The sequence below is a fragment of the Lynx canadensis genome, chromosome F2 (genome assembly GCF_007474595.2).
Source record: "Lynx canadensis isolate LIC74 chromosome F2, mLynCan4.pri.v2, whole genome shotgun sequence".
Classification (NCBI taxonomy): Eukaryota; Metazoa; Chordata; class Mammalia; order Carnivora; family Felidae; genus Lynx; species Lynx canadensis.
In genome coordinates, this window is record NC_044320.2 from 39,164,343 (window position 1) to 39,277,213 (window position 112,871).

Sequence of the window (112,871 nt, forward strand, 5' to 3'; positions counted from 1 at the left end):
TATAAAGAACACTCACGAGATATACCAAGAGAAATCACCGAGGCTGATTCTCAGGGATAAAAATCTCCTCTCCCACCTCTCTCGTTTAATCTCCCTTGGCATGGAGTAAAATCTGAACTGCTTATTAAAAGTACACCATGAACCTAAACAACCATACGCAAAACAGCCGAGCACGCGGGGCTCGGCAGAGGTGGGGTTTAGGAACGTTCGAAGCTCGGGTCAGTTTGGCTCCATTTCTCTTGGCCTAAGATGCTCTGATTTTATCAGCACTGAAATATTAAAAAATACATATGTGTGAAACAAGCTGTAAAGCTGCCTCCTCAGGCCAAACTACGTGTGTCGGCATGGCCACATGTGGGTGGGAAGGGTCCCTAGGTACGATGACCACAGAGTCAAAAGGTTATTTTCTCAGATGTGGGCAAATGTCACTTTAATTGCAAAGCCTTCATTTACAGCACACTCAACAATGAACAAACAGGAGAACTGTGACTTCTGAATATATGAAATGTATAAAAGTCCCTTGAAATTCAGACAGTCGAGATACGAGCATTCCACAAGAAAAGCACCCTTCCTCATTTTTCTGAAGACCGTCTTATGTTTCAAAGATGACAAGGCATACTCAGAATCTCAAAACAGTAGGATGTTCCTTGCAGGGAGAGAAGAAGAAAATCTTGTTTCATACTATTAGGCAAATACTTAACGAGAAGGGTCCTGGGTAGGGATGGGAAGCCAGGAGGAAGGAAGCACCAGATACCATGCGAAACTAAACAAATCAGTTCCACCTCTGTAACACAGATGGGACATGCCACTCCACGACCCCCGACACGGGGTGTGCAAGAACAGCCATCGGATGGCGGCTGCCGTCACTGGCTGGGATTGCTGAAGGGTGTCAATTTAGCCCATGGACCAAATCCTTGAACAGCAGATACAAACTGTCACTGACTTTAAGTCAAAAAGAATCTTAAGGAAATTCTTGTTTTATTTATATAGATACGGACTCCTATTTATCTAATTAGAGCAATGATTACACAGTTGACATTCCTGTTCCATAAGGGTTTGTTCAAACACTGGAATGGCTTAAGAAAAGCATCGTCTAATTTTGATTTTATTTTACACTTTGAAAAGAGACAGAGGGAAGACAGAGAAAAAGGATGACTAATTCCCCCCGACTCTGGGGCCCAGCAGGTACAGACTTCTCTGACTCCAGGTTCATCCACACTGCTGGGAAGTTTCAATGTCTAGGGAAAACCAGGGAAGACTAGGTAAGCCCGCTGCGCCCCACCCCTACACAAAGAATTCTACAGTGAGTCTATCACAGTGCTCTAGCTGAAGCGTATCTTTAAAACTAAAGAGGGATTCAACTGAACATCTAAATTTTAAAACTGTAGCGTTTCAGCAACAAATAAGCTCAGAGAACTCATCCCAGAAGTGAAATGAAAGAACTATTGCTCTGACGTCAGAAAATCAAGCCGCTGCGCTCAGCTCTGCCCCACTTTCAGGCTTAGGCAGACACATAAGGGGGTGGTGGCTCCTTGGACGCGCCATTCACAGTGGCATCGTCGTAAGGGGGTAACAGCACCTGAGAAGAAACAGAGAAGACAAGGGTTAGTGTGTAAAGGTGCACATACATTCCCCTGAGCTTTAACTTTAAAGGAACTTCATGCAATTAAATGTTTACCATAGCCGGTACCAAAGATCAACTTGCCAGCAAGTGGCTACCCTTCGATGAGAGACTTTTTCTTAAGGAAGAAAATGGGAAGAGACTTTTGGCCCTTCTGTAGGTTCTCCTCACCCTGTTCACAAGTGCCTGGAGGGACACAGGACTGTGTCGCTAGGACTAGGAAGCAGGCGACTGTGGCTCTCCAGAGCACGAAAGGCTTCTGGGTGAGTTCCACGTGTGCACACAATTGGGGCAGGCACCTAACTGACCACAGGAGCCACACTCATGGTTGAGATCAGCCACAGTTTACCGGCACAGCCGTGGTAAGTTACTTAACCTACATTTCTGCAGCCATAATAGGTGGATACCGAGGTCTATCAAATACCTAACACTGCTTGATGCACCCCTGAGATGGTCGATATTATCTGTCAATGGGTGAAGAGAAATAAATAAGAATAAACACTCATGTTGATGGACAACCTTTCTGTTCACATTTCAGGTACAAAATCAAGCACTTCTAATTGTTCATGAGCTGTCAACATAAGAAAACACTGACTGATTTGGGGAGTAAAAAACCAACCAGGGAATAGCAACTCAATATAATTAACCTTGATTCAATCAACATTTATTATGCACCTACTGAATGACAGGCATTATGGGTACAAGATAATTAAAATAAAAGACAGTCTGTGCCCTTAGGAATTGAGAGATGAGATGAACGAAAACCTTACCCACCTCAAGTGCTTTGTGGAAAGAGGAAGAATATTCATTCACAAATGGAACAGAACAAAATTATGGACATCACTTAAACTGAAAGTAGTAAATAAATGTAAAAGTCAATTTCCTGCCTTTTCATTTATTTATCCCTTTAGCTTCCATAGGGACATTAAAATTTTCTTTTTAAGTTTTTGTCACACCCCATTCCCCCAATACCACACACAGGCACACTCTTCCCTCTCTTAACACACCTGATTGCTGATTTTTCTCTTCTTCCAGTCTGGGAGCTCCTCTTGAGGTGCAGCCCCGTCTCACTTAGCCCCAGAGATGGCCCCAGTCCCTATTCGCTAGTAGGAACTCAGATGTTTGTAGAATAAATGATGGAGGCATCCCCTGGGCTGGCCCTGGGAGAGTCTGTATGGTACATCAGAGGGAGACGTGCAGCCGGGCATTCTAGGCAGAGGACATCTACACTGGCTAGAGGCCAATTAGGAGACTGGAAACCACCCAGTCATTTGAACAGAGAAAATTTCATAAAGAGTCATTAACAGAGGACTGGAGGTGAAACAGGTAAAATCAGGCACGATCAATGCATGGGTGTGAACAGGATGTTAAAGAACGCACACGGAAAACTCCTTTAGGCCTCTCAGGAGGATACGTGGCCTCAGGCCCAGAGCAAAGAGGAGGTGCTGCAGGTAGACAGGTAAGAGCACCGGCAAAGGGAGGAAACCTGAACGTAGAGTACCTTCTGGGACCGGAAGGAAAGACGGACAAGGGTCAGAGCATGACCGGAGCCCTGTCTTTCACGAGCAGGCTTTACCCAGTAACTGGCAGGAGCATCTTGACGAGGGATCCTAAAGGTCTCGGCCTGACATGGGAGAAAAGTGTACTCTCTACAACAAAGCCACAGCTCTGCTCCCTGTGTCAGCACATAGGTGTGTGTGTGCGTGTGTGCACATTCGATGTGGCTACTTAGAACCGCTGGCAACAGCTGGGATCGACACTAAAAACATTTACATTTTCCACGACTGAGCTTCAGCATGATGCTCCTCGGCCTCATTAAATAACGAACTGGCTCCTATCTATCATTATCCTTGGAGAAATTACTCTAAAACACAGCAGGGCTACTAAAAAAGGACTGAAATCAAGCCATTGTATCCAATTAATTTTCTTTCCTGAGCAAAACACAACACTCAGATTCTCCAAAAATGTACACCAAAGATTAAACATGAAATTTAAAAAAATTTTTTTAATGTTTATTTTGAGAGAGAGAGACAGCAGGAGAGAGAGGGAGACACAGAATCTGAAGCAGGCTCCAGGTTCTGAGCTGTCAGCACCGAGCCTGATGCGGGGCTTGAACCCACGAGCTACGAGATCATGACCTGAGTCAAAGTTGCCACTTAAACAGTTGAGCCACCAGGGGGCCCCTGAAATTTTTTAAAAAAAAGAAAAAAGTACTGTAACTTTGTAATTTTGTTTGTCAAAATATACCTACTTTCACATTAAGTTTGGCAGTTTGTCACTATTTCTTGTGATTTGTCTTCAAACTCGTATTATTATTATATTTTTAAGTTTATTTATTTATTTTGAAAGGGACATAGAGAGTGCGAGTGGGGGCAGGGGCAGAGAGAGAGGGAGAATCCCAAGCAGGCTCTGCAGGCGGTCAGTGTGCAGAACCTGATGCAGGGCTCGAACTCATGAACCATGAGATCATGACCTGAGCCGAAATCAAGAATCTGACATTCGACCGACTGAGCCACCCGGGTGCCCCTTCAAACTTGTTTTACAGTTTCATTTTACAACAGTTATCTTCACATCCCAATATTGGCCTTTTGTCTCAAATATTCCTATTGCCTTGGACCCTTCATCCAAAGTCACGAGGCCGGGTGACAAGTTTGCCCTTTCAGCGGGGCTCGTGACAGTCTCACCTATCCTCGCGTCCCCACAACCACACTGAAGATGGTCTTCACACAGTACCTCACGCTCTTTTCACTGAAAGTCATCCAAATGGAATCGGTTTTACATTCTGAAGGAATAGAGTTATTTTTTTTAATCGAAATGACGTTAATATTATTGACAATTTCAAGGAAGGGTTGGTGACATGGGACTGCCATACTGTTTCTATTACAGTCTGACAATGCTGACTAAAAACACTTCCTGTTGTCCTTTTCTTCTAAAGATCAATAAAGTACTTAGAAATCTGAAAAAACAACTGTAGAGTCAATTAAGATGGAACATGCCAATTAAGATGCCACATAACAAAACTGGTTGAAATCCAATTACTTTGACATTTTTAGAAGTTGGCTTTTAGTTAAACTCAGTCTTTCATTTTTAAAAATTTAGTCATTCACAATGAATGACTACAAAAATAATCTCTGAGGACTAAGAATATAGGTCATGTCCTACTTCAAACTAAAGGCACTGCCTGGAAAACGGCAGCTGCTAGACGAGTAGACAAACACAGAGACGTTACAAATCTCAACCACAGAGGACTTGACTTCAAGCAATATTCAATCTAATGAAATTCTAATCTAAGTACAGTCCCTTGGAGTTTGTCTTAATGGGAGCTCAACCACAGGGTGACTGTGTGATCGTGTCACTTTCTTCCATGCAGAGGGGAAAATCCCTCTTGCCAGTGACCCCAGAAGGCAGCTGTTCACTAGGAAGATTAGAGTCTGTGTGTCCGTAGTGTCTCTTTCGTTGGGAGTTACCTTGCTAAGTGACACTGTGCTTGTGGGAAAGCAGCTCCCTGGTCATTGCAGTTCAACACAGCAAATACATCAATACATAAAACAGTTGGAGGGAGAAATAAATTAACACCAAAGGTCAAAAAATGTAACACAGAAGTGATTTCATAGAAGGATTCCATAAATCCACAAGTCATTAAAATTTGGGAAATGAATTCATTCCATCAAATACTAAGAGATGATAAAATGGTCGAGAGAAAAGAACTATTTATTGGTAAAAACAGGAGATGTTTGGGTACTATGGTTAGAGTTGGACTTCAACCATAATAGTAGAGCTTAGGCATTAAAAGCTTACATGGAACTCTACAGTTGTCAGCTTTACACACACGCCTCCCCAAAGTATTATATGTAAGTTACATACATGTCTAAGACCAGAGATCAATATGAGGTACAAGGTAAAGTGCACCAGAAGGCTGCTTCCTGGCCCCTGCATCCTACCAGGGCAATGTAAATTAAACTGAAACCAGTGACCAGGACGATGGCTGTGTGGCACCTTGTCCACGCTGGGGCAGGGGGAGGAGAAACCCTAGGAAAAAAAGAGAACTGACAGATGACCTTACACAGTCAAAATACTTGGAAAATAGTATTAGTAGGTGGTTGACAGATCTAATAGCCACACAGAAAGGATGGGGGCTTAGGTAACAGGAAAAAAACATGGCAGCTGAAAAAACAAGGCAAATGTTTACTGGGAAAAAACAAAAACTATACAAGAAAATGTATACCACAGAGCTCTGCACTGAACAATATTCACGTATGTGCACCATCCAAAGTAAACACTGACTGATGGCGGCACCAGAAAATCTGATATGACTGTACGAGGAGGACAAGGGAAGCAAGGAACATGAGGAGGAGAGTGAGAGTTAAATCCTATCCAACAACAAGAAGTCAAAAGAGATCTTGAGCAGATGACCAAACAGCAAGGTAGACACTATTTTAAAATACAGAGGTAAACACTAGCAGAAACAAGAAAAAGAGCCTGCAGCACTTACTGCTGGGGTAACAGGCAAGAGCTGGGCAGGATAAGTAAGAAAGCAATCTTTCTGTGCAGGATCTTCAGCTATGTATATGTAATACTATGTTAACAACACAAATAACATTTAAAAAATGAAAGAGTAATCATGGCAGCATTGAAGTCGAAGTCCGTCATCAAGGGGCAACTTTCTTTTTTTTTTTTTTTTTTTTAATTTTTTATTTTTGGGACAGAGAGAGACAGAGCATGAACGGGGGAGGGGCAGAGAGAGAGGGAGACACAGAATCGGAAACAGGCTCCAGGCTCCGAGCCATCAGCCCAGAGCCTGACGCGGGGCTCGAACTCACGGACCGCGAGATCGTGACCTGGCTGAAGTCGGACGCTTAACCGACTGCGCCACCCAGGCGAAGGGGCAACTTTCAACCTGAGGGTGGTGGGCAGGCTAAGGGCTGCGTCATTCCTGCTGGCTGGAGGCAAGTTGTGGATTTGACAGGAGCTTCTGCAGGGGGCCTGGAAGATGAGCTTGACTGGCCAGATCTGCAACTCTCAGAGCAGGGAAGGGTGGGAGGGCTTGGCCCCCAGCAGTACAGACACTTAACAAAGCAACTGGGGAGCACTGTGCTGGCTGAAGTTATTACCTCAGGTGCAACATGCTCCCACAGAGAGGGTGATCAGGACCAGCCCTCACACCCACCTGAGACTCCCCTCCAGTCCTGTGAGTCCCAACCTCCACACCGGAACATAGTGCAGAGCACCCCACACTCCAAAGAAAACTAGAGAACTATGGTGCCCTGAGGTACCCCCAAGGAAACAAATGTGTGCAACAGGAAAACGAACAATTCCCTCTTTTACCGTGTTCTTCCCGCTACTCATGCCCAGGTCAACAGCAGCCCCGTATCTGACCCCACCCTACCCTACCCCATCCCATCTATTCCCAGGATTCCTGGCATAGCGCGCTCATTACCGATCTGACTCCTTCTTGTGATTTTTCTCTCCTGGAACGCTCCTTTCCTGTCACTCCATACAAACCCAAACAACCCCAGGCTCATGTTAAATTCACTTCTAATATGGAGATCTGAAATGTTCCAGCCTCGATTACACTCTTCTCCACTTAATTATGCTGTACAATCACAGTACAATAAGTTCTTGAGATAAAAACACCACAATGATAGATTTTCATATTCTTTATAGATGATATAAAGTCGTAAGAACAACACTGGAAATGGCAGTAATTATAATATGACCCTCTGAACTCAAACCACAAAATCACTTTCCTGAAGCACTTATGTAAGTTATCAATTGTATATTATCTTGTACTATTAATAGTCTCATATACACTTACCTTTCTCCTCTCCAAAGAGTTCCTAAAAAGCAGGAGTCTCACACTTCTGTATCCCTCTCTCAGAGCTTGTTCTTAGACAAAGAGGTATTCAAATGTGAGTTCTATCACTTAGTTGATGTGTGGCCATGACCATATTCTAGAGGCAATATGGCGGTGGATAGCCATCAGGATCTGGTATCAGACCCGGGTTCAAATTCTAGCTCTGTGATTTATGATCCTTGGGTTATGAAATCTACCTGAACTTCAGTCTGCAGATCTATACAATGAAGACCACGACAAGTTCCCTTTGAAAGGGTGTTATAAGGATTTAAGGGAGTTAACATAATGCTAATGTGCAGGACAGGATTAGCATTTGGATGCTCAATGAATGGCAGCGATTTTCCAACTACAGCCAGACAATTGAAACAGTATTATTTTATCTTAAACTAGCTCACCTACGCAGCACGCTCTCCTCAGGAAAGTGACACCAGTAAGCCCTCTACTCACATTGTTATTTCCTTGGGTTAGAAAAGAAGTTCTCTCTTCCTGCCCCAGTTCTGGTGGTTGCAGAGAGTGTTAGAGGCTAAAATTGAAGCTGCTCTGGGCCCTGCTTGTTGAGGCAAACAGATGACTGGATAAATACCCATGAGGGAAGGTCACTGAACCAACAACCTATCTGACATGGATCCTCTCTCAAGAATCCTGAAGAGGGGCACCTGGGTGGCGCAGTCGGTTAAGCGTCCGACTTCAGCCAGGTCACGATCTCGCGGTCCGGGAGTTCGAGCCCCGCGTCAGGCTCTGGGCTGATGGCTCAGAGCCTGGAGCCTGTTTCCGATTCTGTGTCTCCCTCTCTCTCTGCCCCTCCCCCGTTCATGCTCTGTCTCTCTCTGTCCCAAAAATAAATAAACGTTGAAAAAAAAAAAAAAAGAATCCTGAAGATATTCCTGTTCTGGAGTATGGAAGAATAGTCCTAAGGTTGTGCCGAGAAACTCCTTTGGAAACAAGCCAGCTCATGATTCCTTTTACCTCAAAAGCTAGGAGCAGACAGTATACTCATCTCCCCCTACTATAGGATTTGCCGTCCCCACACCTCCCACGTCCTCCTTTACCAAATCTAAACAAAAGTAACTGAATGATGAGAAAAGACACTATTTGTCCATGAAAAGTGGATGCCATTCTTACTGTAAGAGATGTGGGCATATAGTTATAATTCTAAAATCCACGGCAAGGTTTGGTTGAAAACACCATAGCCAGCACTCATGCCTTACCCACGTACATGGGGGCACCTATCAGAGGGCAGCTGGGCTGAAGGCAGAGATGATGATGGGCTGAAATGTGGAGCAGGATGGCCTATGTCAACAGCAGGGGTCATCCCGGGAGGGGGGAAAAGTACACGCAAACTGCGTGTCATGAAAGACCCAGGCACACCCAGGAAGGTTTAGGTAGTTTGCTGCCTGGAGACCTGGGTGCGTGAGGTGGGATTACAACGGATGAGTCTGGAGCTACAGGCGGGACCCCAGCTGGTCTTGGAAGCAATGGCAGGGAAGTGGCACCTTCTTTCATAGAAACCAGCAGTCCTCGCCATTTTGGGGCGGGGGGGTGGATACGGGTCTTTGGTAACTGAGGAGGCACAGATTGTTTTTACAAAATCAACCGCCCTCCTCTCCCCACAAAACATGAAAAAGCCAAGAAAATACCACTGTGAATTTAGACTTTTCTTGTTTTGGCTCCTCGGGGGAGGGAGGGGGTGGTTTTCGTGAAGGGGCCTGGCATTTGTGAAAGCACGACAGCTCACGAGAGTGAGAGCAGCCGCTGTTGACAACACATCAGTAACAGTCCCTCAAAGCTGCTTCACAAATAAGATAGAGTTGGCAGGACGAAGTTAGGATTCTGCTCCCTCCTCTCGTTTCAAGGAAATACTAGAATGCGTGCAGCTGAGACTGAGGTTATTGTAGGGGTAAATCCTGAATCTGTTCCTATTTATTAAGAGGGAAACAATACCAAACCACCCCACAAGTCACAAATAGCCATCACACAGCAAAGTGGAGTAACCCACAGTGGAGAAATGTTGCAGTAATAATAAGTGGCACAGAACCCCCTGAAGACTTAAAAAAAATTTTTTTAATGTTTATTTTTGTGCGTGCACGAGAGAGAGAGAGAGAGTGTGAGCGGAAGAGGAGCAGAGAGAGAGGAGACACAGAATCCGAAGCAGGCTCCAGGCTCTGAGCTGTCAGCACAGAGCCCGATGTGGGGCTGGAACTCATGAACCAGGAGATCATGCCCTGAAATGAAGGTGGACGTTCAACTGACAGAACCACCCAGGAGCCCCTGAAGACTTTTTTAATTTTTTGTTTTTTCTTTTGGAGAGAGTGTGTGAATGTGTGAGTGGGGGGGGGGGGAAGGAGGAAGGGGAATAGAGAGAGGGGGAGAGAGAGAGAGAGAGAGAGAGAGAGAGAGAGAGAGAGAGAGAGAATCTTAAGCAGGCTCCATGTTCAGTGTGGAAACTGGTGCAAGGCTTGATTCCACGACCCTGGGTTCACAACCTGAGCTGAAACCAAGAGTCAGACACTCGTCCAACTGAGCCACCCAGGTGCCCCCTATGAAGACTTTTAAATAAAGGGTTGACAAATCAGTTTTATGATTTACATCAGTCTGGCAGCAACAGAGAGAAGAAAACTGAAAAGTAGAGCTGAAAAGACTAAAGGACTAATCGTAACAAGTTTAAAGATGACTGGCCAAGGTGACAAGGTAGACATTGCTACCATTCACTGGAATGGAAGAAAAGCAGCAGATACGGAAGAAATAGTGTGAGCTCCGCAGCGTGCTCTTTTGTGGATGACAACTGGACGGTCGGGGGTATAGGCATGGAGCTGGTCTGGTTCACATCACCTAAGTGATTTCCACCAAATGAATAAAAAAGAGAGCAAGACAAATGATTTATTAAATGTTTTCCATTCATTTCATCAATGAGTGTTGGTGCTGCTGTGTGCCAGGTACTGAGAATACCGCACTAACTGAACCATACAAGGCCTGAACCAGCAGACAGATCATCTGCTAGCTGAGGGGGGCTGATGAACAGAATTTATTTTCCATGGGGAAGAGCTTCTCAACCAGTATCCATTCCCAAGAGTGTGCCATGCAAACACTGTTTCTTCCTGTTTGCCACCATGTCGAGAAGCCTGAGGCCCGCTGGGGTAGTGGCTAAGAGCATGGGCTGTGGGGCAGACCATCTGGGTCTACCAGTCCCAGCTCCGAGGCCTCGGGCCGGCCACGGAGCTCTTAAAGCCCTACTTTTCTCCATCTATAAACAGGGGCCATAACAGCGTTTCTCTCACAAGGTTAGTGAAATAAATAAACCTCAGCAATGTGCTTATTAGTACATGGAATGTACTCAGGCTCAACAAATCACTTTATCCCACACAGTTTTGAAAGGATGTTGTGGCTTGCAGTATTGGTCATACTGCAAAATAAGACAAACGAGTGTTGAAATGACCTAGAAATAAGACAAAATGGAAATTAATTGGGTCAAGAAGTTTTTTTTCCATATATGAATGGATAGATAGATAGATACAGAAAGAAAGGAAAAGAGAGGCAGGGAGAGAGAGAAAGGTGTGTTACTTTTTTCTTTTTAAAAATTTTTTAATGTTTACTCATTTTTGAGAAGGAGAGAGAGAGTGTGAGCGTGTGCAAGCAGGGGAGGGCCAGAGAGAGAGGGGGACAGAGGATCCCAAGCAGGCTCTGCATTGACAGCAGAGAGCCCGACGTGGAGCTTGAACTCACAAACCATGAGATCACCACCCAAGCCGAAATTAAAGTCAGACGCTTAACCGACTCAGCCACCCGGGAGCCCCTACTTTTTTGTGATAGTAAACTAAAACAAGACTTTATGGAGCCTGGGTGGCTCAGTTGGTTAAGAATCCAACTTCGGCTAAGATCATGATCTCGTGGTTCATGAATTCGAGCCCCCATCAGGTTCTCTGTTGTTGGCACGGAGCCCTCTTCAGATCCTCTTCGGATCCTCTGTCTCCCTCCCTCTCTGCCTGCCTCTCTCCCTCTCTCAAAAATGAATAAACATTAAAAAAAAAAAAAAAAGACTTTAGGGGCACCTGGGTGGCTCAGTCGGTTAAGTGTCCAACTTCGGCTTGGGTTGTGATCTCACAGTTCGTGGGTTCAAGCCCCGCGTTGGGTTCTGTGTGGAGTGTGGAGCCTGGAGCCTGCGTTGAGTTCTGTGTCTCCTCCTTCTGCTTCTCCCCAACCCCTGCTCACTCTCTCTTGCAAAAATAAACATTAAAAAAATTTTTTTAAAAACCTTATGGAATAAATCTTTATATAAAAGACAGTGGGTAATATATACTAACACATAATAGCTTTAGCTACTATTTTTCAAGGCTGTGTGACTATTTTGCAAACAAATTATTCTTTTATTGATTTTCTACTAGAGTTTGTAGAAAATGTAAGCTTGATTTAATCTAGAGGCAAAACAACAAATAGGTGAGAATTAAAACTTTCTCAGGAAAAAGCTGTCCTTTACAAACGCCAAAGGGTTAAGTGCTGTTTGTGAACCCACCTGCAGGAGAAAAAGCTTAACTCTGAGATCTACCAAGGCCAAAAGTTGGGATTCTTAAACTCCCCGGGATGGTTCCAACAGTTGTCCTACAAATGCCTAGAGAACTTGGCTTAAACTTCCACTAAAGCAGAGGTCTGTGAACTACGTGGGCCAAATCTGGCCTGCCACCTGTTTTTTGTGTGGCCTATAACCTATGAATGGTTTTTACATTTTTTAACAGTTTAAAAGAAAGAAATGCTTTGTGATCTGTGAACATTACATAAAATTCAAATTTCAGCACCCATAAATGAGGTTTTATGGGAACACAGCCATACTTACTCATCTATGTATTATCTACAGCTGGCTTCACACTAGGACAGCAGGCCTGAATAGTTATGACAGAGACCATCTGGCTCACAAAGCCTAAAGTATTTACTCTCTGGCTCTTTATAGAAAGTTTGCCTTTGCCCGTACTCAGGAAAAGCATTACCCTGATTTCTGCCCTTGGAAGACAGAATAATGTCAGATATGAAATTACACGGCCTCAAAACAATCTCAGAATTGAGGCACTTAGGTCTTCCAAAGGTTCTTTTAAATTAATTCCAAGAAGTCAAAATATTTTCTCTTCTTCACCATTTCTTACATCCCACATGGTCCACAATGTATATACAGTTACAGTGTACCTTGTACATTGGCCACACCATATTGGCCTGTTTAGACGAGCTTTTCCTTACTCATGCCAAACAGGAAAGGAGAGACAGCTGGCTTACGAATCTTCACGATTAACAGAAATAACCATTTGGGCATTTGGGACAGGGTCACCACGGACATAAAGTCTGGGCTATCTTTAAGGAACCTAGGTTAGCTATTTCCAAACTTTTTTAATATCCTCACGTATGATATAAATAAGTAAACATACACATAATCACATTTTTTATCTCTAAGATACACATTTTCACACATTTTAACCCCTGAATGGAGGCTTCACCTTGTAATCGACAGCACCTTACAATAAGCAGTACCTGAAATAACGGTGCAATTTACAACTGATGGCATCTTGTTTCCAACATGCCAGGAGGCGGAGAGAACATAAACAGACTTTTTGGGAGGTTCTTGTAAGAAATCCCCACTGAGCCCTGTCTGCCTACATAATAAGGAATCATTTCCAAAGGCAAGTAAAATAGAAGATTTTATCCTCAATTCACTGCAAAACTACTATAAACTGCAATTACTTGATATTATAGGAGGAAGTCATTATTTCTCTTAATTCTCAATAGAGAAGCTACTCAGACTCTTTTACAGATTATATCCAGCATATAGAAAGAACTCATACTTCAAATATTTCAAATTGGGTCAAAAATTCTCACCAGTGAGTTATTTGGTCTGGAAATACCAAATTAACATAGCTGCCCAAACTGAAAGTTAAAATGGTTTTGAGCACTTAAATATCTAATATTTAAATAACGCTATCTAAATGAATACACCTTTAAAAACCTGTACTTTTGTCTAAAAAAAAAACACCTCATTTAACTACAGAGGAAATGGAAGGGATGGCCGGCCTGCTATCATGCTGTCTATGAAAGGCATCCCAGCTACTTCCTCTCCGCAGCGACCCCAGCCTGATGTGCTACGCCACCTACTGTGCTCCTCCTTAATGATTCTACACCGCTCCTTCCAGAGGCGGCCAAGGCGGCAGGAAGAACGCTCAGTACCTCAGATCTCAGCTTCCCATTTTACCCAGATCCCCCTTCCCTGTACACCTCCCTCCCTCCCTTGCGTCAGTGGAAAGGGAGAAATGTCTCCTGCTTTCATTTCCAGCATCCAATGAAGCAATGTTTAATTTTCTATTACAGCGTAATTTGTGCCTACAAGCGTCATTTTTTCATAGCTATAAGTGCACTACCAACTTCCATATTCTGCTTTTCAAAGCATCTCAAGCCTTTCGTCTGTTGTTAAACTGTTCGTAATAATTTTCATGACAATAATGACATTTTGTCAAGTGGATATATCCTTATTTAACCAAACCAGTCTCTAATTATTAGAAAATGAGCTTAGGGGTGCCTGGGTGGCTCAGTCAGTTAGGTGTCCGACTTCGGCTCAGGTCATGATTTCACGATTCGTGGGTTCGAGCCCCCACATTAGGGTCTCTGCTGTCAGTGCAGAGCTTGCTTTGGATCCTCTCTCCCTCCCTTCTCTCTGCCTCTCCCCTGCTCTCTGTGCTCTCTCTCTCCCAAAAAATAAACAAATGTTAAAAAAAAATGAGCTTGGGGTACTTTTGCTGTTAAAAACAATGCTGCACAAACATACATTTTTTAAAATTGCTTCCTTAAAATACATACCCAGAAACTTTTCTTAAAATATGTTAAAAAATAAAATCCAAGGTCTCATTTGTTCCTAGAGCAAAAATCAATACACACTCTTTTTTGGACAAGGGTGATACGTAAGTCCATTTCTGTGTTGTTTTAAAGTAGACTGCAATGAAAATTGAGGGTAACTTAATCCTCTGTTCACTGCAAAACTACTATTAATTGTTCTCACTTGCTATTATTATAGGAGGATTACAATTAAGCAACTGATTAATAGCCTCTTACCCAGGGTCACAAGGAAAACTGGGTTTATTTGAAATGTTCTTCCAGAACTTTTAGGTTTCAAATATTTGTATGTTGACTGGACTGCTCCATGTCGAAATAACTGAAAAGTTATATGGGTCAGAGATACTTTCTAGCAGACCAGGAGATTTTTTTTAAATGCTGTATTTTACAATGGAAGGAAAGAAACATGAACTGAGTTAACATCACATCCGGTCAGCTTGAACCGTAGAACATACATGAGAGCAGGTGAAAAGCTTTCAGGAGGAAATCTCGGGGGCAGCCAGTGCAATCTCATGCACAACCAGCCGTGTGAATGTGGGAGCAATCGGGAAGCTGTGTGGGGCTGAGTTACAGGAAGTAGGGCTGCTTAGCACAACTCTGAAGAAGGCAGCTGCCCTGCCGTTACAAAGCTTCCTTCTAACCTTTGCTTTTCTTCCCACTCTAAGTCACCCTCCCATCCCTTCCACTGTGCTAAAAAGCAAAAATAAACAAGCAAAATAAAAAAGTCCCACGGCTTCTTTTTTTTAATTAATTTTTAAAAAGACTTTATTTTTAAGTAATTTCTACACCCAACATGGGGTTCGAACCTACAACCCCGAGTCATAAACTCCACCAACTGAGCCAGCCAGGTGCACTCCCCCCACAAAGTACCGCTGCTTCTAAGGTTTGTGACTTGACTTGAGAAGAATCAGCTCAATGAACTGTGTAGCTGCTTCACTCCTCACCCCGCTCAGGCAGGTGCCAGGCACGGGAGGTGAGAACACATGGTCCTGGCTGCAGTCTGCCGACAGTCTAGGAGGAAGCCGGTGCATAAGAAGAGACAGAAGCGGGGCGCCTGGGTGGCGCAGTCGGTTAAGCGTCCGACTTCAGCCAGGTCACGATCTCGCGGTCCGTGAGTTCGAGCCCGACGGGCTGACGGCTCAGAGCCTGGAGCCTGTTTCCGACTCTGTGTCTCCCTCTCTCTCTGCCCCTCCCCCGTTCATGCTCTGTCTCTCTCTGTCCCAAAAAAATAAAAATAAAAACGTTGAAAAAAAAAAATTTAAAAAAAAAAAAAGAAGAGACAGAAGCCAGGTTACTCAGGTCCGTAATGCCCCTCCTGCCGCTCGCCAGCCGCGTCATCCCGGGAAGTGACCCCCGTGGTGCCTCAATGGACTCTTCTGTACACAGGGCTTAGGAGACCCTACTCCAAGGACTCTTGGGGGATGAAGTGAGCTCATATACTCAAAGCACCCAGCACAGAGCCTGGCAGATGGTAACCACCACGTAAGTGTTTGGGGAGAGAGCCATGCTACTGAAGCTACAGGGCAGGAAGGTAAAATAGAAGCAAAGAGCAGAACATCGCTGGAATTATTCAGCCCCCAGGTGGATGGCATTTGTGGGAACTGTCGTGGAGACAGCACACCAAAAGGTGGTTGGACCAGGTACCTTCCAAGGTACTGTCCTACCCTCAGGCTAAGTGGTTTTATGTTTTATGTACAGTCACACACAAGAGATATCCCTGAGACTCATCTTACTCCGTATCCCCTCGACTATCAGCTTGATTTTCTACCACCTACAGCTCCCTCAAATCCTTCTCCTCTTCCTCTTTCCCTCCACCGTGGCCTTGGATCAGACCTTTATCGTCTCCATCGTCATAGTCACCTTGACTCTGGAGATAGTCTCCTAACTGCTTTCTCTGCTTATTGGAGAGTTTACCAAATCTCTATCAACCTCTCACATCTGCCTTGGCTTTTTAAAATTACAAGGGGAAAAAAAAGAAGCTTAGGGAGATCATATAAACTATTAAATTGCAAGGCCAAAGGACACCTACGATTGAGATGTTACAAGTAAGATCCCCCTTTTGTATTCCAGCAGGTAGCAGGCCAGAAGCTTCAGGGTCTAAAGTCACAGGCTACAGTTTTAAACTCTCTAGCAGTCGTGTTCTTAGAGCACCTTTCTCTCCCCCCACCCCTCACTGCTTCTGGACCCTCTGGTTCCTACAGGCAAACGACAGTGATCAAAGATGTGCGCTGTTTGTAAAGTATGTTTAATGAATCCGAGATGCCCAGGACTGGAAGAGATCTTGAGAGCCAGCCTAGTAACTTAGTTTTCTGGGGAAGCCCCCCTTACACCGTCTCAGAAAGTGATGAGTTTTCTCAAGAATCTGCAAGATGAGAACTGTACATTCACCTGGCATCAGTCTAGCTTCTCAAGTATGAAGGACCTTCTTCTGAAGTATAACCAAAAATCTCTCTTTGGGGGCATGGGGGGAGATAAAAGGACTCATGTTACTTAGTCGGGAACTTGTTTCTAACCATACCTAACCTATTCCTAGGAAGGAATGAACATCTGATTTTTAGAAGCAACAGGAGGAAAAAATAATAAAGAAATAAAAGCAACAACAGGGGGAAAAACAGGGGTATTTTTTATGCACAAATTTTAACAGTCATTGAGACCACTACTAAATCCCACTCCACTCCACCCCCAGCAACCCCACCCCACGCCCCGCCCCAGCCAACCAAGAACTTGTTTTGGGGCTTTTCTGACAGTCCAAGGTCAGCCTTTCTTAATCTCAGGTCCCTCAGAGGGAAAGAGCTGCCGGGGAGATAATCTGGCTTTCATCAGGTCCCTGACTTTTTTCTTAACTGTGTTTTTCAAGCAGTCAGACTCAAAACAGGGCCCCACAAGGCAAAATACTTTCTGAAGTCAACACAGTAATAAGCCTGTATATAATGTTAACCTGGATTAGCACCCACAATGTGACATGGCATAACAGGCTCTATGTTATGATGTTTAAAATTTTCCTGTGTATCCATAAATGGTTAGGAATTTTCCTACATTACTCAAAGTCTATGATTTTTTTTATCTGGAATCAGAACTTCAGACATCATCTTGGCTAAATATTAATCTCACTGCTTTTAAAGTGCTCCAATTCCAAAGGAATCAGGTTCCCTACTCTGGGATTTAACTAAATACTGGGTATTACCATGACTCAAATCTTCACTGGTGTTAGCAAGACAAGACTGCATAGATTAAAATAGTTTTTAAAATCTCAATTTGCATACATTTTAATGTGAAGGAAATCTGTTTCTATAATCTACGTGTTTAGTATTTGATACATTTTTCTTCTTAAGGCCAAATTTTGATGGCAGTAGGGGAGAAAATGTGGTATTATATAATATGTATCTGGAAAGTGATTTCTACAACAATGTCCTCAAAGGAACAGTGTGTCTCCTCAGGGAACCCAACAGCGTGACACAGGGACTCAGAGGGGACACTGTGGGATTTTTTAAAATTTCAAGGAAAGCACAGCAACAACTGGTATATATTATACTCATTTCTTTTTCTTTTTTTCCAAGTTTATTTATTTATTTTGAGAGAGAGGGAGAGAGTGAGTGAGCAAGGGAGGGGCAGAGCCCAACACGGGGCTCCATCTCACAAACCACAAGATCATGACCTGAGCCGGGATGCCTGGGTGGCTCAGTCAGTTAAGTACCTGATTCCTGATTTCAGCTCAGGTCAGGATCTCGTCACTTGTAAGTCCAAGCTCCGTGTTGGGCTATAAGCTGACAATGTGGAGCCTGCTTGGAATTCTCTCTCTCCCTCTCTCTTTGCCCCTTCCCCACTTGTGCTCCCTCTCTCTCAAAATAAACTTTAAACAAACAAAAAGATCATGACCTAAGCTGAAATCTAGAATCGACCCCTTAATTAAATAAGCCACCCAGACGCCCCTATTATCCTCACTTGTACTCTTAGATTCTCTGGACCTGACTACTTAATGCAATGGACAGTTAGGTATTCCTTTTGGCTTATGGGCACCACGAAAAAAAAATACCAAGACCCTAGAGCATTATGAACTAACAGAGTTGGTGACCACTCTGTCTTAATCATTTCTTTTAAAGGTTTTGCTGTAGTTTGGTTGGGAAACTGGAGGTTAGATTAACTCAGGGAATGAGTTCCAGTACCTGATAACTCCTCTGTCCTCCACCTAAGCAGTATTCGAAAGAGTGCATATACGACTAATAATATGTGTACTATTTTAGAGAAGAAAAAAAATTTAAAAAGAGAACACATTTATTTTCTACCAACAAGAGCCCCCAGAGGATGTTTCCACAGAGGTCACCCTGAGACTATTCAGCCTGGGAGAAAAGCCATCTGGCCTAATACTTGATAGGAAGTGAAAGGCAACATGTTATTATGTCAGTGTGGATTCCCAATAAAGACAGGGACAAAAGAGAAACACATTATTACATGCTACGAGGATCTTAATATAGCTATGGAGTCCAGGGAAAATGACAGAACTAGATCACTCCAACCCCCACTCAGGTCTCAGAGTGAGGCTTCGGCATATTGGGATTTTTAAAGTTGGAATGCTAACATTAACTCCTTTCGTTCTAGTCAAAACCATTCTTAAACATGCGGAGCCCTGCTTAAAGAGAAATATGTTGTCTTGGGGTGCCTGGGTGGCTCAGTCAGTTGAGCAACTGACTTTGACTCAGGTCATGATCTCACTGTTTGTGAGTTCGAGCCCCGCATCGAGCTCCGCATCTGTGCTGGCAGCTCGGAGCCTGGAGCCTGCTTCAGATTCTGTCTCCCTCTCTCTGCCCCTCCCCCACTCATGCTCTGTCTCTCTCAAAAATAAATAAATGTTAAAGAAATTTTTTTAAAAGAAATATGTTGTCCAAACCTAGAAATCCAGATTACGGTCTCCACCTAAAGAAAGCAGTGCTCCCTGGAGAAATGGCTGATTATGAGTCTGGGACAGAAAACGGACGAGAGGAGCCTGGAGCATCTTGTCAACCAGACAGCAAGGAAGCCACACTTTTGTCAAAAGATTTGGGTGCCAACCAAATTGGCTCCAATTGGCCAAAAATGGCACAATTTGAACATTAATACATACTTGTTATGTATTAAACTATATACATTAAACTATAAACATTAAACTATATAATATACAAGCTTTTTAGAGAAAGCTTTTATATTTTTCCCTTAGAAAGTTCCAAAAAGGCATGGAATAACAGGTTGTAAGTTTTATTTAGGTTTACTGACAACATTTATCAAGACACTTTACTTTCCAACTGGACACCCCCAGACTCTTCTCATAACAGGCCTTTTTTTCCTGAGTTCATTTGTTCCATAAAAAACAAAACAAAACAAAACAAAACAAAACAAATAAAACCTTCACTGGTCACCACTAGAGAATGACAGACCAATGTATCATTTTGAAAACTGATAAATAACAAAAAGAAGTATATTTATCCAGGTCACAAGTACCTCTGGGTAACCCAATTGAACATGAGGGAAAGTTTCTCTTTACATAAATATTCCAGCTAGTAGTGAACAAGGACTGACAGCCTGTCACCATCCTGCAACCCCTCATCAATCACCAAATCCAGGCATTAGGTATCACTGGTTGCTGACGTTCCAAAAAGGCAGAATTAGTCAGACATTATCTGCCTCTTGATGGAAGAACAAATGATCAATTATAAAGTCATGTTGCAAAAAAAAAGGTGGGGGTAATGAATATGGAAAATCCCTAGATCCGAGTACTAATCTACTGGGAATACAGAGGACTACATTACAGGCATACAGTCAGACAAATCTAGTCTGTAGGACAAACTAGTTTCTTTAACAACAAAATTAGAGTCTTAAAATACAGAGTGACCCATTGTTCCTGTTTCAAACCACTAGAAAAATTATGACATTTATGAGGCACTGGAAATCTGAGCACTTACTAGGTATTGTATGATATTAAAGCATTATTAATTTAGTATAGTAAGGACTCTTTTAAAAATAAGCACAATACCATTATCTTTTTTTAACAATGTGGTTTTTTTTTTTTGTTTTTTTTTTTTTAAATATTTGAGAGAGAGAGACAGACAGAGCATGAGCAGGGGAGGGGCAGAGAGAGAAATGGAGACACAGAATCCAAAGCAAGCTCTAGGCTCTGAGCTGTCAGCACAAAGCCTGGTGTGAGGCTCGAACTCATGAACAATGAAATCATGACCTGAGCTGAAGTCGGATGCTTAACCGACTGAGCCACCCAGGCGCCCCTAAAAAAATCTTTAAAAATACTGTCAGAAAGCTGAGACTCAGGTGATGATCTAACACTGTATTTTGGACTAGACTATCAATGCAATCCAGTTATGAGAAATGATAAATCTCCCTTCCCCAGAAATACTCTTCTTTAAACACACACAGAAAAAGAAAAGGTTCACTGGGAACTCCGAGAAAGTAGAAACATTATCAGCAACTCAGTGTCCCGTCTTAAAAACAGCAAGTCAGTACAGCACAGTCAAGAAGATAATGACCAATAACCACTACCAAGCAATCCCCCAACACCTTTGTCAAAACATCAGGAAACCATCGCAGTTGGCAGTCGTCCAACGTCCCAAATCCTAGTTACTCCAAACCACTGCCAAGCTGGAAGCTTTTCTGAGGAAAGAGGTCTATTATTAGAGGAGCTGAAGATGTCCAGTTGAAAAGTACAACTATTTTCAGTTTATATTAGCCTAAATAAAACCTACCTGCTATCCCATGTCTAATTCTGACTCTTTCAAAGGGAGAGAAAATAAAAGCTTCCTCTAAAAAAGCAAGTTGGCTGCATTTTAGGGACTTACTCATGGCTCTTAAATTCTCTAAGCATCCCAGTTTCTACAAATATCAGAATATCCTTGGATTTGAAGGTATATCTATACAACGTGCACCCTTTTAGTCCTTCCACCTTGCTTCTATTAAGAATACATACCACTCTTTGGAAAGCACTGAAAAAACAACCACCACTGACAGTGTATCGACACAAACACGTGCAGTACGGGCATTATCTTCTCTGAGATACTTCTCAAAGTTCTGTAAGTCCCATACATCATGATATTTAAGGATGAGGTTGCTTGTTTAGCAACTTTATTGGTTCTTCAAACTCAAAAATCTCAAACTTTGTTTAGATTTTTCATTAGATCAGCAGGACAATAAATGTACTCTGGGATTTCTTCTTGAAGAAAGGGCAGGAAAGAAGAAACTTACAGGTAACTAAGTACCCAGAAACTCAGAGAAGGAAAAAATTCTTTAAGCCAGTAATTTTATCAAAATTATGATAATTACGAACAGCGATTTCTTTAAAGAGACTTACTGACCCAAGAGGAATTCTTTAAAGGGTTGAGCAGAACATGTGTTTACTGTAAACAGGGCACAGGATTCTGCAGGACCCATCCCCACCCCACCCCCCACAAAAGGGCCTCTCAGCATCTGGTATGTTGGGCTTTGTGCACCTGACCATGGCCTCTTGTTAAACCACTGCTCACACACATGCGCGTCAACTCAACAAATGTTTGGTGAGCACTTAGGAAAACGATTCGTGTACAGCATGCTTTCTCTCAGAAATCCCACATAGTTCTCAGTGTATCAGCTTGTACCTATATATTTAATATAAAGCATGATACTGCTTTATTCCAATCTTATACACAGGGAGGTCGAGTCAGGGACAGGTTAAATCACTTCAGTAAGGTCACAAGGTGAGTAAGTCACCACAATTTAAAAACCAAAACAAAATATAAAACTCTGCTCTGGTTTAGACCTAACACACCATTTGTATTTACCCTTCCATGTGTCCTGTCCATTCTGTCCCCTCCAATCCCATCTGTTACAAGCCATCCCACACATTCATGTCATCCATCACCAACCTTTGCATCAACTGCTCCTTGAGCACGCACTTGTCCCGAGCACTGCGTCAGGCACTGTGCCGAGTACAAATTCAATGGAGACATAGGCAGGTTCCTATCTAGAGGGCTTACACTTTTCCTATGAGCCAGGCAGCTTAAGATAATTTCCATAAAGTACAAATGATTTTGAGGACTCTTCCAGTAAAATCATGTTTTCCACAATCCTATTAAATAGGTTTAAAAATTTTAAGTATGAACAACTAGAAGCAAAACAAGAGTTAAAAACACAGGAACCTCTGCCACCCTCATTTCTCTCTCTGTACAGTCACGTTTCTCTAGGTTTCAACTCACATTCTCAATTCTCTCTCAAGTGAGAGCACACAGTCATAGTAGGCAGAACTGATATCTAGAACTTTATACCATGGTTTAATAATTCAAGTTTAAGATACATAAATATGGGGAAGGCACATATATTATCCATCTGTAATATTTTTAAAAATAAGCCAGAAGTTGAGCCACCTAGGTTTTTTAATATCCTATAAGGAAAACAAAACACATTTCATTCAACCATGAATCTTTTGATGACTAAGCAGCTCGTGAGTATGTGTCAACAACAGTAAGATCACAGCAAACACTAGAAACATGTAGAAGCTGTCACATAATATGGCAATCTCCACGTTAAATGACTTTGCACCTACCGTAGTGTCATTGCTGGTAACATAAACCAGGACATCAGAGGAGTTCCTGCCATTGATGTATCGGTAGCAGTTCCAAACACAGCTAATCAAGTAACCCTGTAAGTGAGTAGTAACTATTAGATCTTTCATTTCAACTTCAGACGATTTTAAATACCGCCCCCCCCCCCGTTACAAAACTTTTATTTACATAACTAATACGTGCACATAGTAACTCTACTAAACCAAAAAGTCCCTAAAATTACAAGTGTTGGGTACTTTTCTGCCAAAGGGTGCTGCTATAGCTTATTCTATCACACCACCCCGGAAGGCAGTGGGGGGCCGGGGAAGGGGGGATAGGGAAGAGCAAGAGAATCTGTGAGAAAAGGTAGTTGGAAAGATCAACGGCCACAAACATTTACCGCCCCCAGTGTCACAGGTCAATTTATTAACCCATTTCTCATCACATTTTAATTCTCTGTCTTTGGGATCTTTATTTTACTTTTATTATACGTGATTAAACAAGTCACACACAAGTTAATTTTTTCAAAAACGTTCACAGCACATAAATTTGCTTCATGGTCAATAAAATTCACTAAAACATTTCCCATTTTCATAATGAAATATCCAAAGATAATTAGAATTAATGTCTCGAATAAAGATATGAATAAATAATGTCAGGAGGCAGGAATAAAGCGTGAGCTCGTGGGAGGTGTTCTAGGTAGACTATGAGCCGCTTGCATTCCGCTCCAATCACCTGGAACTGGATTAAAGGACTTCAAAATCCCTTTCTAGCTGTACAATTCTTTGATCAAAAAATGTAATGATGTGGAAAGACTGGAACCCTCATATGCTGCCGATGGGAATGTAAAATGTTCCAGCCGCTTTCCACAAGAGTCTGGTGGTCCCCAAAAGGTTAAAGAAGGTACCATATGATCCAGCACTTCCACTCGTAGGTATGTGCTTAAGAGAAATGAAAACATGTGTCTGCACAAAATCTTGTACACAAGTGTTCACAGCGGCATTATTTGTAATAGCCAGGAAGTGGAAACAACCCAAATATCCATCAACCATCGATGAGGTAGATGAAATGTGGTACACGCATACGATGGAACAGTGTTCAGCCATAGAAAGGAAAGGAATTCTGACATATGCTGCAACCCGAATGAACCTTGGAAAATATTATGCTGGGTCAAAAACGGTCAGTCACAGAGGACCACATGCTGTATGATTCTATTTACATGAAATGTCTAGAACAGGCAAATCTACAGAGACAGAAAGTAGGTTAGTAGTTGCCAGGGGGAGGGGTTCTGGGGGTGGTGAGTGAGAAAAATGTTCTGAAGTTATGCTGCTTAACCACAGAGCTGTGTTCACACAACTCCATGAATATACTAAGATCCACTGAATTGTACCCTTTTAATAGGAGACTTTTATGACACATGAATTACACTGCAACAAAGTTGTTTGTTATAAAACAAAGTTGTTTGTATAAAACAAAGTTGTTTGTTATAAAAGAAGATATTTAAGGACAAAAGGGGTGCTTGTCAACATTTCTCGGAAGAGTGAGATAAAACACTCTGTCATATACTCAGAATGCTGTCTTAAGCTGCATTCATACTTAATGGTGATTACTTCTTATATTTAAGTATGCTGTGAGGATGTTAGGATGAAAATGTATAATGCTATTTTACAACATGTTCCTGGACAGCAATAATCTGAAACCAGATATCAACAATGAGAAAGAGAGGAAGGGCAGATTTCTTGAACAACGTACACAGTATGTTCAATTTACTCAAAGCTTCAGTTTACTCAGTAATGCCATTGTTTCTTTAGTGGGAAAAAAAAAGCCTTAGACTTTTTGGGAATTCCAATACAAACGAAGAAGAATGTTTGGACATATCAGTTATGTGTTATGTAAGAAGACTACTCATCCATTTTTTTTACCACTGAACTGTAGCTATTCTTTAAGACAACGTGAGGCCCCTGCAAAGACAAATCTGTAACAGAAAGGCTGAACAGCAGAGGGGAAGTGCCCGGGGACTGGGACTTCACAAGCTCAGGCGGCATTCTCGAGGGCCCCCTGCAACACCACATGCATTTACTTACTCAACACTCCAACAGGGGGAAAACCTCTGGCCTACTGTCACTAAAAACCCAATAACTGACTTCAGTGATCTTATTTCTTTCTTGACATTTCTGTAAGCTTATTCAACTTCAGGAGAATTAAATATCTAATATGTTTCCCAAATAACCTTGCATTGACAAATCATGTCCATCATGTATTTGCAGAGCTAGGTGGTAAGCATTGCTCCCTTTGTGGCCTTGGAACAGACTGAAACGGACTACGCGTCCTGGTTTGGGCTCCTAGGGAACCAGTGTGGTGATTAATCTTATTAAACAGTAACAGTGAAATCAGGTCGTGAGAGCCACTGATCAGGTAAACTGATATGTGAAGTCACAACATGTAGACTCATATTTATTTAGTCATTACTGAGTCTCTACGTGCAAGGCATCAGCTTAGTGCTAAGCGGAATATAAACATGAAGGCACAGTCTACGTTCCCAAGGAAATGCAGTCTAGTTAATAGATATGTATGTAATGAAATATTAGGAGAAGTACACATTTCCCACAGGGTGGAGGCAGATTTGTATTGTGCCTTTTATTAGATCATAATGATAACTAAGTGTTTTGCAATTTATAAAAGCACCCTCGGGCAGAAATTGTTCTTATTCACGACCAAATCCCAGTACCTAGAACACAGCCTGGCACATGGAATACCCTTAATAAATATTTATGGAGACAATGAATGAATGACACATCTTCCCATCCATTAGGGCACTTAAACCTCACAGTCACTGTACAGAATGTTTTCTTCACCATTATTGCTAGTTATTAAATGAGGAAACCATGGCTCTGGCCACTCGGTGAGAAGCAGCAGTGACAGAAGCTAAATCAGACTCAACAACTCCAAGCATTTCCAATACAAATGAAAATGCCTACTAATAAAAATGCCTTCAAGAGCACTCGGAGGTCCCAGCCTCCAAGCTCCTGGTAATGGCAGAAAGCGGCTTGGTCAGACTAACCTTCCTTCAGGCAAAAATGATAAAATCTGGAGTAAGACATGTGCACAACTTGAAAGCATGGAGGGTAGGTGGGGGGACCGAAAGCAGGCAGAAACTAAAGAGTCTACCTGTGAAAGACAAACTACCAGGAGATAGAGGATTGATAGTTGATGACCTTTTGCCAGAGGGTGCTGCCAACTCTGCATGTGACAGGGGTGACCTGGGGTGGCAAAGGACAACGTTCGGGGCTAACTGCGCAGCCGGAAGGCTGGGGTGAGAGGAGCAGAACCACAAGGAGGGGTAAAGCCTCCAAATCCGTGTATAAAATTGGCCCAAACCTGAAGCACTGAACTACACGGGCAACATCAACATATTCAGAGTTTCGTGGGGAAAATGTAGACACAAATAATCCCCTACTCCTCTTCATCATATTACCTGCTTGAAGTGACTTTTCTCCCTAAATGAGGCTTCTTCAAGCTTACTGATGCTTATTTAAAAAAATTTTTTTTTAAGTTTATTTATTTATTTTGAGAGCAAGAGTAGACAAGTGGGAAAGGGGCAGAGAGAAGGAGTGACAGAATCCCAAGCAGGCTCCACACCGTCAACACAGAGCCCGAAGCGGGGCTCAAACTCAACTGTGAGATCACGACCTGAGTGGAGACCCAGAATTGGACGCTCAGATGTTTAGCCGACTGTGCCACCCAAATGCCCCAAGGCTTGCTTTTTTAAGAACTGGGTAAGTTTACACCAAAATAAACACAATGAAAGACGTTAAGGATTAAAAGTTCAAAGTCTAGTAACAATTTAGAAATTTTTACTTATTGGTAGCACACAAGCACAAATTATAGTGATGTTTTTATCATCAGGTTCACAAAAATGAAAAAGGAGAGCTGGTACTCAACTGCTGAGGTGGGGGAAACAGTGCTGACAGGGTTCAGTCACCCAGTTTGGGGGGAGATCAATTTGACAACCTATCAAAAGCCCTCCAACTATATATACCCTCTAAGTTTAAGAAATGTATCTTGAGGAAATAAATATACTGAAGATGAAGTAAAAATATTCATTGCAGGAGCGCCTGGGTGGCTCAGTCGATTAAGCATCCAGCTTCAGCTCAGGTCATGATCTCATGGTTTGTGAGTTCAAGCCCTGCATCAGGCCGTCTGCTGTCAGCACAGAGCCAGCTTCAGGTCCTCTGTCTCCCTCTCTCTGCCCCTCCTCCACTTGCTCTCTCTCTCTCTCTTGAAAATAAACATTTAAAAAAAATATATTCACTGCAGCACTATTAACAAGTGAAAAAGTAGAAACTGTCTTGATGTCCAACAAAAAGTAATTTATTAAATAATGATAAATTCATACACCAGATGGTTAGAGAACACTGTTCAAAATATATTACATTTTAAAAACAAATTACAAAAGAAAGTGCACACAGACATTGTAATGGCTGTTGCAGTATATGAGACATACAACCTAATGTATAACATTAATGTATTCCCACCCAAATGGATTTTGGAATAACCCTTGGTTGGCCTGTGGAAGTGTGGTTACTGTTACTCTCCTATAAATAAGAGAAAGAACAGAATTGTTAGGAAATAAGAAAACAGTTCAGAAATCTAAAGCAAGAAAAAAAACTGACACAAGTTTGCTTACTTCTTCAACATTCATGAATACATTTAATAATATTTAAGCCGTAAGTAAAATATTCACACTTACCTTAAAAGTCAAGATAATGCTGATAAACAGAAGAATAATAAGGACCAAGCAGGTAGGATTCACGGACATGATATCATCTCTGTAGGGAAAATTAGGAGGCTGCAAATAAAAAGTGCCTCATTAGCGAATCTCATTAAGCATTCAGGATTATACTCTTTAGGCATTCACCAGCTATGCTTATTAAAAAGCAATTAGTTAAAGCAGACAGTTATTATGTAAGACCCCTACAAACTTTCTAGCCTACCTCTACTAATTAAAGAGTAACAAACGGTTTGTGGGGAGAGGTCAGTGTACTCATAATTCAGGCAATAACTCGTGAAAAGAAAAATCAGAGGAAGGTTCATTAAATGAGACCTGAAAATGTAACACTGCCTACTATGATCCAAAAAGTTAGAAGTCAGTAGTCTATATATACCTCTGACATTGAGATTTTATGCAAATTCTGGACCACTCTAAAGGGCTTGCACAGGGCAAGGAGGAAAAACTATTAAAATCCTGTTTTATTTATACAGAGTATTTTTGCTAATGCTGCTTCTCTTCAAAGAGCAAATCTTTTACACTAGTAGGTATTCACAGCGTTAAAAACCAAAGACCGGGGCGCCTGGGTGGCGCAGTCGGTTAAGCGTCCGACTTCGGCCAGGTCATGATCTCGCGGTCCGTGAGTTCGAGCCCCGCGTCAGGCTCTGGGCTGATGGCTCGGAGCCTGGAGCCTGTTTCCAATTCTGTGTCTCCCTCTCTCTCTGCCCCTCCCCCGTTCATGCTCTGTCTCTCTCTGTCCCAAAAATAAATAAACGTTGAAAAAAAAAAAAAAAAAAAAGGAAAAAAAAAAAAAAAAGGAAAAAAAAAAAAAAGGAAAAAAAAAAAAAAAAAAACAAAAAACAAGCCCCACCACCTGACCAAACGGATGAAGTATCAGGTCAAAGAAGTCCCTTCAGGAGGACCCAAACCTGCCCCTATGATTGGGGGTGACGGGGCCCCACCATGAAGCCCCTGCTCCGCCTGGGGGAAGCCCTCCTCTAACCGGCCTGGGTCAGTGTGTATGGAAGGCAGCTTGGGAAACCACGTCCCCTTTCCTCTCTTCTTCATCACCTAAGACCATAACTGTTTGGATTCCACATGAGCAGTATTGTGAGACATAACAAAGAGGTTCCAAATGTTAAGAAAGAATACAAAGAAAACCCATGACTCATGTGCCCGACTCCTCCTGCCCCCAGGAAACATCACCAACTGGTTTTCAGTCTCCTTTCACTTTGGGCAAAATACCCGAGAAATAAAACCTGAATCATTCTTTGTGATCAGCTCATGAAACTGGTCCCTACCCTTGGAGACTGGAAGGGTTTTTGTAGTACTAATCTTAAAGGTAAGAATAAAACAACTTGGTGCTGGTTCACAAGACCAACATGAAATCATATTGTTTCTGTGTCTAATAAAAAAAAAAAGGATTAAAGTGGAAGTTTGTGACTCCTTCCACAAACATCTCTACACTCTTTCCTCCAGAAAAGCGAGCGTGGTTTCTACGTCCAGTTAAGGCCTATAGAACACAGGCACAACTTGTTTTAGCTGCACTTTACAAGACTCCACATGAACAGAACAGGCATTAGAATTAAGTGGGTGCCTTCCGCCAGCTTTCTCAGATAACGGTCCCCGCAGACTCCTGTATCTCAGCTTGTCAGCGGGGCCTTGCTGTCACTGGAGCTTTAACATCATCCTTAAGCATCGTGATAATCCATAAGCCTCACCACTTCAACTCAGACTGATCTTGAAGTAGAACAGACTGAAGACACTTGTATTATTTGGTTTGTAATTACAAATAAAAGTAGATGGTGATTTTTTTTTTTTTTTTTTGGCTGATACTATTACTGTCAGCAATATCCCCGATATTATCATTTTACCACTGGCAGCTCTAAGGCTAAGTGACTGAACAATGTGGGGTATAACAAGGTCAAGGTAGTATTCTGAGTGTTCTAAACGCCTGCCTGCACCTTACACATTTCTGCAATATATGGGACGGAGCACACAGGACACTCTTCAAGCAGTCACAGGGCTGCCATAGGGCTTGTCTTATAGTGTCTCCTAACTCAGCACCACCCCCTTTACCAGCCCCTCAAGGTGACAGGCTATGCTGAAATCGTGCTTCCTGCACACTTCCAAGGTTGACTTTAGGAACCCAGCACTAGGTCCTCATTACAGAGTAAAAACACAAGTCCTTAAAGAAAAAGGTAATTCTACAACCTGCTCGTTATATAGAAACCCTCTCATGCAGAAATACTCAAGCTGTACCACAAGAGATAACATACAATTAGGAAATAAACGTGGAAAATAAACAAAATTTTTCTTGACACTACAGGCTACCAAAACATGGACCTGCTGGGTTTTTTTTTAATTTTTTTAAAATGTTTTTATTTATTTTTGAGAAAAAGAAAGAGAGAGAGAGAGAGAGAGAGGGAGGGGCAGAGAGAGAAAGACACACAGAATCTAAAGCAGGCTCCAGGCTCTGAGCTGTCAGCACAGAGCCCGATGCGGGGCTCAAACTTATGAACTGCAAGATCATGGCCTGAGCCAAAGTCAGACACATAACCAACTGAGCCACCTAGGAGCCCCTGGACCTGTTATCTAAACCAAGGATAAGTTATTACTAAAAAGAATGACAACCATAACAGTGACAACCTAATGCTTTTAAGGAGCAAAACGCTGGAGGCTTTTCACGCGAGGTTTGCTAAGTATTAGTTACGTGATCTGGGCATAACTGCCTTAAGATCGGAAACTTCTGAGGCCACAATTCCTTCCCTCCCTTCCTCCCCCTGCTCCATCTCTCTCTTTTCCACTGAACTTCCTCTTGGCCTCCCCTGTCATCTGAAATCCTCAGCTTTGTATCTCCCATCCCAGAAAAACCCTGCTCCTTCCCCAGAGCTCACAGAGAATGCAAACTTCCAAAGAGTGAACATTCTCCCCCTTTAAAACATTCTAAGATTTTGAAGAAATTAAATTTTAAGGCACGTTCACAACTTTAAAAATGAAGGCTAAAAATGTAAAGGCACAGAATTATTCTAATCTCACACCTTCCACAAGCTTCTGAACACCCTGCGACCCACCGCATTTGCTCAGATGATCACAAAGGACATTTAACAGAAAACCAGTCCCAAAAAGATACTTGAGGAAGATAGGGGTTCTATGGTAAAATCAGTTTGGGAACCAGAATATAGTATAGTTCCACTTTTCCCATACAACAGCAGAGGCAAAATGCTATCCTTCGCTAATAACTGAGCAAACTACATCTTACAAAAATAATAATCAGTAACTAGCTTATTGATTTATGTAGGTGCATCTCATAGAGTCAATACAGCCCCTACTTATCTACTCCAGAGGTTATGTTGTCCTGACAAGCATTCTAAGAAACCAAAAATCTCATCTTTAAGACAACACTCAAAAATTTCTAATCAGTAACTCAGAAGCCAGTGAAAGACACACAAAATCACAAGTGTGTGTATGCTGATGTCTCGATCCCTGACTTGCGGGTTTCCCTCATGAAGGAACCGTGGTGGGGACGGCCACATACCAGCTGTCGTATGTATTCCTGAATGGAGTTCGGATACACAAGCACAGTGACGGCAACCAAGGTGTTGAGGGCGAAATCAAAGATCTGGTAACAGAAGAACGGGATGATCCAGGCAGCACGTTGCTAAATAGGACAGAAAATACAACGTCAATGTGTTCCACGTGAGAAAATATGGTTTCTTCCCAATTCAGACAAAACCTTTCTTGATCTGAAGGGAACTGGAGGACAAGAAATTCAATAAACCATGTCATGACAACTGACAAGCCAGACAGCAGTGGTCAAAAACAAGCCTCTGGACATTTCTGAGACTACAGAATTGGTTTTCCATCCACATCATATTAATGTGAGATTTAAACTTCCAAAGATTCTTACAGGAAACTGAGACTCATCACTTCTTCCTTCTTACAAGTAGCTGCACAGGTTACAAGTGTAAGGGATCAAGGAAACAGCCCAGCCCCTTATTTCAAGGCTGCTTACCTTGTATGCTCCGTAAGTAGCCATTGCACAAATCAGGATCATGAGAAGAGAAATTGCAATCGCAATGCACATGTCTGCCAAAAGAAAAAGAGAAAATCAGTACTAGATCCACTGTTTTAACATTTTTTTTTATATTATTTATTTTGAGAGAGAAGGTGTAAGCAGGGAAGAGCCAGAGAGAGGAGAGAGAGAATCCCAAGCAGGCTCCACACTGTCAGCACAGAGCCCAAGGTAGGACTTGAACTCATAAGCCGTGAGATCATAACCTGAGCCGAAATCAAGACTCAGACGCTTAACTGACTGAGCCACCCAGGCACCCCGTATTTTAACATTTTTTTCATCTCTCGTCAAAGGCATTTTGTTTATAAACCAATTATAAGTGAGAACTTTATACGAAGTAAACCACTTGGAGCTCTTTAGGCATTTGAGAAGATGATAGTTAATGGACATAACGTGTCCAAAGAAGTTCTCCCTGAATCATAAAAATGTCTACAGATAACATACTGACTTACATGTAAGTTTATTTTGAAAATGGGAAAGTGATCTCCGTTACAGATATTTTTTTAAAAAAAAGTTTGGTCATCTGGTCCACTGAATTAGATATACAATAAATTAGGCATTTTTTTAAGCATGAGTGCCTAACATGTATTTTATAAACTCATGTGTGTCTTATGCCCCCATTAAAACCCTCCAATGGTTTCTCATTTAAAATGAAATCTCAGTTTATCATAGCCTTTATGTCTGTCATTTCTTCTAGAGCATGCCTAATCTCTCTCTAATCTCCTCACACTTTCTCACGTACTACAATCCAGCCATGCCACTCGGTTCACTAAGTACAGAGAGAACACCCCACTGTAGGGCCTTGGCACCTGTAGATCCCACTGACTGGGGCACCTTCACTCCCAGTACCATAGGACTAGCTCTGCCTTTGTATCATTCGAACCTCAGCTCAAACATCAACACCTCCAACAGCTCTTCCCTGAGTATTCATCCTACTTCCGGTTCCTCCCACATCAATGTCATGATTTCTTTACAGCACGTATCACTATGATCTTGTTTATACCTGTTGTGTATTATCAGTCTCTCTTTGCTAGAGGACTCCTCCTGAGGGCAAGAACTTTCTGCATCTTCTTTACTACTGCAACCCCAACATATAGAAGGAGACAGATGCCCACCACAGGAGCCACTAGCCACAGGTGGGCCCCGAGCACCTGTGACGTGCTCAGTCTGAAGTGAGATGTGCTGTAAGATTAAACTATACTCCAGAATTCAAGGACCTACCACACACACACAAAAAAGTAAAATATCTTGGGGTGTCTGGGTGCCTTAGTCAGTTGAGCGTCTGACTCTTAATTATGACTCAGATCACGATCTCACGATTCAAGAGATCAAGCCCCAGGTCAGACTCTGCACTGACAGTGTAGAGCCTGCTTGGGATTCTCTCTCCCTCTCCTCTCTCAAACCCTCCCCTGTTCGTACTCTCTCTCTCTCTCAAAATAAATAAACTTGAAAAAAAAAACAAGAATGTAAAATATCTTAATCATTTTTATACTGATTACATGCTAAAATATTCTGGATATACTGAGTTAAATAAGACAAACCAGTAGGATGAGCATCCAACTTTGGCTCAGGTCATGATCTCATGGCTTGTGAGTTTGAGTCCCGCATCGGGCTCTGTGCTGACAGCTCAGAGCCTAGACCCTGCTTCGGATTCTGTGTCTCCCTCTCTCTGCCCCTCCCCCACCTGCAATCTGTCTCCCTCTCTTTCTCTTTCTTGTAATATTAAAAAATTACAAAAATAAAAATTAAAAAAATAAACAAAAAGTAGTACAGTTAACTTCATCTGGGTCTACCTTTTTAAGTGTGGCTTCCAGAAAATTTTAACTTACATATGTGCTTGTACTCTCTTTCTATTGAACAGTGCTGATCTAGAACACTGCCTATACCACAGCAGGGACTAAATGAACATTTATTCAAGAGGTCATGTTATTATGTCTTTAGATTCAGATTAATTTTTTTTAATGTTTATTTATTTTTGAGAGAGAGAGAGAGAGAGAGAGAGAGAGACAGAAGATGAGCAGGGGAGGGGCAGAGAGACAGGAAGACACAGAATCTGAAACAGGCTCCAGGCTCTGAGCTGTCAGCACAGAGCCTGATGCAGGGTTCGAACCCACGAACTGTCAGATCATGACCTGAGTCAAAGTTGACGCTTAACCGAGTCACTGAGGAGTCCCACACCCCTAGAGATTCAGATTAGTACATATGACTGGGTTTCTTTTTTTTTTTTTTTTTTTTTTAATGTTTATTTTTGAGAGAGACAGAGACAGAATGAGAGTGGGTTAGGGGCAGAGAGAGGGAGACACAGAATCCGAAGTGGGCTCCAGGCTCCGAGCTGTCAGCACAGAGCCCGACGCGGGGTTCGAACTCAAGAGCTGTGAGATCATGACCTGAGCCGAAGTCGGATGCTCAACCGACTGAGCCACCCAGGCGCCCCCCCATATGACTGGGTCTAAAGCAGTTCTACTGTGGGATTCTCACTAGCTAAGACAGTGCAAAAACCCATGCAGTAAAACATCTGTATGGTGCTGGCAGTTTATGAGGCATTTCACGCATACCTCATTCAGTCCTCTTAACTCTGAGACGACATTGTTCCCACCAAGCAGACTGCAAAACGAGGCTTAGAAGTTATGAAACTCGCTGAGACAGTATTTGCACCAAAAGGCTGAACTGTGACTAGTCCTGCTCTTGGATTTCAAATCTCTGGTTCTGCTAAGACTGCTGCTTCCTCTTCAGCTTTCAATACTGACCAATGAACCAATGTGGCCGATTGCTTCCTACAGGTGATCCTCCAAAGGAAAACATCCCACTTCTAGAACCATCCTCTCCGCATCCTCAGCTTCAGAGAGGAGAGGACATTTTAGGCAGGAGGTTTATAAACAGAAGAATTGGATAAAAGTACATTCTAGGACAGCAACGCAGGTATATCAACAAAGACCATCTGCCATATTTAAAATTTTAAAAATGAAGGTTCCTGAGATTAATCTATATGGATTTAGTGGAATAAATTCAACATTTCATTCTCAAAAAAGAAAAAAGATACGGTTATGAAAGCCTCAGAGGATGACCAGTACTAGCCAGTACTTAAAAAATTCTTTAAAGTATACATACAGATTTTGTAGTTTATAATTTTAATGTTAAATTGGCTTACCTTTTCCCTCTTATGAGGGAAGAGATACCTACAAGGAAAGTTCATGTATGCCCTACGGTATTCTTGTAGGATCGTGAGGGGAATAAACTTGAATGCATTTTATATGCAAAACAAAAGCTGAGAGACTTAACTCCTTAACAGCAAAGGGAAAGTCTCTCACACACACATATGTAAGCCCACGTGGATGCATTCTAGCATGCCATTTGCATATGAAGCAATGAGGGTCAGGCTCTCCGTTCCTACATAAAGCTATGACCACCGTGGAACGTCCATTGTCTGCTTTTACGGTCCCCACTTATATGTGTGCCTTCTTTCTGCAGTGAAGTAGGCGCTGTGTTATTATGTTAGTCCTCAGGACAACCCTAAAAGGTTAGTACTATTAATAATTGCATTTTAGAAAAAGATGACTAGAAGAAGGCAAGTCACTTGCCCAAGGCTGCCCAGCTAGTAAGCGGTGGATGGGATATTCTCCCCAAGAAGGATGAGTCTATACTCTTCACCGGGATGTTACCCAGCTGGGGAGGAAAACCATGCAGCCTCCCTAAAAGGAATTGGACGTCGGTATGTACTTGCTATGTGCAAAACCTATGAGAATTTATAGCAATCTCTGAAACCGGAACTCAGGCAGAAGTTTATTATTTTCTTCTTTGTCTACTGAGATGGTTTCCAAATTCTGTACAAGCATATTTTATAATGAGAAAAAAAATTAATGGAAGCCAGCCCATTTATAGGGTATTCTTTACTTCACAGATCTTAAAAGAGACTCTAGGTATACAAACTCAAGGTTGTATTCAAACATTTAAAATATTAATATAACCTAAAAAACACTAATATAGCCTGCATATCCTATTCTGAAGTAAAAAGAAACTCCAGAACTAAATCTCATATAATTATAAAAAATGTTTAAATTTACCTCCTTCTCCAAGAAGAGAAATTAGGGGCACAGGGGCGCCTGGTGGCTCAGTCGGTTAAGTGTCCAACTCTTTATTTCAGTTCAGGTCATGATCTCACGGTTCGTGGGATCGAGACCTGTGTAGGGCTCTGCACTGCCTGCTTGGGATTGGGATTGTCTCTCCCTCTCTCTCTCTCTCTCTCAAAATAAATAAATAAAACCTTGTTAAGGGGCGCCTGGGTGGCGCAGTCGGTTAAGCGTCCGACTTCAGCCAGGTCACGATCTTGCGGTGCGTGAGTTCGAGCCCCGCATCAGGCTCTGGGCTGATGGCTCAGAGCCTGGAGCCTGTTTCCGATTCTGTGTCTCCCTCTCTCTCTGCCCCTCCCCCATTCATGCTCTGTCTCTCTCTGTCCCAAAAATAAATAAACGTTGAAAAAAAAAAAAAAAATTAAAAAAAAAAAAAACAAAAAAAAAACCTTGTTAAAAAGATAGAGAAATTTAAAAAGTAAGAGAAAAGTCATAGAATATCTGTTTACCATTCATAGTGAGACACTACTTACCATAAAAAAAAAAAAAGTTAATTTGAGATGAGGAAATTTTCAAAATTCTGTTCGTACAAATGATTATACCAACCACACCGACCGGACTGAATATATGACAAGCATGTGAAATAGCTTAGGTAGAATCAAAGTGCAAATCCAATAAAAACACGGAGCAGAGAAGACACAGCAGGCTAATACGCCTTCTATCTCCTAGCAATCTGGAGCACATGCTGGCTCCTCTGACAGTGTGTAGTGAGTGCACCCTGGTGGACGTGAGTAACTCTGAGGGATTAAAATTCATTCCTTTTAATGACGTCAGACATAAAAGAGGAAACAGTTCCAACAACAACGTACAGATTTTCAAAATCAGTAACAGTACTGGTCGGTGACAGGGATAGATGCCCTTTACTTATTATTTTTTTAAAATATTTATTTTTGAAAGACAGAGAGAGAGAGAGCGTGAGCAAGTGAGGGGCAGAGAGGGAGACACAGAGTCCAAAACAGGCTCCAGGCTCTGAGCTGCTAGCACAGAGCCCGACACGGGGCTCGAACTCACGAACCGCGAGATCAAGACCTGCACCCAAGTGGGATGCTCAATCAACTGAGCCACTGAGGTGCCCCACCCTTTACTTATTCTTGATACATTATTTCCTAGTAGCAACCCAGTCAGACACACTGTCCTCACACTGTTCCCTAAAATAACGTCGTGCCTCAATAATGCAGCTCTAATTTGAAAAGGATCCTAAGAAAAGCTATACCACAGGCCACAAATGGCATAATTAGATAATGTTTTCTGATAGTCAATCACGGAAATAAAAAAGGCACATAACGGAGTTCTGTGAAATGCGTCTCTATTTTTTTCTAATTTTCTATTATCGGTGAGACTAATATTTTTCTTAATCACCCAAACCTCTTGCTTTTTTCCTATTTGAGTTGGTTTCAATCTATTGTAACTGAAAGTGTTCTGCCTGACACAATTTGCAATATATTAAGAATATTACCTTTTTGTCTATCATAAATGTTGCAAACAACTTCCCCAATTTATTTCTCTTTCAATATTATTATGCTAGTCTATGATACAAAAAAGGTGTATGTAGGTGTGCGCGTATATGTGTGTTTTCATATAATGATTCAAATCATTTCTTTCATTTTTTTTAGTGGCCTTGATTTCATGAAATGTCTTTGTTTAAATATTCAATTTCTATGGGGCGCCTGGGTGGCTCGTCAGTTAAGCATCCGACTTCCGCTAAGGTCATGATCTCATGGTTGGTGGGTTCGAGCCCGGCATCAGGCCCTGTGCTGACAGCTTGGAGCCTGGAGCCTGGAGCCTGCTTCGGACTCTGTCTCCCTCTCTCTGCCCCCTGCCCTGCTCGTGCTCTGTGTCTCTCTCAAAAATAAACAAACATTAAAAAAATACATTTTTAAATAAATATTCTAATTCCACTTTCCCTTATATTTCTTGGGTTTCTTTCCTTCCCATAAAACTTGGAGCTAGCTAGATAACTACTTCATTCATGTACCCATCTTACTTCTTTAGTCATAAGTCACTGCCATGTCTCAAGTTTCTGTCATTTTGGCCACATTCCTGGCACCGCAATTTATGAAAATAAACACTCTGTGGAGTATATTCTCACCCTTTAGGTTTAGAGGAGAACTATTTTCAGATGGATTCACAGCAACAATATGACCTACTGAAAGCAAAATATAAAGCCCTAACCACCCAGGTTCAAGTCCCTACTATGGGGTCCCATGTTCTGAGGTTGAAAGTTTAGGGAAGAAGAAACAATAAGGCACTAGTTTTATTTCATTAAAACAGAAGGAAGGTTCTAACACACTTTTTGTATAAGTGTGTGACAACTGTTTGCAACTTTTTATTGAAGTACACTCAAGACAGAAGAGTTTTTTGGCAACATGCTAATTTACAGCTTTATTCTTAAACTCAAAATTTATTTCATAAACACTGAATAGGTGTGTAATATGGGATAAACACTATGAGGACACCATCAGGACATAACCTCTATTCTGATGTTGAGCATCAGAACTGGGAAGGGAAGGAAGAATCCAAGAGGAGTTTGTTGATGAAGAGCTAAGGGAGGTCAGAGGGGCAGGATTACTTTTAGACAAGGGGAAAAAAGAACTTTTTGGAGGAAATGGTTATTTGGGCTGGGTTGTTTTCATATATATGTGTGTGTGTATATATATATACATATATATATGTGTATATATATATATATATATATATTTTTTTTTTTTTTAACTGAGCTATAATTCACAGAGCACTAGGGTAGCTCAGTCGGTTAAGCTTCTAACTCTTGATTTTCAGCTCAGGTCATGATCTCACAGTTTGTTAGTTCGAGCCCCGTATTGGGCTCTGTGCTGACAGTGCGAAGCCTGCTTGGGATTCCCTCTCCCCCTCCCCTGTGCTCATGAGCTCTCCTCTCTCAAAGTAAATAAATACACTTTAAGATAATAATAATAAAATGAGCCATAAAAAAGTTAGGAAGGACTAATTAATTCAGTAAACTTACTTAAAGTGTCAAGTTCACAGAATCTAAGATAAGGAAATTAGTTCCTGCCAGCTACATGCTTATATTGAGATGTATACTGATATAGTTAAGTCTCTATATCAAAACAGAAAAAGCAATAAACAGCATTTACATTTTTTGTGTGATTAGTGATTATGTTCACTGGAGAACCAAGATGTCATGACTAGACCGTGAGAAGGAAATAAAAGAAATTTAATTAAAAACATGAATGATCTATAGATCATTTAATGCAATCCCTATCAAAATACCAACAGCATTTTTCACAGACCTAGAATGAATAATCCTAACATTTGTATGAAGTTCTTATAAAATAAAGAAGTTTCTACACAGTGAAGGAAACAACAAAACTAAAAGGCAACCTACTGAATTGGAGAAGATATTTGCAAATGACATATCCAATAAAGGATTAGTACCCAAAATACATAAGGAACTTATAAAACTCAACACCCAGGGGAGCCTGGGTGGCTCAGTTGGTTAAGCGTCTGACTCTTAATTTCAGCTCAGGTCATGATCTCACGGTTTGTGGGTTCAAGCCCCACATCAGGCCCCGCGCTGAAAAGTGCAAAGCCTGCTTGGGATTCCCCCCCCCCCCCCCCCGCCCTACCCTGCTCACTCTATCTCTCAAAATAAATAAATCAACTTAAAAATTTTTATATATAAAAAAAAAACCTTGGGGCACCTGGGTGGCTCAGTCGGTTAAGCGTCCAACTCTTGGTGTTGGCTTGGGTCATGATCTCACACTTTGTGGGTTCAAGCCCCATACTGGGCTCTGTGCTGACAGTGTGGAGCCTGCTTGGGATACTCTCTCTCCCTCTCTCTCTGCCCCTCCCCCACTCACTCTGTCTCTCTCTCAAAAATAAGTAAACTTAAAAAAATTTTTTTAAAAACCCTCAACACCCAAAAAATGAATAATCCAATTTAAAAATGGGCAGAAGACATGAAAAGATATGTCTCCAAACAAGACATACAAATGGCCAACAGACACATGAAAAGATGCTCTATATCACTCATCAGGGAAATGCAAATCAAAACTACGGTGAGATACCACCTCGCACCTGTCAGAATGGCTAAAATCAACAACACAAGAAACAAGTGTTGGTGAGGATGTGGAGAAAACAGAACCCTCGTATAGTGCTGGTGAGAATGCAAACTGGTGCAGCCACTCTGGAAAACAGTATGAAGGTTCCTCAAAAAGTTAAAAATGGAACTACCCTATGATCCAGTAAGTACACTACAGGGTATTTACCCCAAAAGTACAAAAACTAATTCAAAGGGATGCATGCACCCTTATGTTTACTGGAGCGTTCTTTTCAACACTCAAATTATGGAAGCAGCCCAACTGTCCATCAATAGATGAATGTATAATGAAGATGTGGTGTGTGTGCGTGTGTGTGTATACATATACAGAAACTACTATTTGGCCATGAAAAAGAATAAGATCTTGCCATTTGCAACAATATGGATGGAGTCAAAAAGCATAATGCTAAGTGAAATAAATCAGTCAGAGAAAGACAAATACCATACGATTTCACTCATATGTGGAAGCTAAGAAAACAAACAAAGGAGATAAAAAGGGGACAGAAACCAAGAAACAGACTCTCAACTCTAGAGAATAAGCTGATGGATACCAGGGCAGGGGTGGGTGGAGAGATGGGCGGAACAGGTGATAGGGATTAAGGAGTATGCTTGGGATGAGCACTGGGTGTTGTATGGAAGTGATGAATCACTATATTGTACCCCTGAAACTAATATAACACTGTATGTTAACTATACTGGAATTAAAAATTTTAAATAAAAAATAAAAACATGTATGATCTATATGGAAAATTTTTGGAAATATTACTGATGGATGCTGAAGAAGATGTGTATTAACTGGAAAGTTGTAAGCCGTAATCAGACATTTAACAAACATTGCACACATCTCTGTAAATTCAAAAATCATTGACTTGTACATTTAAAATGGGTAAGTTTATGGTATATAAATTATACCTCAATAAAGCCATTTTTTAAACAGTTGTAACTGGACAAAATACAACATATAAGGTATCACTTCCCCCTAAACTAATGTGTAAGTTTAACATTTGTAATTAACAAATTCGCAACAGGATTGCTTGAGAACTGGACAACTGATGCGAAAAAGTAAATAAGCAAAAATGGTCAGAAGATTTCTGAAAAAGAAGGACCGGGTCAGGTTCACCATATACTAAAGCATGTTTGCTGAGGACATGGGGAATTGGCACTGAACGTTCATTCCCACCTAGTGTGTCTGCCTATTCTACAGAGGCTAGGAAGCTAAAAACCTGAATTTCCCAGACTCTCTTGCAACTGGGTGCTGCTAGCAGAAAGGTCTCCCCAGGTACATGTAGACACATAACGACGACTCTCTCCTCCAACCAAACACCTTGGGTCCTGCCCATGGCCCATTTAGTCTGGTTTTGGCAAGAATCCTACTGAGTCAGCTTACTAAAAACCCCCTCTCCTCAGTATCTGATCACTCTGATAATCTGATCAAATTTCCTTATCCCCCAGCCTCTGTAACTTGCCATGCTGGTCTGCTTTCAGCAAAAATCCTGTTGAGTTGTCTAGAGTTGTCTAGCAAGAATCTCCCCAGCTTTGATGTTTCCTCTCAGTAATTTTCCATCCACTGACCCCCCACCTGCTCCTTGGTGACAATGCTCCACCGTCCTTGCTGGAGAGGTAGTTGAGTCTGACCTCTTGCCTACTGCAAAACCCCTCTTGGGTAAAGTCTTCCTTACCATCTTTAACAAGTGTCTGAATACCTTTCTCATCAGCACAGTAAAACTGAAAAAACAAGTCTCAGAAGTAGGCATACTGCATGAATCTATTCTATAAAGCTTATTAGCATGAAAATTAAACAACAGATCAATTAGTGACACAAAGATATGTGGACATCTATAAAGAAACACAAAGGAATGATCAACCATTCAGCAGAATGGCTAGTTCTGGGATCAGAGGAAAGAACATGCCATCAGGATGGGACACATAGTGCTCTTTCGAAAGTAAGCTAAAATTCAGTGTCTTAAATCGAGTGATGAGTACATAGTACTTGTACCATTGTTTGGTATTTTGTAAATACTGTTTTATACCTATTCACTATTTAGTAAGAGATAATTCTATAAAGAATGAAAAACTCCAAATTATTATTAATGAAAAAGGCAAGATGGGGCATCTGGGTGGCTCAGTCGGTCTGACTCTTGGTTTTGGCTCATGTCATGATCTCATGGTTTGTGGGTTCGAGCCCCACACTGGGCTCTGTGCTAACAGTGCAGAGCCTGCTTAGGATTCTCTCTCTCTGTCTCTCTCTCTGCCCCTCCTTCTCTCTCTCAAAATAAATAAACTTAAATAAAAAAAGAAAAAGCAAGATGGATGTTCACTGTCCATAAAACTTCTCTGAAAGGTTTGAATTTTTTCAAAATAAAGATTTGGAGAAAAAACAAGATCCTCACACTAAATCCATGCTGCATGGTAAATCACATCCTGATTTCAAACACATTAAAATGCAAACAACAGCAACAACAAAATGCGTCATCAGAGAAGTTACAGGTAAGAAAAGAACACAAAAGGAAGAACACTGGATGCTTGAGCTAACTTAGTTCCTGCTCAGCCTCTGGCCAAGCTGGGACCTGAAATGAATCCAGGGAACCTATAGGCTTCATGTATCCAATTTTAAAAAGACATCTGGCAAAGTTCTTTATTCTTGTAGGCAAAGGGGAGAAACGCACACCCAGCAAAGTAGTTTGGTTAACAGGAACATCCAGGTACGCAGGTGAATGATTCTACCAGAAGCCTTCCACTCGCCTTTCACCATCCAGTCCGTTCTCTGCCCCAGAAGGCAGACGTGCATGGTTCATCAACAGCCTCCCTTACCCTCTGGCTTTTGTGGAGTTCAGTCAACGAGAAGCCCAGACAGGAGATCAGAGGGAAGGTGACGTTGCCTTGGGTTGGCCGTGGGCCTAGACCTGAGGTCACTGCTCCTAATGAGGAGGTTAACCCTGTAGGAGTCTCTCATTCCCAGCTCCAGTAACCACAGCCTCCTACCTACCCCTCCTTCAGGTTTAGGGATAACAATAGCTGGCCTTGATTATCCACGTCCCTTCATTATCCCTAGTGGTCTTCTTACATCTACATTGTTACAAAAGGTCTTCTTGAAAATATTCGTTGGAAGTATCCTTAAAAAAAAAAAAAAAAGCAAGGGGTGGACTCAATTGGTTAAGCATCCAACTCTCAATTTTGGCTCAGGTTGTGATCTCATAGTTCGTGGGATCAAGCTGCATGTCCCCATGCTTGGGATTCTTTCTCCCTCTCTCTGCCCCTCCCCCACTCACGCAGCCTCTCCCTCTCTCAAAAACAAATAATAAACATTAAAAAAATAAGCGAGATATAGTCAAAGCATAGAATATGCAACCCTTTGAGTCATATGATGTAAAAGATAAATACACAGATAAGAGACTGGGAAGGTGGATGGATGAAAATAAAGGGCTCAGACGGTTCCTATGGGCCGGCTTCCCCTGCTGTTGCACATGCAGGTCTATTTCCTCAAGACTGTTGGGATCTTTATGCACAAGTGGACAAGCTGTGTAGACTGACTGCCAAGCCTGTATTGGGGTATGTGAATAGACAGCAGGTAGGCAGCCTGGGGCCCTTTCCAAATGACAGGGCAAGGAGAGCTCTACACTGTGGTGCCAAGAGCCATATGGAAAGCCCTAGTTGATTGTTCTTTTTTTTTTTCCATTTCTTAGTTTTTTTTTAATCAAAACTTTCTAACACCCAGAAAAGTATAGTGAATCCCCATCACTCCTTTTGCTTGTATTGTTTCATCTCTGATCACTCCGTTTCTGTCCATTCTACCATTGGCGGGAATCTGGACTGTTTCCAATTTTTGGCTATTATAAATAAAGCCACTATGACCATTTTTATAAATGGCTTATGATGGACACAAGCATTATTTTCTGCAAGGTACAGATCTAAGAATGGAACTACAGGGTCACAGAGTAGATAGATGTATGTTCAGCTTTAGTTTTCCCCAAGTGGTTGTATGATTTACACTTCCAGAAGCATGCTGGGAGCTCCAATAGTCCCACATCCTGATGGACAGGTGGTATTATCAGTTCTGTTAATGTTGGCCATTTTGGAGGAGTGTGGTGATTCACTGCTGTGCTTGTAACTGGCGTTTCCTTTACAACTGATAAAGCAGAGGGTATTTTCATATGCTTATTGGTCATATGGATATCTTCTTTTGTGAAGTACCCGTTTTCCCCTGATTGATTACACTCAGGACATTTATCAAAATGCTCATCCTTTCTCCAGTAAGTGCGGTGGTGTCTTTATCCTAAATCAGATGGCCATATATGGTAACCATCCATTCTTGATTAGTTTTATGGCCATTTCCTTCCTTAGGCCAGGTGTGTCCATTTGGTAAATAAAACTATGTTTGACTAGAAAGACCAATCTGCTGCAAAATTAATCAGAAATTAATTTGAATGATCTGTTGTTTGACACTCTGCACAGCCCTGACACTTCTAGTCACAGTTCTTTGCCAATCCACTAAAATTTCACAAATAAAATGAAATGCTACAAAGCCTACTTCTACCCAAAATAAGTTATGAGTGTCTAATATAGTGTGCTACACATACATGCTTTTCAATCATTATCCTTAGTCCTCTAAATCAATAGATTATAATCATTCCAAAATCATTTGAGACTTATAGGAAAGTTACAAGAACAGTAGAAAGTTCAGGGCTCCTGGGTGGTTTAGTCAGTTCAGCATCCGACTTTGACTCAGGTCATCATCTCACAATCTGTGGGTTCGAGGCCCGCACTGGGTCCTGTGCTAATGGCTCAGAGCCCGGAGCCCGTTTTGGATTCTGTGTCTCCCTCTTTCTCTGCCCCTCCTCTGCTCTCTCTCTCAAAAATAAACAAACTTTAAGAAAAAAAAAATTTTTTTTAAACAAAACAGTAGAGTTCAAATATACCCTTCATCTTGCTTCCCCTAATAGTAATCATTTATCATCAAAAACAGAGTAATGGTCAAAACCAGGAAATTGACACTCCTATAATGCTATAATAAACTACAACACTTATGTGAATTTCACTTGTTTCCCCTATTACTGTCCTTTTTCTGTTCCAGAAGCCCATACTACATTTAGCCGTATCTCCTTTGTTTCCTCTGATCAATGACAGTTCCTTACTCATTCTTAGTAGAGACAATTGAGGGGATGGGCATGTCACATAAGAAATATACATTCATAAATTATAAATATGTATTATCACTAATACTTTTACATCATATAAAATATATATATAAATACAAATGTTAAAGGGCCAGATTTTTTTTTTTAAGAGAAATCCTCATGTTTTCTTTCTTTATCCCAGTGGATTCTCCCATACGCCTCATTTTGATTTAAATAATACACCTTCTTCTACCAGATCATTTTAGGAAAATATCATAAGGAAAAGTGAAACATTATTCCTGCTTCGTCCTTCTGGATAAAATCTTCAGATGGCCACCACCATTCCGAAAAGGTATCAACTTAAAATTGCTATATTCCATAATTTTGAAGCACAATTTAAAGCAATTGACTGTACCCATTTCCAGGACTATTTAATTCTATTCATATGTGAGTTAAATATACAAAGGCTTGTCAAACGCAGTGAACTTTTACTTACAAACTTATTTTCAAAAGGAGATCAAAACATGTGAAAAGGAAATGTAAGAGGAAAGAAGTTAAAAAAAGATTCACTCAAGTGAATATCCACTCTTCTGTACCTTTTTTATAACCATGAGATTTAAATGACTGATAGTCCTAAACGTAATTACAAACTCTTCATTCATTTTTTTCAAATATATGAAATATGAGTGAGACCTCAAATGCACTGGAACTAATATCCAGGACATTAGAGAACAATTACTATTTTAAAGTCTTAAGTACCAGCAAGCCTTTGAAGACAGCTAAATTAAGCCTATACGGTCAGAAACTCATTACCCAGCTTAGTCTCGAGCAATTAGAACAAGGCATATAGTGTTACTGTTTAATTCAGAGAGAACGATAGCCGTATCATTTAAAACTTCTTTTTCTAACCTCAATTACCTTAGAAAAGGAAATCCTGCTACTCGCAATGGTAAAAGATCATTTGTTTTTAAATGTCAATCAAACATAGTTATAGCTTACATAGTCTTTTAGCTCAGGGGAAGGAAGACAGAGATATTAATTTAATATTAATGGAACTCATTAGCCTTTCTGGGAGAATCCATAAGAGTAACAGGGTTATTCAAAATAGAGAGAAGGAGCAGGTCTCAGTCTGAGAAGGTTCCAAACCCCAGGAGAATATAATGTTCTGACATTTACTGTTGGGGCTCCTACAGGGCTCAATCCAGGACCACTTTACTTTTCTCTTTACTATGTCCTTAACATAAATACCACTTTTAGGCTGATGTCCTCAAATTTGTATCAGCCCAGACATCTGAGTTCTGGGTTATAGGGTCACATAACCAACCACTTTTTAATCTCTGCACTTTAAGACAGCTCGTGTCTCAACTGTAACATACCTAAATAAGAATGGCTAGTAAAGCAGCAAAATATACTGAGCACTTATTATGGGCCAGACCCCATTCTAAGCATTTTTCATGCACTAATTGATTTAATCACTGCAATGATCCCGTGAGGCAACTATGATCACCACTCTTTCAGAAGGAGGAATGGAAGACACAGAAAGGTAAGTAACTAGCCCATGCTAACATTTAATACACGGCACGCTCAGCCTTCTGCTTCAGAGCCTAGACTCCTAATGACCCTGGTGAGTCACCTAAAGCAAAGTCAAGCCCCCCCCCCCCCCAGGTGAGTCACTTAAAGCAAAGTCGAGTCCTCTCCCCCCAGGTGTGTTCTTATCTCCTGACCCCAGACTCTCTCTCACCCCAGTGAAGATCAGCTCTTTTACTCAAGCTGAAAAGCAGGGATGATCTTTGATTCCTCACTTTCCTTCTTCATTCATACCAGCAAGTTCTCTCAATCCTACCTCCAAACCCACCCTCTTCCTCATCCTCAGTACAGTCTGGATCACAGGGAACCCCCCCACTCCCCCCGCAATCTCCTAAATGCATCCTCCACTCAGTGACAAAAGGGATCTCCGTAAAACACACATCAGCACATAACTGCTGAATTACTAAAAACCACTGAAAAGCATTTTTATCACTCTGAGAACAGAACCCACAAGCCTCAACGTCTTCCGAATGTTCCCGGTCTATCCCTAAAACTGCATCTTGAGTCACTGTCTCCCCACCTTACTCATTTTGCCCCAGCATTTTTTTTAATGCATTTAAAGTTCTCCAAAGCCAAAGAGAACTAAATTTGCATGATCTTTTGTTTGGGATTATGCACAGCACTGCCCCTTTCAGTTAGTGTGGACACAGTGTGACTGTAATTATAAAAGATGCCCATGAGCTTAGAACTGGGGTGCCTAGCCTCCTTCTGGCATATCCCACACCCACATCCCTGTGTGTGTTTCTATTTATTGGAGAAAGGGCTAAGTCCACTAAATAATGAGCAACACAGTTTCTGGAATGGAAAATGATCATCTCCTAGAAGACAGGGAAATACAGAAAGTAATAGAAGATACAGTAAGGTACGCATGACTCTTTTGACCTTGTTTCCTGCCATTTACTCCCCATCCTCTAAAAAAGGCCAAAAGGCCCAGGGTAGAAAGACCAGGACAAAGCATTAATTTAAAAAACGAGAAAGTTAATGTAAAGAAGGAAAAAAAAGAAAAAAACAAAAGAGACCTTATTTAGACTCTTACACCTAGAACAGAGGCAGAGCACACGTAGCATATAAATATTTGTTGATCTGATTTGTAACGATGGAAAGAAAGTGAAGTATCAGTTCAAATGGCCCATGAATCAATATTTGTAATTTAACAGGAAGAACTGGAAGCAGGATTCCCTGCCCTTGCAAGTACCAAAATATCTACAACTGCTATCTGATGTACTTACTGGCATCATCCATGAACTCAAAGTCACCTCCTAGCTCAGAACTTGAAAAGTGATACTGGTCTGGGTCAGCCAGGGCGCTCAACAGAATCAGCAGTACCACAGCGTTGATAATCTGCAATAAGAAAGAAAAAAATTTAAGTGCCCCAAGGATATGGTCCTTATAATAGGAACTCAAACTGACCATATGGAATTCAATTTCAACAGAGGCTCACAATATTGAAACAAATAACAGGTAGCCCCCCTGCGGGAGCAGGCTAACATTCCCAAGCCAGAAGCACCACCTGTCCATAGCCAAGGGCTCATGGCTTGGGCATAGCAAACAGCCAGATTTCACCCCTTGCCCACCTTGGGGCTGGCATCCTAGAACAGTGAGCAACACACACAATCATACACAGCAGCCCTGATGCCCGGGGTTGGAAAAACACAAACTCTCCAGTTAGCCAAGTGCACCGTGATAAGCAACCACAGGTCCTTCTAGGCGATCAAACATTTTCAGAGGGTCAGACGATCTGAGCTTTGAGACCATGTAGGGAACAGAGAGAATGAATGCAAAGTCACAGTGGCAGAGGCATGATGGTTCCTCCTGTTGTAGCTCAGGTGAGCCCCTTTCCACCCCAGGCCCATATCTCTGCCTTCTGCACACTGCAGAATACATAGCCCTCAGATACTCCAAACTTAGCTTGTCTAAATGGAAATCACCATCTCCCATCTCTGCTCCTCTTTTTATGTTCTCTACCTTTAAAAACAGCATCACCATTAATAATTAAAGGGGAAAACATTCAGGCACTATGCTAACTTCTTTATGTGGAGTCTCTCTCTTAAGCTGTCCAATAACCCTAGTGAAATAGGCGCTATATTATCCCCATGTTATCGATGAGAAAACCGAGGCCTGTGAGTTAAGAACATTACTGAAGATCAGGCAGCTAACAACCTGCAGAAATGAGACCTGAATCCAGGAATTTTAATTCCAAAATGGAATCTCTTAGCCTCCTGTTTATATTTGAAACCTGATTATCTTTGAGCTTACCATCTACCTTACCCCCACATCTGACCAACTGGGAAATTCTGACCATTCTACTTGTACATCTGCATTTCCTTTATTCTTCCTGGCCATCCTTGCTGCATGCGACACACGTGTACCAACTGTGGTGGGGCTAGAGGGGCAGGTGTGCTAAGAGCTTGGGTGAGGCTTGAGATGAGACTGGGTTGTTATCTCCTTTTTGTGTGTATTACTCTTGTCCAAATGGGGATGGAATAAAATGAACAACCATGAAGATTACATAAAGGAAATTCTTTTACTAACAACAGTAAATAAAAGCATATCCTACTATAAAAGTCGTATTTGGAATACCTATTTACAGAAGAGGTTCAAAGGGAGGGTTAGGTTGTCTGCTCTATAAAACATCCACTCCAGAATCCATTTTTCTTTCTTTCTTTCTTTCTTTCTTTCTTTCTTTCTTTCTTTCTTTCTTTCTTTCTCTCTCTCTCTCTCTCTCTCTCCCTTCCTTCCTTCCTTCCTTCCTTCCTTCCTTCCTTCCTTCCTTCCTTTTTATTTATTTATTTATGAGAGACAGAGTATGAGCAAGGGAGGGGCTGAGAGAGAGGGAGACTGAATCCACGAAGCAGGCTCCAGTCTCTAAGCTGCCAGCACAGAGCCCGACACGGGGCTCAAACCTGCGAACCATGAGATCATGACCTGAGCCGAAGTTGGATACTTAACCTACTGAGCCACCCAGGTGCCCCCAGAATTCATTTTTCAATGGCAATCCCAAGGTGGTTGTTTTAGGATTATTGTAGGATTTGGAATAATTCTTTTTCTTCCTCTTTGTTCCAAATCATCTCATATGGTCTGATTGTTTTTTGACAAGCACATGGTTAAAAAATTTCTTAAGGCACAAAAGGGTATATAGTGAAAAGTCACTCTCAGTCCTATTGCTATCCAATTATCCTCCCCACAGTGGTTATCAGAACCACTTATTTCTCTTCAAAGATCCCAGAAACTTCTTAGCACATTTTAAGGAGAGTGTGTTTAGCCAAACTCTATTTGAACAAAGCTTTTCAGAACACATCTAAAGCTTAAAGGAAGGTATGAGTTAGTCCCACAACTGGCATGTGATGTTTGGCAAGGATGTTCTTTGATAAACTGTCAAGTTTTCCTGGCATTTCGTTCCCTCTATACTTTTGTCTTTGAAAAAGGCAGCCCAAAGATTATGGGCTGAAGTAAGATCAGATGAAACAACCTAAGAATGTAGTTTGAAAAAGCAAAGCACCACACGAAGACAGCATAGTCACTGTTACCGCACTGGGTCGGTTTTAATGTTGGAAAGGGAACTCTGAGATTCATGGGCAAAGCTTTAACCTAATGGTAGAGTAGGGAGGTAAGAGCAGATGATGGCAGAGTGAGAAGCAGTGCAGTGTCTGGTTAAGGTAATGCAGGCCACGTTTAGAGATTCCATAGGGCTTGTGTTAAGAGAGTTTGGATTTTATTCTAAGCACAACAAGAAGCCCATGAAGAATATCAAGAAAGGGAAGACAGTGACCTGGCTGGGGTTCAAATGAGTAAATCATGTAAAACATCTAGAAGGGTGACTGGCATACAATGGCCACTCACGTTAGTTCACTTACCTCTTCGCACCTCCATGGGACCCACATAAAAGCTCCTGGCTGGCATGGAACATTGCCTGGCTGCCAGATCTGAACCAGTGCTACGCCGTGGCTTCCCTGTCCTTATAGTTCCGACGTATCTGTCAATTCTCTGGGTTTTTTTTTTTTCTGATTTCAGATTTTATGACAAAATTTATACTAATCAAAACAGTGCAGCACTGGCATAAAACAGACACATGGACCAATGGAACAGAATTGAGAGCCCAGAAAAGACTCATGCATATATGGTCAACTGATGCTTGCCAAGGGAGCTAAGAATACTCAGTGGAGAAAACAACTGTCAGCTCTTAATCAGCTTGTTATTATCCCCATGCCTAGTTTACTTATCACAATACATTTACTAACTGCAGCAACAGATAGGCACTGTGCTAAGTGCTTAGCAAGAATTCTCCAGGACTCCGAATACAAGGCTAAGTAAGTCATGTGCCCAAGTAACACAAAGCATACAGCAGTAAGCATGCCAAGAGTTCAGAGCAAGACTAATGGAAGTTCAGAGAAAGGTATTACTGAAACTTGAGGCTGAGACTGAGGTCATGGGGAGATACAGCAGAGATGCGAACACTTGGACAGGGGCTGGAAAGACGGGAAGATTTTGGAAACTGAGCAGTGTGGAAAAGAACACTTTCAAGTCTGAGAAGGGCCACTGGGATGGGGCCTGTACTGAATATAGCAAGTAGTTAGATGTGACTGAACACAGCACACGAAGGGTAAATGTAAGGGAATGAGAAGAGAAATGCAGGTTGAGGCCGGATGGTGAAGAGTCCTCAGGGGCAGGACAGGAAGCTGGGGCTTCAAGCTAATAGCTAATGAATAGCTCATAAGCTGGGATGAGACACGATTAGAGCCATGTCATTAGGAAGATCAAGCTGGAAGAGGCAGGGAGGCTAGGCAGGAGGCAGGCCCTGGATCTGGACAGCAGTGCAAAGGTCTGCTGAGGGGTAACCAAGGTTTTCTCCACTTCCCTCTAATTCTCAAGACAGCGCTGAGACCCTGGTCTTACACGTTACTTTCAGAGGTTATGGGACCTTTCCTCAGGTCCTAGAATGGAAGAGCCATGGTTAGAACCACAAGGCCTTGCCACGTGGAGGCAGCATCACTAGAGACAGGAAGTGACTAAATGCAAAGACAAAGGGACACAAACCAGATTGGAGATTTCAAGGCTGGGTGACGGGATGTATCTTGTTATTATCAGAAATAAGAGGGGAGATCACAGAGGGACTAAGATGAGGCTGATTTTAGAGACACTGAACTGGAAAGAATTTCCAGGATGTCCAAAGAATCACGTTAACTTGTCCATCTGCCCCTCTCTTTTTATTCTACCTTTGGTGTTCAGGCCTGCCCTCAGTTTTGTTCTGACCGCCTGATGCCTAGTCTTACTGGTGCTCCTGCTCGCTCCAGCTCATGTCATTCCTGACAGCTGAGTTCTGGCTCCTGGTTCGGTGTTCTTCTTGCTCCACAGAAGGCCCTGGGTCCGATTCCTGGCTGTGCCTGCGGCTCTCTGCACACTGTCATCGTCTCCTCTGTACCGCCAGCCCTGTGGCTCTTCTCTCTGTTCCCCAGCCACAGACCACAGTCCTGGGGCCGAATGCCCTGCCAGCTGCCCTAGTTCTTCACGAGACAGTCCAGGGAGAAAGGACACAGATAAAATAAAAATGTGATGGGAAGGTCATTATGACCAGTCACCATTGTGTTCTTTTCATCACATGGTGAAATTTTCATAACAAAAACGTGTGATGACACATATTTACTGTGTCCTAAAACCTCAACTGCCGACAGGAATGTGGCATGCCGTGGGTGGTGTATATAGTGAATAGAGTAGGGTGACAGGGTGATCTGTGAGGACCAAGGTCTGTGCAAAGGGGCCGGGGGAGGACTAGCCATGGTAGTTACTACACAGAATCAGCTGGAAAAGGCCAAATTAAGTCAAAGCCCTAAGAACACCTGATAAGAAGGACTTCCTCTAAGAGAGAAAATGGAAGTTATCCAATTGTCAGTTCTGACCAAGAATGAAATGTCACCAGAAATGAGAACCAAGAAGATGATAGGACTTTCCAGGAGCAGATGATGCAATGAACACAGCTGAGCTAAATGTAAAATAAAGAGTGGGCATATTTGTGATCTTGTTCAGCTAATGCTCACCTCCTTTGGACTTCGTCTGTTTTGGTAGGTCATATACAAATTGTTCCCATTCTATTGACAAAGTGTTCCTGGGGTATCACACATTTTTTCCTTGTTCTTGACAATGATTACTTCCATATGTAAATAAATTCAACTTCTGTCCAATTACTTAAGTAGTCAGGCCCTTGTATATTCTCCAGGGATCCAAAGTGCTTATACCCTTAAATCATTTTTCAGCTCCTAAGTGAACAGTGATATCTGTAGTTTGAATCACTGAAAATGTTAAATGTAATTATCGGCTCATTTTTTAAAAACATCGATAAAAGCACCTTAATAACACCCCAGCCCACTGAGGTAATAATAATTACACAACCGCCAAAAATTTGCACAAAAAGGGGCGCTTGGGTGGCTCCGTCAGTTGAGCGACCGACTTCGGCTCAGGTCATGATCTCACAGCTCATGGGTTCGAGCCCCGCGTCAGGCTCTGTGCTGACAGCTCGGAGCCTGGAGCCTGCTTTGGATTCTATGCCTCTCTCTCTGCCCCTCCCCTACTTGTGCTCTGTCTCTCTCTGCCTCTCAAAAATAAATAAATGTAAAAAAATTAAAAAAAAAAAAAACTTTGCACAAAAGTGGTGTCCAAAAATGACTGTTGTGCAGATTTATCTATAATGAAAACTTGAAACAGAAGTAGGAGAAGGGCGGGGCACCTGGGTGGCTCCGTGGGTCAAGCGTCCAACTTCAGCTCAGGTCACGATCTCATGATTCGTGAGGTCAAGCCCTGCATCGGGCTCCATGCTGACAGCTCGGGGCCTGGAGCCTGCTTTGGATTCTGTCCCTCCCTCTCTGCTCCTCCCCTGCTTGCATTCTGTCTCTCTCTGTCTCTTTCTCTCTCTCTCAAAAATAAAGAAACATTAAAAAAATTAAAAAAATAAAAAAAAGAAATAGGAGAAGGGCTTAATAATATTACTACAAAATAACAGAATCCTAAGGATAAAAACCCATATTTTGAAAAAAGTTAACAATAAGAAATGTTCATAGTATGTTAAATGAAAACTACAGTATAAAAATGTTATATGATTCCAATTCTATTATTTATATGTGTGATATGTTCACAAGTATAAATCACAGACCAAGAACGCAAAAGTGTACAATGTTACTTACATACAAACCAGGTAGATGACGTGTACCTTTAATTTTCATTCTACCTTTTTTCATATCTTCCAGAGTGTCTAACATCAGCATATACTGCTTTTAGAGTTAGAGACAATTATTTAAAACTTCAAAAATATTTTTAATATAAACTATGTTACAAAATATTATTATTGAACTTGCTTCTCTAAAAAACAGTTAACGAGGGGCGCCTGGGTGGCGCAGTCGGTTAAGCGTCCGATTTCAGCCAGGTCACGATCTCGCGGTCCGTGAGTTCGAGCCCCGCGTCAGGCTCTGGGCTGATGGCTCGGAGCCTGGAGCCTGTTTCCGATTCTGTGTCTCCCTCTCTCTCTGCCCCTCCCCCGTTCATGCTCTGTCTCTCTCTGTCCCAAAAATAAAAAAATAAAATAAAATAAAATAAAAAATAAAAAATAAAAAACAGTTAACGAAAGAAACTGACCAATGACAAGTAAATCTGGCTGGGCATTCAAGTCAAATCTTGGAAATAGGTATTTTGGGAGAGAAATGTCATAGTGAAATAACAATAAATAAGGAATCTGCCACTTCCAATAATGGTGAACCAGGTAATACAAACCAATGTCCCTCTGAGGACAACTAGGAAATCTGAACAAAATACCCACGTATGTGAGAAGGTGTGGCAGCTAATGAGGCAATGAGAATTACTGGTCCAAAATCCAGGAAAAGGCAGAAATACCCCAGGGGCATTTGTCGATTCTGGAAAAGATGGATAAGAGCTAAGAGCCTAAGCAGCACCCCTGACAGCCTTGCTGGGCCAGGGCATCAAGAGGCTGCCGGGTGGGGGTGGGGGTGGGGGCAGATCCCCCAGGGCTTTGCCCTAAGACCTGCAGGGTCACCACTGGAGGAAGGTACACCGGAAGAAGACCAGCCTTTAGAGGGACACAGCCCAGCTTTGCAGTATCTGAGTCTTGAAACTGGATAAAGGCAATCCCCAGTTGCTAGACCCCTAATAAAAGCTATTAAAATCCTGGAGGAGAAAGAGATCATCTTATGCCTTGAATTATTTTTTTAATTTTTCAAATGCAATGTCCAAAATACAGCGAACAGGAAAGACAAAACTCTCATAATAGAAACCAGAAAATCCAGGGGCGCCTGGGTGGCGCAGTCGGTTAAGCGTCCGACTTCAGCCAGGTCACGATCTCGCAGTCCGGGAGTTCGAGCCCCGCGTCAGGCTCTGGGCTGATGGCTCAGAGCCTGGAGCCTGTTTCCGATTCTGTGTCTCCCTCTCTCTCTGCCCCTCCCCCGTTCATGCTCTGTCTCTCTCTGTCCCAAAAATAAATAAACGTTAAAAAAAAAAAAATTAAAAAAAAAAAAAAAAAAAGAAACCAGAAAATCCAATACAATACCACTTGTTTTACTAAAACAAACAAACAACAGACAACAGAAACATAAGTACTCTTGATATAGAAGTTAATGAGCATGTGCTTTAAAGTGAACTATGATGAGACACCTGGGTGGCTCAGTCGGTTAAGCATCCAACCTCAGCTCAGGTCATGATCTCACAGTTTGTGGGTTTGAGCCCCGCATGGGGCTCTGTGCTGACAGCTCAGAGCCTAGAGCCCGCTTCAGATTCTGTCTCTCTCTCCCTCTGCCCCTCCCCTGCTTGCGCTCTGTGTGTCTGTCTCTCAAAAATAAATAAACATTAAAAAAAATTTTGTTTTAAATAAAGAGAACTATGCTAGGGATGCCTGGGTGGCTCAGTCGGTTAAGTGTCCAAATGACGCAGGCTCAAGTCATGATCTCATGGTTCATGAGTTCAAGCCCTGCATCGGGCTCTGCACTGACTGTGCAGAGCCTGATTGGGGTTCTCTCTCTCTCCCTCTCTTTCTGCCCCTCCCCAGCTCGTGCTCACTTTGTCTCTCAAAATAAATAAACTTTTTTAAAAAATCAAAAAAATAAAAGTATCTTTTTAATAAATAAATAAATAAAGTGACTATGCTTATGAAAATCAAGGGGATAAAGAAGAAACACAAGGAGAATTTTGGCAGGGAACTGGTATAAAAAGAAGGATATGACAGAGTTGAGTTGAAAAGAATACAGAGGCTCTAGAGTGAGAAACTGCAGTAGCCAAATCAAGAACACAGTGGATGAGTTTCATCCATTAGACAAAGTGCAAGAAAATTAATGAGTTGCTAAGACAGAAGAAAACATTCAGATGGTTGGCTTTAATTAAAAAAAAAAAAAAAAAGAAGCAGAAGACAATGGAGTTCCAACTTCAAAATGCTGGGGAAGAAATGCCAACCTACAGTTTTGTATCAAGAAAAAAAATCCTTCAAGAATAAAAATGAAACAAAGAGGCTCTTGGACAAAACGGAGGGAATTTGTCACCAGCAGCTCAGCAGTAAAGAAGCACTGAAGGGTATTCTTTGGGCAAAAGAAAAATGATGCCAGATAAAAGGCTGAAGAGGTACAAAGAAAGAAGAATAACAGAAATGATAATTATGTTGGTAACTGTGAATATCGATAAGATAATAACAATAATAATGACTACAAAATATAAATAGATTCAAAATAGACAATACCATGTAAGTCAAGAGCAGATCACTGGAACTGAACTGATCTTAAATCCTTGCATTGCCCAGGAAAAGAATGAAAGTACCAGTTAATGGGAGATTTTAAAGAGTCCAGGATGTTATGTTGGAATCTCTAGGGCAACCTTTAAGAGAATAGTCAGACTCGAGTGGTAGGTAGACACATGACTGCTTGTTCGGTAATAACCGAGCTGTTTATATTTTGTGCATTTCCCATATGTGTGCAATATTCACAGTAAAAATGGTTAAAAATAATTTAAAAATAAATATAAATTATAATCAGATATGTGGTTTTCACATGGTTGACTAATTTTTTTCAACTTTTTTTTTTTTTTTTAAGCAATCTCTATGCCCAACGCGGGGCTCAAACTCAGGACTCCGAGATCAAGCATCACATGCTCTACCAACTGAGCCAACCAGGTGCCTTTAGATGGCTAACTTTTATATTCCCACATTTGAAAAAAAAAAAAATTAAGCTAATAATGGCAGCTGTGCCTTTCACTTGGGTCCAACATCAATGGGCAAATCAAAATGAAAGTTTGAACTTTTTACTTGAAATATTTTTTTTTAATTTTTTTTTTAACGTTTATTTATTTTTGAGACAGAGAGAGACAGAGCATGAACAGGGGAGGGGCAGACAGAGAGGGAGACACAGAATCTGAAACAGGCTCCAGGCTCTGAGCTGTCAGCACAGAGCCCGACGCGGGGCTCGAACTCACGGACCGTGAGATCATGACCTGAGCCGAAGTCGGACGCTTAACCGACCGAGCCACCCAGGCGCCCCGCTTGAAATATTTTTAAATCAAATTTTAGAACTCTGATCCAAATGTGCTTCCTTATTCAATTCAAATAAGCCCCTGTCTAGAAGGTCCTGTTCTGATATTGAAATACGTTTCTGACATTTGCTATTTCAATCCAAACAATTGTGGTAAATATATTTTGGGAAAAAAACTGGATTTATTGTAAAACCCTATTTGCCTAAGAAATTTTGTAAATCAGTTCACCTATTATGTTCCCAACATTCTTCTTGAAACTGGGTTATACAACCACGAATAACACACGGTCCTAGTCCCAAAGATTAGTATTTCAGTGGGGCAAACACGTCAACAGCCAAGTAAAATGCAGAATGCTAGAACATTCATTAAGCAATTCATTCAATTGTTCAGAAGTTCAGAAATTACCCATGAGGCAACAAACATATGCCAAGCACTATGCTAAGCATCACATCCATATTACAACAAACACCACAAGGTAGCTTATTGTCTAGTGGGGAAGACAGTAAAACAAACCGGATGTTCGTTCAGAGTGAAAAAGAATTCTGCCGTACTAGTGGCTCAGGGAGAAGCTGAAAGACTTTGCAGGGAGATGACACTGTTAACACCACAGAGAGTAACAGACTTCTGGAAATCTTGAGAGACAAAAGATTACAGCACAAATAATTTTAGGGTATCAGACTCAATGACTAAGAATTAAGTATTAACAGACAGTCCCAGGAAACAAACACACAAAAATGAGCCACTCTTCTCGGCCCTTTGTGTTGAATTAATATTCTAGGCTAATGTTTTAAACTCCCGAAGCTATAAACCAAGGGACTACGTCCAGGTTACACACAGTGAGGGAAAAAGGCTCAGCAGTGAAATCAAAGTTGTACCTTTCATGAGTGCCACGTTTCAATAGGCAAATTTTTTAAATGTAGAAATGTTTTCCCCAAATTCAGTGAGACCCTCCTGATTCACCTTGTAGCCCACAGTGCCATCACGTTAACCTGTCCCATTTTATAGCACTGGAGCAGTCTTGCCTCCCCTGTGAAGTGTGACTATTATTGCATTCTGCAAATGAGCACACTCCGACTGCACAGGAAACCCCACACAAGGTCACGTAGTGCTCAGCTGAGACTCAATCACTGATCCTTTGATCACAAATGTCATATATGCTGTTTTTGGGGTGCCTGGGTGGCTCAGTTGGTTGAGCATCTGACTCCTGGTTTCAGCTCAGGTCATGATCCCACGGAACTGAGTCCCACATCAGGCTCTGCACTGTCAGCGTGGAGCCTGCCTGGGATGGATTCTCTCCCTCCCTCCCTCCCTCCCTCCCTCCATCCCTCTCTCTCTCTCTCTCTCTTCTCTCTCTCTGCCCCTCCCCATGCACTTTCTCTCTCTCTCTCTCTCTCAAAATAAATAAATATTTTTTTTAAATGCCACACATGCTCTTTCTAGTAAACAGGTTCCTCTCAAGAAGCCACTGCACCCAGTTCACAGATCCCACGAACTCTGCTAACCAATCCCCTAGCACTTGCTCCGAATTCTTTTCAAGGGAGTGTTCCAGATAGCCACTCTCACTGTGACTGGAGCAAGCAAAATGAAGCCGATCTGCCACCCCAGCAGAAGCATTCCCATTTCTCCCAATGGACTTGGCTGGGTTCTCCCAATGGACTTGGCTGGGTTCTGATTTTTCACCCTCAGGCTGAGGCACCATTATATGCTCTCACAAATATACAGCCCATGTAATTAATGAGAAAGCTGTCTGGACAGTGGCAGAGGATGGTCGCCTAGAGGAAGCCAGCTAGGGGAATGCTGTCCAAAGAGTCTCTGGGAGAGTTGAGAATGAGGGGTGTGGATGGGGAGGACAAGCATGTTCCCTTTTATGTCTTAAAGAATATTCTGGGTCTCTGAACATGAAAAGACAGGCCTAGCCTGCAGCCTAGTTTAGAATGGACTATGGAGATCGAAACTCCATGCGTAAGAAAAGTATCACATGCTACAGGGTTAGAAGGCTGGCGTTTGGAAAAGACCAGAGAAAATATAAAGTGCAAAAATGGCTAAATTAACATTTTTATACAGCAAGCATGGTCTTTTTGTGTTCTGATACGCTGCTCTCTTCATTAGGTTTATTAGTCCCTACCTGTAGCCATCCTATTCCAACAAGGAGGATTACCATAAGATATGCTTTGAAAGACAGTTTGAAGTGATTATATTATTTTACTCTGTTTAGTTTTAATATATATAAGAATACTTTGTTCCTGTAGCTATTCATCAGGCAGAAGTGAAACTCATGAAACAGAATATCTTTACTAATGAAAGAGTCAATAACAGATTTAACCACTAGAATACAAATTTTGTATCCAGTTCAAGAATAGTGTTGTTATATTTTCCTTTATCGTTAAAATTTTCTAACAAAAATAGCAATACATTCAAAACATCCCCAAACAAAACCAAGTACCAGAAATTAAAGACAAGGGCACCTGGGTGGCTCAGTCGGTTAAGTGTCTGACTTCAGCTCAGGTCATGATCTTACAGTTTGTGAGTTCGAGCCCTGTGTCGGACTCTGTGCTGACAGCTCAGAGCTTGGACCCTGCTTCAGATTCTGTGTCTCCCTCTCTTTCTGCCCCTCCCCCACTCATGCTTTGTCACTTGCTCTCTCTCTCTCTCAAAAATAAACAAATTAAAAAAAATTTTTTAAAGAAATTAAAGACAACATATACCTTCACAATTGAAACACAGCTTGGAAATCTAGAACAGGAGCTGCAAAAGTATAACCTGAAAGCTAATTTTTAAACAGTCTTGTCAAATTAAAATCAAATGCAATGACATAACCTAACTATCTCTTAGATAATAAATGTTTTCTTGGGGCACCTGGGTGGCTCAGTCAGCTGAAGCATCTGACTTTGGCTCATGTCATGATCTCGTGGTTCATGAGTTCGAGTCCCGTGTCAGGCTCTGTGCTGACAGCTCAGAGCCTGAAGCCTGCTTCAGATTCTTTGTCTCCCTCTCTCTCTGCCCCTCGCCTGCTCACACTCTGTCTCTCTCTCTCTCAAAAATAAATAAACCTTAAAAAAATTTTTTTTAAAGAAATGTTTTCTTCTCTGAGTAAGGTAAGAAATAATGATGAATTGTTTATATATGGAAAGGAGAAAGATTATAGTGTATGTCATAAATATTCATTACTATGAATCTAGGCAAGAGAACATTCTTGAAGGTGATGTCAATATCTGATAGTTACTTTTAGTTATAAAACAGTATCAGATTACTTTGAAAGTAGATAGCCTCTGAAGATCATAATCCCTACCTATATTCTCAAAGTGAACAAATGAAAAGATTATCTAGTAAATTATTAACTACCCGTTACTAACATAAATACATAAATATCTTTAAGATTCTATTCTTGTTTACATACTTTAGAATATGTACTAAGATTATCTGAGAAATTCCCATTTAATTTCTAAACTGCTAGTAAGGAAAAAAAAACAGGCAAAGAAATATGCTCAGGTAAAAATAACAAAAGAATCTAAGAAAGTCTCTATTGTGATTTACTAACTTATTTTTTAATTTAAAAAAATTTTTGTTAACGTTTATTCATTATTGAGAGAGAGAGACAGAGCATGAGCAGAGGAGAGGCAGGGAGAGGGAGAGACACAGAATCCAAAGCAGGCTCCAGGCTCTGAGCTGTCAGCACAGAGCCCGACGCGGGGCCCGAACCCACAAACTGTAAGATCATGACCTGAGCCGAAGTCGGACGCCCAACCGATGGAGCCACCCAGCCGCCCCTCCTAACTTAATTTTTAAAACATTTTCAGAAAGGCTCTATGGCATTTCTCTATTATTAAAGTTTGTTCCTTATAGCCATACTCATAACTGTTACTTGTTCTGTTCAATACCTTCTGAAGAATAAAAACTAACAGGCAAAAGTTTCAACTACACGGGCAAGATTCTAACAAAATGAATTTAATATCACAAACATGAGTTCACTAAAGCACTGCTACCAAAAGGGTGGTCTGCAGACAGCAGCTTCAGTGTCACACACAGGTTATTTGGAACGTAGAAACGCAAAACCTACTGCAGACCCAGTGAATCACAAATAAATGTCAATACAACCGACGACTGGGAAGGTAGGTGAAAGAGAGTTTCAATGTGTTAAGAGACAATGTCAACCTAGGATTGAAGTATCTTTGAAGAATGAGAGCCAAATGAAGATATTTTCAAATAAAAGCAGTTAAGAGCGTGCCACCAACAGAACCTCACTAAAGGAAATTTTTAATGTTTTTTTTTTTAATTTTTGAAAGAGAGAGAAAGAGAGAGAGTGACAAAGCATGAGTGGGGGAGGGGCAGGGAGAGAGGGAGACACAGAATCCGAAGCAGGCTCCAGGCTCCAAGCTGTCAGCACAGAGCCTGATGCGGGGCTCGAACCCACGGACTGCGAGATCATGACCTGAGCTGAAGTCAGATGCTCAACCAACTGAGCCACTCAGGCACCCTGAAAGGAAATTTTAAAATACATACTCAGAAGAGTGAACCCACACAACAGGTCTGAGGTGTGGAAGCAAATGATCATGTACCCTCTACAATTTGGGTATTAAATATCCATTTTTAAAATAAAAACTACAGTGATTGCAGAAAAAAGGAGAATAATGCACAAAGAGAGACACAAATATATAGGTAATTCTAAGCAAACACTTACAGATCAATGTTTAGGAGCTTTTAAAAAGGACATTAATGGGACACCTGGGTGGCTCACTCAGTGAAGCGTCCAACTCTTGATTTCAGCTCAGGTCATGATCTCACTGTTCGTGGGTTCGAGCCCAGCACGGGCTTTGTGCTGACAGTGGGATTCTCGGTCTCCCTCCCTCCCTGCACCCGGCCTCGATCACGCACGTGCTCTCTCCCAAAAATAAACAAACATTAACAAAAAGACACTAAAATTTTTTTTAAATGACTGGAGTTCAAGGACTTGTTCAAAAGAAAGGCAACGATATTATTAACTCTAAATTTTGAGGAGTATACATGGTTACATTTCTTTTTTTTTTTTTTTAATTTTTTTTTTCAACGTTTATTTATTTTTGGGACAGAGAGAGACAGAGCATGAACAGGGGAGGGGCAGAGAGAGAGGGAGACACAGAATCGGAAACAGGCTCCAGGCTCCGAGCCATCAGCCCAGAGCCTGACGCGGGGCTCGAACTCCCGGACCGCGAGATCGTGACCCGGCTGAAGTCGGACGCTTAACCGACTGCGCCACCCAGGCGCCCCTACATGGTTACATTTCTTGAGTGAACAACCAGAATAACAGAAATGGAGTATAACTTCCAGAATAGCAGACACAGGGGAAAACAGCGGAATAGAGGAAAAGAGGTAAGCAGCAACACAGTCCGCGTGAAAGGTGGCAGCAAAGGAGAAGGAAACGGAAACAGCGACCGGAAAATATGTTAACATTGTTAATGTCAGTGGACTAAGTTCCGCAGTTAAAGACCAAGACGGTCAGGCTCTCCAACGCTGCTGCTCCCATCCACAAGCCCTCCTCTGTGCCTCACCGCAGCGCCACACGATCGCACAATTACGTACCAATATTTCTTTGTGTGATCATTAATTAACTTATATTAATTCTGATTAATATTTATTGCCTCTACTAGACCACAATTTGATGTTGGCAAGGACTGGGTCTATGTTGAATCACCACTGTATCCCCAGCACCCGGCACACTTCCTAACACACAGTTCTCAAGAAAACAAAAACTCTGTTAAAGGACAAGGGATGAGGAAAGGAGGGAGGGAAGACAGCATCACGGTACCTTCTAGGCTTCAATTTTCTACAACTATTTTCTTTGGAGATGGGAAGTCCTTAAACCATAAGCGCAGCGAACAGTTTTCTGATCCCTAAGTTAGCGGCATTTTATCTTATATAGATGATCGTATGTTTTCATGCTGAAAGTGCTATGCGTGTGGCTTTCATTTTATCCTTTTAAAATTTCTTAAGCAGCCAATAAAAACTCCACTAATGCAGGACACCTCGGGAAAAATGCATTTGCATTGTATACCACTTATTTTTATCCACAGTCATAACTATTTTTATGACTCATAATCATTATTTACAATTATTTATTTTTTGAATTATTAACTCCAATCTGGAAAGAGAAAATGAAGTCTTGAGAATCACCCAGTACTGCTTTGTAGACTAGAAATTAAAGCCTTCCACAGGTAGTACAGGTTGCCCGCTGGGCAACAGGATCTTAAAAATTGGGCCACCCTTTGGGGACATGTCAGACTAGTAGATGTCCCCCAAATCTTCTCTCCCCTTCTTTCACAGTCATGGACTTATCTGGATACATAAATGCCCAGCGACAGATAATATCTCCCAGTGTCCCAGGCAATTGGGTCACAGGTCTTATTTGGGGCTACTGATATATAAATGAAAGCAATGTGTGCAATTTCCATGTCACAACCTTAAAACACAAAGTTGCTTGTCCTCCATTTGTCCTTTTTCCCTTCCAGCAGGGATACTTGGGATAGCACAGCCGCTCCAGCAGAATAGGCCTCTGGGGGACCTCATGGAACAGTCTGCTACCGACCCTGGACTGTTCTATGAGACAGAACGAAAACTTTTATCTTGCATAAGTCCTGCAATTTGCACCTGTTATAAGACTTTACTTACACCGTAACAAATACAGAGGTTAAAGTTCATCTTAACACAAAAGAGAAAAGAACAGATAACAGAGAATCCAACGCTACCTTAAAAAGGAAGAAGAGAAAAAGACCCCTAGACCAGCGGCACTAGATGGAAGTTGGGGTAATCAAAACAGACCTCAACAGGACCATCGAAAAGCAAACCCCTCTCTTTAAGCATAGTTAGAAGACCTCCAGACCCAGCCTAGAGACTTGATGTTTGTAGCCCTGAATGTTACCTCTTTGTGAAGCTGGACTCACCAGGTTGTCTTCATGAAAAGCAAGTCAATACTCAAATCATTCGATAATCACAATTTAGTGTCCTCTACAGAAAAAGGATACAAAGGCCTAGGGATAGGAGCATTCATCTCATCAACGATTCTATTATGAATATTAGCAAATTGGCATTCTGGTTTTATATGTCAATCTACTATCAGCTGGTGTGAATCAGTCATTCAACTTTAGTGTGTTGACGAGATCCAATCTCTGGTCCAGGGAGGTTGAGGGCTCACAAAGAATGGACATCCCACCTGGCCTTGCCTAGGTGACCTCCTAAGTGGTTCTTTCTTTCCAACTTGTAACACCTTTGTGTTTGCAACCCGCGAGCCCTCTGCTGTTAGCACATACGTCAATACCTGCTATCGTACCAAGTGTCACTGCTTCACCATCTCTGCACCATGGAATCAACTAGCCGTGTAATTTTAGCAGCTCAAGGTGAGTGAATGAATGAATGAATGAATGAATGAAATAAACAGCTCAACCTTACTTTAATGAATAATTTGAAATTCTATTTCTTTTAAGCATTTTTTGGTGTTAATATTTTTCCCTGAGAAATAATTTTCCCTTGGAAGCTGCATCTGCAAAGATGCAACTCTAAACCTTTAAAAGTTTGTTAAAGGGGCACCTGGCTGGCTCAGTCCGTTGAGCTTATGACTTCGCTCAGGTCACGATATCCCGGTTCATGGGTTCAAGCGCCAAGTCAGGCTCTGTGCTGATAGCTCGCAGCCTGGAGCCTGCTTCTGATTCTGTGTCTCCCTCTCTCTCTGCCCCTCTCCCACTTGTGTGCTCTCTCTCTCTCTCAAAAATAAACATTAAAAAAAGTTTTTTCATATTCATTTAATTCATTTTAATTGACATCAAAGTTAGTTAGCATATAGTGCAACAATGATTCCAGGAGTAGATTCCTTAGTGCCCCTTACCCATTTAGCCCATCCCCCCTCCCACACCCCCTCCAGCAACCCTGTTTGTTCTCCATATTTAAGGAGAACAGTCCCCCTCGCTGTTTTTTATTATTTTTGCTTCCCTTCCCTTATGTTCATCTGTTTTGTATCTTTTTTTTTTTTAATTTTTTTTTTCCAACGTTTATTTCTTTTTGGGACAGAGAGAGACAGAGCATGAACGGGGGAGGGGCAGAGAGAGAGGGAGACACAGAATCGGAAACACGCTCCAGGCTCTGAGCCATCAGCCCAGAGCCTGACGCGGGGCTCGAACTCACGGACCGCGAGATCGTGACCTGGCCGAAGTCAGACGCCCAACCAACTGCGCCACCCAGGCGCCCCTGTTTTGTATCTTAAAGTCCTCATATGAGTGAAGTCATATGATATTTGTCTTTCTTTAATTTTGCTTAGCATAATACCCTCTAGTTCCATCCACGTAGTTGCAAATGGCAAGATTTCATTCTTTTTTGATCTTCTTTTGAAATGAAGATCAAATGAATGAAAAAAGACTTCATTCTTTTTTTTCATCTTTGTTATCCATTCATCCATCGATGGACATTTGGGCTCTTTCCATACTTTGGCTATTGTTGATAGTGCTGCTATAAACATTGGGGTGCATGTGCCCCTCTGAAACACCACACCTGTATCCCTTGGATAAATAACCTAGTAGTGCAATTGCTGGGTCGTAGGGTAGTTCTATTTTTAATTTTCTGAGGAACCTCCGTACTGTTTTCCAGAGTGGCTGCACCAGCTTGCATTCCCACCAGCAGTGCAAAAGAGATCCTCTTTCTCTGCATCCTCGCCAATATCGGTTGTTGCCTGAATTGTTAATGTTAGCCATTCTGACAGGTGTGAGGTGGTATCTCATTTTGGTGTTGCTTTGTATTTCCCTGATGATGAGTGATGTTGAGCATTTTTTTCATGATTCTGTCTCCCTCTCTCTCTGCCCCTCTCCCACTTGTGTGCTCTCTGTTGGCCATATGGATGTCTTGTTTGGAGAAGTGTCTATTCATTTCTTTTGCCCATTTCTTCACTGGATTATTTGTGTTTTGGGTGTTGACTTTGATAAGTTCGTTATAGACTTTGCATATTAACCCTTCATCTGATATGTTGTTTGCAAGTATCTTCTCCCATTTAGTCAGTTGCCTTTTAGTTTTGCTGATTGTTTCTTTTGCTGTGCAAAAGCTTTTTATTTTGATGAGGTCCCAATAGTTCGTTTTTGCTTTTGTTTCTCTTGCCTCCAGAGACGTGTTAAGAAGTTGCTGCGGCCAAGGTCACAGAGGTTTTTACCTGCTTTCCCTTCAAGGATTTTGATGGCTTCCTGTCTTACATTCAGGTCTTTCACCCATTTTGAGTTTATTTTTGTGTATGGGGTAAGAAAGTGGTCCAGGTTCATTTTTCTGCATATCGCTGTCCAGTTTTCCCTCCACCACTTGCTGAAGAGAGACTGTCTTTATTCCACTGAATGTTCCTTCCTGCTTTGTCAAAGATTAGTTGGCCATACGTTTGTGGGTCCATTTCTGGATTCTCTAATCTGTTCCACTGATCTAAGTGTCTGTTCTTGTGCCAGTACCATGCTGTCTTGATGATTACAGCTTTGTAATACAGCTTGAAGTCCGAAAAAAAAATTTTTTTTAAGTTTGTTAAAACACTTGAAGAAGTGTGATCTTAAGTTTTCTTTTTCTTCAAGTAAAATGGGTTAACCAGTTTATAGCTCAAGAACTCTTAAGGCTCCAGAAACTCTACTAAGAGACAAGGGAGTTGGGAGAGAAGTAGAAAGTAGTAAATTATGCTGTTAGGGCTCACATATTATTTCTGTTGGCATCCTTTCACGGTCAGTAAAGGATCTAACCCAAAGGGGAAGGGAAGGGAAAACTGAAGCCTCTTCCTTTATGGCAAAGATTCAAAGTAAGTTGACAAAATAAATATATTCTACATTTAAACATAATACACATCATAGTGTAAAACTCGTGTTGACTGCTTTAAAACCTGACATTTTGTTAGTTAAGTTAAATATATTTAAAGTGAGTCCCAGAAGTTGATATTAATAAAACAGGTTTGATGCCAATCTTTATTTCATGGCCAGCCTATCTTTAAACGTCCTGATGAATGTCTATCATAATAAGCCACAAGCTAAAAGACATATTAAATATCACTGAATACAGAGAACTGACAGTTGCCATAGGGGAGGTAGGCAGGGGCACCCAAGGGAATTATCTTGATGAGAACTGAGAAATGTATAGAATTTCTGAATCATTATACTGTACACTTGAAACTAATATAACACTGTATGTTAATCACATTTCAATTTTTAAAAATAAATAAATATCACTGAAATTTACCAGTCAAAATTTTATAGAGCTACCTTTGATCCTTTATATTAGGTTGGGGCAGAGGGTACCTATGCTTTTTGAAAAGGGCTCATTGGAAGTGCCTAGGTGGCTCAGTTGGCTGAACATCCAATTCTTTTGAATTGGGCTCAGGTCATAATACCAGGGTTGTGGTATCGAGCTCCACATCTGATTCCATGCTGAGCGTGGAACCTGCCTGAGGTTCTCTCTCCCTCTGCCCTTCTCCCCTTCTCTCTAATAGAAAAAAAAATTTAAGTAAAAAAAATTCAAAAGGGCTCAGTGGAGATCTCTCAAAAGTCAAGTATCCCTCACTACCCAAATCTATTTGATTTCTGAATTCAGATGGGGAAAGTCTAGATGTCAAGAGAGACTTTATCACTAACTGCTAAAAATTCCCATCCATATTATCCGCAGCCTTAGCCAATGAGAGACTGGTGCTAGAAAGAACCAGTATCTTTTATACCTCATATCTGGAGGACTGTAACACATCCTTTCTAGTTTTCCAGCCACCTAAAATGGCCTGCTATTTTAATATTCCTTAAAAACTGAATATTAAAAGCAACTAGAGGAAAGCACTTGGTTACATTCAAGGGAACCCCCCACAAGACTTTCAGCAGATTTTTCAGCAGAAACCTCGCAGGACAAAAGGGAGTGGCATAATATATTCAGAGTGCTGAAAGAAAAAACTTCCAACCAAGAACACTAGCAAAGAGTTCACTCAGAAGTGAAGGAGAGGTAAAGGGCTTTCCAGACAAGCAAAAACATAAAGAGTTCATCACCACTACACCAGCCTTACAAGAAAGGTTAAAGGGAAAAGAAAGGGCACTACTTAGTAACAAGAAAACATGTGAAACAATAAATCTCACTGGAAAGATAAATATATAGTAAAGGTAACAGATTAATTATTTATAAAGCTAGTATGAAGGTTAAGAGAAAATAGTAAAAATACCTTTGATTACAATAATAAGTTGAGGAGTATATGTGTCAAATGTGACATCAAAAAAAAAAAAATAACATGGCAAAGAGGGTAAAAATGTTGAGCTTTAGAATGGGATCAAACTTAAGTTGTTATCAACTTAAAATAGACAGTTATATATAAAAGCTGTTATACATAGGCCTTGTGGTAACCACAGAACAAGAACCTATAGTGAATACACATAGATAAAGGGAAAGGAATATATGTATACCACTAAAGAAAGAGAAAAAAGAAACAAAGAAAAACTACAAAAACAGTGAACAATTAAAAAAATGGCAATAAATACATACCTATCAATAATTACTTTAAATGCAAGTGGACTCAATTCTCTAATCAAGACAGAGGGGCTGAATGAGCCCCATCTATATGCTGCCTATAAGAAACTCACTTTATTTTTTTTAAGTTTATTTATTTTGAGAGAGAGAGTGAGACAGAGAGAGAGAGAGCAGGGGAGGGGCAGAGAGACAGGGGGAGAGAGAATTCCAAGCATGCTTTGCATTGTCAGCACAGAGCTCAACTTGAGGCTCAATTCCCATGAACCTTAAGATCATGACCTGAGCCGAGATCAAGAGTCAGATGCTTAAACAACTGAGCCACCCAAGTGCCCCAAGAAACTCACTTTAGATGGTAAAGGCACACACAGACTGAGAGTGAAGGGATGGAAAAAGAAACTCCATACAAATAATAATTAAAGAAAGCTGGAGTAGCTATATTTACATCAGATAAAATAGACTTTGAAATAAAAACTGTAGTAAAAGACAAGGTTAGTACATGACAAAGTGGTAAATCCGACAAGAAAATATAATATTTGTAAGTATTTATGCATTTAACATAGGAATACCTAATATATAAAGCAAATATTTATAGATCTGAAGAGAAAAACAGACACCAATACAATAAGGGTAAGAGATTTTAATACCCTACTTTCATCAATGGATAGATCATCCAGACAGAAAATCAATAGGAATACTGGCCTTAACACATTAGACCAGATGGACTAACAGATATACACAGAACATTCCATCCAAAAGCAACAGAATACAAATTCTTCTCAAATGCACATGGAACATTTTCCAGGACAGATCATACATCAGGCCACAAAATAAGTCTTAACAAATTTAAAAGGATTAAAGTCATATCAGGAATCTTTTCTGACCATCGAAGTATGAAACTAGAAATTGATTATATGAAAAAACCTGGAAAATTCAAAAACACGTGGAGATCAAACAACATGCTACTGACCAACTAAATAGTCAAAGAGGAAATTAAAAAAAATTTTTATCTTAAAATGAACACAAATGGAACTATAACACCAAAATTTGTGAGATGCAGCAAAAGCCTTCTAAGGGGAAAGTTCACAGTGATAAATGCCTACATCAAGAAAGAAGTCTCAAATAACCTAACTTTACACCTCAAAGAACTAGAAAAGGAACAAAGCCCAAACTTAGTAAAAAGAAGAAAATAGTATAGGGCAGAAATAAACAAAATAGACACTAAAAAGACAACAAAGATGATCAATGAAACAGATCTGGTTCTTTGAAAAGATAAACAAAAGTGACAAGACTTTAGCTAGATTCGCGGAGGCCGGCGGGGCGGGGGGGGGGGGGGGGGGGGACTCCAAATCAGAAACGAAAGAAGAAATGTTAAAACTGATGCCACATAAATACAAAGGATCACAGGAGGCTGCTATGAACAATTATTTGCCAACAAATTGGACAACCTACCAAAAAATGAATAAATTCCTAGAAACCTACAACCTACCAAGACTGAATCATGATGAAACAGAAAATCTGAACAGGCCGATCGCTAGTGAGGAGATTGAATCCTTAACCAAGAACCTCCCAACAAAGATAAGGCCACGATCAGATGGTTTCACTGAAAAATTCTATCCAACATTCAAGGAATTAATACTAATCCTTCTTAAACTCTTCCAAAAAATAGAAGAGCAAGAACTCCTACAAACTCATTTTATGAGGCCAGCAGTGCCCTGATACCAAAGCCAGACAAGTATACCACGAGAAAAGCAAATTACAGACCAATATTCCTGATGAATATAGATGCAAAAATCCTCGAGAAAATGTTAGCAAACCAAATTCAACAATATATTAAAAAGAATCATACAGCATAATGAAGTGAGATTTTTTATCCCAGGGATGTTAAGGAGGGTTCAACATCCACAAATCAATGTGCTACTTTATATTAAAAAATGAAGGATAAAAAATCATATGATCGTCTCAATATATGAAGCAAAAGTAATTGACAAAATTCAACATCCACTGATGATAAAAACTCTCAACAGAATGGTTATAGAAGGAATATACCTCAACATAAAAAAGGCCACATATGACAAGCCCACAGCTAACATACTCAACAGTGAAAAACTAAAGCACTGATCAGGAACAAAGCAAGGATATCTCATTCTCACCACTTTTATTTAAGACAATATTGGAAGTCCTAGCCACAACAATTAGGCAGGAAAAATAAATAAAAAGCAAGTAAAACTGTCACTATTTGCAGATGACATATATAAAAAGCCCTAAAGACTCCATCAAAAAAACTGTTAGAATAAAGGAATTCAGTGAAGTTGGAGAATATAAAATCAATACTCAAAAATATGTTGCATTTTGGGGTACCTGGGTGGTTCAGTCAGCTGGGCGTCTGACTTCAGCTCAGGTCATGATCTCCTTGCTCATGAGTTTGAGCCCCGCATCAGGCTCTCTGCTATCAGCACAGCTGCTTCAGTTCCTGTCTCCCTCTCTCTCTGCCCCTCCCCCAGCTCATACTTTCTCTGTCTCAAAAATAAATAAAAACATAAAAAAATTAAAAAAAAAATATGTCGCATTTTTATTCACTAATCATGAGCCATCAGAGATAGAAATAAAAAACAATCCTATTTATAACTGCACCGAAAGGAATATAAAAACTAGGAATAAGTTTAACCAAGGCGATAAAAGACCGGTATATTTAAAATTATTAAGGGACATTTAGGTGGCTCAGTCAGTTAAGTGTCCAACTTTGGCTCAGGTCATGATCTCACGGTTCGTGGGTTTGAGCCCCATACTGGGCTCTGTGCTGAGAGGTCAGAGCCCAGAGCCTGCATCTGATTCTGTGTCTCCCTCTCTCTCTCTGTCCCTCCCCTGCTTATGATCTCTCTCTCTGCCTGTCAAAAATAAATAAACGTTAAAAAAAAATTAAAAAACTGAAAGAAAATAAATAAATAAATAAATAAATAAAATTATTAAGACATTAATGAAAGAAATTGAAGACATAAATAAATGGAAAGATATTCTGCACTCATGGATTGGAAGAATCAATACTGTAAAAATGTCCACACTACCCAAAGCAAGCTATAGATTCAATGCAATCTCTATCAAAATCTCAAATGTCATTTTTCAAAGAAATAGAACAAATAATCCTAAAATTTGTATGGATCTACAAAAAAAACCTCAATATTCAAAGCAATCTTGAATAAGAAGACCAAAGCTGAAGGCATGATACTCCCTGATTTCAAACTGTATTATACAGCTACAGTAATTAAAACAATATGGTATTGGCATAAAAACAGACACATATATCAATGGAACATAACAGAAACCCATGTATACATGGTTAATTAATTTACAACAAAGGGGCCAACAATACAGAGTAAGGAACAAAGTTTCTTCAATGAATGGTGTTCAGAAAACTGAAGAGCTAAGTGCAAAAGAATGAAACTCGACCACAATCTTATACCACACACAAAAATTAACTCAAAATGGAGTAATGACTTGAATGTAAACCATAAAACTCCTAGAGAAAAACACAGGCAGTAAACTCCTTCACAAGGTCTTAGTGATGATTTTTTAATCCGACACCAAAGAGAACAACAAAAAGTGGGACTACATCATACTAAATAGCTTCTGCACAGTAAAGAAAAACCTCAACAAAATGAAAAGGCAACGTACTGAATAGGAGAAAATATTTGCAAATCATATATATGATTAGGGACTAATAGCCAACATACATAAAGAACTCTTACAAGTTAATGGCAAAAATCAATCCAATTTAAAACTGGAAAGATCTGAATAGACATTTTTCCAAAGAAGACATATAGATAGTCAGCAGGTACATGAAAAGTTGCTCAACATCACTCGTCATCAGGGAAATGCAAGTCAAAACCACAATGAGATGCCATCTCACACCTGTTAGAATGGCTATTATCAAAAAGAAAAGAAATAACAAGTATTGATGAGCATATAGGGAAAAGGGAACTCTTGTACATTGGTGGTGGGAATGTACTATGGAAAGCAGCCTGGAGGTTCCTCAAAAAGTTAAAAATAGAACTACCATATGATCTAACAATTCCACTTCTGAGTATTTATCTTAAAAAAAAAAACAAAAACACTAACTTGAAAAGATATCTTCACTCCCATGTTCACAGCAGCATTATTTACAATAGCCAAGCTATGGAAACAACCGAAGTGTACATCAACAGATGAATGGATAAAGAAATGGCATGATATATATATTGAGGCTACACACACACACACACACACACACACACACACACACACACATATATTGAAGCATGAATGGACCTCAAGGGCATCATCCTAAGTGAAAGAAGTCAGATTGAGAAAGACAACACCACAGGATCTCTCTTACATGTAGAATCTAAAGAACAAACAAAAACAAGCTCAGAGAACAAGTGGTGGTTGCAGAGGCAGGGGGTAGGAGGTTAGAGAAATGGGTAAGGGGTGTCAAGGATAAAAAGAAAAAAAATACAGTGCATTACAGAGCAAAAAAAAAAAAAAAAAAAGAGTCTTACACCAGGCGGGTGGCTGCTTTCATTCTAACACCCTTGTTCGTAATTCTTTAATGCCTCCCCACTGCCTACAGAATAAAATCCAAACTCTGTAACCTAGTATTTCAGTCTTTTACACTCTAGTATAGTAGGGAAAACACTAGGCAATGAGGATTATATAAGTACTGGGTATCAGCCCAAATTTTGCCCTAGATTTATAGACTAAGTCATAGCATCTGACACCTAAAAAGGAACTATCAATCTTAAATGAGCATATCACCACCTATCCTATCTGAACCCCAGGGCTGTTTCATGATCTAAATAAGAGTAAATGTGAAAGCCCACTAAAAACTATCCATCATTCTACAAACACAAGCTGTCGATTTTACTACCCAGTATTACCAACCAGACAAAAAAAAAAATCAATATTTATCACACCAGAATTTCTTGGGCTACAAAAAGAACCCATCAGGCTTGAGTCCACAAGCATCCTGGGACTTTCAAAGTGAACTGGTTGGTCATTTGAAAGGTCAGGTCGTAAAGCTAATGAAATCAGTTTCTCTGACCTCTTTAATCCTTTATAATCTGATATATGGCCAACTACCCCATGAATGGGGTACAAAGAGGCATTCAGTATGTATTTGCTGAATGACTAAGTTCCTAAAATACACTTGGATGATGATGAAAAGGATGACACATACAAAGGGTTACTCATCCCAGGTGTCAAGTTCAGATGCTTCCAACTACCAGTACCACCTTTCAAAACACTCTAAGAAAATCACATGGTAAAACAATGAAAGAAATTACAAAGGAAAAAGTATTGTTTAAGTATGTCAAGAGGAATGCAGGTTCTGATGGTAAAACATATTCTATATGAAATGGGGGCTGTAGCCTAAGGAGGGGAGCAAGTATTGTTACTGTCCTCTTTCTCCCAGTAACAGTCTCGGTTTCTCTGGGAAATTACTCATCCCTCTGCTCTCAAACGGGAGAGGGTTTTGAGCAAAGTTAATCCTACTCCTGGCTCACATCCCTCTAATCAATAGTTCAAGAGCAGGAGAATATCCCAGAACTACATTTATCCAGATATTCTAGTCACAAAAACCTGGTCTGCTTGGTTTAGGGGTGGACAGGTAACTTACATTTATCAAATCAGAATGAATCTCAGGATTTAGGGCTTAAGCAATGGCTTGCAAAGGAGGGTAACCAGAAAAGGAAGGGGTGGGAAACAGGGGAAAGACGTGGCAGAAACCACTGTGCTGTTTAAGCCAACTGACGTTGGCTTGCAACACACAGGTCATGAAATTCACAGACTTCCCCAGAATAGAGGACCAAAGTTCTTAGAAGTAGGCTAACAAGTTCATATTTATGTTTGAGAAAAATACTTCAGGGAACTGCATCTATAATAGACTGAAAAAAAATGGACTGTTGATGGCAAGGCTAGAAGCAAGGAGACCAGTTATTAGACTGTTATAATAGCCAGGTGATTGCTTACGAGAGCCTAAATGAGGAAAATGTTAGAAAGAAGAGAGACCAGAATAAGGAGGTAATCACAAAATCAATAGGACATGGCAACAGAATAAAGGAAGAAATTAAGGAAGGTGGCAGGAGAAAGGCATCTAGCCGAGGAGTCTAAATGGACGGTGAGAGACAGACTAGAGTATGGGCGAACGTGGGGAGGCAGTTAATGGATTCAGGTTTAGAACAGGAAGTTTTGATGAAGAAAGAATGGAAACCCCAGAAGACTACATAGCAATCAGCCTGCTTCAAGTACTCCTTTTAAATTATGAACCCTCTGGAAACCAGGACAAGTCAGCCTTCATGCTCTGTGAAGATGGATAATCATCTTATTTGTCTCTCTGAAAATGTCTGTAGTTATTAAAGGTTATGTAAAAATTCAGCTTCTTTTCAGGGCAAGAGATTAAACTGCCTTTCAAAAGAAACAAATACAAACCTCTACCTCACACTATAACACAAAAATTAATTAGAGGTGGATCACAGACGTAAATATAATAGCTAAGCCACAAAGTGTTGGAAGAAAATAGAAGAGAGTATCTTTACAATTTGGGAGTAGGCAAAGATTTCTTGGAATACAGACAGTACTAACCATAAAAGAATAAACTGACAAATTGAACTTAAAATTTAAAACTTCTATTCACCAAAATATACCACTAAGAAAATGGGTAGATAGCCACACACTGGGAGAAAACAGTCACAAAATGCAGAATCCAAAATATAGAAAGCTATCTTACAAATCATTAAGAAAAAAAACAAAACCCTGGGGCACCTGGGTGGCTTAGTTGGTTAAGCATCCAACTCTTGGTTTCAGCTTGGGTCATGATCTCACGGTGGGTAGGTTGGAGCCCCACATCAGGAGCCTGCTTGGGATTCTCTCTCCCTTTCTCCGCTCCTCCCCTGCTCACGCTCCCTTGCTCTTGCTCTCTCACTCACAATAAATCAACTTAAAAAAAAAAGTCTTAAAAAAAAAAAAAAAGACAAAACTCAAACAATGGGGCGCCTGGGTGGCTCAGTCGGTTGAGCGTCCGACGTTGGCTCAGGTCATGATCTTGCGGTTTGTGAGTTCGAGCCCCTCGTCGGGCTCTGTGCTAACAGCTCAGAGCCTGGAGTGTGCTTCAGATTCTGTGTCCACCCGCCCCCCCGGCCTCCACCCCACCCCTGCTTGTGCTCTGTCTCTTCCAAAAATGAATAAACATAAAAAAATTTTTTTTAATGGGCAATAAATAGCACTTCACAAAAGATGATATAGGAGTGCCAAATAAACAAAGATGAACTGTTCCACATCATTAGTCACAAGGGAAATGCAAATTAAAGCTACCATAAGCTGCAACTACATACCCACCAAAATGGCTACAGTTAAAGACTGACCACCCTAAATGTTGACAAGGACATGGAACAACTGGAACTCCATACGTTGCTGGCAGAACCACTCTGGAAAACTGCTCAGCAGTTTCTTATAAAGTTAAATATATTTCTACTCCATGACCAGCAATTCCACTGCTAGGCATTTATTCTAGAGAAATAAAAACATATGTCTGCAAAAAGTCTTGTGCAAGAATGTCCAGATCAGCTTTATCTATAATGGCCCCAACCTGGAAACAACCCAAATGTCCATCATCTGGCAAATGGATAAATAAATTGTGATTTATTCAGACAATAAAATAATACTCAGCAATACAAAGCAACAAACTACTGATATACTCCAATTAACATGAATGAATTTAAAAGATGTTGATGCTAAGTGAAAGAAACCAGATACAAAAGAATACATACAGTATAATTCCATTTACATGAATAGGTAAAACTCACCTTTAGGGTGGGGGTGAGGCAGTGGGAGGGATTAACTGGGAAGAGGCACAAGGGAACTTTCTGGGGTTTTGGAAATGTTTTCTAGGTGTGTGGGTAACACAAGATGTGTGCATCTGTCAACTCAATGAACTGTACACTTCTGTGGATCTCACCCCATGTAAATTATGCCTTCATCAAAAGGAAAAAATAAAACAAAAAAATGATCTCTAATAGAAATACCTGAAATCAACATGCTTCATTACTGGACTAAAGGAAATCTTTGTTATTCCAAGGCAAAAACAAAACACACACCAACTTTAAAAATTTTTTTTAACGTTTATTTATTTTCGAGAGACAGAGCGTGAGCAGGGGAGGGGCAGAGAGAAAGGGACACACGGAATCCGAAGCAGGCTCCAGGCTCTGAGCTGTCAGCACAGCATCAGACACGGAGCCCGAACCCACAGAACGGTGAGATCATGACTTGAGCCAAAGTCGTTCACTTACCTGATTGAGCCACCCAGGTGCCCCAGAAAACACATATACAACTTTTAAAAGGTAAAAACAGGGGCACCTAGGTGGCTCGCCGGTTGAGCCGATGCACTTGATTTTGGCTCAGATCATGATCTCATCGTCTGTGGGCTGAGTCCAGTGACAGGCTGGTTCTGCCTCTGCACTGAGAGTAGGGAGCCTGCTTGGGATTCTCTGTGTGCCTCTCTTTGCCCCTCCCCCAAGCACTCTCTCTCTCAAAAATAAATATAAAAAAATAAATAAAAGATAAAAACAAGTGGAAACAGGCAGACTAAAATATCACTCAGACCACAAACCAACCATGGAATTTTATGTAAATCACCTATGCTCTCTTGGCCTCTATTTTCTCATCTATAAAATGGGAGTAAGAAAATCTACCACACCAGGAATACGTAGACATCAAGATTATGCAAAGCATCTAGCATGTACCTGGCACACAAAGCCTTAGTAAGTGGTAGTGGTAGGAGCAGCAATTAAAAAATGCGTTAAAAAGACCCACTTTACCCATCTGGTGTAAGAGTTCCACTGAACTCTTATTTGAATATCTATGCAGAGCCCTATCCTTTTTTCATGACAACTCTTCTCCCGTCTGATAACTGACCCTATTCCACCCAGATGACAGGTGGGGTGAGAAGGGTAGGGGAAGGAGCGTGAGATGCCTTGCTCTTCAGTGACCCTGTTCCCTCATCTTAAAAAAATGTTCATGTAAGTCAAAGTTATGGAAACCAAATTATATTTAAAGGTATGAGAGAAACTCACTATTAAAAAAAAAAGGTCTAAAACTGTTTCATGAAATGCAAAAGACTTTTTATGAAGATTACCAGTACTATAAAGTCAGGTTTCTCATTTATTAGGTTTACCTAATGTAGCACTCTTACATCTGCTAGAAAGCTTTCTAATTATCGTTCAAAAGGCCATGCCGTTTCCAAATGCTAACACATGCACAGCAATAGCTACTTTCCACAAAGAGCATGTTCAAACAGTACACAAAGCATGCAGAGTACTGTCCTTTTATCACACCAGTACTGTCTAGTTGGATTACAGCCAACAACAGGGCTCAAGGAGATTTATCTTTCCTGCAGATCATGTAGTACATTTGCCTAATGCAGTGCCCTAGATTTTACAAATTACATTTACTGATGTACTTGCAAGTCTGCAGACTTGAACATTTTCAAGGAGGACGCAAGACATTTATATAAAATAGTATGTCTTGATCATCAATAAAAGCACTGTTTTGAGGCCACCTACTATCCTTTTGCTGGAATTTAAAATTTCCGTAAAGCATTTCTTGGCTTTTAGCAAAGTCAGGGTTGAGCCAAGACGCTGATGTTCTCTCTGCGTTCAACTGCACAAAAAGAATCCACACATACCAAAGATCTGTGTTCGAAAGCTTTTAAGGCCAAAAATGTCTATTGTGTGGCCTGTGATAGGCACTGACTAAAGGAAACTTGAAACTATAAATAGGACACAGAACACCATATGCCTGGGGGAAAATATTTTGCTTAAAATGGCACAACGACACAATTCGACATGATGTTCATATTATGTCAAAAAAAGTGAGTATGAACCAACAAAAAAACCCCTCTGACGATTAAGAATTTATTCTCACGAAAAAGTTCAGTATGCCATCTTAATACCATTTTTAAGGGATTTCCTCATGATGCAGTGGTATTCACTGCAAAGTGGCTCGGGTCTAACTCTCCAACATGATGTCACAAAACCCGAAATGCAATGGAATCCGATTCAGTGTTGGCGCAGTCCGGGGGTGCCAACAATCAACCTAGAGGAGGCATACAGGGCCAGAAAGACTCCATCAGGTTTCCTCAGTGCCCCCTGATAATCAGTGCTCCCCATACAAACAAGTTCTTAAAAGCTCCAACCTAAAAAATAAATAAATAAAAATTAAAAAAAAAAAAAAAAAAGATTTGCCTGCAGCGTCTGCTAAGAAAGGTACAGGGATCACCTGTCAATGGGCAGGAAAGTGAGTGGGTGTAAAATGGCTTCCCCGGGCACACTGAAACTGAAACGCAGTAAATCCTGGCAAATCCCTTCCTAGAGTAAGGGCTTCACACCAAACGTGTGGAGGGACGCATTCACGGAGCGTGCCAAGAACCCCCAACCATTCCTCCTCGGGACCGGAACGCGAGCTGAAGACCGGACAGCAACCCCGAGGTCGGGATGCGAGCTGGGAGAATGGGCAAGCCGGGGCTGCAACCGCGACCACAGGGGTGGCAGAACGCGCCCCGTCACCCCACGACCCAGTCGCGGCGCGACTAAACACAAAGCCCAACGGGTGGTGAGGAGAAAGAAAGGAATGGAAAACACGTGGTCCGCAGATCCGATCAGGGCTCTCCCGGCCACCAAGTGCACTTTTACCGGAAGCGGGGGAACCCGCCGCAGCCCGCACGGCCCCCGACTCTGGGCCGGGGCTGGACCCCCGCCACAGGTTGGCTGAGCCGGGGATCGCGGACAGACTCGCGCACAGAATTAAGTTTCTAATAATACAACTTTAAGCGGATTAGCGCCGGCGTAGCCCAAAGCCGAGGCCGCACTCGGGGGCGTGCAGAGTGCAACGGGCGCATGGGCCGGGGTCCCGGGGTCCCGGCGTCCCGTGCCGGGGGTGGGGGCTCGCGGCGCCGGCGCCTCCGCCCCGGCAGGTGCGCCCCCCGCGTGTCGCCTCGCTCACCAGGTACCAGACGCCCAGCAGGATGGTGCCGGTGCGGACATGGCAGCACAGGCAGCAGCTGTTGGAGTAGAACCGCGTCCAGGGCGCGACCATCTTCATCGCTCGGGCCGCGGGCGCCGTGGCGCGAGCGCGCGCCCAAGTTTGCAGGAGCGTCGGCCGCGTCGCTCGGGGCCCGCCGGGGGGCTGCTGCCGGCTCCCCCGCCGCTGCCGCTGCCGCTGCCTGCCCGGCTCCCCCGCTTGCCCGTGGCCCGCGCTCCGCGCCTCTGCCGAGAGCTCCGAGCGGCTGCGGCGGCCGGACCCTGCGCTCCGAAGGCTGCGGGAGGAGGAGGAGCGGGAGGGGGCGGGGCGGGCCACGTGACTCGCGCTGGGGCTCGTGATGTCACCGCCGGCTCCAGCCAGCTGCGGGCGCCCAGGGCCGGGGGTAAATAAATCAATCATCCTGCGCCCTGGGCCGGTCCCGGAGCGGGCCCGCGGTGGAGTTCCGGGCCTCTCCTCTCTCCTGTGGTCATTTGTGTAACTCTGTCACGGGTTTGAGATTCTTTTACAGTCTAGCTGGTTGTGGTTTCTCCCCTTCCACTTCTATTTGGCAGATAATCTGTAGATGCAAATGCTATCACTGTTATCTTGCGAACTGGAAAGAGGGAAAACTGCAGGGTGTGATTCCGGTCAACTGCAGTACTTTGAACCGCTGCTGGAGTCGCCAGGAGCAATTTGTCTCCTCTTCCCAGCTCAATTACTGTGGTAGTAGTAACCTTTTCCCAGAAAATAGGATGTGTGTCAAGGACATCCTCGCTGTGCTTCGAGTAGCATTTTTAATCATGACTGCAGCTCTAAAGAAACAATCATAAAGCCAATTACTGCCACAAGGGCTCTGAAGGACACAACATAGAGCGTTAAGAGGTACTGAAAGAAAGGACTCCAGTTTGGAGTTATTTCTTCCCATCTGTTGTTTTTTCTCAAAGCGCCCTTGTCCTAGGTTAGCCTCTAATCACCGTCTAAGCCAAGCATCTCAGATGAGTTAGATCATTAGCGCTTGTCAAAGTTTCATTTCAGACTTGGAGCAAGAGAAAAATTGGTTGGATTTAAATTTCTTAAGGACAGGTTATATAGGCAGGAAGGAAGGTGTTAGATGAGGCCGTTTAAGTGCAGGACTAGTTTTACAAGGCTGTAAAGCTGTTACATTCTTAGTGTGTAGCTTAAACCTGGATCCAGAGGGACCAGAGAGGCATCCCCAGAGATGTCAGGTGTGGGCCCTTAATTGGAAATTATAAGTAACATCATTGTGGGAGATAATCAGAAATAAGGAAGAAGAAAGATCAGCTTTTGTTTTGTTTTCTCACTAAGAAGTTCTGTTTTCTCTCACACAAGAATTTTCTCTCTGGGGTCTTCCATTTAATGTGTAATTATAAGGGCACCTGGATGGCTCAGTCAGTTAAGCATCTGACTTTGGCTCAGGTCATGATCTTAAGGTTCCTGAGTCTAATCCCCTGGATGGGCTCTGTGCTGACAGCTTGGAGCCTGAAGCTTGCCTTGGATTCTGTGTCTCCCTCTGTCTTTTTCCATCCCCCATTTGCATTCCATCTCTCTTTCTCTCTCTCAAAAATAAATAAAGATTTAAAAAAAAATTTTAATGTGTAATTATAGCCATAACCATTTTTAAATTTTATATTTATTTAGTTAGTTATTTATTTACTTATTTATTTTACTTTAGAGAGAGAGCATGAGCAGGGGAGAGGAAGAGAGGGAGAGAGAGAATTCTAAGCAGGCTCCACACTCAGCATGGAGACTAACGCAAGGCTCTATCCCATGGAATCAAGAGTCAGACACTCAACCGACTGAACCACCGAGGTCCCCCCAATTATACCCATAGCCTCTCTTAAACTTCTGTGGGACAAGCAGGAAGTGCACTGAACAGGAAAGGAAATCGTGAATCAGGATGGGGAGTGCTCCTTTCCAAATTCAAACTGCCAGCATGTTCCTAGAGTTACCTCCAGCTTTGCCCTCCCCACCAGGATTTCAGATTCGTTAGGTAAATGATTCATTGACTAAAGGGAATTTCATATTTCACAGAGCTTGCTATTCAAGAGCTGAGTTTACAGACAGTTGCCAAAACGCTCTAGATAAGAAGAGAGACAGAGAGTAGAAAAAAACCTGGCTGGAGCAAGGAGATAAGGAGAGAAACAATACATCTGCAAGCAAAGTTTATGAAATAAAACTTGGAGTTATATTTATTTGGATGCAACAGGATTGGGGGGATTGGCAAAAACAAACAAACAAAACCAAGAAAAAAAAAACAGAGGCTTCCCACAGAACTTAGTCACAGCTGGGTTACATCCTCAAACAGCAGCATATGTAACTGGAATACGGATTGCAGGGGTACAGTTATGTAGACAGGTCACCTTGTTTTCATTCCCTAGGCACGTCAGCATCTGGGGTCACACTTGCTCTGTTTTCTGTAAGAGCAAAGGGCGACAGCCTGCGTGACCTTGGTCAGTCACTCACCCCTCCTCTCCCATTCTTCTGTCTCCACGGTACCTTCATCACTGAGACAGGGAAACTGAAAGGTCTCCATTTTAGAAAGGCTCTATGCCAGATATTTCTCTGCTAGGCTCCATTTCCTCATACTCCATACTTCACCTTGCATCTGAGTGAATCAAAAAAGCTATGTTCCCACTCCACAGGGGGAAGCAAGAAAGTTAATCATTCTACGAGTTTCATCCTAGGCCCCTAAACACCTGATAACATCTCAAAAGAACCGAATCCCAAACATATTCCAGGACATTAGCTTCCAACAAACCTCCATCAACAGCATTGGCATCAATCCCCCCACCTTCAGTGAGTTATGGAATAACATCGTTCATTTGCCTGACACTTGCCTTTGATGGAACCAAACCCTGGGTCCCTGGAGGAACACGTACCCTGGACCCCTCTCCAATATAAACTCCTAACCCCAAGTGACGGGGAGGCCCACATCTCCTTTTCTGAGTCTCCCAGACGCACCACCTGCTATACTCTATCACTTACACTACTCAATAAACTCTGCTCTCACTTCCTTCTGGCTCACGTTTGATTTCCATCCTTGGTGATGCCAAGGACCCTTTGGAGTGGTCCTACAGGGACCCTCTGGGTCCTCAGACTGGGCCTGCCTACATCATGACCAAATTTTATATATTTATTTTTTAAGTTTATTTATTTATTTGGAGAGAGACAGAGACAGCGTGACCGGGATGGGAAGGCAAAGAGAGAGGGAGAGAGAGAGAATCCCAAGCAGGCCTTGCACTGTCAGTGCAGAGACCGATGCAGGGCTTCAACCCAGGAACAGTGAGATCATGGCCTGAGCAGAAACCAAGGGTTGAACGCTCAACTGACTGAGCCACCCCAACACCCCCATCATTACCAAATTAAAACCTTACCATTAGGACTTGAGGCCTTGCAACTTCTCTGTCGCCCAGGTCCCTTCCCTTGCCTTCTTGTACTTCCCATTTTTCTCTCCCTGTATCCTCCCTGGGCCCCCTTCTTCCAAGGGCGGGTATTTTCCAGTGAACTGACAGAAACTTTTTCTTTCCATCAGATAAAGCCACTCTTGTTCCTTTTTCAAATCTCTTTTTCTCTGGGACGAATTGTATTTCAGACTATCGGCTAGTGACCCAAAATGCCCAGGGTTAATTTGAGTGATGACTATTTGTAAGAAGTAAAGACACAAAGGCTGGAAGATGAGAACACTCTGCTCCTGATCCCAAAATTGACTGTGTAGTCTACAGCACAGGTCACCATGGCATTAGTCAGAACGTGTGCCCTGTGCCAGTATCCCTACAGATTACAACAATGCAGTGGGAAAACCTAGAGCCATCAATTACATTAAAATGGGGGGAGTTAGCATTTCAATTGGGCCTTGTAGGGGTGAATAGAATGTAGACCAGGAGCACAGATATAGGGGATGGAAGAAACACTTGATCTTGATCCAGGACTTGCATAGGGCCAGACACTCTTTGGGAGTAGGAAAGGTCTCCCCGGAGCTTCCTCTATGACCTGGGCTAGGGTCTGTCCCAGGAGAGACCTCAGGAACCCCCTCAAAGGCTGAGAAATTCAAAGAGCTGCTACCATGTAGCTCTCCTGAAAAGGAGAAAGGGAGGCAGCGCCTTCCCTGGAGGAGTTGGAAAAGGAATCCACGTTCCTATGACACAGGGTGCTCTTGAAGTCTTCTTCAACGATGTAAGTACTGCTCAGTCCTTGGTGGTTCAAAAGAAAACCTTATAGGTCTCCTCATGCACTCTCCAAATAAACCAGGGATCTGTTCATTCATGCAGTCATGAATCTGGTGAATGGAAACTTAGCAACTACCTCCTTGAGGCTGAGAGTGGCTTTCAGCTCAGAGAACATGAGACACTTTCTACCTAAAGGGAACTCACAACTTACAGAGGGAAATGGAGAAATAAACGGAAAATAACATGAAAGCAGGATAAATGCCACTATATGTTTAGCACAGGGTGCTAGGAGAGCCCCATATCTCAGTTTTGGGGAGATCAGGGAAGGGACATCTAGGTTCACACCTGTGAAGTAAGTTGGTGTTGGCCAGGAGAGAGACAGAGGGCAGCCCCAGACAGGATGGGAGCAGGATATGCAAAGGCCCAGCATCTGGCAAGCTCACAAGTTTAGAAACAGCAAATACTATGATAGCTGGGAGTTTACATTTGAAAGGAAGGAGGTCAGAGTAGAGAAGATGGGGCTAAGGAAGTTTTAGAGCTGTCAGTATATGGGGGGGGGGGGGGCTTTTCATACCATGCTGCACTGAGAGGTCTGGAGCAAATCTCCTAAGGAAAGTGGGGAGCTTCTGAACTACTGAGAGTTTCATAAATATTAAACCCATATGCCTCTAAGCTCAATTAATGTCACAAGGTACATACAAACGAGATAGGGAGGACTGGCCAAATTATTTTTGGGGTCCAGTGCAACACTGGGAATGGGGGGGCCTCTTGTTTACAAATATTAAGCATCTCAAGATGGCGACATTAAACCACGCGTGGGCTGTTCTAAGCAGGGGACCCTGTGCTATTTGCCCGGGTCACACGCCCATGAAGCTGGCCCTGAAGATAGGCCCCGTGTCTCTCTCTCAGATTAAAAACAAGACTCAACAACAACAAGAAAAGTGAAAGCCATCAGATAACAAAGAACTGTTTCGTGGAAGCTGTGATAAACGCCAATTTTATAGGAGTGTGCGTAAGAAAATAAGTAGTATGTCGGATGATTCATCGAAGAGTCTGGATCTTGTCCCAGTCGGGGGTCAGGACTGTGAAGGTCAGAATGTGGAGCTGGCTCCAGGCCTGAACTGCAGCCAAGGTGGAAGTCAAAAAATAATGATTGATGTGCTCTCAGAGACCCAGGTAATTAATCATATATTTATTAAAGCACACATTTGGGCTTGATTGGGTTCTGGTCTGGGGTTGTGAGAAGCAGGGCATAAGACACAATCCCTGCTTCTAAGAAACTCCTAAAATAGTGAGAGGGACAAAGATGGGCAGAGGGATTCATTAGAGGGAGATAGTGTGGCTAACGATAAAGCAACAGTATTCTGGTCCGGGGTGATACTAAGATGTTACTCTAGTTGTTTATCAGTGTGTAAAGATTTGGAATGCACTGGAATACATCGTATCAGTCAGAGTCCAGGCGGGGAAAACAGGGATCATTCTAGATACTTCACACCGAGGGAAGGTAATACAGGGAATTGGTTGCTGCAATAAAGTATTTTCCGAGTGCCAGTTTTGTAGCTACAGCTCAAAGCGATCAACTCCCCTTTGCGACAGTTTGCTGAGCCCCCACCTTCCCTCATCAGGCCCTAACACCCCTAGGTTACAACACACACTTACCCAAGGCCAGAGGCCCCAAATACCTAACCTCAGGGGCCCTTTCTTCCTCGGGTCTGCAGAATTATTCAAAAGACCCAATCCCCAGTGAGCCCTCAAAACCTGGCTAACCTCACTGTGCTTGCCATACACAAGCCATCTCTTGCCGTTCCAACTTGCTGTTACCCTGTTCCCGGCACAACCCCCCAGGCCCCCCCCCCCCCCGCCTGGCTGTCTTCTTTCATTTGGAGCCATAAGTAACAAAGAATTCTGCCTTTCGTCTATCCTCACGTGTTACTGTATTGTGTCCCACCATCAAAAGATAACTTAAATTTTATGGCAGAGTTGCACACAGATGAGAAAACAGAGGAGAGACAAAGAGGCAGTCGAGACACTGGCAAGAGGAGAAAGGAAGCCATGGCCTCCTGCGTGGCCGGGCAGAGACAACAGAAAGGACCACCAGCAGAGGTGGCTGAGCGGGGGGGGGGGGGGGGGGGGGGGGGGGGGCGCGTCAGGGCCACTGTTGGGAACACCTCCCAAAACAGAGAGAAAGAGGAGGATGCTTTGGCCTCTCCCCTGCTCCTAACCATCCGGTCTTTCACCAGTACTTCCTGTTGGCCAAACTCCCAGACACCAGTTGATGAGGGGCCTGCGACACATACTTTCCCGTTTTCCTAAAACCAGTAGGGGGCACACCCACGTTCTGAGCAGCATTATTCACAAAAGACCGACGTCAACACAGGTTTCCATCGGCAGAGAACGGATAAGCAACTGCGGCATATACATACGGTGGAATATTATTCAGCCTTAAAAGAGGAGGGAATCATGTCACATGCTACCACAGGCATAAACCTTAAAGACATTATGCTAAGTGAAATAAGCTAGTCACAGAGAGACAAATACCGCCTGATCCATTCATCTCAGGGATCTAGCATAGTCAAATTCAGAGAAAGTGGAATAGGGCTTGTCAGGGGCAGGGAAGGGGTAGGAAGGGAGGAGGAAATGGGAAGTTGTTGTTTCAATGGGTATAGAGTTTCAGATTTGCAAGATGAAAAAGTTCTGGAAACCTGTTTCACAGCAATGTGAATATACTTAACACTACTGAAATGGACGCTTAAAATGGTTAAGATGGTACATTTTATGTTACATGCAGTGTTTTTTTTACCATAATAAAACTTCTATTATTTTTTTTAATGTTTTATATTTATTTTCGAGAGAAAGAGAGAGAGAGTGCAAGCAGAGGAGGGGCAGAGAGAGAGGGAGACACAGAATCTGAAGCAGGCTCCAGGCTCTGAGCCGTCAGCACAGAGCCCGATGCAGGGCTCAAACCATGAACTGTGAGATCATGACCTGAGCCAAAGTTGGAGGATTAACAGACTGAGCCACCCAGGTGCCCCAGGAGAAGATATTTGCAAACAATATATCTGATAAAGGGTTAGTATCCAAAATCTATAAAGAACCTATCAAATTCTACAGCCAAAAAACAAATAATCCAGTGGAGAAATGGGCAGAAGACATGAATAGACACTTCTCCAAGGAAGACATCCAGATGGCCAACAGACACGTGAAAAGATGCTCAATATCACTCATCATCAGAGAAATACAAATCAAAAGCACAATGAGATACGATTTCACACCTGTCAGAATGACTAAAATTAACAACACAAGAAACACCAGTTATCGGTGAGGATGCAGAGAAAGGGGAACCCTCTTGCACTGTTGGTGGGAATGTAAACTGGAACGGTCACTCTGGAGAACAGTATGGAGGTTCCTCAAGAAACTGTAAACAGAACTCCCTATTATCCAGCAGTTGCATTATTAGGTACTTACCCAAAGGATCCAAAATACGTATTCAAAGGGGCACTGCACTCAGTATTTATAGCAACATTGTCAACAATACCCAAACTATGGAGAGAGCTCAAATGTCCATCAACTGATGAATGGATAAAGAGTACACACACACACACACACACACACACGATGGATATACCCAGCCATCAAAAAGAATGAAATTCTTGACCTTTGCAATGACATGGATGAAGTTCGAGAATGTATTATGCTAAGTGAAATAAGTCAATCAGAGAAAGACAAATACCATATGATTCACTCATATGTGGAATTAAGAAACAAACAGATGAACATATGGAATGGTGGGAAGAGAAGAGGGAAACAACCATAAGAGACTCTTAGTGATAGAGAACAAACTATGGTTGATTGAGGGAGGTGAGTGGAGACGGACTAGATGGGTGATGGGTACTAAGGAGGGCGCTTGTTGCGATGAGCACGTGAGAAAAGAAAGCACACGTATAAAGCACTAAATAAAGTGATGAATCACTGATTCTACCCCGAAACCAATATTGCACTGTATGTTAAGTAAAATTTAAATTAAAAAAAAAGTGCCATCATGGAGTGATGTCACCAAGATTACAACATAGTAATGATAAAATGCATACATGATGAAATGAAGTGAGGTGAATGAGGCATTGTGACGTGGCATTGGGCTACTATTGACCTTCTGAGTATAAGTCAGAAGCAGGATCCTCTGCTTCTCCACCGCAGTTGGCTGGGGGTAACTGAAATCATGGAAAACGAAACTGCCAATAGGCACAGGGAGGGCTACTATACAGGAAAATTCTTAAGACAGTAAATCCTATGAGTTCTCAAGAAGAACATTTTTCCTTTTTAATCTTTCTTCTTTTTGTTGTATCTATATGAGAAGATATAGATTAGCTGAACCTATTGGGTAATCATTTACAATATATGTAAACCACACCAACCCCCTGTACACCTTAATTTATATAATGATGTATGTCAATTATTTTCAATAAAACTGGAAAAAAATCGAATCGTGCTTAAAATGAAAACACTGTAGACTTTCTGTAAAAAAATGGGACTGTTAATGGTACTTTTATGGGTGTGGGAGGTTATTACAGAACAAACAAGCACGTAAATGCTTTGCACATAGAAAATGTAGTAAATGGCAGATTTAGGCAAAATTAACATTATGCAGCCACTCCTAGTGTTTTCGTTTGTTAGGTAAGGCTTACAACAAACCTGGGAGCTAGGTATTAGCTTCCCATTTTTCCCAAGTTTCCCATTTTTCTCAGATGAGAAAAACTGAGGCTCAAAGACTTTAAGTGTCTTGCTATGAGGCAGTGTGAGGGCTAGGATTTGGATCTGGGATAGTCCTCACAGAACTTAAGTGCATGCTGTTCTCCATGCTGCTACTTAGATCCTATCCTCAGAGATTAGAATCTGAGAAACAAAACACACGTATAAAGCACTAAATAAAAACATCACCCAGTACAGATTGCCCCTATACAATGTGTTCCTGAAATACATATATGGAACAAGATTGTCCCAAAATTTGGTGATATTCTTTTTGTTCCTAGAGAGTTAAAATATTTCTGTTTCTACCCCAACTTTTTAAAGAAGCTTTGGTGCCCTTGTGGCTCAGGCGGTTAAGCATCTGACTTCAGCTCAGGTCATGATCTCACGGTTCATGAGTTCAAGCCCTGTATCGGGCTCTGTGCTGACAGATCAGAGCCTGGAGCCTGCTTTGGATTCTGTGTCTCCCTCTGTCTCTCTGACCCTCCCCTGCTCGCGCTCTGTCTCTCTCTCTCAAAAATAACATTAAAAAATTTTAATAAGATAACATAAAAACAAGCTTCAATGATATTGCTCCAGCTTTTTACAAGTTTTCTTAATTTGTTTCCTTCACAAACGAGGAGCGTCAATTAGCTGAGATGGTGTGAGAGACCTCTGATTGGGGTATTCACAGCTTCTGGCACATCCAAGGGGTCCTCTCGAGTGTTTTTAAGTTATGAGACCTAGGTTTCTTATGACTCGTATCAGCACTTTAATTTTTCCATTTTCCATCCACGGTTATAAATTAATAAGGGCTAAGATGCAATAAAATATTTAAATGCTCGTACAAGAGTTCCTTAAGAGAGCAACATACTGAAATTGGCAGCATCAGCAGGTGAGATCACAGGATGGGTTGTTTGTCAGCTGAGAGATTGAAAGTCCAGAGTCCAATCCAGACACAAGAAACGTTTCCTAAGAGAGTGTGGTAGATTGTGTCACTATCTATTCACCAAATCATCAGATTCCCTGTCCTTGGTACCCTTCCCACCAGGAAGATTAGAATCCCTGCCCTACTGAATTCAAGAGTCCCCATGTGACCTTGATTTGTCCAACAACATGGTTAGAAGCCATGTGGGCAGAAGTTCTAAGAATCAGACGTGGGTTACCGGGCTTTTCCTCCTCTACCGGAAACAGTAAGTGTGACAGGTAAGACTACGTCATCCGCAGTCCCAGAGTGGAGACAATGACATGGATCAGAGCCACAGCCAACCCATTTTGGGCAGAGAGTATGAGCAAGAAATGACTTGTGGGGTTGTTTGTTAGCGCAGGGTGACCTCGCCCCTCCTGATGATACTGGGTATGGGTGTGCGTGCAGGTAAATGTGGGTTGTTGCACCAGCTGAGTGTTAATAAGGAGGGGATTGAGCGCCCCAAAGTGGCACCGATAGCAAAGGCACCAGAGAAGTTGGCTGAAATTTTTTCATGGGAGTTTGAGGCAAACAGAAAGGCTTCACAGAGGAGCTGGAACCTAATGTGAACTATGAAGAACAAGGCCTTGGACAAGGGGTGCTACCTCTTCCCTATCCTATTTCAGTGTCTGGCTATGCATTTCCAAATACCAGATAACTGAAAGGTCAACAAAAGGAAAGATAAGGATATAAGATGTTAAGGTTTTTTTTTTTTTTTAATTTTTATTTATTTTTTGAGAGAGAGAGACACACACATATAGAGTGCAAGCAGGGGAGGGGCAGAGAAAGAGGGAGACACAGAACTGGAAACATGCTCCAGGTTCCACCCTGTCAGCACAGAGCCGGACGCAGGGCTCAAACCCATGGACGGTGAGATCATGACCTGAGCCAAAGTCGGACGCTTAACCAACTGAGCCACCCAGTGCCTCTGTTAAGCTTTCATTCTTAGGAAAATGATTTGAGTAAAGTGAAAATTATTCACAAGAATATAAACAAACCCTTGCTATAACCATCACTGAGTTTCATCACATCCTCAAATTTTGCCAACTTTGCTTCCTGTTTTTTTCTAAAGAAAAAAATATTACAGACACAATAAGTTCAAGCTTTCTGCATACCCCTCCCTGATTTTATTCCTCTCCTTTAAAGAGTCCACATTTACACCTTAGTAAAGTAGTCATTGAAAAAAGGCTAGAAACCATCAAAATAAAAACCCCACTTTGAAAAAAATACATTTTTTGAAGGCAACATTGAAAGCACTTTTTTTTAATGAAGTACAATTTATTATATCCAGGTGTAAACACCACACAATCATCAGTCAGAGGAAGGAAATGAGAAAAGATAAGACAATTTTTAATGACCACATTATTGTTTTCCAGTTATTCTCACATAGAATTGGGAAACAGTATTATTCTAGGTCTTAAGGGTTTAACAGGATCGTAACATCTCAGAGTTGGAAAGCATTTGGAATCAACTTGAATCGGGTGTCTTTATTTCACACTTGAGAACTGAGGCCCAGAGAGACAAAGCAATTTGTCCAAGGTCACACAGACAATTGTGTCATAGTAGAGCTTTGTCCCCACGCAGCATTACCTTCCAAAACTGATAAGAGACTGAGAGGGGAAGGCCAGCTATCTGTCTGTGTGAAGTATGGGCAGCTGTAGGAGGTGCAAGGAGAAAATTCCCTAGGCGCTGAAGGTAATGGGTAAGGGTAAAGGGAGCAGGGCGCCTTTGTGGAAAAGACTGGTCTCCTTCCAATGGAGCACAGGCACCTTAGCAAGTCAGAAATGCCCAGTGACTGTCCCCCAAGACCATGGCCTGTAGTGGTTTCTGAAGGCGAATGCTGCCTGTTGGGGTCCCTGACACAAGGAGCCTCCCTGGAAGCTCCCATGAACTGGCCTGAGGATTTGGTAAGACATGGAGTGAAACGGAATTCTTGGGGCCTCAGGATCCTGAAGACTTCGGGCCGTGATGTCCCAGCCTCTCCTCCCTTTCTCTCTGACAGATCATCCCTGGGCAGGCTGTCGGTGTGTTTTAGTTTTGTTTTTGTAGTCTGAGGGAGGTTTTCTGGCTTTTTTCCCCCCTAATTGATGTGTTTCTTTTGCGGTGGTTTAAATATACTCAGGAAACAAAGCATGCATTTCAATGTTGTTTCCTTCCTGAAATGGGGGATTTAGATTAAGCAAATTCCCGGGAAGTTTTCACAAGGGTATTTTAATTCAGGAGTCACCATTTTAGATTACACGGAGCAATCCTCTTTCTCTGTGGCCAAGTCCCTTGCTGCAGAGAGGATTGAACGCATTCCGGGAGGAGTGCCGGAGAAAAGGCTGAGGGCGTTTTGTTATGCAAATGTTTGGCAGCCTTTCCTTTCTCCCCAAGGGGAAAATTTGCATTTTGAAAAATGAACTGTGCTAATACCCCCTGAGTCCATACTGAGTAAATAAATGATTGAATAAATAAATAAGTGGGGAAGAAGAGATAAATCCCCTGGTGGAGGAAAATTCCAAATAATTTATGTAGCTACTTTGCCTGCAAGGAAAAGGGCACCCATTTCTCACTCCTTTGGTGTGGGCTGTGCATAGTGACTTCTTCCAAAGAGCACCATACGGAGAGTGGGGCAAAGGGTGACTTGGAGAAACCTGACCAAACACGACCTTGGCCAGGTGATCAAGGTCAACAGCAGCAGTGATTAAGTCCTGTTGATGGCAGTACCCTTGATAGGGTGTGATGAGAACGGCACTTTATCTCTCTGATCTTCCCCAAGACCATTACCCGGGTCTCATCATGAGAAAAATATTAACAAATCCCACTTGAGGGACATTCTACATATCTGAGAAGTACTCAAAATTGCCAACGTCATCAAAATGAGGAAAATGAGAAACTGTCACAGCCAAGAGGAGCCTAAGGAGATAGAAGAAGTAATGTGGTATCCTGGATAGGATCTTTGGAAGAGAAAAAGGTCATTAGAGGAAAACTAATGACATCTGAATAAAGTCTGTACTTTAGTTAATAAGAATGATAATAAATAATAATAATATAATAATAATATAAGATGGGGCGCCTGGGTGGCTCAGTTGGTTTAGGTGTCCTACTTCGGCTCAGGTCATGATCTCACGGTTTATGAGTTCAAGCCCCACACGGGGCTCTGTGCTGACAGCTCAGAGCCTGGAGCCTGCTTAAGATTCTGTGTCTCCCTCTCTCTCTCTCTCTGCCCCTCCCCTGCTCGTGCTGTTCTCTCTGTCTCTCAAAAATCAATATACACGTTAAAAAAAAAAAGAATGCATTAATATTGGTTCATTGTGACAAATGTACCATGCTAATGTTAAGGTGTTAATAATAGGGGAAAATGAGTGTGGGGGTATCCGGGGAACTTTGGTATTCTAGTCGCCATTTTTCTGTGTATTTAAACTGTTCTAAAAAGTAAAGTTCATTTTAAAAGATAGAAAAGTGAGGTGTGCAGTAATGAGGAGAGGGGGAATTATTTTAAAAATTGTGTTAGGGTGCCTGGCTGGCTCAGTCAGCAGAGCGTGGGACTCTTGATCTCAGGGTGGTGATGCGAGCCCCAAGCTGGGTGTAGAGAATGACTGAAAACATAAAAATTAAAGAAAACAGTTTTAGACAAAATTTTTAAGGCTCAGATAATTATGAAAACAGAAGTTTTTGCAAACTTTAAATTTGCTATGGCATCACTTATGCCAAGTAATTCAGCCTCAACTTGTTCCTTGTAGAGGGAGGAAAACAATGTTTTGTGATTTAATATGAGAAACATTTAAATAAATTAAATGAATCTATGGTTTCCTCAAACTGCTTTTTGCTCATTGCTGTATACATGCCCCTTTTGGGATCCCTGGTAAATTTAGTTAAATTTTTTTTTATTGGTTAAAGGATTTAAAGCAAAGGAATATGCCATTTTGACTTAAACGTTCATTAAGATTGAACTCATTTGACTCATTTAACTTTTCATTAAGCCTTTATTATTCTAATAAATATGCCCATTGTGTGACAGTTTTATTTTACAGTTTCACCTAATTTATAGTTTCATAAGAAAACCACATCCAGTTTGAAGCAGCTGGTAGCATCTTGTTGGTATTTGTTAGATGAGTAATGGAGAAACATTTCATGTTCTTTTTAGGTCCAGTGACCATCGTGAAGAAAGGGGGAAATTTCTCCCCCCAGTATATAAAGATTAGGAGAAGACTTTCATTTTTTTTTTTAATTTTTAAAAAATGTTTATTTATATTTGGAGAGAGAGAATGAGGGAGGGGCAGAGAGAGGAAAGACACAGAATCGGAAAGCAGGCTCCAGGCTCTGAGCTGTCAGCACACAGCCCAATGTGGGGCTCACACTCACGAGCTGCGAGATCATGACCTGAGCTGAAGTGGATGCCTAACTGACTGAGCCACCCAGGCGCCCCAGGAGATAACTTCATTGAAAAAGTGGAGAAGCCCCTCAGCTCTAATGTGAAAAAATGCCAATATGGCACCTTGGTTGGACAGCATGGCCTGGGGGGATGAAGCTGGCATTCAAAGTGTAACACTTGTCTGGGGACCTTCAACAAACACTGAGAATTTAGCACGTGCCAGGCACTCTTCTGGATGCAGATTGAATAAGAATTCATCAAACCCACTTCTCTTCCCTCTGCACACAGTGTAGACCATATTTCCCAGGTTTCCTTGCAGTTAAGTGAGGCCATATGTCCGAGTTTGGGGCATGCAAAAGGATCAAAGTGATGTGCCTTTTCCAGGATGTGCCATAAATACCCCCTATACAAAGCCTCCACTTTCTCTCTTCTCTGACCCCCCCAAAAAAATTTAAGTTTTAAAATTCTTGCTGATGGAGCATAGTAGTCGGTTTTAGACAGATACTTAGTGGGTGATTCTGTGTGTGTGTGATTCTATGATCTCAAAATGCTAACACCCTGCAAGAAATCTATTGGGTAGCTGTTGCTGGGTTACTAAACTGCATTAGCACTTTTCATACTTAATTCCCTCAAAAACACATGCATACAGTTGTTTGGCCAACTGAGTGATGATTGAAGTAAAATTCCTAAATATCATTTATCTCCTATGAAGTCAACTGTCCCTTCCATAATCTGTTCCATTTCGAGCAACACAATTCCAATGCAGTTTATCTTGAAGTCTTAGCCCAATCTTGTTTCAAACATTTCTTCTGCACTATGAGTAATATGCTTAGTGAATTGATAATAAACCATTGTTATCCTTGTAAAACATTTTGTTGTGTAGCAAAACCTCTTAGATTCTGTGGCCTGCTGCCATTTTTTTCCCTGTGTTGTGATTCTCAGATCAATTATCGCTGTTATTTTCTTTAGATTCCAGGAAATGTATAAAACTTGCAATAAAATAATAAACAACAACTGTTCATCTTGATACAGCTTTCCTCAAGAGTCCAGACAACTCCAGAGAATGGTTGTAAGATATGAAACAAGAGCTAGACAGACAGCAGCTGAAGCCAGACAGAATTCTTAGGTGTTTGGAAACAAAGCTATCCACATCTGTCTTATTAAAAAGATGGGCCCATCATTGTGGTTTAGATAGAACCAGAGGTCAGAATTCTCCTGTGCTTCATTCAGCACTCAGTGTCCCAGCCATGAACAGGTCAAATGAGGGTCAATTGTCAAACAAGGATAATTGTAGCAAGAAAAATAATGGAGACTTACAATGAGATTGTTTGCATCCAAAGCATAATGTTATTTTTAAAAATTTTTAATGTTTATTTATTTTGAAGGAGAGAGAGACAGAGCATGAGCGGGGGGAGGGGCAGAGAGAGAGGGAGACACAGAATCTGAAACAGGCTCCAGGGTCTGAGCTGTCAGCACAGAGCCCGACTCGGGGCTTGACTCACTGACCGCGAGATCATGACCTGAGCCGAAGTCAGCCGCTTAACCGACTGAGCCACCCAGGCGCCCCTCTGATGGACTTCTAACATCATTAAAGCTAAGCCACTTTGCAGGGCACACAAGGTCTTTATAATTTAGCCCCTACTGTCCCCCTGGCTTCATCACTCATTGACATCTTCCTCTTCGTACCTTCTGGACCCTTCCAGTGAGCTGCAGTGTGCACATGCTTTCTTTGGCTGTGCATGAGGAGACCTTCTCGTCCTCAGGCCTTCTTCACTCACGCTGGTCTCTCTGACCAAATATGCTCTCCACTTCTGTGATTGTCTGCCCGGGTCTCCCCTTGCTGTTGCCTCCTCAGGCCAGTCTTCTCTGACTTACCCTGTTTGAGTTAGGTGTCTGTATCCATTGGCATGATTTGGCTCCCCATAACAGAAACACCATTACTGTGGCTTAACAGGGTAGAAATTCAATTTCTCCTCCATGTGGAATGAATGTGGAGATGGATGGCCCAGGGCAGTTTGGAAACCTTTGCAGCCACTGGGAACCCAGGCTCCTTTCCTTCTGCACCCCAGTCCGAGCTTGCATCACCTCGTGGTCCAGGATGACTCTTTCAGCCACCGTGTCAACTCTCAGGCAGTGTTTTGATTCTGTACTTGTCTAATTGGTAGCTATTAATCTTAAGACTTTGGCCTTAAGGTGTTTGCATCTCCCTGTGATCCAGGGCCCATTCTCTGAACCACCTCCCTACATGACTCACACACCAGGCCGGCATTTTCCCTGTTCTGGGCCCCAGGGCGAGACCAGACAACTAGAGACAGCCCTTATGCCCCAAAACCTGTCTGGGATTATTCAAACGAGCCAATGCCAAGCTTGCCTCTCCCTCAGAAAGTGCAATCAAGGCCTATGCCGCCCTTTGCACCTGCTCCAGCATCCTGACCGAACCTGGTTGCCTGGCCCTGTGTGGCATGGAGCGCCCCTTTTTCTTATTGCAAGTCCTAAATTCTTCTTCCCAAGACATCAGCCTCTCCATTGCCATCACTCAGTCTCCTTTATGAATGAGGACCCAGACACAGATCACAAAGTGACTCCCATCCTTTTCAGGAAGCTTTCCTTGGCCCACGGCACACACAGCGTTTGGCCACGACCGGTGTCCTCCCACGACTTGCTCCCGAGGAGGCTGGGAGGGTGCGGTGGTTGTCCCAAATACATCAGGGTTCTGTCGTGATGATCTTACTGTTTGCTCTCCTGGCACTGGATGCTTCTCTGTATGCATTTATCCTCTTGTCCGCAATTACCTGCTCACTCGTTTGTCATCTAAGTTGGTAAGACGAGGAATGGATTTGTTATGTTCGCCTTGATTGACTGTTGTGTCCCTGCCCCTAACGCAGTGCCTTGAACACTAGAGGTGCTCAGTATTGCGTAAGAAAGCACAGCTTGTTGACTGTTAACCTAGGAACACGGGTGACATGTCTGCATTGCTCGGTTAAGCATACCTTCTTTATAAAACGGGTAACGCATCTGACATCGATTCATCTATTCATGTGGTCATTGAACAAATATTTGTTTTGAGCAGCGAACTGGGGCTTGTTGTAGTTCTAGGAGCCAAAATGAGCTAAACGGACTGTCTCTTATTCAGGACTGTGTTTAGAGCAAATTCCTGCCAGCGGATCTAAGCCTTGTTGGGCTCACCTTCCTCTTTCCTTCAGACGCATTTAATTCTATGCTTTTCACAGTAAGTAGTCAATAAATCTCAACTGAGCTGCCGGTTGAAATAAGAAGGACAGAGTGAGAGATTTTAAATGTCCTCATTATCATCCCAATTTCCTCTTTAAAAATGTTGCTTGGCCATTCTTCCCTTTTAAGTTTTATAGTCCTAAAGAAATGAACAATTGGATAATAAGGGCTGGGTATAAATTCTAATTCCCTTTCCTGGAATGTGTCTTTGTAACACTCTGTACTGGTTTCCTTTGAACTTCAATATTGTAGAAATTTATGCAGAATAGGTTTTTGGAGGGAGCTGAGCCACACAGTGTCACATGATGTTATCTTCCCTAGTGCCAGGCTCTTAGACTTAAAGTCTGATGTGGCATGAAAGTCCCCAGCTACCATCAGCTCTCTGTACAGATTCTCTCTCTCTCTCTCTTTTTTTAAACGTTTATTTATTTTGAGACAGAGAGAGACAGAGCATGAACAGGGGAGGGGCAGAGAGAGAGGGAGACACAGAATCAGAAACAGGCGCCAGGCTCTGAGCTGTCAGCACAGAGCCCAACGTGGGGCTCGAACCCACGAACCGAACCGTGAGGATCATGACCTGAGCGCCAAGTCAGACATTAAACCGACTGAGCACCCAGGCGCCCCTGTATAGATTCTTAAAGATGTTTTTCCTAAGTCCTGATATCTGAGAAAATAAGTTCACTTCCCCTTAGTTATTCAAGCAACAATGATATTTTCTGTTTAAAAAAAATTTTTTTTTAACATTTATTTTTGAGAGACAGAGAGAGACAGAGTGTGAGTGGAGGAGGGGCAGAGAGCAAAGGAGTCACAGATTCCAAAGCAGGCTGTAGGCTCTGAGCTGTCAGCATAGAGCCCAATGCGGACCTTGAACTCACAAACCATGAGAACATGACCTGAGCTAAAGTCGGATGCTTAACCGACAGAGTCACCCAGGCGCCCCTGTATTTTTCTATTTTTGATCATATATATGTGTGGATATATATATATATATATATATATATATATATGAAACTTTTTCTCTGCTAACTTTTCTTATAGCAATGGTGATAGAAATGAATTAAAGAACTGTGTCCTAACTTGGGGGGGGGGCTGTCAAACAATAGATCACTAGTTTATTAATGTTTGTGCAATGGGCATATAACATGAAATGGGTCTCCCAAACAAGATAAACCATTTTTTTTTTAAGGTTTACTTATTTATTTTGAGAGACGGAGTCAGAGAGAGACTAGCTGGGGAGGGACAGAGAGAGAGGGAGAGGAGAGAATCCCAAGCAGGCTCCACTCTGTCAGCTCAGAGTCCAACGCAGGGCTCAAACCACCAAACTGTGTGATCGTGACCTGAGCTGAGATCAAGAGTCAGATGTCTAACAACTGAGCCACCCGGGTGCCGCGATACCACCATTTTAATTAATAATGTTAGTGCAGTGGGGTCCAAACACAAGTGGTTTCTTTTGTTTCATCCATGCCTTTTGTCATCCATTTCTATGAGTCCTCCTTCCTGTCCTGTAGAGACATCACAGAAGATTCCATCCTTTCCCAGTTGTTTCTTATAATTAATGCTAGTCTCCATATAGCTAATGTTTAAACTTCAATCCCCGTCCTCTTCCCCTTCCTGCACTCAGCAGACAATATGGCATAGGGATTTGGAGGTGAATGGAGCAAGTCTCTGCTTTCATTTCTTTCCCAATCTTGCCTGGGGCTTGTGATTGAGCCTGGGGCCTTCCGCCACCCCACCCCACCCCACACTCCAATTTCTCCAATGTGTTAGGGTGGCCAGCTGGGAGAGAGACAAGGTCTGAGCCTTTTTCGACTGCTGACCTTCTTTTAGGGGTTGTGATGGTTAATTAAAATTAACCAGGTCCTCTCGTCTCGGCTATGGTACCCAGTCGTTTGGTCAGACACAAGTCTAGATGTTGCTGTGAAGGTATTTTTTAGACGTGATTAACATTTATATCAGTAGACTTTGAGGAAAGGAGATTATTCTCCATAATGTGGATGGGCCTCATCTCATCAGTTGAAGGCCTCATGTGAGAAAAGCCCAAATCCCCACAAGAGAAGGGCTTGTGCTTCTTAACTACCTTTGGACTCAAGACTACAACATCAATTCCTGCTGGAATTTCCAGACGCCGGCTCGCCACGCAGATTTCAGACTTGCCACCTCCCACCATTGAACATTGCATGAGCCAGTTCCTAAAAATCAGTCTCTCTCTCTCTCTCTCTCTCTCTCTCTCTTGCTCTCTCTTCCTCTCTCAGAAATGAGCTATCAAGCCAGGAAATGATAAATGATGTGGAGGAACTTAAATGCACATTACGAAGTGAAAGAAACCAATCCGAAAAGGCTACATACTGTAGGATTCCAACTACATGACATTCTGGAAAAGGCAAACCTATGGAGAGGGTAGAAGGATTGGTGGTTGTCAGGATTGGGGGTGAAGGGAGGGATGAATAGGGGGAGCACAGAGGATTTTTAGGGCCATGAAAATAATCTGTATGACACCACAATGATAGACACATGTCATTATACATGTGTCCAAACACATACAAGGTACAACACCGGGGTGAACCCTAAGGCAAACTATGGACTTTGGGTGATAATCATGTGTCCCTTGTCCTCCCCCAGCAAAAGTACCTCTCTGGTAGGAGATGTTGATAATGGTGGAGTCGGGACCTGTGTGGGGGCACGAGTATATGGGAAATATCTGTAGCTTCTGCTCAATTTTGCTGTGAACCAAAAACTTCTCTAAAAAATAAAGTCTTAATTTAAAAATCATTTTAAAATCTCATATTTATGTACGTATTTCCTCATTGGATTAGGCCCACCCATGTTGAGTGTGTGTGTCTGCACGCATGCGTTTTAGTGGTTCTGTTTCCTGGGAGAACCCTTAGGGTTTTTCTCTGCGTCGCTGCCATCCCTGACTGGTCTGTGTCTATGGCCTCCATTGCAGGGCAGGTACCCAGATCTTCAGGAGCGCTTCTCTTGGAGAATGTCTTCACCTGCCCTGCCCGGGATGGTGGTGAAGAACACCTCCTCCTTTCACCTCACAGAGAGGGGAGGGAAAGCCACAGAATGCTGCCCTAAGCCAACAACACTCTACTCTCCCACTCTCTTCCCTTCTCCCCCCCCCATATTTTTGGGTGGGCATTAAGTGATTACGGGGAGCAGAATTGTGCCCCAGCGATGGCAGTTGTCTTTAGGACATGGGGTTCTTTGTGCTCCTTAGTCCTCAGCTGTAGACCTTAGTGGTCAGTTCCAAGGCCGTGGGAAAACTTCAATAACTCCCAAAAGTGTTTCACAGAACACTGGATTCGGAAATACCCAGTAAGCGAGGCAGCTGAGACCTTGGCTCTCCCTTGCTCCTTCCCAACTGCACAGCCTCTCTGGGATTTGGGACTAATTGCTTAACTTCCTGAGCTTTTGTGAGCATCTGAGGACAACATACACAAGGCACCTGCTACAGAATCAATGTTCCATGAATAATAACTATTACTGTGAATAAGATCTGACGTTCATGGGTATGGAATCAACTCATGACCCACCCTACCATCAGTAAGTATATGTCACCACTGGCTGTTCTGTTGTAAGAACAATCAAATGTGTGACGTACTCTTAAGGTGCCTAAATTCTGAGCTGTGTTTTAAAAACATTTCTTCTGTGAGGGCGCCTGGGTGTCTCAGTCAGTTAAGCATCCAACTCTTGATTTCAGCTCAGGTCATGATCTCACGGTTTGTGGGTTCCAACCCCTTGTCAGGCTCCATGCTGACAGTGCAGAGCCTGCCTGGGATTCTCTCTTCCCCTCTCTCTGACCCTCCCCAGCTTGCACACAAAAGCTCATTCTCTCTCTCTCACAAAAATAAATAAATAAACAAAAACCCATTTCTGTTGTCATCACACTTTGTTTTTCCCTGTTTTGAAATTGGTACATGGAAGAAATCTGATGCATTCTTCCTAAGAATGTCCAAGAAGGTCTGGACAGTTTGTATACTGGTCAAGTTAACATGAAAGAGATCACTGAAGTCACAGACAGTGGGTTAAATATTAGAAAACTCAATTTACTATTAGAAACATGGAATGAGGAAACACAATTTCTTACAACAAACAAACAAGTAAAGCTGACATGATATGCCCTGAGATAAGAGCGATTGGGCTATAATTGGATTGTTTCTATCCTCTGCCCAGCCCCCCTTCTTTCAGGGAGGTTGAGAAGGAACTGCCTTGTGATGATCATTCAAAACTTCAACCCAGGGTTTGGACAGATGTGATAAAGTCCCTTTTTCTTTACTTATGTGCTTTATGAGACAGTATAGATCGGCTGAAAACTAATGTTTTTGTCATTTTGTAAGAATACTACCACTTTGGGGCACCTGGGTGGCTCAGTCAGTTAAGCGTCCAACTTCAGCTCAGGTCACAATCTTGTGGTTTGTGAGTTCGAGCCCTGCATTGGGCTCTGCACTGAGAGCGTGGAGCCTGGAGCCTACTTCCGATTCTGTGTCTCCCTCTACTCTGTCCCTCCCCCACTCACGCTCTGCCCCCCCCACATCAAAAATAAATAAACGTAAAAACAAAAGAAAAGAATACCACCACCTTATATTTTATGTGATTTAGGTGATTAAATATTTTGGAGTCCATACATCCATTATGACTGTATTATACAGCATCAAAGTTAAAAGCTATATGATGTTTAGTCATTAAAGTTCTCAGAAAGAGAGATTCTTGTAAATAAAATATTTAATTTTTTTAATGTTTATTCATTTTTTGAGAGAGAGAGACAGAGCACAAGCAGGAGAGGGACAGAGAGAGGGAGACACGGAATCCCAAGCAGGCTCCAGGCTCTGGTCTGTCAGCACAGAGCCCAACACGGGGCTCGAACTCAAGAACCAGGAGATCATGACCTGAGCCAAAGTCGGACACTCAACTGACTGAGCCACCCAGGTGCCCCCAAAATATTTAAATTTATGGTGACAATATACAGAGTACATATACATTTTCCATGAAGGACTCTTACCCCAAACTGACCGCTGTTTGTATTGTTGATGTCTTCAAAGTATCTGACTTGTAATATCCTCCACCCCCTTCTCCTCACCTGTATAAAAAAAGGCAAAAATTAAAAAGAAAGAAAAGGCGACAACTGGGGCAGTGCTTTCTCTTCCCCCAGTTTAACATCAGAGGTCAAAGACTCTCGATCTCTCAAGAATATTGCTGTCAGAATCTCGTGTCCTTGATTTTCATCAAAGCCATCTTAAAAATGTATTTGTTATTATGGTAAGGACACATGAGATCGGCCCTGTTGACGAGACTTTTGTAAACATTTTATTTTTAAGTCATCTCTATGCCCAACGTGGGGCTTGAGCTCACCGCCCCACGACCAAGGGTCACATGCTTTACCTACCGAGCCAGCCAGGCACCCCTATCCTCTTACCAAATTTTTAAGTGCACAGTGTGTTGTTGTGGATTATAGACACAATGTTGTACAGCAGATCTCTAGAACTTATTTATGTTGCGTAACTAAAACATTGTACTCATTGAAGAGCCATTTCTCCCTTCTCCCAGCCCCCCGCAACCACCTTTCTGCTGTTTCTATGAGTTTGACCCTTCTACATATTTTACGTAAGTGGGATCATGCAGTATTTGTCCTTCTGTGGTGGGCAGCATTAAATTCAACAGTACTTAACGTTTCACCCTGAAACCTGTCTTTGTTATTTTTCTAATATATCTCCAATGACCAGCCCAGAACTCACTGGCCTTACCACATTTTTTATCAGCTACCCATAGGGTGTGGAGAGATGACTGTTCAGAACCTCACATTCACTTCAGTTATTCTGACATGATTGAGCTTGAGGTGATAACAAACCAAACTAACCGTCCTCTAGGGGATTTTACGGTCTGTTACGCAGCAGCAGAATCTAATATGGAGACCAGAGCATATGTTGGTCAAAAGCTTTATGTTGGTCTAATGTACTTTAACGAAACACCTGATTTTCAATAGATTTTAGAATTATTTTCAAATTGGCCTTTATTTTGAAAGCTAGGCTTTTTGGAAATGTAAAATGGGTACATCCACTTTGGAAAAGAATTTAGCCGTTTCTTAATAAAATTAATTCCCAGGGGCACCTGGGTAGATCAGTCGGGTAAGTGTCTGACTTCAGCTCAGGTCCAGATCTCACAGGTTCTTGAGTTCGAGTCCTGCATCATGTTCTGTCTTGGCAGCTCAGGGCCTGGGCCTGCTTCAGATTCTGTCTCTTGCTCTCTTTGCCCTTCCTTCTCCTCTCTCTCTCTCTCTCTCATCATCAAAAATAAATAACATTTAAAAAATATTTTTTAAACCATACAATGTAGCAATTTCCATCCCGGGTGTTTATCATCGATGAATGAAAACCTGTGTTCACTCAAACACATGGACACAAAATGTTCATTGAAGCTTTATTCATAATAGCCAGAATCTAGAAACAATCCAACTGTCCCTCAGTGGATGAATGGTTAAACACCTGGTACATATGTACCATAGAATGCTGGCAGCAACGATAGTGACAAGAATGAACTGTTCTGTTTTGTTGTTGTTTTTTAAATGTTTATATTACGTTTGAGAGACACACGAGAGAGACAGTGTGAGCAGGCGAGGGGCAGAGAGAGAGGGAGACACAGAATACGAAGCAGGCTCCGGGCTCCGAGCTGTCAGCACAGAGCCCGACGCGGGGCTTGAACTCACGAACCACGAGATCATGACCTGAGCCAAGTCAGACGCTTAACCAACTAAGCCACCCAGGTGCCCCATAATGAACTGTTTTTGACACAATAGTTTGGATTGCTCTCAAGGGAATAATGCCAAGCGAAAGAGGCCACTCCCCAAAAGTACATACCATATGATTCCATTTAAACAGCGTTTTTGAAATGACAACATTATCAAGAACAGAGCACATGTTGCTGTGGTTTAGGGACAGGGGTGGTGCTGGGGAGAGCGTGGGTGGTTGTAAAAGGGCACTGCAGGGGAGTCCTGTGGTTAAGGGCTGCTCTGGACCTTGACAGGCACTGACCTCATGAATCTACGTGCGATAAAGTTGCGCAGTATTAAATTAAAAACACCCAGAGAAGAGCACCTAAAACTGAAGAAATCCGAATAAGATGGTAGATGGTATCAATATCTGTACCAATATTGGTACGGATATGGTACAAATATGGTACCAATTTCCTGCTTGAAATATCGTACTATAGATTTGCAAGAAATTACCTCGGAGGGCAACTAGGTAAAGGAGTCTGTCTTATTCCTTACAAGAGCATGTGAATTGACAATTATCTCAAAATAAAAAAGCTTAATTGAAAGAAAGGTTTTGCTTGTAGTTGAAGATATTGCAGGGAAAGCAATCCTTTACATCTGATAGACCATTATGGAGCAAAGGGAAGTTTTCATTAGTTTCTCCTGAGGAATAGCCTGCCTTGCAAAATAGAACTGTGGGCCTCAGGAAAGTTATAAATCACTTCTGTTACCGAGAAAGCAATTTGGTATCTTCTAGAAGTCAAGGGAAAGAGAAGAACAGCATGAGATGAGAGTAACCTCAAGAAATACTCAATGACTTCCAAAGATGAACTTTTTAATTGCCTTTCTTATTCTTTAAGCTCAGAGTTGGACTCTACTTATGCACGTCCAGACCGCAAATATGCATATAGGCCAGTCTCTATGTTTGGATATTAACCATTATTCCTGTCACTTAAAAACATTCTATACAACAGGGGCGCCTGGGTGGCCTCAGTCAGTTAAGTGTCTGACTTCAGCCCAGGTCATGACCCTCACAGTTTGTGAGTTGGAGCCCCACTCGGGCTCGGGGCTGACAGCTTGGAGCCTGGAGCCTGCTTGGGATTCTGTGTCTCCCTCTCTCTCTGCCCCTCCCCAGCTCATGCTCTATCTCCTCAATAATAAATAAGTGCTAAAAAAAACAATAAAAAATAATTCTATCCAACAAAGGCTCTTCTATTCCTACTGTGTGGAAGGCACTGTGGGGTGCAGAAAGATGATACACAAGAAAATCTCCAAGAATTTACAGGAGTCCACTGAGGAAGACAGGGCAGCAGTAACACGGAGTGCAATGAGTACGCCTTTGACAGGTGCAGACGCAGGCCAGGGCTGTGCAGAGGGGGGAAGAGACCATGTGCGTGCGCGTGTGTGTGTGTGTGTGCGTACAGAAGTTGGAGATGAGGACTAAGGAGAGAAGAGAAGGATTATAGGAGATGGTATCTGAACTGATCTTGAAGTGATTGCTTCTGTGGCTCTTTAAATTTGAATACAATACAATACAATACAATACAATACAATACAACTGAATTAGAAATTTCGTTCCTCAGTTGCGGTGGCCACATTTTAATTGCTCAATAGTCCCATGTGGCTCAGGGGCTTCTGTGTGTGATACACACAGAATACGGATACAGGGCATTTCTATCACTGAGAAAGTTCTGTAGGGCTATGCTTGCCTAGCATTCGGCTGTGTGAAGGTGGGCGAAGGGAACTCTAGGTAAGGGGGCAGCAGAACAGTCAGGGGGGTGTGAGTACAGGGGAGCAGTGGGGAGATAAAGTGAAAGGTAAACTGGAATCGGTTTCTGAAGGACCTGACAGGAGGTTTAGGGATACCAAGGGCGGCACCTTTCTTTTCTCGTGTAACAAATAAATCCTGGTGATCATGAGATATCAGCAGATAGAGATTTTCCTTCTTCCTTTCTACAGCTACATAGAACTCCATCATTGAACGGAACGTAATTATTCGATGAGCACCTCTTGATGGGTATCTGGGCTGTTTCCAGTCTCTCCACCGTTACAAGCAAATGCTTACGGTATAGGACACTTCCATTTTTGGCAACATCCCCTTGAACTCAGTGCTTCTAGTGGTGGCCTTTGGGGGCCAGCCCAGAACCCGCTTCTCTAGCTCTTCCTCTTTGGAAAATAGCAGTCAGGGATGGAGGGAGGGCTGAGAATGCCCTGTGTTCAATCGCTGTCTCGTGGTGGTTTCAGATTCCTCTGGAAGGTTTTTAACCCTGCCTCGAGGTGAGCAGTGGTAGACAACCAGGGCTGGAGGGCTGGAGCTCAGTCTCAAGCACCTTCAGCAAAATTGCTTGGGAGTCAAAGGTGCCCTCAGGACCGGTCAGTGCCACGGTCTTCTTGAGCTGTTACACGGACTGTCATGTAACACCTGCCACTTGAGGTCTTAAAAAGACTGCACGGCTCTGGGTTTGCACTGAAGCCAGGCAAAGGGAGTGGGGTGGCCTATACTGGAGCTTAGAGTCCTGGCCAAGGCGAATCTTGGGCTTTCCTTTCTTGAGGTACCCTCAGTTTGATTGCCCTTTGCCTCCTGCCTCAAAGGACATGTAAGAGCCACCCCCCCTTCTAACAAGGTGAGGTGACTTTGTCTTGGTCCCATCCTGCAGTTCTCAGAACACTTTTTATACTTCATACCCCCCAAATCACACTTTTAGGTACTTTGAGTTGATGGATTTGCTCACGTGACGCTATCTGCAATTTACTTTAAAAGGCTTTAGGGTGGAGTGCGTGATATAAATATGTGCGTCAGTTTGAGCTACACACGGGGTACGGGGGGATGCTGGTTACTGTCATCCCGTGAAGCAGGGGGCACTGTATCAGAGAAGGGCCTGCTCCGGAGGGGGTCGCCGGACATCCTCCTGTTTTCCCCATCTCTGATCAGTCCCGGATGAGGCATTCGTCTTTCGACACTGCTTTAGAGCGCCTTTTGTGGCAGTAGTTTGGCTTGTTCATTTGTGTGCCAGTACCACACTTAACGACAGGGTTTTAGCGTTTGTTACAGTACGGGGGGGGGGGGGCGACTTTCTCTTCCCACTCTCCTTTCTCAGTATTTTCTTAGTTATTCCTACATGTTTCTTTTTGCATGAAATTTAGAGTCCATTTGTCTAGCTTGTTATGGCTACTTTTAATTTTTAATTTTAAAATAGCACCGGATTGCTCTCCCAAAGGGCTGGTGACAATTTATGCTGCCACTTGCAGTGAATAACACTATTTTCTCTGCATCCCCATTAGCAGTTGGAGTTATGGCTCTTTTTGATTCTTGGCAGTCTAAATAGTTATAAAGTGAGACGGTCATTCTTTAAATTTTCTTGGTGTGCCACTAAGTTTAAGCATTTTTGGAGATGTTTGATTACAATTTTGTATTTGCTTACTCGCGAATTACACACTTATTCCTCCCCTTTGCTTGTTTTCTCTTTTTTCTCCTTTGTCAATTGTCTTTATGTATTATAGGTATTAGCTTATTAATTTGTAAACTGTATTGCATATTTTTTTAAAACTCTGACTGCTCACTTTGTTATATGCTATCTTTTTGCTATACAAAAGTTGTAAATTTGTACATGGTTACCCACGGAAGTACAGCCATTAAGCTTTAATAAAGGTACAAAAGCAATTCAGTGGAAGGATAGTTTTTTCAATAAGTACTGCTGTAGCAATTGGAAATCCATAGGCAAAAAAAAAAAAAAAAAAAGCACTGAGTAAATATATTAAGTGTTGAATCACTTCTATTTACACCTGAAACTAATATACGTTGTATTGACACTGGAATAAAAAAAAAATTCACACATTATACGATAATTAACTCAAAGTGGAAGTGGATTATAGATTTAAATGCAAAACATAGCACTATAAAATTTTTCCAAGAAAACAGAAGAAAGGCTAGATGAGGAGTTCTTAGACATGACCCCAGAGACATGTATGGCCCATAAAGAAAAAAATCAATAAATTGGACTAAATCAAAATTTAAAACTCTTGCTCTGCAAAAGACCCTGTTAGGAAAATGAAATGACAAGCTATAGATTACAAAAGAATATTTGAGAACCACATATCTGACAAAGGATTTTTTTCTGGAAAATATGAGGGACTCTCAAAATCCAGTAGTCAAAAAACACCCTAATGAAGTTTTGGGGTGTGGTGGGGTTCGGAGCTGACGGCCAAGAAAGAATTCTTGAAGACGTCTTTGGTGCAAAAAGGTGATTTTATCAGAGCACGGGACAGGACCCGTGGGCAGGAAGAGCTGCACTGGGGTTGTGGAGAGTGACACTTGTATACTATGGAGTTGGGGGAAGTCAAGTCAAAAGGGAGGCCTCCAGGAGGACTTTGATTGGAAGAGAACTCCTAAGATACCTGAGGCCTTGCTGTTGTCCAGCTCAGGCTGTTTTCCCCTAGTGAGGCATTAACATTAGGACTCTAGGGGGTTCCTGGAGAAACGTTATAGTCTGTATTTGCCTCAAGTATTTGCCAATGGGCTGCAGGTTATAAGGAAATTTAATTTCACCTGCCATTTCCTTCTCGCCTTTGTTCCCCACATCACTATGGAGGTGAGGGTGATATTAGGGGCTCCAGGAAACTGAGTCTATAGGTTTCTGGAGATTAGGCTATTGATAAGATTGTCTTTTTTTTTTTTTTTTTTTGTAATTTACTAAGATATTTGTAAACTGATGGATTCTCCTGTCTTGTAAGAACTGTGATCGCTATCAGTTAACCACTTGTTTTCTTTCCTTTCCTTGTTCTTGGGCAGCCAGGAATGTCCAGAGAATATCACACACATCCCCACTTGGGTGAGGGGGCGTGGGTATGTGTACTTTGCCCTCAGCTTGCCTTATGCTCCCTTATCAAGACCAGTGGAGGCGCCTGGGTGGCTCAGTCGGTCAAGCGTCTGACTCCAGCTCTGGTCATGATCTCATGGTTTGTCAGTTGGAGCCCCACATGGGCTCTGTGCTGACAGCTCAGAGCCTGGAGCCTGCTTTGGATTCTGTGCCTCCATCTCTCTCTGCCCTTCTCCTGCTTCACGTTCTGTCTCTGTCTCTCTAAATGTTTAAAAAAATATCTTTTAAAAAATCACCTTTTTGCGTCAAAGACATCTTTAAGAGTTCTTTCTTGGCTGTTGGCTCCAGACCCCACGCATCCCACTATCACCCCCCAAACCTCATCACCGTGAGTCTATAATTGTTTTAAAATAAACATTTAAAATGTTTGAAAAAATTGTATACACTTAAATATGTACATCTTTTATAGTGTGTAGGTTTCCAGCCTTGGTTAAGAATATCATCCTCATATACAGTCAATTATTTCTCAATAAAACTGGTAAATACCCCACTTTTCCTTCATTAAAAGGTAAGGGTATCTCTCCCACCTCTATGTTGTATATGTAGTTTTCTGTATTGTCTAAGATTTTTTTTTAAGGTCTCATTCTTTAATCTATTTGGGATTTATTTTCCTGTAAGGTATGATGGGGTCCAGCTCTGACTTCTTTCAGTTAGAGAAGTTGCCCCCAAACCATCTAGTAAGTAAATCATCCCTTTACAAGGAACTAAAACATGACCTACACTGTATTCAAAATTCTCATGTATATAGGAATATATTTCTGGTTTCCCACTCTGTTCTCCTGACCTGTTGGACAATCCTTGTGTTGATAACAGATGACACTGGTGTGGACATTAATCAGGGTTTGGTTGCTTGACATTGACATTTTGAATATCCTTTATGTTTGGGGTTCTCTACATAGTCAAAATTCATTCTCCAGGTTCCCTTGCTGCTTGACAGACACAGATATGACCTCGAGTCTGCCAAACACTGACTAGGAAAGGGGTGAGGTGGGAAGAGGCTCGAGCAGAACCCAGTTGTGGACGCCCAGGGGGCGCCAAGAGGCTGCAGGGTGAAGGTCCGGGCACTCAGTCCTGAGCATCCTCACGGGAGCTGGTGAATGGATCATTCTTTGCTTGGGCAGCCTCTGAATGAGCATGTAGCAAGCTGTTATTCCTGGTGGGGTCAGGGCCTGGATCTCCGGTGCTCCCGGATTCCTTTTCAGTTTAAACTCGGTGGAGGGATCCCGGGTTTTATAGTGACGAACCCTGATGGACACAAGCCTTTCTGTATTTTATCTGACATTGGTTACTGATAACGCTAGTCCCCTGCCCTGCCCCAACAGCTGCCTACTACTTTTTCTGACTTTTGTCTTTTTCAAATTAGTTGTTTCCACAATCTTTGAGGAACTTAAAAAAAATCTGTTGCATTCTAATTAGAACTGAACTTAATTTATATAATTTTGGAAAGAGTGGTGTTTTTGTTTTCCAAGTAATGATACGGCTTTTCATTTGTTATATTATTTTCTGTCCTTCTCGAAGACTTTTTCATTTGGTCTTTTTCTTGAAAAATTTATTTCTTAATATGACAGTTCTGGGGGTGCCTGGGTGACTCAGTTGGTTGGGTGACCGACTTTGACTCAGGTCGTGATCTCGCAGTTTGTGAGTTCCAGCCCCGCATCGGGCTCTGTGCTGACAGCTCAGAGCCTGGAGCCTGCTTCAGATTCTGTGTCTCGCCCTCTCTTTACCCCTCCCCTGCTCATGCTCTGTGTCTGTCTCTCAATAACAAATAAACGTTAAAAAAAGAAAAATGACAGTTCTGGTTGCCATACTTGGATTTTTCCCATTTGCTTTTCTAGATGCTTATTCTAATACAGAAAATTCTAGACAATTTTGTATATCTGCCATTTGAGTGTATTCTCTTCCTAGTGGTCACAGCTTGTTATTAAAACCTCTTGAGCTTTGCAGGTGTATAAATAATCAGGAAAAAATAATTTCGCTTTTGACGTTATGCCAATTTTAAACTTTTATTATCTGTTAATGCTTCTCCAAGACAATCTGGGCTAACATAACCCTGTTTTGCTGATTTCAACTGAGGTGATGTTAGTATTTCCCCTATTTTAAGTTTTTAAAAAATCTACATTGGGCATGGCTATTGGATTTTGTAAAATACTTCAAGTGTCATGCTTATAGGCTTTTTCTGCTTTAATTTTGTGATGAAATGAAATGTTAATACATTTCCTGATATCAGCACACACTTGCATCTTTGATCAGTGTTTTATTCTGTTAATAAATTACTGGATTTTGTTTGCTAATAGAAATGTACCTAAGGCAGGTTTTCTTCCATCTTTCATTATTGTGGTCATTTCAATATTGCTGAGAAATGGGAATACTTGCAACTTTTCCAGGTAATCCTGTATTTTAAAATTATGGTAGTTTCAAGGAGAAAGAAATCATTCATAATTACACTATCTTAAATTACTCACAGCTTCTGCTGTTTTGCCATAAACCCCTTTGTGGTATTTGTCAGAAAGTCTGCAGCCCCTCAACAAATTTCACAAGGAATCTACACCCTCGACAACCCCCCCTTTTTTAAAGTTTTTAATTAATTACATTTATTTATTTAGAGAAAGAGAATCCCAAGCAGGCTCTGCACTGCCAGCACAGAGCCTGACACAGAGCTCGAACTCATGAACCTGAGCTGAAATCAAGAGTTGGACGCGTGGATGCCTGGGTGGCTAAGTCAGTTGGGCGTCCGACTTCGGCTCAGGTCATGATCTCACAGCCTGTGAGTTCAAGCTCCCCGTCAGGCTGTGTGCTGACAGCTCGAGCCTGGATCCCGCTTCAGATTCTGTGTCTCCCTCTCTCTCTGCCCCCCACCCCCCCGCCGTCTCTCTCTCAACAATAAACAACAAAGAAGAGTTGGACGCTTAACCAACTGAACCACCCGGGGGCCCGAGGAATCTGCACCCTAAACAGGGGCACGTGCTGCCCTTCTGAATCCCCACATGGAGGGTGGGGTAGTTCTTATACAGCCTTGTTACCCTTCTCCCTCAGGGAAAGGCTGTCATGTTCACTATACAAACTGGGGACACTATTCACATTCAGTCATTGTGCCTATACGTAGTTGTTACAACTTCCCAACAGATGTCAGTGGAATAACTTGGCGAAGGGGCATCAGTGAGCCATGACTCCCTTCCAAGACCGGCTGAAGTTACTTGGGATCCTCAGCTAGTGTTGGCACGAAAAAGGACCTGTGCCATGTCAGGGTATTTGAGAGCAGCTATTTTCATCCGTGCCTTTGCCCCTTGATCCTGTTGCCAAACGACAAACGTCAAGCTCACTCCCAATAACCCCTCTACTGGTAAGGTTCTATTTCTTAAGCAGAATGGTGGTTTCAGAGGTGTTCGTTTTATTGTAATTTATGTACATGTTACATATATTCATTTTGAATGCTTTGATACAATAAATAAAAAAGGAAAGCATACATATACAAATAAGAATGCCATTACCATGGGGAAGACCTTGAATCTGCTTAAGTTTTTCTTCAATTAGCCTATTCGTAAATCTCAGTACTGTTAACTATTATTAGTTCGCAAACATGTCACAATGAACCTCCAGCCTTGATGCTCGGGTTATAAAGCATTCTCCCGTTAAAGCATTTAGAAAGAATAGTAATGCTTTATTTTTTTTAAAGATCGCTTTAGACACTAGGGCAATTTTTCTATTGAAACTTGTTACAATTTGTACTTGCGGGACAGGCGTGATGGCAGGCTATTTCTTCAGCCTGTCTCTAGAATCTAAAACAGCTACTGGTTGGCAGGAATTTCTTTCAGAAAGCTAGTACATAGACACTCGAACATAACTAGCTGCTCTTGGCGGTATCCAAGAGACTTCAAAATTTCCGCTTAGTTGGAAAACTTAAAAATGACGTTTGGGTGCAGGATCTCCTTGAGGTGTCAACCCCGTGACAGGGACTGCTGGCTGTGCTTGTGGTCGTCCCCCACGGCTTCCTCAGCAGCGAGTCCTGAATTGGCCTGTGGCAGCCAGAATAAAGCCTATTGTTTCCTATTCTCTTCGTGGCTAGTAGGATCAAGTGTCTTAAGTTTGCATTGATAAGCCTACGTGATGTAACTTTGTGAGAAGCGTTG

The 112,871-nt window shown here is 42.1% G+C and overlaps 1 protein-coding gene across 1 annotated transcript; it reads right to left on the minus strand.

Annotated features, from left to right (window-relative positions):
- Nucleotides 1-413: 413 nt before the first annotated feature.
- LAPTM4B (lysosomal protein transmembrane 4 beta) lies at nucleotides 414-80,075 on the minus strand. Its single transcript, XM_030304049.1, has 7 exons — nucleotides 79,638-80,075; nucleotides 47,864-47,975; nucleotides 31,669-31,742; nucleotides 31,192-31,314; nucleotides 27,636-27,734; nucleotides 22,888-22,983; nucleotides 414-1,579 (listed from the first exon to the last, which is right to left on the minus strand). The coding sequence occupies exons 1-7, from the start codon at nucleotides 80,073-80,075 to the stop codon at nucleotides 1,502-1,504; spliced, it is 1,020 nt and encodes a 339-aa protein (XP_030159909.1). The 3' UTR covers nucleotides 414-1,501.
- Nucleotides 80,076-112,871: the final 32,796 nt, after the last annotated feature.

Coding starts and splice junctions, on each gene's coding strand:
- LAPTM4B (XM_030304049.1), bottom strand. CDS start 80,075: ATGATTGATTTATTTACCCCCGGCCCTGGGCGCCCGCAGCTGGCTGGA. Junction 31,743..47,863: donor TGAGTTCATGGATGATGCCA/GTAAGTACATCA, acceptor TTCTTTTGGCAG/ACATGTGCATTGCGATTGCA. Junction 31,315..31,668: donor CTACTTACGGAGCATACAAG/GTAAGCAGCCTT, acceptor TGTCCTATTTAG/CAACGTGCTGCCTGGATCAT.